The 123,461-nt window shown below is 44.4% G+C and overlaps 7 protein-coding genes and 2 long non-coding RNA genes across 13 annotated transcripts; 4 read left to right on the forward strand and 5 right to left on the reverse strand.

The window, feature by feature from the left end:
* Positions 1-794: 794 nt before the first annotated feature.
* On the reverse strand, positions 795-20,319 carry CCDC47 (coiled-coil domain containing 47). The gene is made up of 13 exons (XM_045489421.1): positions 19,848-20,319; positions 14,078-14,346; positions 13,284-13,391; positions 12,600-12,774; positions 10,847-10,968; positions 10,552-10,617; positions 8,125-8,226; positions 7,814-7,924; positions 7,057-7,142; positions 5,686-5,744; positions 5,254-5,363; positions 4,696-4,863; positions 795-2,493 (listed from the first exon to the last, which is right to left on the reverse strand). The coding sequence occupies exons 2-13, from the start codon at positions 14,339-14,341 to the stop codon at positions 2,413-2,415; spliced, it is 1,452 nt and encodes a 483-aa protein (XP_045345377.1). The 5' UTR covers positions 14,342-14,346; positions 19,848-20,319; the 3' UTR covers positions 795-2,412.
* Positions 20,320-20,435: 116 nt separating this feature from the next.
* DDX42 (DEAD-box helicase 42) lies at positions 20,436-61,755 on the forward strand. 2 transcript variants are annotated; one of them, XM_045489413.1, is made up of 18 exons: positions 20,436-20,782; positions 33,919-34,155; positions 36,206-36,356; positions 41,044-41,105; positions 42,485-42,521; positions 43,331-43,480; positions 47,323-47,427; positions 49,238-49,357; positions 50,474-50,650; positions 51,355-51,483; positions 52,353-52,452; positions 53,025-53,072; positions 53,595-53,692; positions 55,076-55,352; positions 56,292-56,518; positions 58,166-58,276; positions 59,407-59,508; positions 60,165-61,755. In XM_045489413.1, exons 2-18 carry the CDS (start codon positions 33,935-33,937, stop codon positions 60,852-60,854), a joined length of 2,805 nt encoding a protein of 934 aa, XP_045345369.1. In that variant the 5' UTR covers positions 20,436-20,782; positions 33,919-33,934; the 3' UTR covers positions 60,855-61,755. The 2 variants fall into 2 exon arrangements, with proteins under 2 accessions (XP_045345369.1, XP_045345370.1); XM_045489414.1 differs by lacking the exons at positions 20,436-20,782; positions 33,919-34,155; positions 36,206-36,356; positions 42,485-42,521 and having other exon boundaries at positions 41,061-41,105.
* Positions 51,492-52,290, forward strand: LOC123603927. The gene is made up of 2 exons (XR_006715111.1): positions 51,492-51,845; positions 52,118-52,290. It is a non-coding gene; the product is annotated as an uncharacterized LOC123603927 (long non-coding RNA).
* Positions 61,756-61,881: 126 nt separating the features above from the next.
* Positions 61,882-68,987, reverse strand: FTSJ3 (FtsJ RNA 2'-O-methyltransferase 3). The gene is made up of 20 exons (XM_045489415.1): positions 68,762-68,987; positions 68,482-68,587; positions 68,152-68,198; positions 67,946-68,025; positions 67,378-67,477; positions 67,091-67,285; positions 66,896-67,011; positions 66,674-66,778; positions 66,488-66,588; positions 66,182-66,262; positions 65,907-66,053; positions 65,632-65,767; positions 64,103-64,281; positions 63,834-63,954; positions 63,481-63,746; positions 63,138-63,223; positions 62,949-63,048; positions 62,649-62,832; positions 62,461-62,555; positions 61,882-62,379 (listed from the first exon to the last, which is right to left on the reverse strand). Exons 1-20 carry the CDS (start codon positions 68,826-68,828, stop codon positions 62,187-62,189), a joined length of 2,505 nt encoding a protein of 834 aa, XP_045345371.1. The 5' UTR covers positions 68,829-68,987; the 3' UTR covers positions 61,882-62,186.
* A 98-nt stretch (positions 68,988-69,085) lies between these two features.
* PSMC5 (proteasome 26S subunit, ATPase 5) lies at positions 69,086-73,585 on the forward strand. Its single transcript, XM_045489422.1, is given in 13 exon segments — positions 69,086-69,370; positions 69,933-70,004; positions 71,063-71,132; positions 71,456-71,553; positions 71,727-71,783; positions 71,856-72,086; positions 72,399-72,525; positions 72,622-72,812; positions 72,900-72,998; positions 73,083-73,134; positions 73,137-73,192; positions 73,287-73,373; positions 73,476-73,585. Coding segments are annotated over 13 exon segments (1,368 nt in total). The 5' UTR covers positions 69,086-69,196; the 3' UTR covers positions 73,530-73,585.
* Positions 73,586-73,638: 53 nt separating this feature from the next.
* SMARCD2 (SWI/SNF related, matrix associated, actin dependent regulator of chromatin, subfamily d, member 2) lies at positions 73,639-83,814 on the reverse strand. The gene is made up of 13 exons (XM_045489419.1): positions 83,291-83,814; positions 78,701-78,885; positions 78,462-78,504; positions 78,193-78,315; positions 77,018-77,173; positions 76,519-76,614; positions 76,274-76,375; positions 75,970-76,131; positions 75,720-75,817; positions 75,177-75,312; positions 74,868-74,990; positions 74,637-74,738; positions 73,639-74,560 (listed from the first exon to the last, which is right to left on the reverse strand). Exons 1-13 carry the CDS (start codon positions 83,504-83,506, stop codon positions 74,507-74,509), a joined length of 1,596 nt encoding a protein of 531 aa, XP_045345375.1. The 5' UTR covers positions 83,507-83,814; the 3' UTR covers positions 73,639-74,506.
* A 6,242-nt stretch (positions 83,815-90,056) lies between these two features.
* On the reverse strand, positions 90,057-94,713 carry LOC123603928. Its single transcript, XR_006715112.1, has 2 exons — positions 94,447-94,713; positions 90,057-90,588 (listed from the first exon to the last, which is right to left on the reverse strand). It is a non-coding gene; the product is annotated as an uncharacterized LOC123603928 (long non-coding RNA).
* A 386-nt stretch (positions 94,714-95,099) lies between these two features.
* On the forward strand, positions 95,100-106,862 carry LOC123603929 (intercellular adhesion molecule 5). Of its 2 annotated transcripts, none has more exons than XM_045489445.1 (8): positions 95,100-95,239; positions 100,321-100,396; positions 101,728-101,994; positions 102,859-103,179; positions 103,437-103,715; positions 104,245-104,514; positions 105,186-105,428; positions 105,628-106,862. In XM_045489445.1, the coding sequence occupies exons 2-8, from the start codon at positions 100,342-100,344 to the stop codon at positions 105,834-105,836; spliced, it is 1,644 nt and encodes a 547-aa protein (XP_045345401.1). In that variant the 5' UTR covers positions 95,100-95,239; positions 100,321-100,341; the 3' UTR covers positions 105,837-106,862. The 2 variants fall into 2 exon arrangements, with proteins under 2 accessions (XP_045345401.1, XP_045345400.1); XM_045489444.1 differs by having other exon boundaries at positions 95,100-95,227.
* Positions 106,863-117,578: 10,716 nt separating this feature from the next.
* Positions 117,579-120,217, reverse strand: LOC123604686 (somatotropin). 3 transcript variants are annotated; one of them, XM_045491013.1, is made up of 5 exons: positions 119,219-120,217; positions 118,810-118,970; positions 118,480-118,596; positions 118,158-118,319; positions 117,579-117,882 (listed from the first exon to the last, which is right to left on the reverse strand). In XM_045491013.1, the coding sequence occupies exons 1-5, from the start codon at positions 119,226-119,228 to the stop codon at positions 117,682-117,684; spliced, it is 651 nt and encodes a 216-aa protein (XP_045346969.1). In that variant the 5' UTR covers positions 119,229-120,217; the 3' UTR covers positions 117,579-117,681. The 3 variants fall into 3 exon arrangements, with proteins under 3 accessions (XP_045346969.1, XP_045346968.1, XP_045346967.1); XM_045491012.1 differs by lacking the exon at positions 119,219-120,217 and having other exon boundaries at positions 118,810-119,209; XM_045491011.1 differs by lacking the exon at positions 119,219-120,217 and having other exon boundaries at positions 118,480-118,593; positions 118,789-119,209.
* Positions 120,218-123,461: the final 3,244 nt, after the last annotated feature.

Genomic DNA, 123,461 nt, shown 5'->3' on the forward strand with positions numbered 1-123,461 from the left:
AGAATCTGAAACAGGCTCTAGGTTCTGAGCTGTCAGCACAGAGCCCAACACAGGGTTTGAACTCCTGGACCGTGAGATCATGACCTGAGCTGAAGTCAGACGCCCAACCGACTGAGCCACCCAGGTGCTCCCTTTTTTTTTTAATTAAAAAAATTTTTTTTTCTTTTTAATATTTATTTTTGAGAGAGACAGTGTGAGCCAGGGAGGGGCAGAGAGAGGGAGACACAATGATACCTTACATTTTTAAAGTGCTATAGTTTATAAGAGAATTTTACACATTACCTCTTAGTGTTGACCTACCTATGGAGTAGGAAGGAAAATAATTACTATCCTTACTTTCTAGGAAGAGGAACAGAACAGAGACTCAAAGAGGCTAGTGACTTGCCCAAAGTCAAGGGCTTAGTATTGATTTTGCCGGCACTAAAGCCAGGTCTTTATCTTCCCGGCCAGTGCCTGTTTTGTCATTGCTAAGCGCCCAGGCAATGCAGAAAAGGAGGGCTTAATGGTTTTCCAATGTGTGACAGTCAACAATATTCTCTCATTTATAGGAGAAAGAGATAATGGTGCCTTAACTAAAGAGGGGGGACTTTGAGGAGCCCGTTAATAATATATATGGCTCTAAAAATAGAAAACATTCTAAAAATAACTGGTAACAACTAAGGGATTAATATCGAGGCCAACTCTTTTGAAGGAAAAGTATTTCAGTGCTGACTTCCGTGGAACAGAAAGAACACTTCTATGGGCTTATACTTTTAATAGGGCAACCCCAGAAAAGTAAAGGCGGCACTCTGAGATTTTTGTCAATTAGTTTAATATATGTCCATAGGTAGTTCATATGAATGCTTAAATTACAAAATTAGCTGCCATGGTCCAAATGTGTGGGACTTTAAGAAAGCTTTTATTAATCAAAAGATAGCTAAGCATATCAACTTTGATTTCTAAAACCTATTTTAAACTTTGTAAAACAAGGCTAATTCTAGAATTCTATAGCATTAAAGTAATTAAATGTTATTTTTGTTATTTTAATAACTTAATTTCATGAACTGTTAAAAAAAATATTACATTTGCATCTCCCAGTTTACACATTTCTGCATTAACTTAGAGAAAAACCCATGTGGAAAGTTTCCATGCAGTTACAAAGGCAGCAGCACATACTGTTTTCACAGCAACTTGTTATTGCCTAAGAACACACCTGTACATAAAGCATCAACAAAAAAATATCCACCCACCCCTCTCCCACCAAAAAACCCAACCTTTTCCCATCCCCAGCAAAAATTACCTGGTACAAGCAGTGACTTAAAAAATGCTTTCTTAGTAGGAAGCATTTATAAAATGCAGAAATCTGAACAAGCTAAATGCTCGTGCAGATAGATGGGCCTCTCCTCAAAGAGTTCCTTCCTCAAGAGGCAGAAAGAACTCTCAATAGTTTAGGAAAGCTCATTTTTAAAAGTATATTTATGCATATTCATGGCTATTTCTTTGAAAGAACATACCCAGCCTCAACTGTGGAAGAAATAAAAGCAGAAGGAGAAGCAAAGGGACACAGCCATACACAGAGAATAGAGCTTCTCTATGAACATCCAATAGTTTGCAACAACCAAGAAGGAAAAACATGTGTGACTTCACATAGACCACTGATCTGATCTAGGTGAAGCAGTTAATTTTTCATGCATTTGTTACTCAAGGAAAACATACACCCACTTAAATACAGCATTCACATTGTCATTAGCTCATGGTATCAGGTAAGGAAGAAACTGTGCTCCTGTACTACCTATCCTTAGAATTTTCCATGTACATGTAAGTATCCTAAACCCTATAGATATAACACTGTCATCAGCACCTCCCACCTACAAAACATACATTGAACTACATTGTTTTGAGTCCCTGAAATTGCACTACCACATATAGTGTTCTAAATTTTACTTTTTTATAAGGTTAATGTACACAAGAAGAAAACACCAAGCAATGTTTATTGTGCAATTCCAATAGTTATTTGTGGAATCTTGGTTTAGAGTCAGTCTTCATAGCCTTTGCAACTACCCAGTTTAAACAAAAAGCAACAATCTAATTATATATCTATAAACTTCATGATATTTCTTCAAACATCAAAGCACTAAAAGCACTGGTGATTTGTGTTATAATTTTAAAAATATTTTAACACTACACAAATCTTATATATTCCTTTCATAAAATAATCAAAATAATTTGGTTATTTGGACGAGAATTACAGAAACAGAGTCCTTCCCTTGCGTCTATAACCTCTGTAAAACTCCAAAAACAGAACAGATGATGAAATAAGGATTTCTTAGTCACTTGGGAGTGTTTGGACTTTGAGAAAGGGACTGGTATTTTTTGTTCTCTGTGAATTCAGAGCTTCCAGGTGGCACCAGGACTCAGATCTCTGGGATGACTTTACATGGCTTTCACTTTGATTTGTTTCATTTTCATTTGCTTCTTCTCTAATTTCTTTTGTTCACGCCTCAAGGCAGCTTCCTAGAAAAAAAAAAGGGAATCTAAAGTTCTAAGCACACACAAAAAAATCAAAACTAGAATACTGACTATATTATTATTCAAAAACCTAGGCTTGTACCATAAATAACATTTGAAAAAATAGTTATAAAAATTCCTTATATCTATGGTGGTTAAAGAAAATTAGCTTGAAATGAAGTAAAGGTAACTCAAATCTCAAATTAGAAAGAAATTAAACACTACGTTTAAGCAGCCTTAAGCAGCGTTTAAGCAGTAAATCAGAATACTGACTTTTCCTATACTCGGGAAACACCAACTTAACTTTTATCATCACATTTACGTGTATCTGCCAAGGATTTGTACTGAAGTTCAGAAAACCTTAAGATCTTGTTTGTTCAGGCTAACAAGAGATGTTAATTGTGCATCTCTTATTAGCATAGATGTTAAACCTAAGCACAATATTTCGATGTGTAATGTTCAATTGGGAATTTTTATCCCATTTTTATTTAGGAATTACGAGGTTAGATAGAAAGAGAAAAAGAAGCTCCAAACACCTTATTTTGGTGGTAAAAGTCACTGGTTATTATTACCTGTACGGAGGGAAACCTTAGAGGCCAAGCCAAAGTATGACTTCACTGTTGGTTACTAGGGGTCACAACTGATTAAAGATTATTTCATATGTAATCTCAAACTTAATATTTTTAGAGGTTTGGGGTAGAAATGTGCTGAGAAATATACTCCCCTATTGGTATAGGATTGAGAAGATATGGAATAGGGAAAACAGAAGCACGTAGTATGGACAGTTATTGACAGCATAACAAATTACATTTCAAAGGGTGGTTTGTAAAATTGGTGGTTTGGGAACTTTTGACTTGTTAGGTTTCAACATTAGATAAGGAAAAACTATTTACCAGTGCAGCAGTGGGAAGCTTGAATGTTTATCCAAACATAGCTGTGCTATTGTGTAAGTACCCCAAAGAACCGAACCATCATTGTTAACACTGCTTTTATTTTTAATGTTCATTTATTTATTTTGAGAGAGTGAGTGAGAGAATTCCAAGCAGGCTCTGTGCTGTCAATGCAGAGCCTGATGTGGGGCTCAATCTCATGACTGCAAAAGCAACGACTTGAGCTGGTATCAGGAGTCGGACACTTAACCAACTGAGCCACCCAGGTGTCCCATTAACACTGCTTTTATAGGAAAACAAAATCAAATGAAAAATGGTGGAAAGGATAAAATGGGAGGAGGCCTATGGTATCCTGGAGACTGTACACAACAGCATTAATGACACCATTGCAACTGCAGTGCCACTCAGCAGCCTCACTGCTTCTTGGCAGCAGGTCTCCTTCATTTCTAAGGATTTTCTTCAGTTCTCGAGATTATTCTCATTAGAATTCACATCTCCCAGAACTTTATTCCTCTCTTTTTTTTTGACCAGCATTCACAAGGTTTAAAATTTAGAGCTGGACTATGGCATCTTATTTCAAAAAAATGTGAGACTGTGCTGATGTTTAAAACATACCACAACCTATAAAGCTCTTGAGTTTGAGATTTTGGTTACATACAAAATAGAAAACAAAAATACAAACAAAAATATTAGAATTGTCTAATTCTATAATCAAATTAAAAATCTCAGGGGCACCTGGGTGGCGCAGTCGGTTAAGCGTCCGACTTCAGCCAGGTCACGATCTCGCGGTCCGTGAGTTCCAGCCCCGCGTCAGGCTCTGGGCTGATGGCTCAGAGCCTGGAGCCTGTTTCCAATTCTGTGTCTCCCTCTCTCTCTGCCCCTCCCCCGTTCATGCTCTGTCTCTCTCTGTCCCAAAAATAAATAAACGTTGAAAAAAAAAAAAAAATCTCATAAAACAAGATGTATTTGGACACGTGCTGGCTTCTATTAAAATTCCTAATTTCTTTCTAATTAAGTTAGGTGTTTGGCTTGAAAAATCATAGTGGAACTTTCAAAATGGGATTGTGCTGGGGAAAGGATCATTTATATCATCCTCCAGGATCACAGACTCAATCTAAGATGGTTTGAAAAGGAAGGATAATTTATTCTCCTTTATAGTGCTATCAAGTAACTAATAATAACCCAAGTACTGAGAAAATGCTAAACCTTTAAGTCTGTGTACATTCCTACACAGAATTACCTTAACAGTCAATATGGCACAATAGGTATCCTAATAAATCCTAGTTTTACCACTAAGCAGGGAGAAGAAAAGTCTTACCTCCAGCCTGCGCTGTTTCTCAGGATCTTCCTCATTCATGATTCGCTCCTTCTCTGCTCTTTTCTTTTCCTCACGCCGAGACTGTGCAGCTTCCTGTCTTTGCACATGTGTTAGCTTCAGGAAGTTTTCTTCTACTCGAGCTCTGTTTTTATCTGCTTTTTGTTTGCCCTTTTCCCCAAGAAACAAAGTGTTTCATAAGAAATCCATTTCAATCCATTTCAAGTCCCCTTTAGTATTCTTTTACTTTTCTTTTTCTTAAGTTGGTTTATTTTGAGAGAGAGAGGCAGAGAAGGAGCTGTCAGCGCAGAGACCAACGTGGGGCTCAATCCCACAAACCACAAGATCATGACCTGAGCTGAGATCAAGAGTCAGACACTGAACCCACTGAGCCACCCAGACGACCATTAGTATTTTTTTAAAAACTATTCCCATTTAGCACTTTCAAGTCAACTAGCAAACTAGCAAAGATATAATCACTGAAATCATTGCTCACTGACTCCCCTGGGGGGAAAATAACAATAAAAGGTGCCAACTTATAATAAAGGCTGTGGGTCTTACCTCTCTGTTGAGTCGGAACTTTTTGGCTTTATCAATAGAATAAATCACCATGTTCATCAAGGGTAGCAAAGCCTCCATATCCTTTGGGTAAGTGTTACCTGAGCCAGGCACTGGAAAACAAAGCCATTTGCCTATTGAGTTAATGGCAGCATTAATACTTCTGGGTCACCCAACTCTGGTGTTTGTTTTGTTTTGTTTTGTTTTGTTTTAAATAGGCTCCTTTCTCCTTAGTGTCTTAGGCAGCTAAAATGCAGCAGGAAAAAACAAATTAAAATAAATAAAAGGATCTCTTATTGAAGAAACCCAAAAACCAAAAAGCAGGCATGGAGGTAATTTTAAGGTAAGTTTTTGTGGCTTTTAGGAGGGAACAATACTCTCCTTAAGATCGTCTCACAGAAAATGAAGAACTCAGGCTAAGCACAGAACACTTACCATTAAATGTAAACAATAGTGTCCTTTTAGTGTCAGGTAGCTTTAAAGGCTGACCTTCCCTGTCATAAAAGAAAGGCTATTTTAGAACATAAGAAAGATACTTTCCATTCACATAAGTCACTCAATTCACTTAGATGATCAGATACCTGCAAATAATCAGCACAGTATTTGGCTTGGCATCCCAAAATTGAATAGAATCTCAAAGCCTGAAGGAGCTTTACAGATCCCCTGGCACTCGTCTATCTAATGGATGCATTCCCAAGTCATCTTCATTGTACACCTGGGAATTCCAGTGATGCTCCCCAGGCGGGATATATTCCTCTTACCTGGGGAGCCAGAAATGAGCTTGTATTTAAGTATGAGGCCCGCATTTTAAAGAATATGTTTACTTATTTTGATGGATTTTTATGTTTTACTTCCAATTTCTATCTTCCTATAATGAAACATCTTATTTTTGAGTCAGGGCTCAGAATAAATTTATAAATGATCTACTATAGCATACAGAATTTAGTTCCTACTCACCAAAGATTCCTTTGTAATCTTTGACTATCAACCCTCCTCTCTTCCCCCTACACATAAAAGGCTCCATGAATGTCACAATGTGATACTTTGCCCACAGTGTTGTTACTAAGTTGAGCAAAGAAAGGATGATGCAATACAATCCAGAGGCATAAGGACCTGAATAATTTTGACACGCAACTAAAATCTGGATTGGCTTTTAACCCAACTCCATAGTTTATGAGAGAGAAGCCCCTAACCAAAAATTTAGGTCAGAACCAATTCTACACCAAGGGTAAACTTAAATGAGTATGCGCTCCTGAGACAGGATGTGATTTCAAACAAACTCGGGTCCTGAATGTGAACATTCAAACAGTATTACTCTAAAGCCAGAAACTCTTATCACATTGACAGCATCTGATAATATACCACGAAAGAATACAATCACTGAACTATTCAAAGAAGGAAGCCAGAAAGGGCCATGAACTATAAAATGCAGAGACTTGCAATCAAACATAAGTCAAACATCACAGATTCATATTAAAAATTAAAAAAGGAAAGAAAAATATCCACTACAAAGGACAAAGATTAGCAATTACATTTTCTTAGTATTTGCCATTCTGTAAGATTATCATACACCTCACTGAGCGGCTGGTGCATACATTCGGTGACACACAGCAAACTGGGAGGCTTGTCTCCCATAGGTTTTCAGTTACCTTCATGACACATGCAGTCCAAGCAAAGGAAAACTTAGGATGCCTGTCATCAACTTCCCTCATTCGACAAGAAAAACTGCAGAAGCACCTTGTGGGTGTTTCAACACAGAAAGCTAGCGGGGGACAGTTAATTTCAGTATTTTTATCTCATACGTACTCTTGCATAATTTTTGGACCAGAGAACTGGTCTGAAAAATGAACGGATTCAATCTTGTCAGCATAGTGAGTAAGAAAGTGAACCATCTGAAATAAAGAAAAAAAAATTTTTTTTTATGTAGGGTTTGATGCATTTCCCTTTTTTCATAAAGATATTCACTTTTTAATCATCCTTACTTTTTCAAAATGGCATTAAGGTTAAAGCTTTTAAAAAATGAAATTTAAGATAAGGGATGTCTATGATGAAAATAGCATCTTTCTTTGGTCATACCAATGATTAAATTTCTTATTGAACAGCTGAAAATACGTCTCAAAATAATGTTCCAAACAAGAATGAAAGCATGAAGATAAAATCTAAAATAGTTTCAGGGGAGTCTTCATAAGCACATCAACTTGAACTTACATGAGAACTGTCTTTAAGCTACTCCGTGTTTTTAAGATACTGAGATGTGCTACTACCATTCCACAATCAATAGAAAAAAAAAAAAAATGGACTAAATGCCATGGTGATAAGGATTAATGTTGTAGTCCTTTTACAAAAAATTTGAAAGCCACTAGCAATCCTAGGAATAACTTGCTCTTGGTTTAGAGAGATTTACTTGACTAATCAAGCTATCTTTTTTGACAAACTAATCTATTGCTTAAAGAAGGTATTTTAATGTTTTTGAGGGAAAGGAACAGAGCACTGTCATAAAATGAAGGACTTGTGCCCTGTAAATGCTGAGGTCTGCAAATGTTATGTCTTCTATTGCATTTACCTTTGTATCCATCATTCCCTCCGTGACTTCTCCCATCTCTGACAGGATGGCCAAGGAGTCTGGCAGTCCATACTTTGCTCCAGACTTAGGTTTGTCGCTACAGAACTCACTCTAGAGGAAGAAGTAATTGAAGATAAGACATGACATTTTATTATAAACAAACTTTCTTTCTCAAGAGAGTATGTTCTGAGCTCTTTCAAAGTGGTGCTTAACGATTCAAGTGATATGATTAAATACCCTATGCCCTCAAGTTGAATGTCTATGTAATAAAGAGGGACAGTTTTACATGTATTTGAGTGGGAACAACATACCAGATCCTGCATCTCCTTCTGGAGTCGCACCAAGGCTTTCCGAGTGCCAACAGCAAATACATAGGTATCCATGTCTTCATCGTTCATGGTTACTTTTATTTGCTTTAAAAACAATTACAAAACTCACCTGTTAGTTTCCTATGATAGCCCCCAAGATTCCCACCCCTTGGTGTGTACATCCTCCCCTTGAATGGGAGGAACCTGTGAAAATGATGGATATCATTCCCATGATTATGTTGTGTCGTGTGGCAGAAGGTTGCTGATTAGATGACCGAGTTAGTCAAAAGGGACTTTATCCTGGAATGATCTAACCAAGTGAGCCCTCAACTCAAAAGGGACAGGGCCCTAGTTGAAGAAAAAAGTTGAAGTGGGAAAGGGCTTATGGGGGGAACCATGTGCCAAAGACTGCAGAATGGCCTTTAGGAGCTGAATGGTTTCCAGTTAGCAACAGTAGGAAACTGGGAACTTAACAACCATGGGGACATGACTTCTGCCAACCACCTAAATGACCTTGAGAAGAGGACCCCATGCTCTAGAACTTCAAGTTGCCGAACATTTAGATTTGCTGGGAGGGCAGTACAATCCAAAGAGAGCCTGGAAGCTCTGCACACCACCTCCACCCCCACACCTTACCTGATGCCTCTCTTCCATGTGGCTATTCCTGAATAGATTTCATTTTTAAATAATCTCCATGTCCAACCATGGGTCTTGAACTCACAACCCCAAGATCAAGAGTCCCATGCTCTACCAACCGAGCCAAGGAACTCTTGATTTATAGCCAGGTAATCAGAAGGATGATGGCCTGGGACGTGCAACTGGCATCTGAAGTGCGAGCAGTCTTATGGGACTGAGATTTTTTAACTTGTGGAATCTGGCACTAACTCTAAGTATACAGTATCAGAAGTGAATAGAACTGAATTGCTGGACATAAACAGCTGGTATCTGGACAATCAGAGAATTGCTTGCTCATGTTGGAAAATACCACAGAGATAGGTAAATAGTTTTTAATAAACTGCATTGGACCAGGGAGATAAAGTAAAAAAACCTAAAGAGTCTGGTATGATAAAACATGACACTATTTGTCATGTTAATCATATTTTAAAATGTCTGGGCCAAAAATGATCAGTATTTCGAAGGGAAGTGTTAGTACAGAAATATAGCAAAGACCTGGCAAGATGGCAGCTATAAAAGGAAAGATTTTCTGCTTTTCCATTGTTGAGCAGAAATTACACAAAACAACACCTTAAAAAAAACAAACAAACCCAGGAAAAGGACTAAAAAATATAGAAAATCATGTTTGTTGAGGCTGTTTATCTTTGCAGAAAAAAAGGGATAAAATGATTGCTGGCTGAGGGAAAAGAGATTAAATCTACCTCAGGGAAGAACTGAAAAGGATTAAAACAACACTCTAAAGAAGAATTTCCACAAAAAGATAGCTGAAGATGCAGCAAAATTTCCTCCTGTCTACCTAATCAGATGGTAACTAGTAGGAGAAAGAATGACAGAACTCTTAACTGATGAGTCTCTAAAAATTAGTAGATTGAACAATCAGTGGCCATATTAGAAAAATAAAATGAATAAAAGATAGGTTTGCAACTAAAAATGAGACCTTTAAAATGAGTTTCAAGCCAATGACCTCCCCCCGGCCCCCCAGCAAGTTCTGTGCCCAATGTGGGACTTGAACTCACAACCCCAATATCAAGAGTCATACACTCCAGACTGAGCCAGCCAAGTACCCCAATCCAATGACATCTCAAAGTATCTAATTATATTACTTATACAGCAATTGTTAACCAAATACTGCTTTGTATTTTGACACATATGCAGCCATTTCTTGTTCTACTAGTATATATGAGAGACTGTATTTTTTTATAGTTTGGATTCTTGTAGCATTGGGAGGCAGCACTTACTTATTGAATGAATGGAGGGGGGGAATGTGGCATTTTTGACAAAGGACACAATCTGCAGATCAACATGTTGATTTAAATAAAGGGAAGAAGGTATACCAAACAATAAGGTCCCCAGATCACAATTTAAGCTCATTCAGCCAAAGACGTATTATCTGAAGCAAAAAATATTTGAAAAGAAACCCATGTTGCTGTCAAGATAAAAGCATACACAAGGCACAGAGTAGGACATGACGGCAAACTGTCTGTGACAACTATACCCCCCCCCCCATCATCCAGGCTGACTCAGCAAACCTACCTAGTGATACAGTATTATCTCCTTCCCTACAAAAAGCACATGTTCCCACTCCTCACAGTTGGCACCCTAAGTAGAAGGTAATCTGTTGAAATAGAAAAAGGTCCATTTTTGGCAAGGGACACAAGTTGCCTGAAATTCAAACAGAATCCAGGCAAGGAATGGAATAGACTCCAAGAAGTTAAGAATTCAATGTATACATAGAAAACTATTAAAAATACATACCACTTGATCACTCACTGGTCTCATCATCCGGGCCAGGACATTCAGTAAGTCTTGTCTCTTGAGGAACTGAGAAAACAAGGGAATAGTTGCAACTTTTATTACTATAAAGAAAAGACCTTGAAAGGGGAATCACATGTTTTATCAAATATACTCTACATTTACCAGTTAGTAGAAAGAGAATTTTTAGACCTAGTTTAGTCAAAAAAGAAAGGATAAGACACTAAATTTGGACTTGGAATCATACTGGAGAAAAATTAAAGGAAGATATACATTGTACCAGAAATTCTGTACTTACCCTCAGCTGGATAAGCATCCCTTCACAGCACACTCGACCAGAACACCACAGGTTGTAGATATGTTCGTTCTCCTGGTTCAGCTTTCCTGTGCTTGTGGCTTCTTTGTTAGTTCCATCATCCCCTAGGGGTAAACCCACTTAATGTGATTCACTGAGAATGTTGGGGCCTAATCACCACATCTTCCTCCATTCTGACCCCCAAATGATCATACCTTTAGTGAAGCAATACTTTGCTATCTTATAGAACTCTTCTTTGGACATATGTTACAACAGATGGGCATCATTCCTTTTAATATTCTTTATTGTCTCCACCAAAAAAAAACTAGACTCCAGGGTGCCTGGCTGGCTCAGTTGGTAGAGCATGCAACTCTTCATCTCGGGGTTGTGAGTTCGAGCCCCATGTTGGGTGTAGAGATTACTTAAAAATATAATCTTAAAGGGGCACCTGGGTGGCTCAGTCAGTTAAGCCTCTGACTCTTGGTTTCAGCTCAGGTCATGATCTCACAGGCTATGCACGGACAGCATGGAACCTGCTTAGGATTCTCTCTCCTCCTCTTTCTGCCCCTCCCCTGCTTGCTCTCTCTCTTTCAAAATAAGTAAACTTAAAAAAAAATTTTTTTTTTAATTATGGACTCAAGATGACTTATTAATAATGATCTGATTGGAATACAAATGCCTCAGAATTAGATACAAAATGGAGCAAAGTCAGTTTAAATGTCTGTCAAAAGTTAAAACTAACAAAAAAGAAACTCCTATGCAGTAAATAAAAAATACCATTAATACAAACTATTCACCACTCCCTCTTGTGTATCCTATGGATTAACTTTAACCAAATTTGCTTTTCCAACAGCAACATGGTAACATTGCCATTGAGTTGTATTTTAGATCTAGAAAGACGTCAAATTCCAATCATTTCCTCCCTTCATTTAATCCATTAAGTGTACAAAAGAAATTGCTCGACCTCACAAGGTAAAGCAGACTGACACACCAAATGAAAACACATGAGGGGAAGTGGAAGGCATTAAAGGCTGTTTATTTTTTTCCTAATTTCCAAGTCAAAAAGTACTCTGAAATACTATGGTACAGTGGAGAGAGCACAGACTTTGAAAGCAGGTAGACTATGTTCTAGTATCATGTTGCAATGTACTAGCTTAGACAAATTGTAACATTCTTGGACTTTAGTTCCTCTAGAAAACAGAAACTGTTTCCAAATAGGTGTTGTTACAAGGATTAAATAAGAAACAATGTATGCAAAGGACCTAATATAACAAAAAGGCAATCTGCTAAGGAGCTGAGCAGATAGATACTTACTTGCTTACTGAAAGGAAACAAAGTATGAAAGGTCAAACTGAGGTGAAGGTGGGTTGAGTTCACTTTACTCTCTAGGCCACACAAGTCCAGGGGTTCCTCTAAGGTACTTTAGTACGTACCTTCTCAGTGGATCCAAAACTAGAGTTCCCAGAACTTGAGGGAATTCTAAGGGATTTCTAATTTCTAAAAGATGAACTGAAAGCATTTATCAAGCTACCTAAAATGTCAAAATTCCTTACTGACTAATGAAAAACTAGAAAATTACTTCATAAATGCAATTAATTCAGTACATGCAACCTAATAAAAATGGGATCCTTGAGGAAAAAAAAGCATCCTCTTCAGCAGTCCATGAAAGCAGTTAGAGGCTTATACTGAGGGCAACAAATAGTTCTTACCAGGTGGCGTTCGAGCATGCAGCTGGATTTGTATTGGCCCAACTTACCTACTAAGGTAAAGTTGCTCTCCAGAAGCTCTCTATGAGTGTTAAACCAGGCTTGGGCAAGGCGGCTGTTTTTATTCTTCCCGATGATATAATTCATGATGTAGGCGAGCAGACCAGTTACCATCAAAATTTCTAGATAATAACTCTCCCAACTGTTCTGGAGGTGTGCAGGAACCTAAAGATGAACAATCATTCCATTTAATGTTGGCTGAGGCTGAAGGAGATGGAGTCCATCCAACTCATGGGATAAAGGAGAATAAAAAAACCCATAAAGAGAAGTGGATAATTTAGATAACGGTCATTGATCATGGTTATACTTTGAAAAATATGCCCATTTTGTTTTCTAGGTCAGCCTCAAAAAGATTCTTTAAGGAAATGTGAGAACAGTCACACAGAATGAAAAGCTGGAAAGCCCTCTGTATTAAACTTGATTCTGAGTCCCACCCCAAATAAATCCAGTTTCTAGTCTTATCATTCCTCGATAAACAAAACTAGGAGGGCCAGAATAAGAACATAGGGGTTGCTTCTGTAGGTGTGGTTTTATCAGAAGAATTGATAACAAACTCTTTCACAGCTCCCACCATTACATCAACACCAGCTACATGTCACTAGTTATATTTCTGGGATTAATGACAACCAGATATTTTGTTGGTTAGTTTGGAATTCAGAATCCTGTATACCTACATCAACAATTGTTATTGGGTCTTTATTTTTGCTAGAAGAAGTGTCTGGTTTGTCTTCATAACCTTCAAATTCTTCATCATCATATGGCTCACTCTCCGTATCTCCCTCCTACAAAAACGAGGCACAATCTGTTTCCCCCTACAAATGTGGCCAGCAATTGCATCTCATTTTTGTAGGCAGTATTTGTAGAGGAAAACAGAACATGTAAGCAGCAGCACAGAACACAGATATTCCATGTTTGTAACAAATGATAACTCTCCGTGCATTTCAACTCTGATACAATTCCCACCCACACATGGTATTCACTACCCCTTCCAGCCAGGCTCTCCAAAGGAGAAAAATACAATCCATTCTTCCATCAATGTAAAAGGTGGGAACCTACCAAAAACATTTAGAAGAGTTCCACCTACCAAACAAAAATAAAGATACCAGAGGGTAAGATATCACTCCCTACATGGGGGTGTTACTTTTATTATTTTTTTTTTTTTAACGTTTATTTATTTTTGAGAGAGAGGGAGTGTCTCAGTCTCTACAGAGTGAGAGCGGGAAAGGGGCAGAGAGAGAGGGAGACACAAAATCTGAAGCAGACTCCATTCTCTGAGATGTCAGCACAGAGCCCGACACGGGGCTTGAACTCACAGACCACGAGATCATGACCTGAGCTGAAGTCAGACGCTTAACTGACTGAGCTACCCAGGCACCCCTGGGTGTTACTTTTAATGTCTAGGGAAAGTGTCAGTTACAAATTTTCCCATGCTTCCACTTTCCTAAGAAATCAAGAAAAAGAACTTCACCTGGGTATCTGCATCTTCAAAATCTCCTTCTTGGTTTTCATCCTGCCCTTCCAACTCCACGGTGGTCTCATCTTCATCATCTTCAGTAGTTATCACCCGTTGAGGAGATTCAGTAATAGAATCTTCTGTGACATCTTCAAATTCAGCAAAATCATTATCATCATATTCCACTATGTCTTCCTCATCCTCAAAATCATCAAATTTGGCTTCAGAGACACTCCCAAACACCAAAAGGACAACACAGAAAGCAAGGAAGGCTTTCATTGCACCTTAAAAATGAGTTAAAAAAAAAAACAAAAAACAAAAACCCTTAATGGACAGCCATTCTGCACATACCAAATTTTGTAATAAAAAATACATCTATGATTCTCTCCTGCTTTAAAAAAATTTAATACTATTCATTTCAAATAGTGTTATATAAAGAGCAATGGTGAGGGTCAAGAGGTCTGGGTACTAGTCTGGACTGTGTCACTACTTATCTGTTAAATCCTGGACAAGTCGTTTAATTTCTTTAGGTTGGTTTCCATTAACACTGGGCATTAAGTTTTGTTTTGTTTTGTTTTGTTTTTGAGAGCCTATAAAAGCTTTATATAGGAACTGGGAAGTGGTATAATGAAATAAGAATGAGATCCAACTATTGATCCATTAGCAGTAATACATGGATAGAAAAGCTACTCATCCTTAGATCAACTTTGTGTGTATCCGGATATCTGAACATCAATAATCAAAGCACATGTTTAATATACAAAAGTTCTAGGCCCTGTCCTAAAGGCTTTACAAAAAGCAACTAATGTAATCCTCATAACAACCCTTTGAGGAAAGTAACATATTAACATCCCCATTTCACAGACAAGTAAAAGGAGGCAGAGTAACACAACTAGTTATGCTAAGTAACACAACTACCAAGTGGCATAGAGCTATGATTTGATCCCAGTTATGTCTCCAGAATCCCTACCATATGAACCATTTCTCAAGTGGCTTCTCAAATGTAGGCCAGTGACTATGATTTTTATATCACTTACTTAAAGTAGTAATTAAATAGAATTAAATTCATCAGTATTTCACAGCTTTCTAAAAAGAACACTAGATGTTCCACCACCCAAATAAGTTTCTGAACCAACAAATAAAATGAAATCAGATCTGTGACAAAAATGTGCCAAATGATATGAAAACATAGAGGACAATGAAATCATCTTATCAAACAGGTAAGGCTTTACCAAAAAAAGGAGAACATTTGATCTAGAGTTTGAAAAGTAGTTAGATTTAAACCATCAAATCTATTTAGGCTGTACTTCCAGTCCTCATCTCTCATCTAAACACCAGCCCTATAGCACCGATTTTCTAACAGACACATCCATTTTCATGTCCTACAGACTTTTTTTCTGTACAAGGTCAAATAATAAACATTTTAGGCTCTGTGAACAACATATTGGTCTCAATTGCATATTCTTTTTTTAAAACAACCCTTTAAAAATGCAAAAAAGAAAAAAACCCAAAAAACAAAACAAAAAAAAAAAAACCCATTCTTACTTCATAGGCTATACAGAAACAGTCTGTCTCTCAGGCTGCAGTCTGCTGATTACTGCCTGACGATCATCTCAAAATCAACAGGTACCTGAATTTCTCCATTAATATCAATCCCATTTTTCCAGTCTTAACTTGTTGAAAAGAGTGACATATCTGATCCTTGTGTTTCCTTCTTTGGTTCCCAAAGTCACCATGATAATCCAAGTTACCATAACCTGCTGAACAATCAAGGTATTATCCTAAATGGTCTCCCCATCTCAACTCGCTCCCTACTTCTCTTACCAAAAAAACTGTATCATCTTCCTAAAATACAACTTTTGTTACCTAAGAACTCAATAACCACCAAAGGCTAACAAATTCCTACAGAATATTATAAACTCCTCTGGCTTTTACTGCTTTTCAGAAGATGATCCTACCATATCTAATCAAATTACCCTCATTGAACATATCACCACATCAGATTAACTATGGCAAAAGAAGTAAAACATGATTCCTGAATAATCATAAATTTGCATGATACTTTAGCTTCAAGGATATGTGTTACAATATTATTTATGATAGTAAAAAATTTGCAACTCTTAGGTTAAACTATGGACACATACAAAAAATAAATTTACTTTTTGTCCATTAAAAATCATTACAAATAGGGCACCTGGGTGGCTCAGTTGGTTAGGTGTCCGGCTCTCCATTTCCACTCAGGTCATGAGCCCCACATTGGGCTCTGTACTGATGGTGCAGAGCCTGCTTGGGATTCCTCTCTCTCCCTCTCTCCCTACCCCTCCCCTGCTCACACACTCTCTTTCAAAAAAAAATAAACAAAAAATTGTTACAAATGAAGCGAGAAACCATATTGTTTTAGAAACACACAAAACCAAAAAGGTTTAGAAGGACATAAATATAAGTAATTATTTTGTATGGTAAGATAATGAGCATTTTGCCTTTACTTTTTCTTTTTTTCCTATGATGTGTTTTTGTAATAAAAAATTCTCTTAAAAACTAAAAGCATGGTTCCTGCATGAAAGAAGGTGCTGCAGACTATGGAATAGCTATATCACAGACTCCTGAAATAATGTATTTTAAAGTCTGGTATGATAGAGCATTGGGTTTGTAGACCCAAGTCAGAGAAATTAGGCTAGAAAGGACAGCAGGAGCCAGATCATGATGGTCCTTATTTAAATACCACACTAAGAAGTCTGGATAATTAGAATCACCTAAAGGATTTAGGTAGGAGTGGCACTATCAGATTTGCAAGTTAACCCTGACAGCTCATATACAGGAAGAATTGGAAAAGTAGAAGTGTTGAAATAGTCAGATAAGATTGAACTGGCAGTGGTATTGGGAATGAAGAGGAAAACAGATTTGACAGATACTAAGAATTATACATGTCAGCATACAGTGACGGGATATAGGGAATGTGGGAAAGGAAGATCTGGGTGATCCCAAATTTTGGCTTGATTCATAGCCAGACAAAGTCATCCTTGAGATAAAGAACAAAGCGGGAGGGGGAAGACAATAAATTAAATTTACTACCTGTTGAAAAGTCTGGAGTATTTTCAGGCAGTATGTTAGATGATTAACATTTATCTCTTGATTTTCACAAAGTCCCTACAAAAAGTATAACTTATTTTAGAGAGGGAGAAAAGGAAGTATTTGAAATACTTATATTGTATAAGTATTGTATATAATACTTATATAAGTATTTCAAATACTTATATTTGAAATATAAGTCTGGAGTTCAGCATACAAATCTAAGATGCAAACAGAGACGGTGCAGGAATGGATGAGATCACCAGGGAGTATTAAGAGTTAGGTTTTAAAAAAAAGCACCAGGACACCTGGGTGGCTCAGTAGTTAAGCATCCAATATCAGCTCAGGTCATGATCTCATGGTTCATGGGTTCAAGCCCCGCTGACAGCTCAGAGCCTGGCGCCTGTTTCAGATTCTGTCTCCCTGTCTCTCTGCCCCTCCCCCACTTATAAACGTTAAAAAAAAATTTTTTTAAAGCACCAAAAACTCTTGAAACATATCATTACAGCTAAGAACTGGAATGGGAAAGTAAGGAATGGTTAGAGAAAAAGAAGAGACTCTGGTCAAAGAGGTAACAGAAGTCAAAAGGAGAAGTATATTTCTAAGAAGGAAACAGAGCTCAGTTTCAATTGCTGCAGAAAGTTCAAGTAAGATATGGACCAGAAATTTCCAAATGCTAACAATGAAATCATTATTGGCAACTGCAGGGAAGTGGTTAGGATGAAAATCAGAATGCAGGGAGTTTAGTACTAACAGGGTGAGTGGTGGCAAAAGGGAGTATGCACAACTCTTTTTTTTTTTAATGTTTATTTTTGAAAGGAGAGTGTGAGCAGGGGAGGGGCAGAGAGAGAGAGGGAGACACAGAATCTGAAGCAGGCTCCAGGCTCTGAGCTGCAGCACAGAGCCTGACACGGGGCTTGAACCCATGCACTGCGAGATTATGACCTGAGCCAAAGTTAGACACTTTATCGACTGAGCCACCCAGGTGTCCCGATGCACTACTCTTTCAAGGTGCTCTGGGACAGTGAATATTCTATATCTCATATTTACAACACTGTAAATTCTTTTTTTTTTTAAGTAGGCTCCATGCCCAACATGGGGCTTGAACTCATGACCCTGAGATTAAGAGTCTCATGCTCTTGTGACTGAGCCACCAAGGTGCCCCAACAACACTGTAAATTATTAAAGGAATCAGTTCAATCAAAGGTTATTGCCTAATACCTTGCAATGCAAGGCTGCTCAAGAAATATACTCAGAACTGAACAAAGTTCATAAAATTTGAAAGGCACAAATGATTTGAGAAATTCCATAAAGGACAGGCTAATCCTTTCCAATATCTGATCTTTAAGGTTAGCACCAGGGGACATTTTATGGAAAAACATAGTTGCCTTCTCAACACCAACCTCAAAAGAGGTTTGTGATGTGTCTCTAAACATTGTTAGCTTCCTTGAATTATCTTTATTATAGTCAAAATTGGAAGAAATATGAAAAAGAGTATGTACTTTGGTGGAGTTACATTTAGTTTAAAACATCAGCCCTACCATTTACAAGTCCTATGATCTTAAACTAATTACTTAAAATTCCCTTTTCCTCATACAAAAAAGGGATATCCATTCACTACATGCCTCATAGGGCTGTAGTTGCTATTACAGGAGATACGTGCCTGGCACATGTAAAGTATTCATTAAATACTAGTTCTCATTATTTCCTTCCCCTGTGCCTTAGGAACACCCTTTAAGATTTAAAAACCTTAACTTTTAGTGCTTCCCTTTTCAGATCCCAGTTTTATACTTTTTCAAACAGAAGCAAATAAAGATTAACATTAGCACAGTCAACTTGCTTAACTGCCAAAAAGTCTGATCATTTCCAATTGAACTTCCACTTAGAATGTTCACACCATAGAAACATTTGAAGAAAACTCAGCACTGTAACAAGCCGCCTTCAAGGTTATTTAGGTTAAAATTATCCAAGTCACTTATACCTTGGCCTTCCCTCTGAGAAGTTTCTCAGCTGCACCTGTCATTTCATTTCTCAAAAGCACAACTCCCTGCCAGGCCACCCAGTCCTGAGAGTCCTGGGGCAGGGAACACAAGCACTAACAAGTTTGGTTTGATTATCTCCTGCTAGCTCACCCGGTAGTCTCTCCAAAACTGGATCTGGACTTAAAAACCAAAGAGGAAGAAGTGGAGAAATCACTCCTTGTTGTCGTTTCAGATTAGGCCTTTCTGACAACTGCCAGACTATGAGACTTCTGGAAAACATGCAGACATTCCCGTGTCTCTTTACACCCGTTGGATAAAAATACTTTTATGTTAGAAATGGCCACAGAAATTGTTGCTTCTGTTAAACCACCAGGGTTTTTCCATGGAGAGTCAATTCATCCCAACGGCCATACTCCATTCTTCCTGCTGCACACTTTAAGCTTCCTGTAACTTTGCCCTTCTAGTTGGCATCTGCCCACAGCTCTGCGGGTAAGTTCTCAAAAACCGTTAAAATCACTCCAACCTCGAAGACCAAAAGAAAATGGGCTTTGGTGTGGGCAAAGCTTGTCTTTTGTTTTTAAGGTCAGCAGAGGTGAGAAGGAGCGATCCATGTCACCCTGAGCCTGACAGGGGGGTTGGGTGGGAATCAGGACCGGAGTAGGCCACGCAACTTAAAAGTCACCGCTCGGTCCGGCCCGGCCCCACCGACTAACGCGTCATGGCCCGTTTCCTACCTGTACCAGCGGCTAGAACCTAGCCAAGCGCTCCTGCAGCCGTCGTTTCTCCGCCCGGCCGCCACCTGCGCGATCACCGAGATTTTACCACTCCCGATCCCTCTAGGACACAGCCGTACCAGGTAGCTCAGTCACGCTGAGCCACTCTTCACGTACCCTCCGCTATCCGTTACGTAGAATGCGTGCGGACTGTCCGCGCCTGCGCGCAGTTGGGGAGCGGGGGCGGGACGCAGCCTCGGGAACCGCGCGAGACCTCCTCCTCCCCCGCCCAGCTGAGACAAGGTGGGGCTGCTGGGAAAATTACATAATCCCGGCCCCCTGGCCGGAACCGCCCACGCTGTTCCCAACCCTCTCCACTAGGGTTCAAATTGTCATCACTCTGAGCTGGTGCTCCGGAAGCTAAAGGTGGCCATGCTCTATAGGACCACGTGGCTAGTGGCATGCAGAGAAATGTTGCCTAGGTCGTATTTAAAAAGAACCAGAGTTTAGGGAGTCCACAATTTTATGTATAAGTAGTTTCTGCCCAAGGCCTTTTCTTGAGATTTCTAGGCGGCTATCACTGCTACGCTTTCTTCACCCGTAGGCCCACTTCTCGGGCTACAAGCACTGCCCCTCTCAAAGCATCAGTGTCCGGAGAGTGAAATTCTGCGAGGTGTTCTGGAGCTTTAAGGTCCGGAGCCCGCGGCGCCTTCCGGGAACCGTAGCCCGAGGCTCCGCCTTCCGGCCCGCTCTCTCTGCACTGCGCATGTCAGCTTTGCATTCCCCTCCCCCCGGTCAGCAACGGGCCGAGAAGCGGCGGCGGCGGAGGCGGCGGCGGTGGTGAAGGGGGCGGAGAGGAAGGAGCGCGGCGGACGCGGCCTGGACCGCGCGTCCTCTGGCCTTGGGATTCTCCGCGTCGGCGGTAGTATCAGCTGCCGCTGCAGCCAAAGCAGCAGGTCTGTGCGAGGAGGTTCTGGACTCAGGGTCGCTACCCCTCGGGGCCATTGGAGGCAACTGCGGGGCCTAGCGAGGGCCAGGGAACCGCGGCCTCGCTTAACAAAGAGTCTGCGGAGCTTTGGGGCACCGGAGACCCAGGGGGCCGGGAGGGGTGGGAGTGCGAGGCCGAGGCCTCTAGGGGTCCTCCCCAACCTCGTTGCCCTCCCACGGCTCCCGCTTCTCCCGTAACTCTCATTCTGGCCCAGTTGGCGGCTTTCCGGAGGCGGCGCCCGCCCGTCCTGCTAAGAAAGGGATTTGCAGGGTGCCGGTCTCTGGGCAGGGATAGCCACAAGGAGGGTTCTGACCCAAGTCGGCAGCACTTGGCAGATGCAAGCCTCCAAATCGGGGAGACCCGATAGGCAAAAGTTGCCAAATCGGAAGACAGAAACAGTGATCTTTGTGCAGCCTTGAGTACATCACTATCGTCGCACAAACTTTTTTGCGGCCTACTTAAGAGCCTATCTGATGCGAGTAAATAATTTATGTGGAGTTGCAAGCATACACACCAATACTATAAGGAGGAACTATCCTACCAGTCGAGTATTTGGGGGAATCCTAGCTTTCCTTATTACCTTAGTGGTGATTCCCCCTTTGCTCCTCAGTTGTTTAGGTGGTCATTTAATTTTCTCTAGTCGTATATTGGGTTTTTTTGGAAATGATATCTTTATGTCCATTCTCCATATGCACGCCCTGGAGCTCCTAAAGGGCAGATATTATGTCTTAATTCACTTGAACTTTCCAGAACCAAGCTCAGTTCTGGCACATAGGAGGTGAACAATACGTGTTTCATACAAAAATTAAATTTTAGACTTTCAGCGGTGGGAGGGGAAAAGTATGTTGTATGTTCCTTTACCTAGAAGGGGAATTATATGGCCTAATCTGCAGTTCATTCAAGGAATATTTTTATTGACATTTGCTGCGTGCCTGTTTTCTAGCACTGTTCTACGTCTGTGACCCTTGCCGTCCTGCGTCTTACTTTATAGTGGGGGGAAGAGAGATAATAAATAAATAAGTAAATTATACTGTATGTTAGAAGATGATTATGGATTTAGGCTTAAAAAGGGGGGGCTAGAAAGAAGGTTGGGGAGGCATTGCATTTTGAAATAGGGCAGTCAGGGAGATCAGTACAAACAAGCTGATATTTAAGTAGATGAGGGAGTGAGCCCAGTAGTATCTGGGGAAAGGAGGGTTCCAGGCAGAGGGAACAGCAAGTGTAAAGACCTTGAAGAGGACAATGCTGGCCTGTTAGAGGAACAGTTAGAAGACCATTGTGCTTTGGACCACTGTGAGCAAAGGAGTAGTAGGAGAGAAGGTCAGGGAGGATCTGGAGGAGGAGCGCCAGAACAGCCAGGAACTTTTAGGCTGTTATGAGGATTTCACTTTATCTCTGCCTGAGTTGGGAATCATCTGAGGCTTTTGAGCAGAGGAGTGGTATGATCTGACTTACATTGTTACAATTTATTGTAATTCACAGAGAAATGAATTTCTTTATATTCTAATTTTACCAAATTCATATGATCATCTTAGTTTCTTTAAGCTAACAGAGAGGGGAAAAAAGGCTTCCAGAATAAATGTAACCAGAATTTACTCGTATTTGGCTTTAGAAGAATATGAAGAAATTCTTGGGTTTTGTATAGATTCTAATTTAAGAATGTATAGTGCCCAGTGTATAGTGTGTGAGATGTTCTCAGGGCAGATTATTAGAGTGGATGCAAATCGTCACTAGAGGTTTCTCCAATTCCAGAAACAAATGATAAGTAACATGGTTTTATAATCAATTGTTTTGTAGTCCACTGTTGTTAAAAGTCATTTAGGGGCGCCTGGGTGGCGCAGTCGCTTAAGCGTCCGACTTCAGCCAGGTCACGATCTCGCAGTCCGGGGGTTCGAGCCCCGCGTCAGGCTCTGGGCTGATGGCTCAGAGCCTGGAGCCTGTTTCCGATTCTGTGTCTCCCTCTCTCTCTGCCCCTCCCCCGTTCATGCTCTGTCTCTTTCTGTCCCAAAAATAAATAAACGTTGAAAAAAAAAAATTAAAAAAAAAAAGTCATTTAGATCAGATCTTATTTTTCATCATTGCCCAAAACATGTACCCTAGCCAAATTATCTTCCTTATGTTCCACGCTTATTCTGCCTTTGCTTATTCTTCCTAACCTTGGCTATATCTAGCTTTCCTCCTTAAAATGTTTTCTTTCTTCACACTTCTCTAATCAGCTTGCATCTTTCTGTGCCTGGGGTTCTAGCTGTCTTACGAAGCCATCCCCACTTGTCAGCTCTTCATGATCTCTGACATCTTCAGTGTCTTGTGGCACTTGTATGGGATCCCTGAGTTGAAAGAGATTAGAGAACTCTGGCTTGATATTCTCCATTTACCAGTGGAGAAATTGACTTCTGGAGAAATAATAATAATGATAAACATGATGGCTAATACATATTGTGCACCTACTATGTGCCCAGCTTTCTTGTAAGTGTATTTTTCTGTATGAACTCAATTTTTCATACCAACCCTGTCAAGTAGGTGATATTCTCACTATCTTAGTAGGCCCAGAGAAGCCAAATGACTTTTTTGAGGTTCACATCAAGTTAGTGGCAAAGCTAGAGTTTGTGAACATATTCTGGTTGCATAGTCTGTGCTAGTTTACGATGCTGTTACAATTTTCTACTAAGTCATAGCATTTTATTACCTAGAACCATACCAAGTGAGACTTTATGGTGTCTTTAGTTTTTCTCCTTGGGACTCCTGCATATTGAATAAACATGAATAATGAGTACATGTTGTGGAAAAGAAAAGAGATAAAAAATGAGTAAGTCAGCTTCTTCACCTATAAAACTTGTAACTTGGAGTTGGTGAGAGAAAGAGCACTAATAGTTATGATTAAATATTGGGTGTTTTAAGACTAGAAGAGGAGTTTAAGGAATGAGCTACCACTTCTCTGGGGGAGTTGTATTCATGTCATAGGTTCTAGGAGTTGTTATGTGAGATGGACTTTGAAGGAGAAGACTTAGGTAGGTATAAGTGAGAGATTTGGTGGGGAAGGAATCCAGGTTAAGGGAAAGGCATTTACCAAAGTGCTTGGTTTTCTGGGAACACTGATGCATGCATGAAAACCCTGGGAGATATGAATGGTGAAGTATATAGTTTGTTGCCACAATGGAGAGTCTCGTTCCAGCTTGATTGACTAACTGTGGAGAGCTACTGAACTGAAGGGAATGACAGAATGAGAAATGCGGCAGGAAGGTTCGGGGTCAGGATCTGAAAAAACCTGGAAGAGGGTTTTTCCTAAGCATTGGCCCACCGAAAGTCATATGACTTTCCCTAGTTCCACACTATTAACAGACCAAAGGAGGTGAAAATTCATTTTCTCTTTTGCTATGTATCTCTCATTTTTTTTATACTTTAGCACATAGACATTTTTCATAGCTTACGGAATATTTGCTGGTTGTAGATACAGTCTCTAGATGTACATCACCAAGACTTTTCCAATGAAACAGACATTCTTAGAACAGTAGAGTTGAGGGGGTGGAGGGTCACTTGTTAATTGTCAGCTATCAGTCATCTCAGAGAGGCCTTACCTGATTTCTTTCTCTTGTAATAGCTTACCTCTTCTTGCTTGCTTTTTTCTTGGTTTGGTTTGATAGCACTTTTACTACCTGAAATTATGATTTGGTTTTTCTTTCTCCTGGACTAGACTGAACTCCCTGAGGGCTGGGACTGTGTCTGATTGTGTTACTATATCCAAAGCACCTAGAAAAGGGTCTGGCAAAATAGGTACTCAGTACATTGTGAATTATTGATCACTCTGGTAGTGGTGTAGAGGCTGGGTAACAGGGACTTGTTAAGAAATTCTTGCTATAGTGGAGATGGAGACGGTAAGGAGAGGTATCCCTCATAGCATCGACACATAACAAAGTAGTTAGTGGTCAGTATAAAATAAAGTTATTACTAAGACCAGACTTAGGTTCTCTTTAAAGCAGGTGCTCACTAAACTTTGTTTATGCTTCTATTACAGAGCTAATTATTTTTAAATTAGAAATTTTATGTTTAGATGTTTATTTAGAGAGAGAAAGAACACTGGGCGGGGGGGGGGGGGGCATGAGTGTGTGAGAGCAGGGGAGGGGCAGAAAGAGGGAGAGAGAGAATCCCAAGCAGCCTCCAACCTGTCAGCACAGATGGAGGCAGGGCTCCATCTCATCAACTGAGAGATCTGGGACCTGAGCGGAAATCAAGAGTCGGACACTTAACCTACTGAGCCACCCAGGTGCCCCTCAAATTAGAAATTTTATTTAAAAAATTTTTTTTTTAATGTTTATTTATTTTTGAGACAGAGAGAGACAGAGCATGAACGGGGGAGGGTCAGAGAGAGAGGGAGACACAGAATCTGAAACAGGCTCCAGGCTCTGAGTGGTCAGCACAGAGCCCGACGTGGGGCTCGAACTCACGGACTGCGAGATCATGACCTGAGCCAAAGTCGGCCGCTTAACCGACTGAGCCACCCAGGCGCCCCATCAAATTAGAAATTTTAAAAAGCGGGGTGTTTTTTTTTTTTTTTTTTTTTAAAGAAAAGGATGTAATCAAAGTTTCACAAATATGTTTGCATTTCAGAGTAGAGACTGAGGTCTAGACAGCATTATTCCTTATAAACTAATAAAATAGCAACCTAAAAACACTTGTGCAAATGGAATTCTAATCCTTTAATTTTCATGATTTTTTTGTTTTTATAATACACATAGAAAAATCTTAACCCATTTTGAGCGTATAGTTCAGTGGCGTTGATTACATCCACATTGTTGTGCTGCCATCACCACCATAGTGTTCACAGAACTCTTTTTATCTTGTAAAACTGAGACTGTATACCCATTAAACAATAACTCCCCATTCCTCTGCACTCCTGGGCTTTAGCAACCAATTCTACTTTATTATTTTTTTTAATTTATTATTTTATTTTTTTCAACGTTTATTTATTTTTGGAACAGAGAGAGACAGAGCATGAACGGGGGAGGGGCAGAGAGAGAGGGAGACACAGAATCGGAAACAGGCTCCAGGCTCTGAGCCATCAGCCCAGAGCCCGACGCGGGGCTCGAACTCACGGACCGCGAGATCGTGTCCTGGCTGAAGTCGGACGCTTAACCGACTGCGCCACCCAGGCGCCCCTTAATTTATTATTTTAATTATATATTTAATTATCTTTTAATTTTTTAAATTTATTATTTATAACTTTTAATTATTGGTTTGTTTACTTGACAGCACAAGTGTGGGAGGGGTAGAGAAAGAGGGAGAGAGAGAACCCCAAGCAGCCTTCATGCTGTTAGCATAGAGCCTGATGCTGGACTCAGTCTCACAAACCATGAAATCATGACCCGAGCTGAAATCGAGAGTTGGACGCTTAACAGACTGAGCACCCAGGTGCCCCAACCTGTTCTATTTTCTGTCTCTGAGTTTGACTATATTCTGCCTAATACAAGTGGAATCATACACTGTTTGTCCTTTTTGACTGGCTTATTTCCTTAACGTGATGTCCTCAAGTTTCATTCATGTTGTAGCACAAGTCAGAATTTCCTTCCTTTTTAAGGCTGAATAATGTTGATATATGTACGTGTTTACATAGTGTATGTGTGTGTATATATATATGTGTGTGTGTGTGTGCATACATATCCCATTTAGTTTACTCATCTATCAATGGTCACTTAGGTTCCTGCCATCTTTTGACTGTTGTGAATTGTACTGCTAAGATAGATCATGGTTCAGAGGGGCACCTCAGTGGCTCAGTAGGTTAAGCATCTGACTTGATTTCAGCTCAGGTCATGACCTCACAGTCATGAGATTGAGCCCCACATCGGGTCTGTGCTGGGTGTGGAGCTTGCTTGAGATTCTCTCTCCCTCTCCTTCTGCCCCTACCCCCCTTGCACTCTCCCATGCTCATTCTCTCTGTCTCAAAAAAAAAAAAAAAAAAAAAATCATAGGTCAGATGTCTGTTCCTGCTTTCAGTTCTTTTGGGGATATTCCACCCAGAAGTGGAATTGCTGGCTTATATGGTAGTTCTAGGATTCGTTTTTTGAAGAACCACCATAATGTTTTCCACAGTGGCTCAACCATTTTATGTTACCACCAGCACTATACAGGGTTCCAGTTTCTCCATATCCTTGCCAACACTTGTTATTTTCTGTTGTGTTGTTTGTTTTTGTTTTGTTTTTTAGTAGTCATCCTAAAGAGTATGAGGGGATGTGGTTTTCTTTTTTTTTTTTTTTTTAACGTTTATTTATTTTTGAGACAGAGAGAGACAGAGCATGAACAGGGGAGGGGCAGAGAGAGAGGGAGACACAGAATCCGAAACAGGCTCCAGGCTCTGAGCTGTCAGCACAGAGCCCAACCCGGGGCTTGAACTCACGGCCCGGCCCGTGAGATCATGACCTGAGCCAGTCGGACACTTAACCGACCAAGCCACCCAGGCGCCCCGGGGATGTGGTTTTCATTTACATTTCCCTTCACTAGGGATGAGCATCTTTTCATATGCTTATTGACCATTTATATATCTTCTTTGGAGAAATGTCTATTCAAGTACTTTGCCTATGTTTAACTTGGGTTATTTAGGATTTTTTGGTGGTTTGTTGTTTTTAAGGAAGTCTGAACTTTAACTGGGTGTGGAAGCCATGTGGTGATTTTGCAGGGACTGAAGCTTGCAGGTGTTTTCATCTTGTCAATGTGAGAAGTGTTTAGGGAGGCAGAGGTGAAGTTTCAGAGCTGTTTGATAGGAGTTTGCCAGCTTGGTAGGAAGGATGTACCAGGCATATTATTATGTTATTATTATCTGAGAGGAGGCTTAGAAGCATGTGTATGTGTGCGTGTATGTTAAGACCAAATAAAGGGAGCTTTGAGAAGACCCACAAATAGCAGGACTATAGTTAATTTTTAAATCTCACTATGTTTATTTCTTTCTTAACTCTCCACTAGATGTCTCTTCTCCAAACAATATTTGCTTAGAGAATGGAAATTAGTTTTAAAACAGAGGAGGGTTCATCTTTTTCTTTTTTTTAAACATTCAACCAAATAGAGATTAGGTTAGCTGTCTTTTGCTTGTTGTATCAGTTATCCCTCAAACCTCTGATTGTCAAGGATCTGTAGTCGTATACCTAGGTAGTAAAGCCTACATAGTTGAACAGGAAGCATTATTGTCAACACTAAAGAATTAATGGTACATTGAGGATGATTGGCTTAGATTTAATCAGGAAGGTTGGATGGCAGGGTTTGTAATAATGGAAGATGATGGTTTTCACAAATACTGGGTTGAATTTTGAAGAGCCTGAATGTATATTTATTCATCCAACAAAAAACAATGTTTTTAATGTTTATTTTGTTTTTGAGAGAGAGAGAGAGAGGGCAGGGAAGGGGCAGAGAGAGGAGGGAAAAAGAATCTGAAATAGGTTCCAGGCTCTGAGTTGTGAGCAAAGAGCCCAATCCAGGATCTACCACCAGATCACGACATGAACTGAAGTCGGACACGTAACTGACTGAGCCACCCAGGCTCCCCTTCAAACATATTTCCATTAAAAAAAAAACAAACAGGGGCGCCTGGGTGGCGCAGTCGGTTAAGCGTCCGACTTCAGCCAGGTCACGATCTCGCGGTCCGTGAGTTCGAGCCCCGCGTCGGGCTCTGGGCTGATGGCTCGGAGCCTGGAGCCTGTTTCCGATTCTGTGTCTCCCTCTCTCTCTGCCCCTCCCCCGTTCATGCTCTGTCTCTCTCTGTCCCAAAAATAAATAAACGTTGAAAAAAAAATTAAAAACAAACAAACAAACAAACATATTTCCATTGAAAATGGAACATTGGACATTTCTTTCTGCCTGTAAAATTTCTCTCCTCTTCTATGCCACTATTCTCTACTGTGCCCCCTTCCTCCTTTCCTCCTCAGGTTGCCACATGAGTTTCTTTTCCCCTGCCCACTCCTAACTGTTTATCAACCCTAACATTTGTCTTGTCCCTTTTCTCACTCTCTGTGCCCTCTCTCTGCTAGCTTATCTGTACCAGTAACCTCAAATGCACATGTCTTGTATCACATCTGTACTCCAACACAGACCCTTTTTGAAGTTATAGAAAGATGAAGTTAGCATCTTTCCTTAGCTCTCCCATCTCCTGTTCTGCCTGCTTCTCCAAGCGTGGCTTTTCTAGGCTTCTATCTCTGTAAATGGCCCCACCATTCCCCCAATCTGTAAAAGCCAGACACTTCCAAACTTATTCTAGACCTTTCCTTGCTCCTTAGCTTCCACATCCACTTGTCACTCACCCGCCCCTATTGAACTTTCTCATAGACACTCAATAACTCAGATCCACCCCCTCCTTCTCCTTCCTTGTAGCCACTTCCTTAGTTCAGTACCATGTTACTTTACATCTGTATTTTTTTATTTAAAAAAAAATTTTTTTTTTCAACGTTTATTTATTTTTGGGACAGAGAGAGACAGAGCATGAACGGGGGAGGGGCAGAGAGAGAGGGAGACACAGAATCGGAAACAGGCTCCAGGCTCCGAGCCATCAGCCCAGAGCCCGACGCGGGGCTCGAACTCACGGACCGCGAGATCGTGACCTGGCTGAAGTCGGACGCTTAACCGACTGCGCCACCCAGGCGCCCCATTACATCTGTATTTTTATGATAACCTCTTAGCCACTTTCCTTGCCTCCTACTTTTCATATTGTCTACCATTTAATCTTTCTTCAACACTGATCTGAAACATGTCCCCTGTTTGCTTAAAAGTAATGATTTCTTATAGCTGGTAAAGTACAGTTTTGTATATTTTTAGCATAGCAACATCTGGGCCCTGTCTGTCCTTCTGAATATGTGACCTACAACTTTCCTAGAAGTCTCACTGAACTCTAGCTGCATGGCACTATTTCCAGTTCTCCATGGTACTACTTACAGTTTCCTCAATCTAAAATGCCTTCCTCTCTTAAGAAACTAAAAACAGGGGTGCCTGGGTGTCTCAGTTGGTTAAGCATCTGACTTGGCTTCAACTCAGGTCATCAACTCCGGGTTTATGAGATTGAGCTCCACATCAGGTTCCTTGCTGACAGCACGGAGCCTGCTTGGGGTTCTTTCTCCCTCTCCCTCTCTCTCTGCCCCTCCCCCGAGTGCTCTCACTCTCTCTCTCAAAATAAACTTTAAAAAAAAAAGGGGGGGGGGACCAAAAATAGAACCACTCTATAAGGCAAGAATTGCATTATTATAGGTATTTACCCAAAGGTTACCAAAATACAGATTCGAAGGGGTACGTGCACCTCAATGCTTATATAGCAGCATTATCAACAATAGCCAAACTATGGAGAGAGCCCAAATGTCCATCAACTGATGAATGGATAAAGAAGATGTGGTGTGTATACATACAATGGAATATTACTCAGCCGTGAAACAATGAATTCTTGCCATTCGTAATGACATGGATGGAGCTAGAATGTACTATGCCAAGTGAAATAATTCAGAGGACGATAAATACCATATGATTTCACTCGTGTGAATTTAAGAAACAAAACAGATGAACGTTTGTTGGGGGCGGGGAGAAGAGAGGGAAACAAACCACAAGAGACTCTTAATGATAAAAAACAAATTCTGGGTTGACAGAGGGATATGGGCTAGATGGGTGATGGGTACTAAGGCGGGGGCCTGTTGTGATAAGCACTGGGTGTTGTGTGTAACTGATGAACCACTGAATTCTCCTGAAACCAATATTGCACTATATGTGTTACAACTAAAATTAAAAAAAAAAAAAAAGCCCTCCTCTCACCCTTCTACCCTGGTCTAATGCCTCTTCAGATTTTAAAACCGAACACCAGCATCATCTCCAGAAAAGCTGAGTCTTCTCCATTCATCCTGGGTTTAATACCTCCTTCCTGGGCCACGAGTGAATGCACTTTGTGCAGTACCTGTGCTACAGCACATCATGTTGGTTTATTAGCAACCACACCATGAACCCCTTGAAAATGGGACTGTATTTTTCATATGTAAATGCCCAGAACTTGGGGGCATCTGGGTGACTTGGTTGAGTGTCCGGCTTGATTTTGGATCAGGTCATGATCTCCTGGTTCGTGAAATGGAGCCCCACGTCATGCTCTGTACTGACAGTGCGGAGTCTGCTTGGGGTTCTCTCTCTCTCTCTCTCTGTCTCTCTCTCTCTCTCTGTTCCTCCCTCATGTGTACTCTCTCTCAAAATAAATAGACTTAAATAAATAAAATAAATCCCCAGCACCTGGTACACTCCCTGACATTTCTCAGCAAGCTTTCAGTAAACCATTGAAAGTTTCCCTGCTAGGAGATTGTTCATGTGATTCTTTTTTTTTTTTTTTTTTTTTTTTTTTTTAATGTTTATTTTTGAGAGAGAGAGAGAGACAGACAGAGTGCAAGTTGGGGAGGGGCAGAGAAAGAGGGAGACACGGATCCTGAAGCAGGATCCACACTCTGAGCTGTCAGCACAGAGCCCGATGCAGGTGCTCAAACTTGTGAACCATGAGATCATGCTCTGAGCTGAAAGTCAGATGCTTAAACAACTGAGCCACCCTGATGCCCCCATGTGATTCCTAAAGTCTACCCAAACCTACAGAATGTTTTTTTTTCATCCTTCCTTTGCTTACATTCTGATTTCTGTTGTTTATTTATTAGCCCATTGCAATATTTTATATACATTAGGAAAAATGAGGTTAAAATTCAGATCCATCATTTTTGTTGTTTGGGAATAGCTCTTGTAAAGCCAGGTTCACAGATTGGTTAAACAACATTATCAGATACTAAAATTTTCTTGCTTATAAATATTGTAACTAAATTTCATCCATCTGATTAGAATTATGTTGATTCTCCCTAAGGGATTCAAGAAGAAAGCAGGAGATGGTCTTAATTAAATTCAAGCGAACTAGTACTTATTAAGTACTTATTTTAGCCACGTGTAACTGTAATGAAAGGTCCAAAATTATTATTTTTTTAATGTTTTTTTTTAAATTTTTTTTAACATGTATTCATTATCGATAGACACAGGATGTGAGCAGGGGAGGGGTAGAGAGAGAGGGAGACACAGAATCTGAAGCAGGCTCCAGGCTCCGAGCTGTCAGCACAGAGCCTGACGCAGGGCTCGAACCCACAAACCGTGAGATCATGACCTGAGCCGAAGTTGGTCGCCCAACCGATAGAGCCACTCAGGCGCCCCTAATGTTTATTTTTTAAGGACAGAGAGAGTGTCAGCAGGGGAGGAGCAGAAGAGATGAGACACAGAATCCAAAGCAGGCTGCAGACTCTGGGCTGTCAGCATAGAGCCCAATGCTGGGCTCGAAGTCACAGATTGTAAGATCGTGACCTGAGCTGAAGTCAGACACTTAACTGATTGACTGAGCCAACCAGGCACCCCAAAAGGTCTAAAACTATTAAAGACAGTCCCCCCCGCCCCACCCCCCCCAAAAAAAAGGAAATTCCTTATTTGAAACTAAGGGTGGAGATTGACACAGCATAAATCAGATTTAATACTCAGTAGACTGGACTACGTGCTGTATAATAACAGTTCAAACAAAACTTACAAGGTGTATGTGGGGAGGGGCATAGAACCAGAAAAGTAGAGCATATTGTTAATGGTCTTTTCAACAATGTCATCATAAAAAGCAGCTTTAGGAACTTTTTTCCACATTGGCTTCAGAGTCCATTATAAACATTTTAATTTTTCCTGTTAATAGTAAATCTTAATACAAAGAAATAAGTAAAAATGGAATAACTGCCATTAAAATTTTGAGAAACAGCCCTCCAGCTATCTGTATATGTAACACATGCTTTTATATTGAGTTACATTGAACCATACCACCCACCTTGTTTCATGCTCTTATTTTACTCAGTGTGTATCAGGTACTTTTCCATAAATGTAAGTAGTAATTAAAATTTTAAAAAGTTAAAGTACATATTCCCTTTGGCTAAGCAATTGCATTTTGAAAATTGATCCTGAAGAAATAATTATAGGTATGCACAAAGATATGTGATAGTTTTCACAACATCATAAAACAGTAGTGGAGAGATGTATTGACATTTAAAGATTTTCGTAGTGTATCTTTAGGTGAAGAAATTGGTAATTAAAACAATATAGTATGGTTTGTTTTTAAATTGTGTGTGTGTGTGTGTGTGTGTGTACACATAGTACAGAAAAAATAGCAAAGATATTAAAATTATGTATCTAGGAGAGGAAATTTCAAGTAGTTTAAAATTTTGTTCCTTTTTGCTTTGTGGGTTTTCTGCTTTTCTATAAAACTTAGGTAGCTTCTGTTGTTAAAAAAAGGGTTTTTGGAGCTAAGACTAATAAGATAATATAGCATTTTTTAAAATACAGTATTGTTTTTAAACTGATTTGATTGATGCTCAGGAAATTTCATTGTAATCCTTAACCATTGGCTAACTAGTACTTCAAGCAACAGATCAGTGAATCATGGTTTCTTCCTGGCTAGTGTTCTAGTGGGCATTGCTCAATTAATGTGTGGTTCATAAGTATCCTTCAGAGACAATTACATAGATACTGTCTACAAATAACTAAATTAACCTTTTTAAGTTTCGATTCTTTCATTCTTCTTGGTATCATTACTGGAGAACAATCTTTGATTTTGTTACAATAAGCATTACATTATATTATAATTATAGGTTGTTTTAGTCTCTTTTGGGGGGTGAGGATCATCTATTTCCTGGTAGACAATAATATAAACTCCTGGGAATAAATATTAAGAGATTAAAGTCTTTTTCTGTTGGTACTTTTTGTTGCCAAACACAAGTACCTATAAGATCCCCAAAATATTTGTTACCTTGTGAGTATTTTTGGCAGCTTAAAGATGTTAAATTAGTGGTCAAATCATTTTGAAGAGGATGATATTAAATCTTGCATTCCTGTTTGGATTGTGATTCCAAAAAATGAACAACAGTTTTTTCAGTGTTTTAGAAAATATGACAGTTTGTTGAGGTTAGCATATTGCATAGCTGAAGTACAAAGTTAGAGTTTTCATCGAGAGGCAGAAGTTTAAAGATGTAGGTAGAAGTTGGAAGGGACATAAAACTCCGTGAGCTATTGATAAAAGTTGAATTTATTATTAATGTATCTTGTTCCTAACAGATAAGTCATTGACACCATGAATTGGAATAAAGGTGGTCCAGGCACCAAGAGGGGATTTGGCTTTGGAGGTTTTGCCATCAGTGCTGGAAAGAAGGAGGAACCCAAACTCCCACAACAGTCCCACAGTGCCTTTGGGGCAACCAGCTCTTCTTCCGGATTTGGAAAGTCAGCTCCACCACAGCTCCCTTCTTTCTACAAAATTGGATCTAAACGGGCCAACTTTGATGAAGAAAATGCGTAAGTGGTAATCCTGGTAATTGAGCAAAGGTTGGGCTTTGAGATACTCATTCCAACAACAGAAAGTGAGATGAAGAAACCCTTTGTTTCCCAAATAATAATAAGATCTCTTCAATTGCTTTTCCCACTGAATTGTGTTGTTCCTAGTAAGTTAAATTGTTGAGTTTACTCATTTGTAAGGAACCTGATGCTTATGTGCTTGCTTATATCTTTCCTTGCTCCAAAAAAGATTTGAGGCCATTGAAACCTAAATATGACTGAAGAGTTTTTAAATAATTCGTGTGGTTTTTGATGACCTTTACTGAAGTCTTTTATTGACCCCATGTAAGTTTTTGTCACAGGCAGTTGTCACAGCTGGTAGAGAGACACATTTGGTCTCAACTCCCAAGTCTGAAAACTGTCAGGTTGCAACATCTTATGGTGGGAGAAAAATCTATTCAGATTTTTGCCAGCAGTTCACAGGAAACATTTAACAATTATCTTTTTAAACTTGGTAAAGTGGTTGTTAATAAAAGCTGGGGTTTAAAGGTTTGAACTCTAATTCCTATAGATTATAAATTTTTTACTGACTCTGAAGAAATCTCTCACTGCTATTATTTCCAACCTGGTGTGACATGCTTGAGATTTTTCCTTTTTTAATTAAGAACTCAAGATGGGAATTTTTCAAGTACACAGCGGTGTCTTTAAAAACTGGTTTGTTGCGGGGCGCCTGGGTGGCTCAGTCGGTTAAGCGTCCGACTTCAGCCCAGGTCATGATCTCACAATCTGTGAGTTCGAGCCCCGCATCAGGCTCTGTGCTGTCAGTTCAGAACCTGGAGCCTTCTTCAGATTCTGTGTCTCCCTCTCTCTCTGCCCCTCCCTCACTCACACTCTATCTCAAAATATGAATAAATGTTAAAAAAAAAAAAAAAAGTAAAAAACTGGTATGTGGCAGGAATACAGAAGTAGATGTTTAAGACTTAGAAAAGTCAAGGATCATTATTCTAAAGAGCATTTTACCAATTCAAGTATACTTTTTCATTAGTTAAATGAAACCTATATAAATGAATATGCGTGTGTGTGTACAGCACATAACAGTTGTTAGAGCTTTTAAAATAATTCCTGCAAAAACCTGAAATGCTTTAAAATTTTAAACTGCAATTGTTATTTATTTAATATTTGGTTGTATTACTATTTAATTTTGAGGTTAAATGTAAACATTGTTTTTGTTGTGTTTTAGTTTATAAAGAGCTATAGAGAAGGATACTTTTCCAGACCTTGAAGTTGTTTTTCATACTTAAGTATGGGGAATGATTTTAGATTAAGCATTTATTTATTTATTTTAAAGATTATTTATTTATTTTGAGGGAGAGAGTGCACGTATGCGTGCATGAGTAGGGGAAGGGCAGGAAAAGGGAGAATCTCAACCAGGCTCCGTGTTGTCAGCACAGAGCCCACATGGGACTTAAACTCACAAAACAGTGAGGTCATGACCTCAGCCAGAATCAGGAGTCCAATACTCAACCGACTGAGCCACCCAGGTGTCCCTGAGCATATATTTTTAACTGTAAGTGTTCTGTCCTCAGAAAGTAGCCCAACATTTCTGAAGTCCCTACCTAGCCTTGTGAATATATTGCTAAAATGTTTTTGAAGGATTATATTAGAAAAAAAAACACTAGATTTTTAATATTTCATACAAAAGTAATTTTTTCCATAGCACAAACTCTAATATTTGATATATCTATATTTAACAATGATATACTAAATTTGTACTGAAAACTCATCCCTTTTAACAGAACTAGAATGTGATTTGAATAGACGCTAGAAATGGGAGAATTTGGTGTGACTGTTCCCCCCCCCCCTTTTTTTTCCTCAGTATTAGAATTTTGTATATATTAAACAATAATAACTAGGTTGTTTGCTAAAGCCTGGAGATCTCTAATTTAACATGTAGAGTTCAGATCTTTTAATAGTAACCTACATATACCATAGTAAAAATTTCTGTTGAATGAAGGATCCACCAACCCCAAAGTAAACACTCCTTTTATTAATTGTGCCTTTTAATTTTCAGATATTTTGAAGATGAGGAAGAAGACTCTAGCAATGTTGATTTGCCTTATATTCCTGCTGAAAACTCACCTACCCGCCAGCAGTTCCATTCCAAGCCACCAGATTCTGACAGCGATGATGATCCCTTGGAGGCATTCATGGCTGAAGTGGAGGCAAGTATCGAGGCTGTTTTGTTAGAAGTTGCAGTAGTTAGAAAGATACCAAATTAACCTAGTTATTCAGTCATTCAGAATTTGCTTTCTGACCGTTTTTGGGGAGGATTTTGCTCTCCTACTCTATAGTTTCTTAAACATACATCCACATGCCCTGTAGCATTTTCAGAGATGATCAATGCCTAAAAATTTGAACTGTGACCCTTGAACAAGGGTAGCTCAAGGTTTGTATGTGTGTAAGTTTTAATATTTCTTTGTATATTCTTAAATGGAATGAACATTATTTCATTCAGTGTCAATTTATGTAAGGCAGTTAAACTTCTAAGGAACTTGCTAAAATTATGAATTCGGTATTCTGTACTTTTTTTTTTTATTAAAAAAAAATTTTTTTTTAACGTTTATTTATTTTTGAGACAGAGAGAGACAGAGCATGAACGGGGGAGGGTCAGAGAGAGGAAGACACAGAATCTGAAGCAGGCTTCAAGCTCTGAGCTGTCAGCACAGAGCTGGATGCGGGACTCGAACTCACAAACCGTGAGATCATGACCTGAGCCGAAGTTGGCCGCTTAGCCAACTGAGCCACCCAGGCGCCCCTGTATTCTGTACTTTTAATGTTTATTTTTTAATATCAGCATCTATGACCTCCCTGTAGAAATTGAAATTTGTAACCACTTCCTTCTTAAAACTCTTCTCACTAGGCTTTAGTGATTTTGTATTTTGTCCTTTTTCTCCATTTCTCTGACTTTTGTATTTATTTACTTTTTATTATGAAAAATTTCAAACACATGTAAGTAGAATAATGAGCTCCCACGTACCCTTCACCCTGCTTTATCAGTAAGCAACTTTTGGCCCATCTTGTGTTATCTAGCCCCCTCTTTTAGATTATTTTATTTTTTTTATTTTTATTTAAAATTTTTTTTTTTTAATGTTTATTTTTGAGACAGAAAGAGAGCATGAATGGGGGAGGGGCAGTGAGAGAGGGAGACACAGAATCTGAAGCAGGCTCCAGGCTCTGAGCCATCAGCCCAGAGCCTGACACGGGGCTCGAACTCACGTGAGATCGTGACCTGAGCTGAAGTCGGACGCTCAACCGACTGAGCCACCCAGGCGCCCCGAGATTATTTTAAAGTAAATCTCAGACGTACCATTTCATCCATTTGTATTTCTGCACCTCTGTAACACTTAAAACACATAACTACCATATCATCATACCAAGAAAAATCATTACATATCTCTCTGTTGTCTGTTACTGTTATTAAGATCCTCTTCCAGTTTCTCAGATACGATTATTCTTACAGTTCTCTATGTCGATTTGCTATTTTCACTCTTCATACATTCCTAGTGACCTCATCCACTTCTAAAACTTAACTTCTGTGTGAATAATTCATGCCTTTAGTTCCACAGTCTCTTTTTGGTTTCAGCTCTGCTTTTCTAAAACATATTGGCCATTTTTACATGGATGGTGTCCCCCTGGCATCTTTTTCTTCCTCAACCAGATCTTTGTCTTATATATTCCTCTTAATGCCAGATAATCAAACATGTTCATGACTTCATTTAATACTCAAAATAACAATAGGGATTGGCAGAAAAGAATACATAGAAATGTAATTTTTTAACTAAGAAGATTATAAATTGAACCCTATGGTAATTCAGAGCCCTTGTCCTAAATCCCATTGGTGCTTTGTGGTAGAGCTGGGACCATATTTTTTCTTGCTTAGTAGTCCTGAGAACCTAGCTTTTTCCAGTAAATCATGCTACCTTTCCCCTCCTTTGGCAAGTTCTGTTCATCTTTGTAGTATTTTTTGTGTCTGTTCCTTTCTGCTTCCACTATAGTCAGTGTGCTTTACACTTTCATTACCTCTTGCCTGATCTAAATTTTCTCCCTGTTTTAGGCTTTCTGTTCTCCCATTTATGTGGTATACAAAAACAGAGTAATTAGACTAAAGCATGTTGCTTATGGTGTTATTCCTCTTACTTAAAAACTGTCACTTCATTGCTTATGAAATAAAGTCCTTCCAGGTTTCTCAGTTACATGTAACCTAAGTTTTAAGCCAGATCTCCTCTCTAAGAAAGGAGGGAAGAGAGAATCCAATATAGATATTTTTGTTTGGCCTAGATACTGCTTTTTAAACATGTGGGCCAGAATTTTTAAGATCAGGAGATTTTGTCTAAAAGTGCAGACTCTTGAAAAGTGGACACTGGCAGTATTAAGCCTGCATTTTGCATGGCAAAAATAGGCTTGTGCTGAGCAAATGGTTGCCTCCTTTAGATAGGGCTCACTTTTTCTGGTTCACCTTAGTTCTATCAGTCTGTTTTATCTTCCTGACTTTGAGGCTGCCACTTAGAACTGTTTATCATCACACTCGTGTTGTAGTTTTCTTACGGTGGAGAAATATTTTTCTGAGCTTAGGTCTCTTGTCAAATATCAGAAAATAAAAGACTCAGGGCCATGTGATTGATACAGGAAAAATTAGAGCTTGCTTCTTTAGAATATTCCTGCTTGTTAAAATGCAAACAAAGCATGTCTATACCTAAAGAAAAAGAAAACTTTTCTTATCCTGGTTTACTTCCTACTGATTGTCAGATTGGTACCCATTACTCAGTTTCCCATCTTTGATTTAGAATAACCCCAATTACTTGCCTCTTAAAGAATATGCACTTTATAAGTAGCTGAGCCGGAATCAGTTCCAAATCTCATATTCTTTTCTGCTGTGTCATTCTGTATCTGAGTTCTTGTAGGACTGTATTTCTGCCATAACACTTACCAGAACTATTCAGAACTTTCACATGCTTTGCAACATGGTAACAATTTAGTAAGTATGGTAAGCTGTTCTCTCTGCAAGTAAAGGGGATAAATGGTTTGTCATGTTTGGGATGTCTTACATGTATATGTATCTTTCTCCCCCCCCCCCCCCCGCCCCTCCCCCCATCTTCTTGACGTACGGACATTTCCCAAAGGGCTGTTTTTCATTATATCTTGCAATCTCTAATGGTGAATAAGTAAAATCATTTCTTGATTTTCTCAGTTTTAATTCAGATTTAAATTTTTAGTAACGCAAGTTGGTGTAACCCTTTTTGAGTGGAAGTATCCAAGAATGGCCCAGTTTCTCCTGTTTGGCATTTCAAGTAGTTGAAGCTGTAGGAGGGTAAATCTTTTTGACATAGCATCATTCTTCTGGGTGTTTTTTGGGATAGTGTCGGAAAGGGTTTTGCTGATTTTAGGATAGAGAGACTGGATATTGTCTGATCTTGGAGAGAGTGTTGTTGCCACAATATTGCATTAATCCTTGATCTCAGGTATATTCTGTTCTGGAAAGTAAACTTTTCTAGTGTTTGAACTCACGATGAAGATGTATTTTTAGCAAGTGTTTCAAAAAAAAAAAGATTCATGTGGGCTTAAAAAAAGTATGTCCTGTGTTTGTCGCCCTTTCCTTATGTTACATTATGTCATTTTCACTTCAGTTACAGTCTCGAGTATAGTGTATGTCTGTCTCAGTTCCTTAAAAAGTAGATTTGTTTGTATGTAGTATTTCATTTTAGAATAACTCCTCTTTATCGGGAACATTTGATTAGATAGAACACCTGACCATGCTAGGTTATAGTTAGTGACAGTTTTTTAAATCACAGAAATCAGAAAAACTTGCTTTGTAACAAGAAACAATAGCGCAAGGATGTGTTTAACCTTGGGGAAAATTACTTAATTCTTCTGACCTTGATTTTCACATGTATAAAACAGGGAGTTAGATCAGTGATTATCACTTTGCTGTATACAAGACTTGCCTGTGAAAAATGTGAAGTACATGCATTTAACTCCATCTCCAAGGATTCTGGTTTGGTAGATTCAGAGCAGTGTTTTCCCAACCTCAGGACTTTGGCATTTGGGGTTTGCTAATTTGTTATGGGGGCCGTCCTGTGTATTGTAGGATATTTATCAGTGTCTGTGGCCTTTACCCACTAGATACTGGTAACAACCCCCCCCCGTTTCCCACTCCTTCCACCCAGAAGCAACCAGAAATGTCTCCAGACATTGCCAAATGGTGAGAACAGTTTTTCCAAAGTCAGATCCAGAAATCTGCGTGGTTTTTTTTGTTTTGTTTTTGTTTTTTTACTGCATTGGTAGTTTGATGTAAAAGGTCTTAAGCTGTGCTTTGAGAAAGGCCAATTTGCCTGAATTTAAGGCGTTTTACAGCCACAATTCGTTTTTTTAAAGAGTAACCAATCAAGGAATTTTTTTCTAATTTTTCCATGTATGCAATGCAGTCCATATATAACCAAGATTTTAGAACATTTCTCTTTGAAAAAATAATTGTTAGGCGCCTAGATGGCTCAGTTGGTTAAGAGTCTGACTTTTGATTTCAGCTCAAGTCAAGCTCTCAGAGTTTGTGAGTTTAAGCCCCACATCGAGCTCTGCACTGACAGCGCAGAGCCTGCTTGGGATTCTCTCTCTCTCTTTCTCCCTCTCTCTCTCTCTCTCTCTCTCTCTCTGCCCCTCCCCTGCTTTTTGTCTTTCAAAATAAATATTTTAAAAATTGTCAAAAGTGCACTTTGATTGCATCAAGATATAATTGTCAAAATGCATAGCCAAAACTGTGATGTCACTAGTTCAAATCTAAAAATTCTTTATAAAGAAATTCCCTTCGTAATGTTTTCAGTGGATATGATTCCATACAGGCTTTTGTTTCATTAGGATCAGGCGGCTAGAGACATGAAGAGGCTTGAAGAAAAGGACAAGGAAAGAAAAAACGTAAAGTAAGTTGTTTTCTTCTCCCTCACAAAGGTTACATGAAAAATGCTAAAGTATTGCAAAGCTTATTCCCCCAAAGTTTATAGAGAAACATTAAAATTCTCAAATGTCTTGACTTGAAGTTACTCCTGTATCTTGAATATTATTTTTGTAGGTAATAGACATCACAAAAGTCTTGCATTTGCAATAATAAGCATTCTTTTTAGTAGAATAGTATTTGGTGTTTAATTGTAAATAGTTTTTTAGTAGATACAAGAGTGAGTTACAGTAGGAATTAAGAGAGTACAATTACTAAAGTTTGGGCTCATTGTTCTGAGTTTTGTCCCATAATTAATATAAAGTAGGTTAATGTCTGTATGATTGCTTATGAGGAGTAATGGTGATTATCATAAAAAAGTGTGTTATTAACAAATGATTAACTTGGTTTACTTAAGGAGTGATATCATGCTTTAGCATCTAATCAGAACTTGAAATACTTTATTTTCTGGGAAAGAGAATTCTCCTCTTTCCCTTTCTGAATACACCCCTCTTAAGGCTTTTGCTACCAGGCACAGGTAGGCGTGGTTGGATTTCCTCCTGTGTGGCAGTCAGTGCCTCAGGCCCCCCGCAAGGTTCCTGTGCCATATGGAGGTTCGGCCCTCTCTTTGGTGCTTACCGTGTGTTGTACCCTCTTCCGGCTGCCCTGCACTGGTGATGTTGCCTGTCTTGAGAACAACAAGTGCTCTAGGTCAGGCAGAAAGTCTGATTAGAAAGACATGGTTGTGGGAACTTAGCAGCCATACTTTCTGTAGCTCCTGACAGGCGCTGCAAGTGGCGATGGCCCCCCTTCTCCATGGGAACTGCTTAGGAGTTTTAGTGCCAAAGTTACAAAAGAGTTAAGATAGTTTTTCTTTGTCCCCAAGGACTTTGGCTGAATCCAGTCACTCCAGACTTAGAAACTCTGGGGAACATTAAAATTGTGATATTCTTTTTAGTGTATGCCAAATAGAGAGGGTTATTATTATTATTTTTTTTTTTTTTGTCTTTTTATAAAATGCAGTTTGCTTTTTAAAATGCGTTTTACGACTGTATTGTGTTTGTCGTATGGGGTCGACAAGGCTAGGATCCTTGGGTATCTATCTTCAAAAGTTTTTACTCCTTATCCTCGTTAGTAATTGATGTTTTTAGGAGTACCATATCATCCCATGCAAACTGCAACTTCTAGAGTGAAGCCACACATGTATGATGGATGGATAGTTTACAGTGTGCTTATTGTTGCTTTGTTATTGTTAGTGTTGAGTGTTCCTGTGCTACTGTATGGAATTCAACACTAATCTGCTATAAGTATGGAGCTGGGTATGTGGAACATTTGCAGGGAAGTTTGTTTCTCCGCTTGTTTTTCCAGGGGTATTCGAGATGACATTGAAGAGGAAGATGACCAAGTGAGTTCCTATGCAGTATTTCTATCTTTTATTTTTACCCCACAAAGTCTATCCTGGGGACAAGCTAGAGCTTGCCTTCACTGAAATGGCCATTCCTTGCTCCTTTTCTACATGTATGACTAGTTGGTAATAGAAAAATTCACATGGCTTTCCCCCATGTTGAAGATGGAACTTTTGATCAACTAGGACATCAAAAACAAATCATGAGCTTTATTCAGCTTGATTTTTTTTTTTTTTCAAAATTAATGTTTATACTGCTGAATCAAGAAGTAATATGGGATCTACTGATGGCCTCTAGCAACATCTAACCTCTACCTCTTTCTAAGGGTCTGTTTGTGATTTTTGTATTTCAAGATGGAACATTAATTTAAAGACTGGCCTTTAGTATTTTTCCACCAATGTCCAGTTGTGGGATGGTGAGAAGGGAAACAGAATGAGCAGTAGCCCTTTCCAGGTTTGTGACCCTTCTAATCAATGTCAACTTCCAAACTTGGATGGTAAATCCATAGCATGTGTTCCACAGCTCTGGACAGGATAGGTAGACACCCCACCCCAGGAAGACTGTGGGACAGACAGATTTGTAAAGTTTCTTGTTAAATCATTGTGTAGTACTAACTGTCTCATTCGTTTTTTCTGATTGTCCCTATGAATACTGCTGTTGTTAAAGGAATCATTGCTAGTTAAAGTCTTGCCTTACTTGGTAGGTATTAAACTGTGCAGTCATCTGGTACACTGTGTGCACCAATTACAGGAGCAGAAATGTTCTTAGTTGTATTTGAATATGATTATGTTCTTGTGCTTTCCTGCAGGAAGCTTATTTTCGGTACATGGCAGAGAACCCAACTGCTGGTGTGGTTCAGGAGGAAGAAGAAGATAATTTGGAATATGATAGTGATGGAAATCCAATTGCACCTTCCAAGAAAATCATTGATCCTCTTCCTCCCATTGATCATTCAGAGGTATGGTGTTTCCTGCTAAATTTGATTCTCATTTCAAAAGCTGATAGTTCTCTTCAGCTTTAATACTAGGTTTTTGCAATATTTGAGTAATCCTGATTCATACTCCTTATGTCACGAAAATATGTGTTCTTTTGGGATCTTCTCATGTCTGCTGTGTAGTTGAGTCTGAAAGTGACTGAGTGGTTCAGGCTTTATAGCCTATGTTGTTGTTCAAGGTTTAGCTGAATCTCTTGCTCCCGTTTGATTTTAGGCTAAGAATTTTTTAATTTTTTTTTTTTTTCAACGTTTATTTATTTTTGGGACAGAGAGAGACAGATCATGAACGGGGGAGGGGCAGAGAGAGAGGGAGACACAGAATCGGAAACAGGCTCCAGGCTCTGAGCCATCAGCCCAGAGCCCGATGCGGGGCTCGAACTCACGGACCGCGAGATCGTGACCTGGCTGAAGTCGGACGCTTAACCGACTGCGCCACCCAGGCGCCCCAGGCTAAGAATTTTTTAAAGCAGTTTTTTGTACTTGTTTCCCAGACCATCATCTACCTTTCAAAATGATGATGTTGAAACATCTGTGAAAAAACACAGATGTTTTTTTAATTGCCGTAAGGCTTGATTCTCTCAGATCTGGAGCAGATGAGAGACTGTTGTTTCAAAGTGGAACTAGGAATTTTAGTTTCCTTAAGTCAGGAAAAGAGAATGAGGATATTGATGTATCCACTTGAAAAAAATTTGTATTTCATTCAGGTTAAATATCAGACTAGACCTTGCATGCCTTAGTGAGTCTAGGTCTAGGACAGTGGTTCTCACATTGTGGTTCAAGGACTCCTAGAAGGATCTTCTCAGGGAGTCCACAAAGTCCAAAAGAATTTTCAGGGGTGCCTGGGTGGCTCACTTAAGCATCTGACTCTTGGTATCAGCTCAGGTCGTGATCTGTCAGTAGTGAGATCAAGCCCCACGTCGGGCTCCTCAAGCTGAGCATGGAGCCTGCTTGTGATTCTCTCTCCCTCTCTCTGTGCCTCTCCCCTGCTTGTTCTCTCTCTCTCAAAATAAACAAACATTGTAAAAAAAAAAAAAAAAAAAAAAAAAGTGACCACTGATCAAGTCTTAGTATACTATCAAAGAAGAGTAAAAATCCACAATAATTTGAAAAGACTATTAAATACTCTCTTCCCTTTCCAAATACATGTTTGTGAGGCCAGATTTTCTTCATAGGTTTCAATCAAAGAAATATGTTGCAACAATCTAAATATAGTAGGAACCAATTTCTTTTAAGTCAGACTTGTAAAAAGATTTGTAAAAAAGGGGCACCTTGCTGGCTTGGTCGGTAGAGCATCCAACTCTTGATCTTGGGGTTGTGAGTTTGAGCGCCACAGTGGGTGAAGAGATTAAGATCACTTAAGTAAAACTTTAAAAAGGTTTGTAGGGGCGCCTGGGTGGCGCAGTCGGTTAAGCGTCCGACTTCAGCCAGGTCACGATCTCGCGGTCCGTGAGTTCGAGCCCCACGTCGGGCTCTGGGCTGATGGCTCAGAGCCTGGAGCCTGTTTCCGATTCTGTGTCTCCCTCTCTCTCTGCCCCTCCCCCGTTCATGCTCTGTCTCTCTGTCCCAAAAATAAATAAACGTTGAAAAAAAAAAAATTAAAAAAAAAAATAATAATAAAAAAAAAATAAAAAGGTTTGTAAAAATGTAAAACAAGGTTATGACTTTTTAAAAATTAAAGCTTTTATGTTAGAGTATAACGAGTGTATTATTTTCAAATGAGTAAATCTTAAAGACATTTCTCAGTTTTAGTTTTAATATGGTAAATGTCAATGCATGAAACCCACACAAGCAAAAGTTCATGTTTTTTAGGGCATCTGAGACAAAAAAGTTTGAAAACGACTGGTCTAGACTATGGATTATATTCAGTTTTTGAAATGTTTCCTTTTGCACAGATGCTAACAAATAATGCCTTGGTATTTTACATGTGGCAGATGAAACTAAGTATGTGAGACTGATGTGAGAGGAAGCATCTATGACAAAGGATGACGGCCTAATAAGGAAAAACACATAAGTACTTGAAATAATCATCTCATAAAATATTTGAGATCCTTGGTGAAGCTCTCAAATCTCATCATCATGCTAGGGTGGCCCACAGTTGTTCACATGTGTGGGCAGTCTGCCCAGAGAGACCAGCAGTAAGAAAAAGGATAACCCTTCTGCCTATAAGTAGCTTTGTTCACATTCACATTAAGTATTTATTTGTATATTTATGACTCTATTTCATACCCATATGCAAAAAATTACATATTTGTATGTAAAATTTGTGAACAAGAATTCTTGCCCTTATGGAGCTTCCATTCTGATAAAGAGAACTGAAGAACATCCTGTTACAGCTTAGTGCAACGGTGTGGGGAGCATTCCAAAAGGTTCTATTAGTAGTGCTAAAGGGGAACTTTTAAAACAATGCTTACTTTTTTTGTTGATCATACCATAGAAATATAATTAAACTTTAGGTTGCATCCACAATTAATGTCATTTTATTGTAGATCTCTTATATGGTTAAAGAGAATCAGCCAAATGTGTAAGTGGTGATATGCCTTTTTTTTTTTTTTTTTTAATGTTTATTATTTATGAGAGAGAGAAACAGAGTGTGAGCAGGGAGGGTCAGAGAGAGAGAGGGAGACACAGAATCCGAAGCAGGCTCCAGGCTCCGAGCTATCAGCACAGAGCCTGACGCGGGGCTTGAACCCACTAACTGTGAGATCATGACCTGAGCCGAAGTCAGGTGCTTAACTGACTGAGCCACCCAGGCACCCCTGATATGCCTCTTTTTATAGTCCTGGTACAATGAGTTATGAAAAGAGTGTCAGGAATGACTTCTTCCCTCTTTAGAATAAGAAATACTTAGCCATACAGTTTTTAAAAGTTACATAAAGAGTTTCAGGTTTTAAAAAGAGTAGAACTCCCTCTAAAGGCAGAGCTCTCTTCAGGAAATATTAGAAATGTTTCTAAATGCTAGAGCTATGAGGGGCACCTGGGTGGCTCAGTTGGTTAAGCATCCGACTTTGGCTCAGGTCATGATCTCCCAGCTTGTGAGTTCGAGCCCTGCCTTGGGCTCTGTGCTAACAGCTCGGAGCCTGGGGCTCACTTCTGATTCTGTCTCCCTATCTCTCTGCTCCTCCCCTGTTCTCTCTCTCTCTCAAAAATAAATAAACATTAAAAAAAAGTTTTTTAAAAATGCCAGAGCTGTGTGAACAGCTTATTCCAAAACATGTATTTAAATGTTATAGGGTGGAATGTCTTTAAAATACTTGTCTTCTGAGGCCTTTGGCATTGTAGATTCCTTAGTCTGCATCACGGTTGTTCAGATCTGAGGTATCCTTTAAGAGTGTCTTTAGGAAGTAGGTTGGTGGGGCACCTGGGTGGCTCAGTCAGTTAAGTGGCCGACTTCGGCTCAGGTCATGATCTCGCGGTCCGTGGGTTCGAGCCCCACGTTGGGCTCTGTGCTGACAGCTCAGAGCCTGGAGCCTGTTTCAGATTCTGTGTCTCCCTCTCTCTGACCCTCCCCCATTCATGCTCTGTCTCTCTCTCTCTCAAAATTAAATAAACGCTAAAAAAAAAAAAAAAAAAATAACAAAAAAAAAAAAAAAAAGAAGTAGGTTGGTGTTTATATAGAAAATGAATACAGGAAAAGATACTGGCTGTACATTTGGGATGTGTGTCATGAATAAGTGAATTCTTTTGTCCTCACTAGCTGGTTAAGACTTTACTTGTGTAATATGTGTAAAAGGTTATTTTGCATTAAAATCAAACTTACAGGATTGACTCTTGAATTCTAGACTAACTTTGAATAATTGGACCTGCAGATTGACTATCCACCATTTGAAAAAAATTTTTACAATGAGCATGAAGAGATAACCAACCTCACCCCTCAGCAGCTAATAGATCTCCGTCATAAGCTCAATCTTCGGGTAAGTCAACCATGGTGCTAAATATTCTTATATTAATTAGTTGACAGTTACTATTATTGCTTATCCAAACTAAAATAACCTTCTTTTCTAATGGTCCTTGGACTATCTTTGATAGCAAGGCTCCTGTGTCTTGATTTTATTGTTTTAGTCTTGCACCTATTTTGGGATAGAATTGTTATATCTTTAATGCAACACACATGAATATGTATTCAATTTTGTATGTTGTATTGAAATAATAAGTCATTGTGACCTTAAAATCAGTAAGTAATTCTGCAGCGAGTACAATGTGCAATGGGCTAGAAATGAAGAATATAAGTCCCAACTTCAGGAAAAGGAGACAAGATTAATAGATGCAAACAATATGTGGAATCTTAGGATATTTTTAAATTAAGGTATACTCAAATTAATATGTAGCATATGTTTAAAATAACTAGAAGAAATTAACACCTTAGAATATGCACTCATTTCAGAATAATAGTTTTAAATTGCCAAAAAGCTTTAGGTTGCACATTGACCACATTGTTTAGGCACTGCTGGATGTTAGTTAAGTGAAACACACAGATGATACAGTAATATCTACTCTAGTGCGGACAGCTTTCTGGCCTGTATCTGCCTTACCAGTTTCTATGTGACATTTGAACTTGTTTTCCCAGAGAGGATGCATGCATATGCACGTATTGTCTATTTTCCAAGGCTAACCGCCCTCCACTCCTCCCCCTCAAAAAAGCCCTTTAAGTGAAATACTGATTAGATATATCAGTATGAGAAGCATTGCAAGGCTACTACTGTTAGAGTCAAAAAGGAGGCTATAAACCGCATTCTTCACCTGAGTAGTTTGAAGAATGTTTTACTGTGGCTGTGGACCATCATTAAGTGGGATACTTAATTCTTCAGGCAGAACTAAAACTGGAAACAATAGATAGTATCCAGTGGGTATAGACATGTCTTATTTGGAGCTCATTTGCCCTTTTTATTTGAAGAGTAAATTTTAATTTTTTTCTACCATCTGGTTAATAGTTACTGCAAAATGGCAAAAAATACTCATGTCTTTTTCCAATCATTGAGCAATATTTTTTATTTCTTATAAGGAAATCTTGATTTAAGAGCTTTCTAGGCTCTTAATCATTTTAAATTTTTTTTCAAATCTTTCCCAGTTTATCTGTTTTGGTTTTTTCCTTCCAAGATTTTATGTAGATTCAAGTTAGTTAACCTGTAGTGTAATATTGGTTTCAGGAGTAGAATTTAGTGATTCATCACTTACATATAACACCCACTGCTCATCCCAACAAGTGCCCGCCTTAATGCACATCACCCATTTAGCCCATCCTCCCTGTCCCCCACCTCTTCTCCAGCAACCCTCAGTTTGTTCTCCATAGTGAAGAATCTCTTATGGTTTGTCTCCCTTCTCTGTTTATCTTACTCTTCCTTCCCTCCCCCTATTTTCATCTGTTTTGTTTCTTAAATTCCACCTGTGAGTGAAATCATAATGGTATTTGTCTTTCTCTGACTTATTTTGTGTAGCATAATACACTTTAGCTCCATCCATGTCATTGCAAATGGGGCACTTAATCATTTTAAATCATATGACGATTATCTCAGGAATATTTAACGTGGAGTTTTTTATGTGAGGTTTTAGATCCGTTATTATTTGAGTTCTACCTTTTCAAACAGTGTATGTGTTTGGCCACAGACTTGTATTTTCCCTTTTTTATACTCAAGCTAAGTATAAGATACAGGTAAACACCATTGAACTTCCGATGCTGCTTATTTTGAAGTATGAGTCATTCCTGGGAGTTGTCTTTATCTCTAGGTCTCTGGTGCTGCACCTCCTAGACCAGGAAGTAGTTTTGCTCATTTTGGGTTTGATGAACAACTTATGCACCAGATTCGGAAATCTGAGTACACACAGCCCACTCCAATACAGTGCCAGGTAAGTAAAACATAATGAAAGAAAAACAAGGTAGAATCATATCCAGTGACCATACTTATTCTACAAACAATGCAAAACAGTAAAACAGCATTTGGTCCAGAATTATACTGACGTGGAAAGAAGTGGTCTAAATATTTCCTCTTTGGCTTAGTCCTTTTGCTTTAATTAAGGGGGGGGGGGGGGAGAACATACATGAAATCCAAGAATATTTTTGAAATCTTTAAAAATTAAAGAGCAGAAGTGAATTATTTACCGTTCTAAGATGTTGCTAATAGGGCTGGGAAATATTCTTTTGTATCTGATAAATGTCTTAAAGATACAGCCTGAAGAAAACAATTCATTAGGCCTAAACGTAACAAAAAAGATTTGTGTGTAGACAAATATAGCACTGTCAGTGACTAGGAATCCTTTGTCTCTGATAAAATTCTCACTTCTGTAACTGGAAGTAATAACTTGTTTTCCATTTATATGTTGGATTTATTCATTTCTATACAGAATATGAGAATTTTCTGGATGAGTGAGATAGTCTACCTTCTCATGGGGAAATTTTATTTTTTAATTTTAGCAATCCACTTACACTATGAATTGCCATTTTTCATTTCTGTATCTCAGGCTAAATACAGTCATTCATATTTTGTAAATGGTGGCTGATCCACATGAAGAGAATGATATTATTTCCTATAAGTCAGGAATTTTATGGAAATGCTAGGTATTTCTTATTAATTTATAGACAGTGTGCATAACCCATCAGGTTATTTCTTGTTCCTTTGGAAATGAATGTCATTGATTTCCCCAAGATTTCCTTCAGTACATCTTTAAAATTTTATTTATTTATTTATTTATTTATTTATTTATTTATTTATTTTTCAACGTTTATTTATTTTTGGGACAGAGAGAGACAGAGCATGAACAGGGGAGGGGCAGAGAGAGAGGGAGACACAGAATTGGAAACAGGCTCCAGGCTCTGAGCCATCAGCCCAGAGCCTGACGTGGGGCTCGAACTCACGGAGCGCGAGATCGTGACCTGGCTGAAGTCGGACGCTTAACCGACTGCGCCACCCAGGCGCCCCATAAAATTTTAAAGTTTAGGGTAGATATATTTTATTTTTTCTCTAGGGTGTGCCTGTGGCATTAAGTGGTAGAGACATGATTGGTATTGCCAAAACAGGCAGTGGAAAAACGGCCGCCTTTATCTGGCCGATGTTGATTCATATAATGGACCAGAAGGAACTGGAACCAGGTGATGGACCGATTGCAGTGATCGTGTGTCCTACTAGGGAGCTTTGCCAGCAGGTATGTACTTGGTGTAGAATGCCTCCTTTCGTATGTGAACTAATGTGGGACTAGCCAGTCAGTTGGATAGGATTAACTGGGAAACTTTTTTCATTTTGTAATTATTTATTTATTTCAAAAATATGTTTATTTTAGAGAGAGGGAGTGAGCGAGGGGGTGGGGCACAGAGGATCTGCTATTAGCACATAGCCTGACTTGGGGCTTGAACTCACAAACCATGAGATCATGACCTGAGCCAAAGTCAGACACTTAACCGACTGAGCCACCCAGGTGCCCTGGGAAACTTTTTTCAAAAATATGGTGAAATGAACATAACATTTTATAATTTTGATCATTTTTTAAGTGTATGGTTCAGTGGCATTAAGTACATTCATGTTGTTGTGCTACCAGGAAACTTTTGGAAAATACTGTTATGTATTTTCTACATAATGAAGTACATACTTTTCCCTAAAAAAAAACACTGTTTTAAGAGAAAAAAATACATGGGAATTGTTTGTGTTTTCCTCCTGGGTTAATTCATTTTGTTTGGGTAGAATGGATTATAATTATAATGGCAAAAAGTTAAATGAATAATCCAGATTGTAGACAGTCTGTTGGGATGTACGTGATAATGGTTCGTTTACTTTCAGAACTCACTTTTGCGTAGTAACAGGTACTTGTCAGTGTCATGGTTTGTTCATGTCATTGTGTCCACAACTTTGCAGATCCATGCAGAATGTAAGCGGTTTGGGAAAGCCTATAATCTTCGATCAGTGGCCGTGTATGGAGGAGGGAGCATGTGGGAGCAAGCCAAGGCTCTTCAGGAAGGGGCAGAGATTGTTGTGTGTACCCCAGTAAGTATGTCTTAGGTTTAAATGGCTCCTCGGCCACTTATGGAATGGTATGGAAAAAGGATTGGTTATTGAATGGCATGCCCCCTAAAATGTGATATAGCAGGGTGAAGAATACTCACCCTGTGACTTTGGTTTAATTTTGATTGGTTGACTAGATTAGGAGTCTATTAAGATTAATAGGTGTAAATTCTCCTTTGTTTTAAATCGGTTTTTGTGTTGTTTTTTTTTTTAATGCTCTCTTGGAAAATGGGTCTGTGGTTACTGAGAGCATCAAGAATCAGAAAGATATTTGGAATATAGTCAGAATTGCCTAGAAGAGTATAGTCTAAACATTAAACCCCATCAATAAGGTTTTAAATTAGGTCATTTTATTTTTTATTTATTTATTTTTTTTTTATTTTTAAATTTTTTTTTTTTCTCAACTTTTTTTTTATTTTATTTTTGGGACAGAGAGAGACAGAGCATGAACGGGGGAGGGTCAGAGAGAGAGGGAGACACAGAATCGGAAACAGGCTCCAGGCTCTGAGCCATCAGCCCAGAGCCTGATGCGGGGCTCGAACCCACGGACCGCGAGATCGTGACCTGGCTGAAGTCGGACGCTTAACCGACTGCGCCACCCAGGCGCCCCAATTAGGTCATTTTAAAATACCTCACAAAATAGTTCTGGCCATTTTCTCACAATTAGGTTTAATTAGGTTTTTAATTTTTCTGTTCTTTTGTGCTCTGTAGTGCATGAAGTCCAAGGCTGTCAGACCCAGTGTCTTACAGTCTACAACTGGATTATTAGCACTTTTGCCAGGAACACAATTATGGAAAGTTCTTGTAAATGCCTTTAATTATACTCACTGTGCATTTTGTGAATCTTATAGGGTCGACTGATTGATCATGTGAAGAAGAAAGCCACCAATCTTCAGAGGGTCTCTTACCTTGTGTTTGATGAAGCAGATCGCATGTTTGACATGGGATTTGGTATGCCTTTAATACCAGTTTCTTCTGCTCCCATCCTCATGATACTCGCTTTTTCCTTGTCTTTCTAGGCTTAACTTTTTTTCTTTCTGTATGAGAGAAGCTAAAAATACTCTTGTACAGGATTAGATCGTTAGCTATTTTTAGGAGTTCTCTGAGGAAGTATACATTAGGCTTGGCTGGGTTACAGATATTTGGAAGTGCCTTTGTATATAGGAGGAATATTTTCTCTATATTTTTATTCATATGCCTTTAATCATAGAGGTCAAGTTCTGTGTTCTTAGGTAGGTGGATGTCGTATCATTGAAGGCCCTTTGCTTTCCTGTCCTCCCTGACTAAGCCAGATGTGTGAAATTCTGAATAACCCATCTTTACTGATTGGAACACTGCTGGGTCCAGCCCAGCTGGGAGGAGGGAAAGTGTTTCTGCGTTTTATACTAAATAATAGGTCTAGGAGTTTCAAATTTTCCTTAATAGTTATAACTTCTCACAGGAAGATTTTTACTAAAATGACTTTTTCCCAAGCATCCCAAACTATAGTACAGACTTCTAACGTTATTTTATTCTGCTTCCAGAGTACCAGGTGCGATCCATAGCAAGTCATGTCCGTCCTGACAGACAGAGTATGTATGAAGCAGTTTTATTAAGTCACATTTATATTCAGAATAAACAATTAAGTATTTTATAAGCACTCACAGTATGTCAGCAAAAATGATCATGTGTGTCTTGGTGAGAACCATAGAGGAAGATATAAAAATAGTCTGTCTGAACTTGACAGGACTTTAGAGATCATCAGATGTAACTCACTTGTTTTTGCGGAGGATAACCCCAGGCTGAGGATTAAGTGACTTGTCCCAAGTTACACGATGTTATCAGCATGTAGAGGCAAAGCACAGTGCAGATCTGCTGATTTGAAGTCAGGAGCCTCTTTGAACCATGCGGACAGTCCCTGTCTTACCTGAAAATGTATAAAAATAGAAAAAGGAAAATGTTTTTTCCTTAGTAAATCAGTTTTGAAACTAAGTTTAAAGTTCAGGTGGGTTTATTTTATAAGCTGAATAATTCTGAATGTTAGTAGGAGGCTTAGTGGATATTCAAAAAAGAAGTCATACTGTTTATGTAACAGAATTTATTCTACCTTTTAGCCCTCTTATTCAGTGCAACTTTTCGGAAAAAGATTGAAAAACTGGCCAGAGACATCCTGATCGACCCTATTCGTGTGGTGCAGGGAGACATTGGCGAGGTAACCCTAATAAGCAGGGCCAGATGGGACCCCAGTGGGTTATTTTTCAAATTATGAAGAAAATAGAATTAATTTCTCCCTGTTGAGAGGAAAATTATGTTGTTATGTATTTACAAATGAGGCAACACGATTCAGATTTGTTTTAAAAAACACAAGGTAGGAGGATAGAGGAGACAACTAAATTGTCAAAATAGGGATAATTATTGAAGCTGGGTGATGGGTACATGGGAGGTGATTACGTTCATTTTGGGTTTTGTTTTGTTTTTTTTGTTTTTTTGAATGTTTAAAATTTTCCATAATAAAAGTTAAAAACTTTTAGGGGGAAAAAAAATGCTTTGCCTGGAAGACTACTAGTCAGTTAGGATGGAACTGACATTTTGAATGCTTATAGAAGTAGCAGGCTAACTGCACAGCATGGAGTGGGTGAGACTTGAAAGCCCTGGTGAAAACGAGCTCGTGGCATTTTTCTTACCTGTGTATACGTCCTGTGTGGGAGATCTCTGAATTGTGATTTGGAATTAAAGTTGCCTAGAGAATTCCTTAAGTTGTTTGAATTTCTTAAGTTCTGTACAGTTAGTGTTTTGACACTGCCCACTTTTTTTCTTTAAAAATTTTTTTTTAACGTTTATTCATTCTTGAGAGACAAAGACAGAGTGCAAGTTGGGGGAGGGGGGGCGGGGAGGAGCAGAGAGAGAGGGAGACACAGGATCTGAAGCAGGCTCCGGGCTCTGAGCTGTCAGCACAGAGCCCGACACGGGGCTGGAACTCACGAGCTGTGAGATCATGATCTGAGCCGAAGTCGGACGCTTAACCGACTGAGCCACCCAGGCGCCCCTGGAAGTTTTATTTTTAAGGTTAACATTTCCATCAGCATTGCCAAAACAATATATTGCATTTTGAATCTTTTTTTTTAATTTAATTTTTTAAAATTTACATCTAAAATTAGGGGCTCGAACTCACCATGAAATCATGAGCTGCGCTAAAGTCAGACACTTAACCAACTGAGCCACCCAGGCACCCCTGTCTGCATTTTGTTTTTTAGTGCCTTCTATGTGCATGTATGAATTGTACTAGGAGCAGTGAGTGGGAAGGACAGAAAAGGAGCTTAATTGATTAGGGATAATCTGAACAGGCCTATAAAGAGGTCTTGCGAAGTACTTGGGCTTACGACTTAGGTGTATGTACAAATCAAGGGAGATGGAGAGCACAGCAATTTGAGAAGGAATGCAGGTTTTGAGCTGTACTTGACTTGCTGAAGGAAGGCCCAAGGAGAAGAGGGACTGTTCAGGGTTCTTCTAGATGCAGGTGGAACGTGTGCCGTCTGGTCCTTGTTCAGGTGCCCCTTGGCGCAGACGTCACAGTCATCTGTTTCCTCTTTTTCAGGCAAATGAAGATGTGACACAGATTGTGGAGATTCTTCACTCTGGGCCTAGTAAATGGAACTGGCTTACCCGTCGTCTGGTGGAATTTACCTCTTCAGGAAGTGTCCTCCTGTTTGTTACTAAAAAAGCCAATGCTGAAGAGCTAGCCAATAACCTTAAGCAGGAGGGTCATAATCTTGGGCTGCTTCATGGGGACATGGATCAGAGTGAAAGAAACAAAGTCATTTCAGACTTTAAGAAAAAGGACATCCCGGTCCTGGTGGCCACAGATGTTGCAGGTAGAGTATGACTTCCCCCAGTGACCTTACATTTCTATGTTCTGAACAGGCCGAGAGATGGCATTCTGCTGGCCTGGCTGGCCACACCAAATGGAACAGGCGGTTCAGAGTATAGTGATCACAATCTGGAGCTTTGGGTACCACTTTTCACTTAATGTTTCTCTTTGAAAAAAAGAATCCCTGCAGTGGGAAGACACTCGGGGGGAAAAAAAATGTTGAGTCAGTTAATCATAGGCGAGGCCTTTGTTGTATGTCCGAATGTAGCAGCTGTCTTATGTTAATTGGGCATACTTCACTCAAGATCAAAAAGGTTTTTAAGTACGGTTCTTGGCTCGCATTGTGTTCTCGGTTTTTTGTTTTTTATTTTTGTTTTCCAATTTTCTTTTTAATGCTTATTTGTTTATGAGAAAGAGAGACAGCATAAGCAGGGGAGAGGCAGAGAGAGAGGGAGACACAGAATCTGAGGCAGGCTCCAACCTGTCAGCACAGAGCCCGACATGGGGCTCAAACCCGTGAACTGTGAGATCATGACCTGAGCCGAAGTTGGACACTCAACTGACTGAGCCACCCAGGTGCTCCGTGTTTTCAGTTTAATAGCTGCCCCTAAAAACTCGTGTTTTCTCCCCAAAAGGAGATAATTTCTCAGCTTCAAGGCAATTTGATGCTGGCTTTAGTTACTTTATATGTTCTTGGTGCAAGAGAGAGGCCATGGCAGAAGGCATCTGTCTCAGGCTAGATGGCCTGGTGTCACAGAATCGACAATGGTGGGATTTGCTCTTGAAGGGTAACTTTAATTAAATGCTTGTGTATTAGCTCACCAAACCATGCACTTTGCCTAGAGTAGAGGAATGTGGTTTCTTAAAGAGCCAGCATTTTGGATTCCATTGTTTTTTCTGACTCATGCTGAAAAATAAAAGAATTTGGTTGTTTTTATTTCAGCCCGTGGTCTGGATATTCCTTCAATTAAGACCGTCATTAACTATGATGTGGCACGAGACATTGATACTCATACTCACAGGATTGGCCGCACAGGACGAGCGGGTGAGAAGGGCGTGGCATATACCTTGCTGACCCCCAAGGACAGCAATTTTGCTGGTGACCTTGTCCGGAACTTGGAAGGAGCCAATCAACATGTTTCCAAGGAACTCCTAGATCTAGCAATGCAGGTGAGGGGCTGGGCACACTTCACATTGCCCCAGGTTATAAAACTAAGTGAAAAAAATTCAACAAGCTTGAGAAGATAACATAGAAACAGGACAGGAAAGTTGGGGCCGTGGGTGGGGACAGTGCTTATGACAGATCGGTATTATAGGACATTAAAATTCATCTGGTCTATCTGCTTATCCTCTCCTTTCAGCAACATCTGTTTGAAAAGCTATTCCTTTTTGTGCTAAAATCTGTCCCTCTGAAATTTCTGCCTGCTTGCCTCATAGCATACTTGTAAGTTTAATCTCAAAGATGGCTACTATTTCCCTTACCACTCTTTCTCCCAGTCTTCTCCTTGGGGGGCTAAAAATGTGTGATGTCTTAAGAAAACGATATATTTAACTATTTTACATAGACTTAGGTCTCAGACCTTTGACAACCTTGATTACCGATCCAAAGCTGGGCGTTCTACTGAATTAAGTCTTGAGTCATCTTTTAATTTTTTTTTTTTAATGTTTGTTTATTTTTGAGAGAGACAGAATGCGAGTGGGTTAGGGGCAGAGAAAGAGGGAGACCAGAATCAGAAGCAGGCTCCAGGCTCTGAGCTGTCAGCACAGAGCCCGACGCGGGGCTCGAACTCAGGAGCTGTGAAGTCATGACCTGAGCCGAAGTCAGACGCTCAACTGACTGAGCCACCCAGGCGCCCCTAAATCTCGAGTCATCTGAACACGTCATCCCCATATTAAAAATGGATTCAGTATAAACATTCTGATAGTAAAGACTTTGTGTTTTTTAGATTTACAAGCCAGCTCACAGAATAGCTTATCCATAATGTACTCACAGTGTGGTACTGCTGTCCATGCTTGGGGTTCTGGGAGTAAAGGACCTGCATTGCAGGAAGGAATAGGATACGGTTTCCTTCTCTTTCCTGGGTACAGAGAGCCAGTCGTAAACTACATTTTCAAACAGGATATATCTTGTCTTTGGCTTTTTCCTGCATCTCTTTTTGTGCCTGTTTCCTGTGCTCTCAGACTGTGTGATCAGCTTCCCTGGTCAGTGCCTTTCTGAAGCCAGCCCTACCTCTTAAGTACTTCATTTAGATTGTAACATGTGATTGTCAGATAAAGGACTAACCTCTCCCAGTCATGTTGGCATTCTGAAGAGAATGTGAGTAAATCTGATGAGTAGTGTTCTGCTAGTGATAAGTTCAAGGAACACTTTGGGCTATGGGTAAATAAAACTTTCAGTTATGGGGCTACCAGTCCTGGACGTCTGCCCCTAGAGCCAATTCTGATGAGCCTCACTTTACATAGCCTTTTTCCTTTACTTCTGAACCCACCAGTTCTTAAAAGCTCCATTATTTGTATAGTCCAGTGGTATGTATAGATTGAGATATAGAAAATCAGTTCATTTTCCTCTAAGAAATTAGAAGAGGCCAGAGTAAGTGTTTCATATCTGAGGTTTGTGTGATCACTTCCCTTCCTGGTGCTAAGACTCCTGACAAATTTGGTGGACTAAACTGTTCCTATGAACAGTTGTCGTAAAAACGTTGGCTAAACATGAAGCAGTAAGTTCCTCCCTCCCCCTTAATTTCCTGTTTGATGTTGTATTCTTTCTCTGGCCGCCTCTTCTTCCCCTCGCCTAACCTTGAATTATGTTCAACACAGAATGCCTGGTTTCGGAAATCCCGCTTTAAAGGAGGCAAAGGCAAAAAGCTGAACATTGGTGGAGGTGGCCTAGGCTACAGGGAGCGGCCTGGCCTAGGCTCAGAGAACACGGTGAGTCCAGACTACAGTAGTGCTCTTAGGGCTGGTCCTGAGTCCTGGAAGAGGTTATGACTGTCCTCATCTACCTGCAAAAGCCTCTCTGAGTTCAGAACCTTGTCTAGAAGGGAATGTTGTGACTTCTATTGAAGAAGCACCCATGTGTACGTGGTGACTAGACATGCTCAGGAAATAGTCTAGATTAGCAGTGGTTTGCAAACTGTGGTCTCTGGCAGCAGCAGTAAACTGCAAACTTGTGCACTAGCCCAGGCCTGGTGAGTTAGAAACTCTGGGAGGTGGGGCCCAGCAGTCTGTTGTTACAAGCCCTCCAGCAATGGCCTAGAGCCTGCTGCTACGAACACAGGGTCACTCTGTAAACTCTACTGTATCTTGTAACTAAGGAATGCTTCCTACATTCGGTGGGAAATAGCACCAGAGTGAGATGAGAGCTAGCTTTTCTCACAGAACAGTTAACAAAAGTGTCCCCTCACTGGCTTTCTTAACTTTGATTCCAAACCAAAGTAGAAAGCTGCCAGTGTGTTTCTGGAGCGTTACAGTTAACTCGGTGTCTTTGAGAAGAATCTGCTCCTGTGTCTCAGTAACAATGATGCACAGGACACAGATGCTAGCGATAGCTACCGTTGAGCACTTCCTATATGCCAGGGCCAGCCACTGCAGGCCGTCCTGTATATTAAGTCCATCTTTACATCCACCCAGTGACAGCAAGTACAGATGATAAACCTGAGGCACCCCAAGTTATACTCCAGTAAGTGTTGAAGTGGAGACTCAGACTTAAGAGTGGAACAGTGTATATGCTACATGCATATGCTGTATACTGCCTTGTGGCCTCTTTGTCCGTAGCATAAAGCTCCGCAGAATTATATAAATACCAGGTTTGTGTGCATAAATAGTACCACATGATCAGCTTTGAGCATCATCTGACTTCATTTCTAATATATTAGGGTTAATTCCCCCAAAACAGAATCACTGGGTTAAAAGTCATAAATAAAACATTTTAAAATGATTATTACCGTACCTTTTTCCACAAAATATAAATAAAAATATCCTGTTCCCATTGCAGCGCCCACTTCTGTTTCCAGTATATTGAGGCCCAGTCTGTCCTCATGGGTATGCTTGTTTTTTAGGACCGAGGAAATAACAACAATGTAATGAGCAATTACGAGGCCTACAAGCCCTCCACAGGAGCCATGGGAGATCGGCTGACGGCCATGAAAGCAGCTTTCCAGGTCTGGATTTAAACATATAAACAAGCTTTCACTGGTAACTCTTGGGCTGTGATGACGGGCCTAGTCTTTCTGAGATGATAGCTGGGCTTATATGCTTGATGCTGGATTTAGAGCCTTCTCACTGCTTTCAGTTTTGAGTATAAACTTAGTGGTAGCTTACCTAGAGGTGTAGGTGTAGAAGCTAGGGAATCTCCTCCTGCTGGTCACTGACCTCCGTCATCCCAAAGCCCAGGACTGTTGTACTGCAGCAGGGCTGGTGTTCCCTCCCTGCCTCCACAGCCAAGAGTTTGCCTGCCTCTAAGACTGTTGTAATCTGATTGAGAGTAATTGCCATTTTCCAGCTAAGACAAGTTTGATTCTGTAGTTCTTATGAATTCTGAACACGTCTTCTATACTTAATCCTCCAGTTGGCTGGCTAACCAGCTGAGCCTTAATTTATACATTTTATCTGCCCTCAGTGATGTTTCAGTTAGATCCCTAGGTTTATTCTCTCTCATTAATAGAGGAACATAGAGACCACAGAGTAATGGGGCCATCAGGATGCTCATATCATCGTGCCAGGATAGCATAGAATTTGTGTACCTTCTATTGCCAAGCTTACCTGTCCAATTTTCTTGAACCCGCTATCTTACCTACTCCTGTTGTCTCTCTTTTAGTCACAGTACAAGAGTCACTTTGTTGCTGCCAGCTTAAGCAACCAGAAGGCAGGAAGCTCTGCTGCTGGGGCAAGTGGATGGACTAGTGCAGGGAGCTTGAATTCTGTTCCAACTAATTCAGCCCAACAGGGCCATAACAGTCCAGACAGCCCCATTGCCAGCGCCGCCAAGGGCATCCCAGGCTTTGGCAACACCGGGAACCTCAGCAGTGCTCCAGTGACCTACCCTTCCGCTGGAGCCCAGGGAGTCAACAACACAGCTTCAGGGAATAACAGCCGAGAAGGGCCTGGGGGAGGCAACGGGAAGAGAGAGAGATATACTGAAAACCGGGGTGGCAGCCGCCACAGTCACGGAGAGAGTGGCAATCGGCATGGCGACAGCCCACGTCACGGAGATGGTGGTCGCCATGGAGATGGATACCGCTACCCAGAAAGCGGCAGCCGTCACGCTGATGGTCACCGTCACGGGGAGAACAGACATGGAGGAGGTGGAGGCCGACATGGAGAGAGCCGAGGCGCAAACGATGGTCGGAATGGTGAAAGCAGGAAAGAAGGTTGCAATCGTGAGAGCAAGGTGGACCCCAAGGTGGACAGCAAGATGGACAAGATGGACAGCAAGACAGATAAGACAGCTGACGGTTTTGCTGTCCCCGAGCCACCCAAGCGCAAGAAAAGTCGATGGGACAGTTAGAGGGTATGTGCTGAAGTGTGGAATCAATTGTCTTTAATTTTATTTTTAGAAAGATTTTTGGTAACTAGGTGTCTCAGGGCTGGGTTGGGGCCCATGGTATAAGGACCCCCTGCCCTTAGTGGATAGCTGGAGCTTGGAGACATTACCCTTTCATCTGGATCAGTTTTCAGATGTCTTCTTAGCAAGCTGCTTTGGTCCTTGGAAGCAGCGAGCGCTGGGAACTTCCTTTTGGGCTCTGGGTGAGTTGTCAGGGTCAGTTGGGAATACCTTGGAAGAAAGGGCCTTCTAGGGCACAAAACTCACTCTAGGTTTATATTATATGTAGCGTATATTTTTTACTAAACTGTCACCTTATAAACATCTACAAATAAAATTCCTTTTCTTAGCTGTGTGGCCAGGCAGTCCCTTTTAGGAGTTGGCTTTCTGCAAACCCAACCCACTGAAGTGTTTGTTAGAGATTTGGGGAAGCATTTTGGTGCTTCTAGACTTTGCAGGGAAGGGAGATGTCGGATTCTAAGCCGGAGTCCATGGTCAGGTTCCCCAGCCAGGTTTGTATCCAGTCCTGAGACAGGAAGCAGCAGCTGCCTGCCAGACCCAGAACCTCTGCCCTTCAAGAGGAAAAGATGATCCTGGAAACAAGACTGCTCCAGGTCTGAGTGTTGCTAAATTTAAACAAAAACTCTGACAGCTTTTAAAGTGTCTTCTATTTCATTGTATTTTTTTTTTTAACTTGCCACAATGGTAGAAAAATCTTTTGCTGAAATGATTTTGATGATTTTTGTTCTATCTTGTTTATAAAAGGAAAAGAAATATACATCCTTCGAATTTTGTGACTTTGTGAAGGTTTCTTTAAGATGTGCATTCCTTTCTGCTTGCTCTAGTAAATGTTTTACTACTGGGACCTGTGGATTGTTTGTCATTTGTACTTCACAGTGAGTACATACAAAGTAGGATTTATAACAGTGCAGCACATGGTGTGAACACCCAGGTGTTTGAGTTAACGCTTAATGGGAAGTAAAATGTCAGGAAAAAAAGTACCCTGGTTTTTATTTGGATGAATGGAGGAGGATGGGGGAAGACCAGCGATACTGAATATGCCACCCCAACACTAACCTTAAAAAAAGGTATGTGTTCAATACCCCCACAGGACGGATCCGAGACCTGCCTTCAGGCAGGAGGACGTCTCCTCACCACGCAGGACCACCTTGAGAGTTCTAGGCACCCCACCTGTGTGTCCACCCGCTGACTGGGATGCAAACGAGACTGTAGCTGGTACCAGGGGGGCCAGAGTCACCCCTCTGTGTCCTCACGCTGTCTTCTCAGAGGCTCTGCTCACTTCCTTCTGTGTTTTTTCTTCTGCTCTTTCCTTTGTTGTGCTCTTTGGTCCTTCTTCATCCTTGAGTCCACCACTTTGAAATGACCTCTGACCCCAGCTGGCCGGCGCACTTTGCGGCCCACACCTTTTTTGGCTACGACATAGGTGACTTGGCGTTTCTCCCTGCCGAGCCCAGCCTTCTTGTAGAGGCTGTAAATGGAAGGAACAGGTTCAAGGCTTCCTGCTACTTTTCAACCCCATGTACCTTTGTGGGTGATCCCTCTCCCTCACCTCCTAAGCTGAGCCACTTTCTCTCGTTCAGAGATGTCCACGGTGTTCACCACAGCCTCTGCCTTCTTCTTGGTTTGCTCCAGCTTCTTTAGCATCTGTCGGGTGGGGGGGGGGGGGGAGGTGCTCAGTGAGACCTTTTCCCAGCTCCCTTCCCTGCACTCAGGCAGCCCCGCTATTTACCCTCCTACCCTCCGTTTCTTTCTGGCTTTGGCCTCAGCAACTTTCTTGATGGGACGCGCATTGATTTCCCGCCAGCGTCTGCGGTAGTGGTCCACCTCCTTCTTGTCAATGGGCAGCTGCCGTACCCTGTGCTGCTTTTCCTCCTGCACAAACCACTCCGGAAGCTCTCCCTCCTCCTCGTTAAACGTATACCTAAGCAGAAAGAGAACAGCAGCCCTGAGGACCCCTCCAGGCTTCCTAAAGCAGAAATCACCCCCTTACCCACCCCCCAGTCAGGGCCACTTCTCATGACTTTCTGGCCCTCTTACCTGCTGAAGGAATCATCTATGAGGTCTCGTTTAGCCTTTTTGGAAGAAGCAATGATAGCACCTAGGGCAAGGCCTTCAGGGTCTAGTATCCTACGTTTCACTAGAGAGAAAAAGGGACAATGTCAAAGCCTCCTTCCCAACACGGAAACTTCCAATGTCACCTCCCATTCCATAAGGCGTGGAGCTCACTTGGGTCCTCGATGGGCACAATCTCAAACCCGTCTTCATCTGACTTAGGCCCACGGCTTCGCTTCTTTCCATGCTTTGGTTCCCAACTGCAGAAGGGGGACAATCATGTACTGTTCTGTCATTCCCCAGACCCACTCCTGCCTCACGCCTCAACCACGCTTCCTATTTAAGACTTGAACTTCCAAAAACACCCTCCCAGGCTATACCGCACACCACTTAAATCAGAACCGTTGGTACTTCGTAAAACTCACGGTCTACAGCCAAAGCTGAAAACCCCGAACGTGGAGAAACGGTCACAACCACTGCTTTTTCATCCCTTCTCCCGTCACCTGCAGGCACTCACCTCTCCCCATCCTCGCTGCTGCTGCTATCGCTGTCTGAGCTGCCATCTCTTTCTTCCCCGCCAGGCCCACTGGTGGCCTCTGCCTCTGACGGAGCCCCTGCCCCTGCTGGATCCTTCTCCTGGCACGGGGGAGGTTTTTCCTCGGTCTTCAAACTGGAAGGAGGTGGCAGCTGCTGCCGCCCCTTCCGACGGCTCTCATACAATAGCTGGGCTTGACTGATCTCCATGGCCTCATCCGCATCATCCTCAAGCCCACTGAAGCCATCCTGTGATTGAGAAGGGGAATATTCAAGCCGCCTTTCTCCCAGGGAATGCTCATTCCTTATCTTTCTGGGCTGCCAACTTCTTCTTACCTTAGAGAACCACAGACTGGCTTGTTCTTCCCGCAGTACCGTCCTTTCCTCCAGTGGTACCAGCAGCGGATTCTCCTCTTCTTCCTCTTTGTCACCATCTTCTACTTCAGCAAATCGTACACTGCAGACCCAAGGAGAATGGGTGGAGGATGGGTGCCCCGGAGGACCTGCTCCCTGACACCCTCTGGCAATCCCTACGACCAGCTGTGCTTCAAAACTCACACTGAGGGGGTCAGTACTCCCTCCTGCACGCGCACCGCCGCCCTTACCGCTTTTGGTCCTTTAGACGCAGAGATCCTCCAACTCCCGCCAGCTCCTCTGGATCCAAGTCACTGTCCAGGGAGGTGTTGTCATCCTCGACATCTGATACGTAGATGTCATCCCTTGGCACATCAGACAGAAATGTGTCCGCAGCACTCATATCCCCTTGTGTTACCTCCTCTAACAACTAGAGTTTGACAGAAACAAAGAGATCAAGGGTACTCCTAAGGAACATACTACTGCTTCCCCCCGCCCGGCTGTGTTATCAGCAGAGCTTGAAAATACGCTGTGGCAAATACAGAGAAGTGACAGGACTAAATGTTTAACACCTCCCGTTCTAGACCAGGCCACTATCCCACGCACTGTCTTCCAATAGTACCAGAGAGAAATTTTAAAAAACACCCCAAAGCCTATATATAACATCAAATGTTAAAATAGCCTGAAACACTGGTTATTCTTTAAAAATTACTCTCAGAAAGCACATCGCCTTCTGAAAATAAATCTACGAGTTTTGTTTCCACGGAATAAAAGAGCCCAGGCAACATACATCTAACAAGAATGATTTCAGTTACAAACTCAACCTCAAAATCCATTTTCCTAATAACAAAGCTAGCTGTTCTTGTGAGTTTACCACATTAGCAGTGATTATGCCTAAACCCTCTTTCGATTCGTCCCCAAAACCCTGGTCAGTAGGTTCTATTATTCTTTCACAGATAAGGAAACTAAGGCAAAGAACTACTCTGGCAGTCTGCTCCAGAACCACCGTGCTCTCTCCCTCCTGCACTTGTACCAAAGATGACCTGGTTTCCCTTCCCACAAGGGCCACAAAAGTTCACTGTGCTTGTTGATGCTGCTTTTATGATGGAAAAGCAGGTTCTCCAGTATTTGGCAGAAAGCACCACCTAGCAGCCTATGGCGTCAAGGTGCTAACTTGGGTCTTAGTGAACGGAAGAAGGCTGCCCTCCTCCAAAGGAAACCATCATGCGTCCTGGTATCCCAGTTACCCTGGCTGCACCTACTAGCACCTAAGCTTACTGCAAAGAGTGTCTCTTAGTTTTAATATTCTAGTTCTATGAGAATAAATGCACATCCTACTCATAAACGTTTCTGAGCTTATCATTTTAAATGTCCTTAAACGTTACTTATTTTTTTGATCGTGCAAGCAAGGGAGGGGCAGAGAGAGAATGTGAAGTGGGCTCTGAGCTGTCAGCACAGAGCCTGATGCGGGCTCAAACTCACAAAGTCCAAGATCATGACCTGAGCCAAAGTTGGACGCTCAACCGACCGAGCCACCCAGGTGCCCCTAATCTTGTCATTTTAGTCGTATGTTTCTTCCTGGCTTTTCAGGCACAAAGCTCTGGGTTCTTTCCCCCGTCTCCTCTCCCCAAAAATGAGGCCCCTCTCATTTTATGGGTGAACACAGCAAACGTGAGCCATGAACATTCAGCACACTTAAAACAGACATTCAGTGCCCCCCACGTCCAAATACCTAATGAGATCATCCGGTCTCCTCAGTGTGCCCTAGCCCCACCCTCACCTGGTGACCCCGGATGGTGCGCAGGGAGAACATGCCAGTCTCCCCCTCATCTGCAATAGAAACCCCAGGAAGGTCCATCTTCAGCTCCACACGCTCCCGCTGTTTTCTCTGCTCACGCAGCAGCTTCTTTTTCTTCCTGAGGGGACGGACAACTGAGGAATCCTGCCTGCCCAGCTCTAAAGGTTCCCCATCTGTGCCTTCACCCCCTCCTCCAGCTTCACACACGGAGGCGCCCCGCAGCGGGGCTCCCCAAACGCCTCCCCACTCCCCTCTACCTCTTTAATTCCGCCACCTCCTGGGCCTTCATCTCCGCCAGGGTCCGGTCGAGTTGCTCCTCCTCTTCTTCCTCCTTCGAGGGCTGCTGCACAGTCCCAGCTGTTGACTCTTCATCAGCCTCCTCCTCTTCCTCTCCCGAGCTGAGACTGACCACGGGGTCCAAGCACTTTACTTATTTTCTCGACACACTTCCCCACCAACTTTGCTTATTTTCTCAACACGCTTCCCCACCAACACACAGTCAACACCTACCCTGGTCTAATTCCCTCCTCACCTGATGTCCATTGCCTTCGCCTGCTCTTTCAGCTTCTTGGCCACGTGCCGCCGAAGCTTCGTTCTCCAGTTCAGTAGGGACCTGCCCCAGAAATACCGTTACTGACCCTGCCGTTTCCCTCTTTGTCCCTGCCCCCTTTTTAGCCCTGCCCTCCCAATCTCTAGCACAGCACCATCCTGTTCCCAGAAATCCGATGCTAGCTGAATTCCTCAAATGATGCCTTGAGGAAGAAACCGCTGCTGCATCTTCAAAGGCCTTTCCCTGCCTTTGGGGCTCCTGGCACCTATGCCCGCCCCTGCCACACACCTAAGTTCCTTGCGCCCTAGCACTTTGATGTCCTGACAGCAGGCCCGCACATCCTCAGTGGTGGCTGGATGCTGTGCCAACTCTTCATCATCTAGCAAGATCTGTTTGGGAGTAAAGAAAGGAAGCGGGAGATTTGGGGCTCATGTTTCTGAGGCTTCCTTCCACCCTTCAAATCTCAGGACTCACTTCGCTGGCTTTGGAGAGGAAGTCAACAGGGTTGGCAGCTCGGAGAAAGTCGGTGACTGAAGTTCGGTGATAAAGGGTGAGGTCGCCCTCAGCATAGCCTTCAGCCTTAGGGAGGGAAATAAAGAAAGTTAAAAAGGCCCTTCTAAGCTGTCTATAAGAACCACCAGGCCCCACCTCCCCTGAGTTCCAGAACCTGAGAGTGGTCCCATTCCCCAAACACACCTTTGGCTTCTTCTTAGTCACCAATTCGGTAACAGTCTTGGCCTGAACTTCAATCTCCTTGAAGGCAAATTTGGGGTCAAAGAATTTACTGTCAACCTTGTCAGGAGCCAGGAATCCTAAGACGATACGATATATAAGCAAGTGTGCTTTGGCAGCTAAGAAACCGAGTCACAAGAACAAAAATGCGATGCCCACCCTGGCAGACTACAAAGATCTCTGCAGATTCATGGCGGGAGGCTTGGGGCTTAGTGGCCTGGACACGGCGAAAGAGCTGCTGGAAGATCCACAGTAGGGGCTGATAGTCACGAGAGCGAAAAACCTTTGTGATAAACCAGCCACCGCGGGCCAGAAAATCACAAGCCAAACGCAGAGCCATCAGTGTCAAGTGGGCTGTGGGAAAGAGACAATTAGCTGAGGACCTCTGCAGCCTGAGAGGGCTTGCCCACCTCCACTCTCCTGTCCAGGCCCCCCACTCTTGGCACCTTGTGAATAGGCATCGTGGACCCAGCTAGCCCCAACGTTGGGGGCCCCATCATTGAGCACAACATCAACTTTCCAGGTCTTCAGCTCCTTCTTCAGGGCCTACAGAGAAGAAGAGGGACTAGAGCAACAGGAACACAGAAATGGCTATGAACGGGGTCTCTGGTCCAGTGATTTGTCTACCCAGTCACTTGCTGAATGCCCACAATGGGCCCAATCCTGTGCCAGGCACAGGAGACACAATGATAAAAATATATAATAGTAACATAACAACAACAACAACAACAACACATCTTCAAGGGAGTTACATTCTACTAGGAAGCCTACTGGAAAAGATTTCAATGATATCTCTGCACTTCCAATTCTAAACACCTCATTCCTGATTAAAATAAAACCTGCAGTGGAAACTAAGCATATCACGAGCCTTGTCATACAGAATGTGCAGACACTGCTCAAGGCATGTTACACAGAAAAAAGCTTGCATTCAGGGGATCTGGGTAGTGAGAAGTCAGATGTGGCTGCGTGCATGTAAACCAGAGAGAGGGAGAGAGACAGAGAGATTCCTATTACCTGCCTACAGCGTTCTGTTGTGATGTCCTCCTGGAGTGTCACCACATTGGGAAGAGGCTTGATTGGAACCAGGTCCACTCCTGGAAGAAATCAGGTCAGAGAATTCCAAAAGCCTGCCTCAAGCAGGGAGAAAGAAAACGGAGAACACAATCAGTATCTCACACTCCAACCCCTTTAAACCCTCAGGAGGGCCACCTGTTACTCACCCACAATGAGGCTGGATACAGGCATAAACTTAGCAGCCACCTGCAACCTATAAAAGAATAATAACGATTAAAATAATCCAAGACCGTTCCTTTTCCTCTCTTGACAATGTGAACTCTCACCATGTGTATTAGAACCGCTATCAGGTGCATTGGCCGCAGCATGTAAAATACACGTTTCAAACCTTTTCTCTGCGACCTACGTCTACAATAGAGAAGTTTGAGGCTGATATTGTTACCGCATTCCTCCCTCCCCCAATGCAACTCTCAGTCATCCAAGGCCGGAAACCAAGGAACAGCCACGAAGAGCCACAGGTACCGGCTGTTACGCACCAACCCCCTGGCGCAGCACACAGGTCCAGCAAGGCTCGGGCTTTCTGCAGGAACTGAAAGCGGCGATTTAACTGGATCAGCTTGAAAGCAGACCGGGAGCGGTAACCTGGGGGCACCGACAAAACGTTAAATTCGGCGGGGCGTTTTCCCAGGAGTTCTGCGGTCTCACAACCCACCACCCCGTCTTCTAAATTCAAACTCAATATTCGGAAAGGGGCGAATCGAAAAGGTCATTCGTTCGCTCTCTCCCTTGGTGGCAACGGCGCGGGCCTTGACTCACCGGTCTCCTTCGCGAGATGATAGAACTTGTCCCTCCGGCTCTTCCCGACTTTGCCTTTCTTGCCCATGGTGGAACGGGGTGTGTGGGAGTAGTGTCACTCAATCTGGAAACAAGGTAGAAATCGAAAAGCTTCTTCCCGAAGCGCCACAGTCCACTCCGGTGCGGCAAACACCTACCCCCAGCACCTTTTTCACTACTCGGGTAGCGGCACATGTGGGCAGCACACGTACTTCCGCTTCCGCTTGCGTCGCTTGCATCCCCGGCTCCAAGTGTCCGCCATTTTGAGCGTGGCTCAAGTACTGTAAGTTGGAAGTTGGGGCCAGAGGAACAGATTACCTGAATTAAAACTGAGTTCCTAGGGAGCAAAATTTAGGAACTCTGTGGCCTCTTCATCCCTTTCCAAAGCGCCTGACCTCGCGTAGCCACCTTCCCATCATGGCCTCTGTTTTTGTAAACTTCTCGCCGCACAACCCGCCCATTGACCCGGAACTCTTCTCTGCCAGGGTTGTCGGGCCCCTAACCCCTGCTTCTGCGCCTGCGCGCCAGGGCGGCTCAGATGCCGGCGGTCTCTGCGGGAGAGGGAAGATGGCGCTTGACGGACCGGAGCAGGTATGGCGGCTGCGGCGGCCGGGCGGGGACTGGGGGCTCGATGCGAAGAAGGCGTGATCCGAGGTGGACTGCCAGCTGGGGGCAAGAGGGTCGGGTGAGTCGGGGTTGGGCGGACCAATCCAGAGGGGGCCCTGCCTGGGACTGGATCTGCTGTGTCAGTGCCGCCCCCGGCGGGTAAGGGCCGGGAGAGGAAGACAAGACCCCGTGGAAGCCAGAGTGGGTGAGGGGAAGGGTGGGAACGGAAACCGGCCCGTCCGCGAGTCGCAGGAGGCAGGGCCCCCGATCCTCCTGGTGGCTCCGCTTGTAAGTAATGATACCTCGGGTTTCTGTAGCGCTCGATTCGTTACAAAGCACTCCCGTGTATGTTGTCTCTTGACCCTCCTGAAAGTCTCATGAGGTAGGCGGCATTCTTATTCTGCTTTTAGTTTAGTCATGGGGAGTGGAGGGTTCTAAAGAGATGGACTGAGAAATTCGAACCCAAATCATTCCTCCAAAGTCCGGGCTGGAAATGGGATTCTCCCTTGGATTTTTAGCCTTTTCAATAATTACACTGTGTCTTCAGATGGAGCTGGAAGAGGGAAAAGCAGGCAGTGGACTCCGCCAATATTATCTGTCCAAGATTGAAGAATTGCAGGTGAGGACGGACTCCAGACGTCCAGAGGCATCCCCCTTCTAGGTAGAAAGGGGATGAAGGATTGATGGAGCATGTGTCTACCAATCCATATTATTCCCCTGGGGGCGCAGTGGAAGAAATAACTAGTCAACCATAACAAGTATACAAGTTGTCTCTGGTTTCTCTTCACTCCCACCCCTTTGAAAGTAATCAGTATTCAGTTTATTATACATCGTGAAGAGTCCAATTTTAACCTAAAAGGTTCCTTTTAGCCAAAGATTGTTCTTTTTAGAAGAAGCCTGAACGAGTGGGTTTCTTATAAAAGAGAAGACATAAGCTCAGAAAAGATTTAGCACACTGGGGTTGGGGCAGGGTGAGAGGAGGAGGGCAGACAATTGCCCAGTCTGTATAATGCTGATTCCATGGGACTGAATGAAAATTGGGCAACCCAGAGCTCTAGCCTGCAGATCGAGCAAGAACTACAGCAATAAGGAAAATATCGAAGGATAATATTGAAGGAAAATGTTGAAGGACAACCACAAGGACAATTTCTGAACTCTTGGTTCTTTTGCAGCTATCAGGTTTATCATTTTTGAAGTGCTTTTACAGGTGATTTCGTTTGTTCTTCATGATGGTCCTGAAAAGAGGCAGGATAGGTGATGTTATCCATGTGTACTTACAGTTTGGTAACAGACCTTTTAAATGGCTTTCCTTAGCTTTATCTACCTATTAATTGGCAGCAGTGGGGTTAGAATTTAGCCTTCTGACCCAATGATCTTTTCACTCTACCATGTTATTGACCCATGAGAAATTAACTATGACAGCCAGCTGTAACATTTCTCCATTAGGGCTTATTATTCCTGGACCAGCATTAGGACAACTAGCCTGTTTTGAGGCCTGCCCTTGGTCCCAGGGGGAATCTTGGAAGAAAGGATAGTGTCATTAGGATCATGTTAGACAATCTGTAACGTTCAGGTGCCTTGTACTCTTCTGTCACTCAGCTCATACCAGCCTTGAGGATCTTGGCCAAGAGTTGAATCTTCTAATATTTTCTGTTCTATGTTTCTTATCCTCCACAGCTGATTGTGAATGACAAGAGCCAGAATCTCCGGAGGCTGCAGGCACAGAGGAATGAGCTTAATGCGAAAGGTGAGGAGGAAAAGATGGGAAGACTATATGGGCATTTTGTCCGAGGTCTGATTGTTCAGATTTCCCTAAATTGAGACTTCACATTTGGTGCTTATTGTTTTCTCCTAGAGTCCAAGGTCATGCTTTGCACTGTTATATGGTTGTTCATGCGCATGCCTCTCCTGAGCTCCATTGTAACTCCCTTGAAGACCTAAGTTTTGACTTTCTTTTTGTGGTCTTTCTTCCAAAACTTTAAAATGGTGCTTAATTCACGCATACTGAATTGACTCACGGGAGAGGGGACACCAAAGCAGCTGAGTGACCCCTGACTCTTTCCCATCCAGTTCGCCTACTGCGGGAAGAGCTACAGCTGCTGCAGGAACAGGGCTCCTATGTAGGGGAAGTAGTCCGGGCCATGGATAAGAAGAAAGTGTTGGTTAAGGTAAAGGCACCATGGCCCCCAGGAAGCAGCCCAATGCCCAGGGCGTTCGCATACCTTTGTGTGTAGCCTTGCCGGGACACCTGTTACTGTTCTTTAAGGACTCCTAGGTCTTCCTGGGCAAGGTGGGTGGTTTAGTGGCCGTCACGAAAGGTCACGAGCCCTCGTTTCTTTAGGTGCATCCCGAAGGCAAGTTTGTCGTAGATGTGGACAAGAATATCGACATCAACGATGTGAGTGTGGCGTGTGGGGGTTTGGGGTCAGCTCTCCCCACAACACTTGCTGAAGTCTCTCCTCCCTCCCAGGTGACACCCAATTGCCGAGTGGCTCTAAGAAACGACAGCTACACTCTGCACAAGATATTGCCCAACAAGGTAGACCCCCTGGTGTCACTGATGATGGTGGAGAAAGTGCCAGATTCAACCTATGAGATGATCGGTGGACTGGACAAGCAGATAAAGGAGATCAAAGAAGTGATCGAGCTGCCTGTCAAGCATCCTGAGCTCTTTGAAGCGCTGGGCATTGCACAGCCCAAGGTGAGAAGCAAGGCTTCTGCGGGAGGGCCCTGCTGTTACTGTTCGTCCTGTCCCGGCCAGAGTGAGCACAGGGCTCAGGACAGACTGGACCCTGCTTAAGCTGGCCCTCCCCATGGAAGAGGGGCTGGGGGAGAGGGCTGCCGCAGTAGCACTGAGGTGGTTCAGAAAGAAGCTTTATGAGGGACCTTGGCATTCGGTACTTAGGCTCCTAGCATCTAGTGTGAGACCTAGCCCAGAGTGAGCGCTCAGGAAATGTTCACGGAGTGTGGTGTGGGGACTGGCTTCTGCCCTGAGTTCTCCTGTTCTCTCTAGGGGGTGCTGCTATATGGGCCCCCAGGCACTGGGAAGACTCTGTTGGCCCGGGCTGTGGCTCATCATACAGACTGTACCTTTATTCGTGTCTCTGGCTCTGAATTGGTACAGAAATTCATCGGGGAAGGTAACTGACTAGACACCTGAAAACGAAGAAGCGAGTGGGGGGAAGTGAGGGTAGGGAACTCATTGCCTCCTTAACGCCCGTCTGGCCTCTGCACAGGGGCAAGAATGGTGAGGGAGCTGTTTGTCATGGCACGAGAACATGCTCCTTCTATCATCTTCATGGATGAAATCGACTCCATTGGCTCCTCACGGCTGGAGGGGGGTTCCGGAGGGGACAGTGAGGTGCAGCGCACAATGCTGGAGCTGCTCAACCAGCTGGATGGCTTTGAGGCCACCAAGAATATCAAGGTGAGGTGGTGTCCAAGGAAAGGTCCTGGGTGAGGTGAGCCCGAGGAAGGGCTTGGTTGATGCCACCACGCCGCTTTCTCCACTCAGGTTATCATGGCTACTAACAGGATTGACATCCTGGACTCGGCGCTGCTCCGCCCTGGGCGCATCGACAGGAAAATTGAATTCCCACCCCCCAATGAGGAGGTTTGTGACGGGCAGCGCTGGGAGCGGCTCCGGCTGTGGGGGGGGAGGCCACGGGGCTCAGGCTTTTTCCTCTCTCTTCTCTAGGCCCGGCTGGACATTTTGAAGATTCATTCTCGGAAAATGAACCTGACCCGGGGATCAACCTGCGGAAGATTGCTGAGCTCATGCCTGGAGCGTCAGGGGCTGAAGTAAAGGTAATCGGAGAGCCCGAGTTGAAAGGGGCAGAGGCAGAAAGGTCCGAGTTCGAGGGCATACGGCAACAGTGCCTGGCTTCCTTTCTCTGCTCAGGGTGTGTGCACCGAAGCCGGCATGTATGCCTTGCGGGAGCGGCGAGTCCACGTCACGCAGGAGGACTTTGAGATGGCAGTGGCCAAGGTACAGGCCTCTACCTTCCAGCCTTTGTGGACGGGGTCTCTGGAGCAGTGGGAAGAGAGCGTGTGTCGGCTCAGTTTGTAACCTAATGCTTTCTCCCTCCAGGTCATGCAGAAGGACAGCGAGAAAAACATGTCTATCAAGAAGCTATGGAAGTGAAGCGGTGGTCTTTTGTGTGGCTCCTTCAAATAAAGCTCTGCGGGACAAGCTCTTAAGGACTTCGGTCTGTTAATGCGTGGCCACACCGTTCAATGAGCAAGTCTGGGTATCACCGATAAACAAGGATTTATTTGGAAATTTCCAAACCTGCCAGAAGTGGCACTTGCCAAGCCCTGGGGTCCGCCCTCCCTACCGAGTTCCAAAGGGCAACAACGGTTCTCCCCACCTCCCCCTCCACCGCTCACGCACACCCATACCTCAGGCCATGCCAGAGAACTGGAGTCCCCTCCAAGGAGGCTCTACCACCCTGGGCCCTAGAGCTGGGGTGGCCGCCCTCTGGCATCCCAGGAGATGATGGCGGCCAGAGCCGCTTGCATAGATTGAGGAAAGAAAATAAGGAAGGAGGCACCAAACAGGGCTCCCTGAAAACCCCAACTTACCCCTGTACAAAAAAAGTGGCTCCCGCATAGAAAAACCTGCTTCCCAAATAGTGCAAATACCCAAAGGAAAGGAAAAAACCAGCAGCAAGACTGCGCTGGTAGGAATGGCAAAGAACTTTGGTTTAGAAAGGCCAGGAAGAGTGTGAGCTGTGCCCCTCTTCCTCACCCAGCTCCTCGGAGCCAGCACTGATGCTAGCTCCAAGGGGGGTCTGTAAACAAGCAAAGCTGGCGGGCCTGGTTCTGAAGTCTCCATTGCAATGTCAAACTACAGCCTCCAGCGGACCTACTTGGGCCTGCCTGCCTGCAGGGAGCAGAGGAGGCATCTGTTCTGAACCCATTTAAAGCCAAAGTGTAAAGTAAATATAAGGCTTCGGGGACCAAGCAACAAGGAATCCTATCACTACATTTACGAAACTACAGCCGGGGAACACAGGGTGACAGCAGACACCCTTCACCCCATCCTTAGCCTATGTGTCTGTGGCCCCAGAGGGTGGTCCCCTTCCAGGTGGAGGGCGGGGGGGGGGGGTCCCTGAGCAGTTAGGTCAGGCGGATTCCCAGCACCTGTTCCAGTTCTTGCCTTCGCTGCTGCACCTGGAGAAAGGAGAGACCGGCGGCTCAGGCCTCTGCCACTTGCAGCCTCAAGAGGGCACACAGGGCAGAGCCTCACCTTGGCAAAGATGTGCCTCCCCACTGCTTCCTGGGCCCAGGGCTGGTGGTAGAAAGCAGCTCGTCTCTCTTCCTCAGGATTCCCAATCACATCAGTGATGATCTGCAGAGAGCCAGGAGGAGAGAGGTATGCAGTGCCATTCCCACTGCTGCGAGCAGAAGTAGTGACGGGGAGGGGGTAAAAGTCCCCCCAGGGCTTAGCACGGGATCAACCTCAGGAGGAGGACCACACCTTCAGATCTCGGCGCTGAGATCGGAGCCACTCCTGGATGAAGTCCTGAGGGTCAGTGCTAAAGCTGAGCATGAAATCCCTCTGGGTCTTCAGCTGGTTGATGGACTCAATGGTCTCATGGATCTGGAGAAAGGAGTACGTGTGTCAGACTGGTCCCCACTCTTAGCATGTCCTGTTTCCAGGCCTAACCCCAAAGGACTCAGAGCAAGATCCCTTCCCAAGGTGCTACATGTACAGAAATGCCCCCCAACACAGCCTACCCACCCTCATCTTGGGTCCCTGAGGAGGCTGGGAAGGCAGAGGGCCCACCTTGACATCAAGGGAGGCAATCTCCTGTTGATTGGTGGTGGAGGCCAGAAAATTGCTCATCTGGGCCTTGAGTGGGTCGTCTACCTCCACATCAATGTCATAACACGCTGTCTTCTTCTGGTCATTAGGGTCTACGCTGTAGGCAGGACACAGGAGGGGAGGGGTCAGCACACAGCTACGTTCATCCCACCCACCAGGGCCAAACCTGCACATGCTCAGGTAGCAAGAAACCAAACCTGCTGCTTTTCTTTGGTTTTACATCAAGCCGAAAGTAAACGGTTTTTGTTCTTAACGTATAGGGCTTTTTGTTTTTAATGTTTTATTTATTTTTGAGAGCGTGAGAAAGAGCGTGTGAGCAGGGGAGGGACAGAGAAAGAGAGGGAGACAGGATCCAAAGCAGGCTCTGCACCACTGTCCGTGAATTCATGAAATCTTGACCTATGCCAAAGGCGGACGCTTAACCCACTGAGCCACCCAGGTGCCCCAAGATAAATGGCTCTTCAAAGAGCCTTCCCATACCTCCCCCCCCCCGTTTCCATTTACCTAATGACGTGGTTGATGACAATGGGGTCTGGATGCTGCAGCAATCCAGCCAGCTTCATGGGAATCTCCGAGAAACGAAGTCGGCCGCAACTGAAGATCTAGGGAGAGTACCAAAGGCCGCACAGAGGGAAATGGGCCATCCCAGGGTCAGTGTGGAGAATGTGGCCAAGAACAAGCCCCGCAGGGAGGTGAAGCAGTGGGCAGGGCAAGGGCCACAAGACAAGGGGGGGGGGGGTGGCCGCCAGCTCACCTGGCGGAAGTAACGGTTGCAATTGATGTACTCCCGCTCGTGCCCGTCCTGCAGCTGGTTGTGTTTGATATAAAGCCACAGGGCCTGCATGATGGCCGCCCTGGTCTGTGTGTGCACCCCTAGCAGCCTTGCCAGTCGGGGGTCCAACTTGTACTGGGGAGGCTGGAGATAGACAGAGGGGAGTCAGGGGGGTGTGGTCTTGTGAGAAACCAAAGTGGAAGGATCGGGCAGGACAGAAAGGGTTTACCACAGGAACCGGCTCTCCTCCCCCAGATGACTCCCTGGGGCCCCAGACATTTGTCACCTGATGATCCAGCATGAGCAGGAGGGTGCATTTGACGTTGAGGTCTCCAGGCCGTTTCACCTGGAAGCCATCAGTCTCCTGGGTGGTGGGCATCCGGTGCCACTGGCAGGGAGGAGGGGAGCGGACCTCATCACCAAGGGAGTGGGGCCGGAGCACACACACCTCGCCCTCTACAGGACCGACGCCACTTCTCTGCCCACCCAGCATGTCAGCCTGTGCTCCCCATGCCCCAGGGCCACTCTTACCTCCACCAGGTGGTTGTCAGGTCCGTACAGTTCCTTGTCCAGCTCAATGACGAGGCTCTTAAAGAATGAAGAAAACTTCCTCTTCTGTTTGCTAGGCTGGGGAACAGTAATGGGTGTGAGTTGGGGGTGCTGCTGACCTCTCAACCTAACCTAGGCTAAGACCCCAAAAAAGTACTATTTCCACCCTGCATCTCAGGGTAGTGAGATTCTTGGGCCCCGAAGGAAGGAAGCAAGGAGACTGGGCAAAATGAGGCGCCGGATGCAGGGAAAGGACTCCGGGTGCACCCTGCTGGCAGCCAACGGGGACTGAATTAGAAAGAGGTACCCCTTCTTCAAGACACTTCACTGCCACCCGCAGGATAGCTCTTGTAACCACCATACAAATCTTCAAGCTCTGGCTTGGAGCTGTGACCCAGCAGTGCCCTCTCCCTCAGGCAGGACTTCAGTCTTAAGCCCACACAGGCCACCTCCCCTCCAGACACCACCTCTCCCAACTCACATCATCCAGCAGTTTTCCCTCCACTCGGAGTTCCCAGGAAGCCACCTTGTCCCCTGCTGGGGTTCCCCCGGGGGTCCCTGCGTTTCCTGCATTATCACCTTCTGCTTTGCTGGGACTGAATGTATTAGAAATATAGATCCGCAGCTTTCGTTTTTGCTAAAGAGAGAAAGACAACCAGCTAGAGGTGGGCCAACACGTTGGAAAACAATGCTACCCAATCTTTGTCTGAACCCACTCGACATCAATACTGAATGCTGTCTAGGGGCCAGGTACCTTGTTAGGTACCGGAAGTCGGGAGTAGGAAATCCCAGTCCCAGACTTCAGAGAACTCACAACTACGGAGGAGAGAAAGGCATTACTGACAACTCCAACACAGTGCAATTGGTGGTGTTGACAGGTGCGCACAGGGTGCTATCGGGCAAGTCGGAAGCTTCCAGCACACATTTTACACGAAACTCAAACACTGGCCCCAAAGTATTCTGGCCTCTGGAAAGCTTTTACCACTCAGGGGATTATTCTAGATTATTATCTTTAAACCAGGGGAGTGTGTGCATGGAGATAGGAACTACGCTTATCCATCTCTAGTCTTGCCCTGCTGACTTCTGACCGTGATCCGTAAGGTTTACATCTTAAATGACTCAGGAGGCACATACATATATAAATATCTGAAACAAAACATCATTAAACAATACTTTTACTACTATGGTAAGTATTATACTACTGTGAAGTATTATAATTTCTACTGTTTTATATTTTGTTAAAAACAGGCTGGGCCTGGGGCACCTGGGTGGCTCAGTTGGTTAAAGTTTCTGACTTCGGCTCAGGTCATGGTCCCATAGTTGACAAGTTCAAGCCCTGGATCAGGCTGTGTGCTCATACCTCAGGGCCCGGAGCCTGCTTCGGATTCTGTGTCTCCGTCTCTCTCTGCCCCTCCCCCACTCACACTCTGTCCCTCATTTCTCTCAAAAACGACTAAAAACATTAAAAAATTAAAAAAAAAAAAAAAAAACATGCTGGCCCTACCACATTAAATTGAGTTCATGTTCCACTAATGGGCTGCATCCTGCAGTGTGAGAAATCACAGACCCATGCTTGGCAGACCCAGGCCGGAACACAACATCAGGGGGAGGCAGAGAAGTCTGGGAAGGCCCAGGACTGGCCGGGGCTGCACACACCGTCAGAGGCTTTTTGATGGCCTCTTGGATCTCCATCCGCTTTCGGGCAATGGTCTGGTCCAGCTTCCGCTCAAAAGCCAAAAGATCCATATATGCCTGAGACTCTGGGACAAGTTCCCGAATCTAGAAGAAGAGAGGAATTCATTAGTTTGTTTCAGCTGCAGCTCTGGCTCCTTGCTCCGCTATCCCAGAGTTGGGGGAACCTGACTGTACCCGCAGCCTGCCAGCCATTGGGTAAGGCCTCCTAGGCCCCCACCCAACATACTCACTCGCTGAGGTAGAACCTTATCTGCCATCTTCCTCCTCTTTAACCTGGGGAGGACAGAAACCCATTTAAGGGGTCAATGGTCCAAAACCCCTCCCCCTCCCTTCCCCCTCCAGTCCCTAGGACCCTCCCCCAGAAGAACCAGGAGTCTCCCTCAGTCATTAGAGCGCTTAGGACAGAAGGAACTGCTCTGTTACCACCAGAGCTGTGCCGGGCAGAGCAGGAGAAACAAGATGGTCTTACCCCCGGCGCTGGGCCGGCATTGGATGCTGGGCCTGGGGCACCAGCAGGCGTTTTCGGAACGGGTCCATCATGGTGGGTGGCATGCCAGGTCGAAGTGGAGCAGCTGTGCCAAATGGGGAGCCGGCAGGGGGCCCCACCTGCAAGCCAGCCATGGGCATCCGGCTCCCTGGCGACATACCGGGCCGCTGGAAGAAGCAAGCCAATGGGGGTGCATAGGTCAGCGGCAGAGCCCCACGGGGCCCATAGCCCATTCCCTCCATCCCTCTCCTGGGCTGGGTCTGGCCCTGAGCAGCACACCGCAGAGCCCCGCTTGGAGGACCAGGAACAAAGGGGAGCAGGTGCCCAAGAGCAGAAATGTAAACCACACCTGCCCCGCCCCCTTCAACCACCCTGGCGTCAGTGCCAGCAAATGAGGCCTGCCAGAGTCTGGGGTGGGCAGGAGAGTCCTGCCTGCGAGGGAAGGGCCCGCAGGAGTGTTTTGGGGCCCACTGCCACCTTCCAGCCCGAGCGCACGACGCCCTGCTCCCTGGAACCAGCCGGCTCTAAGACACTCCCGACACCATCGCGTGATCCCACCAAGCACTCCTATCTACTTCCTTCCCCAGCTGGAGACAGAAGCATGGCCTGGGGGCAGTGTCACAGCCAGGTGGAAGGGTGCAGTGTGATATGAGCAGGCAAGGCCCCAACATCCATCTCCTGGCACCAGCCTAGTGGTGTGACTAAAGGGAGGAAGACAGTCCAATGGGCTGGCGAGCCTATCAGGCGGGGGCACCCTAGGTGAGCAAGCCACAACAGGATGGGCCGGAGCATGTCCCAACCGGTACGGGTGGCCTCGGGTACAGTACAGAGACCATCTGGTCACCATATGGCCCCTATTCACAACCCAGAACTGGACCCTTCTCTCCACCTCCCTACTGCCCTGTTCCCTACCCCTATGCCGAGAGACCCCTGTGGCTCCTGTGTGGCCTATCAGAGAGCGGCTGGCACCCAGGCTCTGTCCGCGGTCCGTGCACCACCTGGCGGCTGGGGCTGTTGGGTGCTTAACTCAGCCCTCATGATCCCAAACTGGAGAACGGAGGGAAGATTATGCAAGATCAGTCATAGGGTCACCAGGAGCCCGGGTTACAGAAACGGCTTCTGTAGAAGTCTGCAGAAGGATTTCCCACTGAGGTCCAGCTCCCCAACATTTCTGGGAGTAACCCTGCCCCCCGCACCCCCCCCCCCCCCCCGCCTCCCCCTCCATAGCTGCTGCCTGCAAGGCCTGTTTGGCAGCTCTGCTTTGCACACACTGTCCCTGGCAGCTTCACAGGGCTGGCCCCAGGGCCCAGATTATGCAACCAGCACAACTACCCCACCAAGCCAGGCTAGGTGGGGACTTGCACCAAATCAGAGAACCTCCTACCCCCAGCCCGGTATCATGGAGATGAGAATTTTCCCCCCACTTTTTCATCTAGCGCCAAACTCATGTTCTCAGCACACAGGGTCAGACTCTTGACCAGAGGGAGAGATGAAGAAAAGTGACCCAGAGATGTAGGGAAGGGCAAAGGGGGAGTAGGGTGGGAAAAGCCATCTGGGGGAATGGAGTTGAACGTGGGGGACTCTGGGGCTTCAGGAGGCCTGCCGCGAAAAGATTTGTCCAAGCTGCTGAAAGGCAAAGGACAGCCTGTTTCTCGGCCTTAATGAGCCATGGCCAGAGATTACAGGAAACAAACTCAGTGTGGCCACAGCTGTAAACCCAGGCTCCAGACACGCTAGACATATTTTCCCCACCCTGAACATGAGCCAGAGGGCAAGAACAGCTGGAGCAGTGGGACCTGCACAGAGTGAGACAGGGCCCTGAGGTCCCCAAGAAGCCACTCACTAGGACTTTCACAAAACCTCCTCGGCACCACCCATCCCTCCTAGGCAGGTGCTCTTGTAGCAGGAAGTCACCAGTCAAGGCTGCAGGGGCAGGGCCTGGAATAGGCCCCTCCCAGACATCTGCTCCAAACTTCCCAGGCGCAGGGGCCCCAGCTCACCCCAGGCCCCAGGCTTCTCCCAAGAGGGAGAAGAGGCCCAGGGGAAGGTTGCTTAGTCCCAGCTTAGTTTTGCCAAGCTCCACACCTGCTCTTTGAAGCACCAGTAACTCCTCTTCAAAATAAAAACCCCAAGAGTTTAAAAAAAAAAAAAGAAAAAAACAAAGCCCAGGTGAGGCCTCTCAGGCTCTATAAGTCCCTCGCCTGCAGTTGAGCGAGGTAGGCCTGGCTCAGTGCCCTGAACCTCGGAAGTGTGCAACAACATCCTCTCCCTAGCCCAGCAGCAGCCCACGACCTAAGTGTGATTCTACCTCCACCACCCAGGACAGCAGTGGCGCATGGCTGGGCCTGATGCTGCTGTCTCCAGAGAGCACACACACAGCCCTGCCTCAAAGCCTGTGGCCCTGGCGCTCCTGGTGGCCGGGCCTAGGAGAAGAGAACATACCCCTCCCTAACTAGAAAATATTTTGAACTCTGGAGTGAACCCAACAATCTGTGTTTCTTTAGGTTTTGTTTTTCCTTAAGCTCCTCTGTATGAGGAGTATGATCCACAGCGAGAACTCCTTCCACTGTGTGGAGGGAGATGGGTCGTCACTTCCCTTCTTTCACTGGCTCCCCTACTTGCCCAACTTGGGCCCTGAAACCCTTGCTCTTCTAGCTCACCCCATGTGCTCTGATAGGAGGAACCCCTTTGCTCCTGAGATCTCAAGTCCCATCTCCTGAAGTCACACAACTGGACTTGGAAAGAGGCCAAGCAAGATCTTCCTCAAACTTAGCCAGAGTGAACTGGGTCCTCCCTCTCCCTTTCTACCTCTAAAGCCCCTCCCCGGAAGAAGAGGAGGTGATGAAAAGCTGGTGGGCTAGAAAGCCTGGGGAAGCAGAGGCTCAGTGCCTTCCCCTTGGTTCCCAACCCTAGCAGCCTGGGACTACCCAGCCAGCCAGCCAGCCAAACCTTGCCACTGGCCCTAGTCCACTCCCTACGTATGGTTGTGGAATTCATTTTCTCAGGGGCATTCCCCAGGCCACAGTGCCCATGGGTTTCCAGCAAAGGAACTGGAGAGGCTTCTATCTGTTCCTTAGATCCTTCTCAGGCCAAAGGCCCACAAGGAGGCTCCAAGGCCAGCCCTCAGCTAGGTAGCCCAGGGGCTGGAATGGAAAGACTGATGCAGGGACCCCTCAGCAACACCTTGGAGCCATGAATCCCCAAGTGGGAAAGCAAGATGGGAGTGGTTGGGACCAGGTCTATCTCTGTCAATACCCAGACCCTTTTTCTTTACAGGGAGGAGTGAGAATGAAGAGTTAGAGGGAAAAATCACTCCTCAGTTAAGAATCTCTTTAGAAAGCGAGGGCCCAAGGCTCATGGGTAGGGGAGGAATGCATATCCTACTCCATGAGGATCCATTTTTGGAGGCTCTACCTGGAGATAACAGAGTAAGCCCCAGCTTCCTTGGGAGATTAGCAAAGAAGCCAGTGCCAATGCTGGGGCACACAGGTTGGGTGGAATATGGCCATGTTAGAACTTAAAGTCTAAATAAAAGTGGAGAGGGAGTGGGGAAAAGGACAGGCACAATTCCTAAGCATTCTGGGGTAACCAGAAACAATGCACTTGGCGGGGACTGATGAGCAGGATCCTCATACTGTATGAGTTTTCCTCATACACTGACCCTAAGGATGAAGTCTCTGCTTCTCAATGGCCTTTGAAGCTGCAACCTGAGAAGCTCTCTCTTTGAAGCCAAACTCCAAAGAAGTCAGGACAGAACTCTTTGAACAACTCTAACAGGCTCCTCCAGCCCCAGACCATCGGGCTCAGTGGAGCCTCTCTGCTCCTGCAGACTAATCAACTCCTGGACACTATGACACCAGGCAGGAAGCCAAAAAGAGAGTCTGCCCAGAATGGGCTGGGTTTTCCGCCTTCCTCAGGCCCCACCACCACCATCTGTGGTCGAACCCAGAACCATCCCATGCAAGGGCTCCTGGGCCTGACCAGGAGTAGACCCTGCCTGGCATAGATTGGAATCCTCTTCCTCTATCTTCTACCTCCCATGCCTGGGAAGCCAGGCCCTTCTTCCTCCTCATCAGCAGCTGGGAACCATCTCAGACTCGCTAGAACTCTGCCAGTTCCCAACTAGAAAAAAAAAAAACAAAACAGCGCAGACTTGGAGTGGGACCAAGGCCAATGCAGGGTAACCCTGGTTTCTCAGTGAGGGCCCTTTTGCAAAACTTTCTCAGCACTTCCCAGAACCCCCTACCCTAGGATCTACACTAGCATTCTCAACCCAGTCGCCTACAACTCACTAGCTCCAACTCCTCCATCTCTCAGTTACTCAGAATCCCGGTTCCAAGAAAGCCTCCAGGCCCTTCCAACCGCTTCAAACCCTCCACCCCAGAATCGTTCTTACCCTCTCCCGCAACTGCCCCACCACTCGGCCTTGCCCTCCTCCCTGTCCCGTGCACTCCGCACGCTGGGCCCTTGTGCCCTCTGTCCGTCGGCTGCCCCGGGGCCCTCACTCGAGGCCCCAGTAGCTCCATGCCCCGGGCGTGCTCGCGGCGCCGCCTGCCCATCCGCGCTCCTCACCTGGTACTGCGCCGCGGGGCCCGCGGGGCCCATGGGGCGGAAGGCGGCGGCCCCGGGACCCCCCACACCTCCAGCCGGTCCTGGCCCCCTGAGCGCCGGTCCGGGCAGCATGCCGGGTCCCGCTGGCGGAGGCGGCGCCCCCAGAGCCGCGGCAACTGCGCCGCCGCCAGGACTCAGCGGAGGCAGCGGGAACCCGCCCGCGACACGGCCCGACATCGCTCCGTCCCGTCCGGCGGTGTCGCGATCCGGGCTCCGGGCTCCGTGTCGAGTCCGCTCCGCGATCCGTGATCCGGGACTTTCCGATCTAAATTCCGGGTTCTGGGGTTTGTTGATCCGGGTTCCGGGATTTCCTAGTCCAAGACCTCGAGTTCCCCACAGACCCGGTTTGGGGCAGGGCCGATCCTGATTCCGGTCCTGCCCGGGGAATTCCGGATCCGGGATCTGCTGCAGGCCCGCCTGCCGCCCGCGGCCTCCGGAGGTTTGGCCGACAGAGTCCAGTTACCCAGAGGCGGCAACTAACTCCCTGCCCCGCCCAAACAAGCCCAGCGCTAGGCCCCACCTATACCCAGCGGCCCAATGCCAGGATGCCTCCTCAAATCCCGCCCATCGCGAGACCCGCCCCTGACGGGCACCGCCCCTAACCGTCAGCCCCTGAGCCACGCCCACACCCCTTGGACCAGCCCTTGGCCGGAGAGGCGGGGGCGAAAAGCTGCGCAGGAAGCGCTGTGCAAGGCGCGGGGTCAGAGGTCGAAGGTCACTTAGGGCTTCAACAGAGAATGGGTAGTTGCTGAGAGCTCCCAGGTGTAGCCGACTCCCCGAGATACTTAGTTACACTCTCTGAAAATAGTTTTCTCGAGTCGCCTTCCTACATTTTCAGCATTAAAGACAACACAGAGCTGTTCTCTGGGGCAGAAGAGCCTCCAACTTTTGACTTTGTTTAAAAGCCCATCCTGGAGGCCCAGAGCTGCCAAGGGATATCAGCTGCCCCAGACCCGATCCAGCTGTGTGAAGGGTTGACTTGGCCAAGATCCGAGGTCTTTTTGCATATTTTTAACGTGCTCTGCCTCACTTTAAGGAAGCCTAGTACTTTACTCCACAGGAAATGTTTCTAGTGGGTGGAAATTTGCATTATGAGAAACCTCCCTGTAGTTAAATAAGGTTTTTTTCTCCAGGATTTATAGTACTTAATTGAAAAAAATGCAATACCTTTTCAGAAGCCACTGTCCTGTATCATAAAGTATTCAAAATAAAGTGCTTCAGCTGTGTCAGAGAGCCTACCTTCTGGTCGTCTGGGATTTTCTCCCCATGACCTAGACCAGTGCTTCTTAAACTTCAATGAGCAAAAGAAACATCTGGGGCTCTTGTTCAAAATGCAGATTATGATTCAGTAGGTTTGGGGTCTGAGACAGGGCTTAAGCTTCAGCATTTCTAACAAGCTCCAAAAGCAATGCTGTTGCTACTCAGACAACAGTTTTGAGCAGCCAAGATAGATTTTCACTATATAAATTCTCTGCTTTGTTTTCACCCCTAACAAAGTCTTGCACCATAGCACCCAGATCCTCTTCATAGTACAGTTCTCCACCCTTTTTAGAAATCAGTTCTGCTCACCTGTACTTGCTGGTATCTTTCCTCCAGTGATGAACCCTACTTTGCTGTTGCTTCCCTGCCTCTGGGTCTTCTCAGAGATCATGCTCCTCCTTCCGCCTTTGCGTTAACTGCCAGTCTCAGAACAGGCCACTGAAATTGTTACAGTCATTGAATCAGGGCCCCTCTCCACCCCTGTAAAGTGCCTAAAGAATTCATGATAATGTAATTAGTACCCATTTCAAGACTTTCAAGCTTGTTCCAAGGAGTTTGAGAGAGCAGTAGGGGCAAATCCCCTGGGGAGCTATTCCAAACTATCCCTTCTAGCCACCCCCACTAAACAACACACGTACACAATCCAATGGCTTCCAGTATTATATTTTAAGAATAAGGTTCCCAGGGGTGACTGGGTGGCTCAGTCGGTTAAGCAGCAGACTTCAGCTTAGGCATTATCTCTTGGCTCAAGAGTTCGAGCCCTGCATCAGGCTCTGCATTAAGGGTGTGGAGCCTGCTTAGAATTCTCTCTCTCTCTCTCTCTCTCTCTCTCTCTCTCTCTCTCTTTCTCTCTCTCTCCCCCCTCCCCCACCCCGCCCTCTCTCTGCCCCTTTCCCATGCGCACTTGCATGCTCTCTCTCTCAAAATAAACTTAAAAAAATAAGCCTCCCAGTATTATACACCTGAAACTAATAGAACACTGTATGTTAATTATACTGGAATTTAAATTTACAGAAAAATAATAGAATAAGCCTGCCAAGTAATTCTGATAACCTGCCTTGGAGAGAACCTTTACACTAGAAAACAGACAAGCTAATAAGTGCATTTAAAAAAGAGATAAGGGGCAGCTGCCTGGCTTAGTCAGTAGAGCATGCGACTCTTGATCTTGGGTCATGAGTTCGAGCCCTGTACTGGGTGTAAAGATAACTTAAAAAATAAAATCGGAGAGTAGAGCACCTCGGTGTCTCAGTGGGTTGAGCATTCAACTCTTGATTTTGGCTCGGGTCATGATCCAGGTTCATGGGATCCTTACTGAGCGTGGAGCCTGCTTGGGATAGTCTCTCTCTCTCTCTCTCTCTCTCTCTCTCTCAAAAAAAAAAAAAATCTTTTAGGGGCGCCTGGGTGGCTCAGTCGGTTGAGCCTCCGACTTCAGCTCAGGTCACGATCTCACGGTCCGTGGGTTCGAGCCCTGCGTCGGGCTCTGGGCTGATGGCTCAGAGCCTGGAGCCTGCTTCCGATTCTGTGTCTCCCTCTCTCTCTGCCCCTACCCCGTTCATGCTCTGTCTCTGTCTCAAAAATAAATAAACGTTAAAAAAAAAAATTTTTTTTTAATCTTTTAATGGGGGCACGTGGGTGGCTCAGTCGGTTAAGCATCCAACTTCAGCTCAGGTCATGATCCCATGGTTTGTGAGTTCCAGCCCCACGTCAGGCTCTGTGCTGACAGCTCAGAGCCTAGAGCCTACTTCGGATTCTGTGTCTCCCTCTCTCTCTCTGCCCCTCCCCCGTTCTCTTCCTCCCTCCCTCTCTCTCTCTCAAAAATAAACATTAAAAATTAAAAAAAAAATCTTTTAATGTTTTTATTTTTGAGAGAGAGAAGAGCATGAGTGGGGCAGGGGCAGAGAGACAGGGGATCAGAGGATCCGAAGCAGGCTCTGCGCTGACAGCAGAGACCCCAATGCAGGGCTCAAACTCACCAACCGTGAGATCATGACCTGAGCTGAAGTCAGACACTTAACCGACTGAGCCACCCAGGTATCCCTCTCTCCCTAAAAATTTTAGAAAAAAATAAAATCTTGGGGCACCTGGGTGGCTCAGGCGATTAAGCATCCAACTCTTGATTTCGGTGCAGGTCATGATCTCATGGTTTGTGGGGTGGAACCCTGTGTTGGGCTCTGCACTGACAGCACAGAGCCTGCTTGGGATTCTCTCTCTTCCCCCCTCTCTCTGCCCCTCCCTCCCTCTGTCTCTCTCTCTCTCTCAAATAAATAAAAATAACTAAAAATAAAATCTTAATACAATTTTTTTAATTTAAAAAAGATAAAAGTTAAATGTAATTCAGGTCCTCATTTTCCCCTTGATTAAAACCCTCCCTAGCTTCCCATTGCTCTTAGGTTGAATATCATACTCCCTCCTCATGACATGTAAGATTCTGCAAGGCCTGGCTCCTGCTTACCTCCTTGGGCTCATTTTAAACCATTGCCTTTGGTTCTCTAAGAGTGAGTCCAGAGGTTCTCCTGGCAATTTCTCAAACTGCTAAGCCCCTTCCAACCTCAGAGCCTCTCTACTTCCAGCTCTTTGTTATCTTTTCCATTCTCTCCCCTTACTTTATTTCTCACCAAGCAATTATCACAATATGTAATTGCTTGCCTAGGTGTGAACTGGCTTACTGTCTGATCTGGCTCCTTCGCTAAAATACAAATTCTTTGGAGGTGGGAATTCTTTCTTTTTTCTTTGTTATTGAGATTCACATAATGTAAAATTAACCATTTGAAAGCAAACAATTCATTGGCGTTTAGTACATTCACAGTGTTGTACAACCACCACCTCTATCTAGTTCTAAACATTTTCATCCAAAAGAAAATTCCATACCCATTAAGCAGTTGTTTATTCTCTTCTCCTATCCCCTGGTACACACCAATCTGCATTGTCTCTATGGATTTACCTGTTCTGATTATTTCATATAAATGGAATTATATAACATGTGACTTTTGTGTCTGGCTTTTTTAATTTGGCATAATGTCTTCAAGGTTCATGCATGTTGTAGTATGTGCCAGCACTTCATTTCTTTTTATGGCTGAATAATATTCCGTTGTATGTATATGCCATCATCTGCTTACCCATTTATCTATTGATAGACATTTGGGTTGTTTCCATCTCTCAGTTATCGTAAGTAATGCTGCTGTGAATGTGCATGTACACGTATTTAAGTACCTGTTTTCAATAATTTGGGGTATATATTGTGTTACTTTTTTTTTTTTTTTTTTTTTTTTTTTTTTTTTTAATTTTTTTTTCAACGTTTATTTATTTTTGGGACAGAGAGAGACAGAGCATGAACGGGGGAGGGGCAGAGAGAGAGGGAGACACAGAATCGGAAACAGGCTCCAGGCTCTGAGCCATCAGCCCAGAGCCCGACGCGGGGCTCGAACTCACGGACCGCGAGATCGTGACCTGGCTGAAGTCGGACGCTTAACCGACTGCGCCACCCAGGCGCCCCTATATTGTGTTACTTTTAATCACTATCATAACCTAATCAATACATGTGTTTAAACAAGTGAATGATCTTTAAGTGTAGTGAGAGAGAATGATAAACAATACCAACAATGAGTTAATTGCTATGATAAAACATCCTCAAGGTGTTAGGGGGAAAATAGGATATCTAAGTTATGGTAAGGATAAAGATTTCCTATTCATTAAGCAGAGAATAGCTGACACTTATTATTTTTTTTTTTTAATGTTTTATTCATTTTTGAGACAGAGAGAGACAGAGCATGAACGGGGGAGGGGCAGAGAGAGAGGGAGACACAGAATTGGAAGCAGGCTCCAGGCTCTGAGCCATCAGCCCAGAGCCCGACGCGGGGCTCGAACTCACGGACCGCGAGATCGTGACCTGGCTGAAGTCGGACGCTTAACCGACTGCGCCACCCAGGCGCCCCTAGCTGACACTTATTAAGTACCACACGTATTACTTCTTTTATTTAAAAAAAATTTTTTTAACGTTTATTTATTTTTGAGACAGAGAGAGACAGAGCATGAACAGGGGAGGGGCAGAGAGAGAGGGAGACACAGAATCTGAAGCAGGCTCCAGGATCTGAGCTGTCAGCACAGAGCCCGATGCGGGGTTCGAACTCACGGACCGTGAGATCATGACCTGAGCCAAAGTCAGCTGCTTAACTGACTGAGCCACCCAGGCGCCCCCGTATTACTTCTTTTAACCTTCACTATGCATATGAGGTACTCATTTTACCTCTATTTTAGAAATCAAGGCAGAGAGATTCAGTTACTTCCCCTACTCTCACTGTGATGGTTTTAGGATTCAAACCTGGTTCTGAGCTGGCTCTGGAATCCAAAATCCAGGCACTTAACACTATATATGACTTCTTGTTTGTAGCTGTTATTTCTGTTATTACCTCTGGTCTGTTATTACATGCAAAGAAAGTTTTCAAACTGAAAAGCCAGTGCTATGGGGACTCAAAGAAAAGAGGCTAATTGGTAGGACCTGATTAATTAGAAGCATTTTGATTTGAAGGAGATACTACTGATGGTCACCCAATAGGCAAACGGGATTTGATACATCACTAGGGGCAATTCAAGACCTTGTGAAAGCACTAAGTTAATGCTCAAGAATCAAAAGAGATGGGGGGAGGGGAGACCATTCCCACACCACCCTCATAGGACCTAATGGTGTAGCCAGTTACAGGACTTGCAGTCCTGGAGGCAGCATTCCCATGCCTTTATTCCCTTGACTTGGAATGCCTTTTTGCTCTTCCTCTCTTCTTCCCTTGATACTTACTCTGCTCACTGACCACTTTTCAGAATTTTATTCTGGAACATTCTATGGTTTCAGAAGAGGTACTTTCCTATAACCTCTGACCCTATTGCATCTACAGGCACTCAAAGACTTAATGGAACTAAAGTATTTAATTTATTAAAGTATTTTAAAAGTATTTAATAAACCCAAACCAGAGGGACAATTCCCAGTGGGTCTATGCTTCCTGACCCAGCTGTTTGGTGGACAAAATAGCTGCCAAAGAGTTCATAGGAGAAAGGCCCTTGGAGCGAGATGGCCCAGTACTTGTGCTACAGCAGGCCAGCAAAAGATCACTCCTTGGTTTGATGGCCCACAGGAGGTTAGAATTTCAGAAGAAGAAGTATGGGTAGACAGGTCATGGTGGGAAACACTTAGCACAATGGCAGCACTACTGGGGATGTACCAGGAGCCTGGCCGAGGTGGAATCCCAAGCAGCTGACACATCCATTTTCCATTTGTGGTGGTGAGGCAGGCCTGGGGCATCGCACAGTCAGAGCAGCAGAAGTGCTGGATGGCAAAGCAGCTGATGCTGTGTTCACCATCTAAGAAACACTCAGTGAGCAGCTTCTATGTGCCAGTCACTGACATCTTCTAGTAAAGAAGGTAAATGCATAAACAGATCATTTCTCCACATGACAACTGCGAACATAAAGGTATTCATAAGGTACCACGGGGAAACCTTATTGAAGGAAACGGATTAGTGAAGACTTCTTGGAGGATGTTATGTAAAAAAGGCTATCAATGAGTTAGGCAAAGATAATGGAATAAGGCTAAAAGGCATGAAACAGCCCAGGGTGAAGAGAATCCGATTTTGCCGGATCATCAAGTGTACAAAAGTTCCTCCTCTATGTACACAATGAAGTCACAGATACATATTTTCATAGTTCACAGTCTAGCAGGTAAAACTCAAGAATAGTTGTCTTCCAATAGTGGAGTATATACCAGGAGTATATACCAGGATTCAAGAAGTGAGTTTCAGGTCTACAGCCCAGGTGACACTCTGGAAATCTTTGGAGCTAAGGCCTGGGGCATGATTCTACCATTTGTTCTCTCCCCATTCAAGGTAGACGTTTATGGTGCATTGAGAGACCTGGGTGGCACTGTAGTCTGAGTCCTCTTCTTGGTCACTTCCCAGACCCCCTCAGAGGCGACCTCCTGGCTCTTGAGTTTGGACCCAGAACTACTGGTATGACTGAAAAACAGACCAGTAAGACAGAGGGAAGATAAGGCAAAGGTCTCCCCTGGGATCTCTGACTTCTCCCTCCCCTCTGGTCCTCTGCAGTTCGATCCTTAGCTTTTTTCTCTATACATGACTTACCCAGACACACTCATCTATTCACATCCCATCAATTACTGCCTACTTTCTGATGAGCCTAAATATCTAACTCCAATCACCACCCCTCTCCTGAGATTCAGATCCGTATTTCCAATTCACTGCTAGACGCTCCATAGGTCATGTAAACCCATCTGTCCAAAATCAAGGTCTCATTGTCCTCCCTCCCAGTCTCCTCTCCTGTATCTATCCTGATCAGAGCATGAGGACATGGCAAAGGGCCTTGATGAGACATTCAAACTGGTCTTGTAGGCAGAGGAAAGCCAAAGATGGGGTGACCCAACCAGATGCCCAGGACACCTGTAATCAAAAGCAAAGAGGTGAGGGGTGCCTGGGTGGCTCAGTCAGTTAAGCGTTTGACTTCAGCTCAGGTCATGATCTCACAGCTTGTAGGTTCGACCCCCATGTTGGGCTCTGTGCTGACAGCTCAGAGCCTGGAGCCTGCTTTGGATTCTGTGTGTGTCTCTCTCTCTCTACCCTTCCCCCACTTACACTCTCTCTCTCTCTCAAAAAATAAAATAAAAAACATTAAAAAATTTTTAAAAATAAAATAAAAAAAAAAGCAAAGAGGTGAATAGAGAAAGTCTTAAGGACCTTCACTGTGCTCTCTTGAAGTCATCTTTCACTCCTCCCTTTCTTGCTCCCCTTCAGTCATCAAGTTCTGTTGATTTTCCCTCCTAAATCTTTTTTGGATCTATCCTACCCACCTAGGTCAGGTCCTCAGCATCTCTTCCATAACCCACCTAACTAGTTTCTCTGCTAAAAGGCCATCCTACCCTATCCCTCCTGGCAATTTTATCCCAAGGCAGCAAATATGATCACATCTCTCCATTTTCCCATATTTGTGTGCCCTCCATTACATTCAGCAGTAGGCTTTAAACCCACTGGGGTCCTTCGGGTTTCTTAGAGCTGTTGTGGCAACCTGAGAGTGAGAGGGAGGGCAGCACTGGGAGATCCTCTCTTGTGTCACCCCCACCTCTCCTCCCTGCTTCAACAAGGAGTTCAGCTTTTACTGTTTTATATATTGAGTGACCTTGCAAGATTCTTTGGCAGAAAGGTTTCCACAGCTCTAAAATGTTTAAAAGGCAAGGGTTTGGGGCACCTGGGTGGCTCAGTTGGTTGAGCTTCCGACTTCGGCTCAGGTCATGATCTCACGGTCTGTGGGTTCGAGCCCCGCGTTGGGCTTTGTGCTGAGGCTCAGAGCCTGTGCTCAGAGCCTGGAGCCTGCTTCGGATTCTGTGTCTCCCTCTCTCTCTGGCCCTCTCCTGTTCATGCTCTGTCTCTGTCTCAAAAATAAATAAATATTAAAAAAAATTTTTTTTAAAGGCAAGGGCTTGCAGAAGAGTCTGTATCTAAACTTTTCAGCATGGGATAATTGGCTCTTACTCTGTCCTCCTCTTACCTCTATAGCTTTATTTTCCACCAACATCCCAACTGAACTTAACCTTCCCTGAACACACCAAGCTCTTTCACGCTGATTCTTGTGCCTATGACGTCACTAGAATGTAAGCTCCTCCAAGGCTGGGGCTTTGTTTCCTGCTGTGTCCCCACTACCTAGAACAATACCTGGAACAAAGTTAAGTACTCAATTCACATTGATTAAATGAATAAGTGTTCCTCCCCAGTTCTCTGCTATGCAAGTGTCTGTTTATTCTTCAAAGCCAACTCAAATGTCACTGCCTCTGGAATTTCCAAGACTTTCTATCCCCACCTTCTAACTGCCATCATCAATTTGTTGTTTTCTGTTTTCCTTAACACTCAGCCAAAATTTCTGTAAGAGTACTCATCGTATTGTGCTGTGGCTTTTGTTTAGGGTTCTGCCTCCATCCACACACCCCTCCAGTGTGAACTCTAAGAGGACAAGGACAGTGCAGAAACAATGCCTGCTCAGGAAATAGCTCTGATAAAAGTTACCTCCGCCTCCCCACCCCAGAACTCTGTTCCAAGTCAGTCCTGATCAGGAGTTACCCCATCAGGGCAGAAGGTTAAAACCAGCTTAGATCTTAACAGTTAACTTTGGTTCCCAAGTCTTTCTCAAGCTTTATGCTCTTGCTTTCTTAGACTTTACTGATTAGTGACCTTCCACCTGGATTCTTGGATTTTTCTTTGTTTACTCTTAGCTCAGATCTTACCCTCACCTTGACTCTGATGGGCTGGTCAAGGTTGATTCACTTAGTACTAACTACTGATTTTAACCCTTAATTTATCTGCTCTTCTAATTCTGGTTAAGACTGTACTGATCCCACCTAACCGTTTAGCTTCTATAAACAAGGTGCCTCTGAGTTGGGCATTGACAGCTCCAGGAGTAAAAAACAGGTAAGGGAGAAAAAGAGTCTTGAGGATATCAGGGAAGTAGCAGATCTGGGGAGCCCAGAAACCAAGTAAAGCAGTTAAAAGGGAGGTGCCACTTCAGAAGACGACGTCCCTCTAGCTGCAGTTTCTCTTGCTTTTGTCAGGTTCAAACTCACTACTACTATAACCCACTCCCACAGTCATAACTTTGACCCAGGCCAAAGCAATTATCCATTTGAAGGAACGACTTCTCAACTTCCCTAGGAAAGCACCATCCACGTAAAGAAATGGGTCACCTGGAGCAAGCCCATTTGCCAAGATTCAATTCACTGGCCAATTTATAAAATTACCGTAAATTTTTAAAAAACATTTTTATATGATACAGCTATTTTTATTAGATGGGATATTAGCAGGCTTTAAAATACTAAAATTTAAGATTTCCACTGAAGAAATCAAAGTTAAGGTTGATACACCATTCAGGAATTGGGAAAAGGACATTAAAAATACAAGCATATGACAAAATAGAAAACGACGTTCAAAGGCACCTCCTAAAAACAAGGAGCTGAAAAAAATCCCACTAAGCATAAGCACAGAGATTTTGGTTTCTAGCAAGCGGTGATTATGATGTTGATTTGGTATCACTATGCAGAAATATTTAACATAAGTGAGCAAAACCATTCGAAGCCATAAAAGAGAAATGCGGGTAGCCTGAAGGGGTTACTCTGATAGGTCTTATAAACTAGCCTCAAATAAAGCCTGGCAGTTTTAGTGGGGAGTCGTCAGGAAAGGCCTTTCTGTGATCACAAAAGGAAGACAATCATTTATCAAACACCAATGTAGTGTCAAAAACAATGGTAGGCACTTTCAAATACATAACCTGTCATTCCTTTTAACAGAAGAACTAGAAGTTATGTAACTTTCCCATAGTGTCAAAGTTAGTTAAGACATCGTAGAGGAATTCATAGACTGGTTTGTCTGGCCCCAAAGCTTCTATTCCAGGTAACATTCTCCCCCAAAATGTCAGTATGGAAGACGACAAAGCATTGGTACAACTAGGGTACAAGGAAGGCAGCTGCCCTTCTTGGACAAGAAGTCACTCATAATCTAAAAGAAATAAACCCTCTTCCACAAAAGAGGTAATAGTAGCGCCTCCTCAAAGGAGTTACAGTAAATGAGATAGGGAATGCACGTAATTGGTCCCCTGAAAACTCCCAAATCCTCAAATTTCACTGCACCAAGGAGCTCAGCCCATAGCTCACGGTCAGCCAAGGACTGTGGGAGACAAGGACACAACAGGATGCCCATGAGAATGGCCCGACCTGGGCGCCGGAAAAGCGTTCTGAGAAACAACCCTCCGAAGATGTTTGCCACGAAAGCGGTGGAAAGGGGTCCGGGGTGGAGAGACACAACGGAGGATTTACTCACCCCCATTTTTATGGCTATTGATAGCTGCTGGGCGGGGGAGCAAGAGCGCAGGCACGTTTGGTAGGAAGTGAGGCAGGGAATGCTCGTTTACTCAAGCGTATGTGGAGAAATGGCTCCATGTATGTGGAGAAACGGGGGTGTACAAAAAAGTCTTTTTGATACTGGCAAAAAGTCCCGTGGAACCAATTTGCCAGGCCACCCAGGAAGAGCCGAGAGCGACGCCAGCTAGATTCTTGAGCAACCGAGAAACCGACACCCAACGCCAACCTGCGCAGCCCAACACGGGAACGCAGCTGCGCGCGCAGCCAGCTTCCGCGCGCGACTTCGCACATGCTCAGGCCGCGTCACACAACGAATAGGCACAGGGGTGGACAACCCTTTGTTTTTCTAACAGAGCCACTATTTCCTACAACAACCCTTACTCTTTTGTGTTCACTTTGTTTTGCTTAGTACCTATTATCTTGAATCGAACATGAGCTCTCTACCAAGCGAGACACAGGCTTCTCTACCTTCATTTTCCCTTGCAACCCCCTCCTGTGAGTTCAGCTTCCTGGTCCGCCCCATTGGCCTCGGCCAACCCTTGCTAAGCTTCTGGGTAAACGTCACGAGTTTCTGGGCAGATCAGGAAATCCTCCGGCCAGAAGCTCGCGCGCGCGCCCCCGCCTGGCGCTGCCTACCAAACGGTCTGAGCGCGTGGCAAGTTTCTGAGAACAGCGAGGGCGAGGCAGCGGAGCGGTCTAGCTATCCCAGGAGTGACAGGAGCGGCGAGGAGCGGCCCTCCGTGAGGATTTAGGTCTTGCTTTGTGTGCTTAGGTTCATGCCGGTGTCTCCTCCTGGCTTTTTCCGTCAGGTCTGCAGAGGCCTGACCTCGTGTGACGGGCTTCGCCTTGTCACGCGGCAGTGGGCCGGAAACCCAGAGGGGCACTCGCTGGAGTGGTTTTTCCACATACCTTTCACGTTTTAAATACCATCCGCCTCTGAAGCCCTTCCCGGCCTGTCGGGCCGAGAGCGTGAGAGCCACACTGTGTGCAGGCCAGACGGGAGACTCCTTCCGAGCGGGAACGGGCGTTGCGCTCCGCGTCCGAGCGCCGGGCTCAGTCCTGCCCTCGAGTCTTTGTAGCTGTTGTGTCGGGTCGAGGTGTGGATGCCCTGCCCTCCCGGGGCTGACAGTCCGGCAGGGGAGGTAGACCCGCCGGCCTGACAAGCGAGGTGTCAGGGAGGTGCGCGTCCCGAAAGCAGTAGCGTGGGGCTGGCGGGCAGCGGCCTGGGCACTATGGGGGGAGGACACGGGGGTGCTCGTGCTGAGCCCTGATCACGAACGTACGCTCACCTGGGGGGCGTGTTCCGCGAGGAGGAAGCGAATTCCAGGGAATTCGAGGGAGAAGACCATGCAGAGGGTGGGATGTGACTCCCGGATGTATGAGAAACTGCAGGACACCCTGGGAGTGCCCCAGATTCGGACGGGAAGGCCAGGTGCGCTCCATAGCCAAAGCCATCCCAAGGGCATGTCGGCGTGTGCCGTCCTTCCCTCACCTGCGTACGTCCTCCCTGCAACCCTTCAGTGGCTGGATTAGAGGCCTAGGATTTCAGACACTTTAAACCTTTCATTTGGCATATAATACTACAGAGCAAGTAAGCCAAAGGAGTTAAAAAAGATTTAAAAATTCATTTCCTCTTAGGGATGCTGCTTGCTTTCTAAGAAAATGAAGGAATAAGGGGCACCTGGGTGGCTCAGTCGGCTGAGCGTCAGACTTCAACTCAGGTCATGATCTCATAGTTTTTGAGTTCGAGCCCCGCGTCAGGCTCTGTGCTGACAGCTCAGACCTTGGAGCCTCCTTCACATTCTGTGTCTCCCCGTCTCTCGGCCCCTCCCCTGCTCATGCTCTGTCTCTCTCTGTCTCTCAATCATAATTAAACGTTAAAAAAATTAAAAGAAAATGAATGAAAAAAAACGTCACGTTTCAGTACCTGATCATAAGATGCTACGTGAAAACAAGGATGAACTTTTTTTTTTAACGTTTATTTTTGAGAGAGAGACAGAGCACAAGCAGGAGAGGTTCAGAGACAGGGAGACACAGAATTCAAGGCAGGCTCCAGGCTCTGAGCTGTCAGCACAGAGCCTGACATGGGGCTCAAACTCATCAACTGAGCCCCATCAACCTGAGCAGAAGTCCCACATTTAATCGACTGAGCAACCCAGGCTCCCCCAAGGATGAACTCTTACAGCTGTGAGGATAGTTGGGCGGGGAGAGGGCACTTGGAACAACATAGAACAAAGTATTGTCAGTATCCCAGAATGAAAACAACAAGAATCAGCACGACCCCGCCCCCCCTCCATTTTCTTGTATCTATGTGGCATGTACTAGTGGCAACCACAAGGGAAAAGCACCTAGGTTGGCTTATAGAGATCAAAGATGGGAAATCTTTTTTAGCCAAGGCTCTAGGAGAATATAATCTATAAGATTAATTCACAGCAAGATTAGGTTTGCAGAGAAAGGTACCATCACCAAGCTAAGGAGAGATGAATGAAACAGGAGCTCTTGGGGGCGCCTGGGTGGCGCAGTCGGTTAAGCGTCCGACTTCAGCCAGGTCACGATCTCACGGTCCGTGAGTTCGAGCCCCGCGTCAGGCTCTGGGCTGATGGCTCAGAGCCTGGAGCCTGTTTCCGATTCTGTGTCTTCCTCTCTCTCTGCCCCTCCCCCGTTCATGCTCTGTCTCTCTCTGTCCCAAAAATAAATAAACGTTGAAAAAAAAAATTAAAAAAAAAAAGAAACAGGAGCTCTTGGATAACCACTATGCAGGATTGTTTGTGGCACAGTGGCCCCATCGAAGCACAGATACTCGAGAGTCACTGAATATAAAGAAGCAGTGAAGTAGTAAGAATTGCCCAGCAGTAAAGATGCCTGGGTTTGAATGCTGGCTGCACCTCTTAATTAGTTGTGTGATTTGGGGTAAGTTACTTTACCTCTTCCAGTCTCCATCTCCTCATCTGTAAAAGTGGCAATTATCATAAGATTGCTATGAGATAACTAAAGTAAACCAGTCAGTGTAGTGCCTGGAACATAGTACTGTATATGGTTACTAAATGTTAGAAGCTATTAGACAAGATGTGGTTGAGAAAAGAGTCAATGAAGTGAGATACAGATCCTTAGTAAGTGCCTAGCTTGGAATGGGTGTTAGGCAGAGAGCACTTTACCTCAACGAATTCAACAGTAAATTGGGATTCTACAGTGTCCAACGTGACTGATATTTTTAAGAAATTATATAGCTAAATGAATGTTATGCATGCCCTTCAAACAGTGGGGATGCCATTTTCCTCTATCCTCCCCTTGATGCTTTTAAAAGTAGATATGAATAATTGATATATTCTAAATATTATGCGATGTGAAAAAATATGCAGAACACTGCTATTTTATTAATCTGTAACATACGCTTTTAAGTAGAACAAGTATGTTTACTATGCAAACATAACCTCTAACCCCCATTTTCAACCAGACAGAGATCCCCCTGAATATCCTCTATATAAAAATTCTGCAGTCACTAATGCCTTCAGGCCCTCTTGGATCTCCCTTAGATTACCGCAGTCACCTTCTACCAGATCTCGTGGCCATCAGTCTTTTCTTCCATCTTTCTTTTTCCACACACTGCCAGTGTTGTCATTTTGAAAAATAAAGCTGATTATCTCACCCCCCTGCTTTAAAAGCTCTGTAAATTCCTGCTTACTGACCCAATTGTATACCTACTTCTTTATCCCACAATCCTTTTCCCTGTGTGCTACCCATACTGAACTTCTTGAATTTTCTCAAATAAGTCTGACCTGACCTCCTCTCCGTATCACCTCATCCCTTAATAAACTTCCAGTCATAATAGAAAATGCAGTTCAAAGGAGACCTGAGAAACCTCAGCTCCTTCAGAGAGAAGTAATGATTCCCTCCTCGATGCTCCTGGATCAATTTATCATTATCAGTAGCAGTGGCACAATCACCATCATCACTAACATATTGAAGTCTTATGTGCCAGGAGTTGGGATAAACACTTGGCTTGAATTTAGTCATTTAATTCTCACTTTACTGTCACCCCTCCCCCATTTTTATAGTATCACTTGGAATAATATTGTTATTTTTATTTACATTTGTCTTTCCCACTAACTTCCAGGGATTCCTATTGTCATGGGATAAATCCTGGTAACTTCTATACCTTTCTAAGAGCCTGGAATATTGTAGGTGCTCAATAGTTGCTGAAATAATGTATGAATATAAGCAATTCCACTCAGGGCTTTTGTACTTTTTCAAACAGTTGTTATTACTTAAAACTCTTATTTTGAAATTCCTTCAAAGTCTGGGGTACTTAGGAATGTCTTCAGTTGATAGGAGATCTTCCTTGGAAAGAGATGTTAAGGCACTCAGAGCTAAATCTGGTGAATAAGGTGTCTGAGTCATATCATTTATTCCTCAAAGAATAACAAAATAGTTTAATAGACTGATTTTTCTTGTGTAGCTTACAAGCCAGCTCTAAATCATTTCAAAAAAAAAGTTTTGAATAATGGTGTCATTACTGGAATAAATTTATAGCCTCCCAAAGTATTCGAAGAGTAACATTCACTTGGAAATATAAATTTTGATATGCCTGTTATCTTATGCATGTATAAAAAAGACCAAAAAAAAAAAAAAGCACACCTTATATGCTCTTTCAGACCAGCATATAAGTAAAGGTACACCTGTGTAAAACCCAACATATGAAAATTCAAATACTACAGAATTAGAGGGTAGTCATCCACTTCGTGGGGTATCCATAACATGCCAGGCGCTGTGCTAGGAGGTGGAGATGCAAGATAAATATAGTCTCTTGTCCTCAGGGAATTTCTAGCATAGTAATGAATTCATCATTAAAAATAATTCACTAAAGTGAATTGCATTTTAACATGTAGCTTCAGAAATCACATTTGGTGTAAAGGGAGGTGCAGACAATCTGTTGTAAGTGAGGGGTTGTGAAGAGGGACAGGATTAGTTAAGAAACCTTTCTTAGAATAAATTAGCTTCAGTGGGGGGCTTTAAAAGAAAAAAAAAACTTGGTACAGATCGGTGGAGAAAAGAGAGGTGGACAATTAAGACTTAACTCAGCCAACGAAATAATCCAAAGGTTGCTTGGTGAACATGGAGGCAGAGCAGAAAGAGATGGATTATCTTGAGGGATATCTCATAGAGGTCATGAACGGAGCCCTGATGAAACATTTCTCCCTTACATCAGAGAACAGGACTCTTGTGACCATGTTTTCTAGATTCATGGTCATTTCCCACTGGACAGTGCTAGATAAACATTGATTACATCTCTCCAAACTTCGTTTTTCATGTTTCCATGCTAATAGCCTTCTACTGACTCAAGTAGATGGAGACAAATATGTAAACAGATAATTGCAACACAAACATATACAGGAATCTCACTTAATCTAATATCCCCTACTATTTTCCTATGTCCTTTAATTTTTTTTGTATATTTTTAAGAAGTTTTTATTTATTTTGAGACAGAGACAGCACGAGTGGGGAGGGGCAGAGAGAGGGAGAGATAATCCCAAGCAGGCTCTGCATCACCAGCACAGAGCCCAACATGGGACTCGAACCCACAAACCGCGAGATCCTGACCTGAGCCAAAACCAGAAGTTGGAAGCTCAACTGAGCCACCCACGCCACGTGCCCTTGCTATGTCCTTTTAGTACATCCACACCATACCACTGTTACTCTTGCTATAATTTCTCCAGACTATTCCAGGTGTCAGGAAAGGGTTTGATCTTTAGCAATACCAAAGAAATAGTTCTCTATATCCTTTTTATTTTCTTTGGTCACTTTTCTCCAGCACTATTTTCTCCTTTCTCTCCAGCTTTTGGCCCTTTTCACAAGGATGGAAATGCTACTGTTTTGTGTCTGGGCCCTGCTGGCCTTGAACCCTGGCCCAGGTAAGGCTATTTGGGATAGTTTCTTTAGTCAGTATGTGCCAAAGTGCAGGTGGCTGGTCAGTAAGAGCATAAGAAGTACTGAATGGGGCAAAAATATACTATTCATTTGTCTGGACCCTTGGGAGAGATTCCTATTTTTGGATCATTAGGACACAGAATCTGTAGGTGTCTCTAGCTTATAATTGGGGAACCCAAATTGAGGAACAGGATAACAAACCATCAGAGAAAACTCTCCCCTAAGAAATATGCCTTCTCTCTTTGGCCCCCTGCCAGCCCAGGACTGTCCTAGTTTTCTGTTCTTAAGAATATTTTTACTTCTTTGTTGCCACCTTTTGTGTCATGAAGTTGCAATAGCGTCTTGATAGGAGAGGACCCATAGCTTAATTGTGAGGAGCGAGTGCTCTGGACGGCAAGAAAGGAACTGGAGCCTTAGTGGGTAACACTGCTACATGAGTTGTGTATTCCTAGAAGGGCCCGGTGTTTGGTAGACGAAACAGATGGTGGACATGGCGTAGCTAAAGGGGACCTGTGGGGAAGCTTCCAGGAGACTGTGCCTCTCACCTACATAAGGCATCTGAAAGTTTTACCTGATGTCTCTCTCATTGCACCTGAGATTTCCCTAACAGACTAAACTCTTAAGCATCCAAAAACGTGTTGCCTTAGTACCAAAGCAAAAAAGGAATAGTCTTATTTTGAGAAGAGGTGAAAAATTCTGGGAAATGAATGACCCTAGGAGTCACCTTTAGGCTAGTGGGTTTCATAATTCAGCGTGCATAAGGATCATCAGGAGTGCTTGTTCTGTTCACTGCGTATTTCCACATCCCACCTTCACAAGTTCTTAATCATTCAGTCTGAGGTGGAGCTAGAGTCTGTAGTTTTACAAGCATTCCAGGTGATTCTGGTGAAGGCAATTCTTAGACCATAATTTCAGAGAAACACTGATTTGAGGTGTAAGCACAGAGCTCTTTTCTCTAGGGCCTACTAAGCCCTTGAGGGCCCTCAGCAGCCAGTCCTGGGAGCTTCTAAGACATCTGGAAGCTTAGGAAGAGAATGGTTTCCTTGGCATGAGTTTTAACAACTCTGTAGTTTCCAAGGTGACACTAATGGAGAAACCAAGATTACTAGAAAGATAATGAATGCAGGGAATGGTGGAATCAGGGTTCTACCTGTTCATTAAGGGTCTTTTTCTTGTCTGGTTCTTTGTAACTTTTTCTTCAGGGTAGGTTTCCTATTTCTAACCTACAAATTGATAGACTAGGCCTTCTTGATAGACTAGGGTCTTGTGGTCTTCACCAAAGTCTTTGGCATATGTATATGGTTGATCATTTCAGGAACAACTGAAGAGATATTTGAGGTTTCCATTTGGCCAGATCAGGCCCTGGTAAAGCTTGGACAGTCCCTAATGATCAACTGCAGCACTACCTGTCCAGACCCAGGACCCAGTGGAATTGAGACTTACTTAAAGAAAACCCAGGTGGACAAAGGACCTCAGTGGAAGGAGTTTCTTCTGGAAGATGTCACAGAGAATTCTGTTCTGCAGTGCTTCTTCTCTTGTGCAGGGATCCAAAAGGACACAAGCCTTGACATCACTGTGTATCGTGAGTAGGGCTGAGGAGGAAGGGAAGACTGGGGGAACATGACTGTGTCTTATTTAGGGAAAAATTAGAGATTTCTTTTGGGGGAGACAATTTGGGCCCTTAGTAGAGATTTCTGTTATACTGCAGGAATTCTAGAGCCAATTACTTCTATTTCCCTTTGGTGAAGGATTTTAAATTAGGAGCAGACCACAGAGGGCATCCAGACATCGTGCTTGAGAATATGTTCAGGTATAGGAGGCATATACTAATAATGCCAGCTTATAAATGATCAAAAAAGTATACAATTTATGCTAAATTATTTGGCACAAGTTCTTAGAATAAATAGGGACTGGAAAAAGGAGGGTCTCTGCCTCCATGGAAAAGGAGGCTCTTGAGCTTCACTCCTGCAGAATGGTAAGGATTTGAAGTGAAGGGCATGGGTGAGGAAGATCTTTCAGGTGGGCAAACAGCATTGGCAAGGATATGGCCATAGAGTAAGTGTGATCTCTTTGGGGTAAAAGCTTGGTAGACTAGGGTGTAGTTTTTGTGTGATGCTAAGGAGCTCCTCAGAAGCTGCTCATGCCTCTGAAGCACCTCTGGTAAGAGATAAAAGTTCCCCAGAATGGCAGCAACAGTCAACGCAAGGGACCTGCCCCTCAACAGTCACATTTCTTGGCTATGACTTTAGCCACCTTTGATGGGCAGAAGAAGAGCCAGAAGACTGACTTGTCTTATGTAGGGCAGGGTTGGCAGAAAGCTGACACAGTTGATTGGATGGTTTAAAGAGTAACGGTCACCTTGTATCACCAGCTTTCTGTCCTATACCATTTCTTTCTGGAGAGGTGAGTAGCCTTCTCTCATCAAGCCCACCTTTTTCTCTTAAAGAGCCACCCGAGCAGGTGATCCTGGAGCTGCAGCCTGCATGGGTAGCCATGGATGAAGCCTTCACAGTGAAGTGCCATGTGCCCAGTGTAGCACCCCTGGAGAACCTCACCCTTACCCTTTTCCAGGGTAACCAGGAACTACACAGAAAGGACTTTATGAACTTGGCTGTGGCCTCCCAAAGAGCTGAGATCACCATCAATGTCAAAGCCCAAAGGGAAGATGATAGGTGCAATTTCTCCTGCCGTGCAGAACTGGACTTGAGTTCACATGGTGGAGGGCTCTTTCACAGTAGCTCAGCCATCAAGGTACTCCGGATCTTTGGTGAGTCAGAGCCCAGGTATGGAAGGATCCTGAGGCTCAGTTTCTTTATCTTACCTTGGTCTTTTGGGACTAAGTTCCCACAGAGTTTAGGATTAGGGTGTGAGAGTAATTGAGCCCCATCTCTACCTGGGCTGTAATCTTACCCTGGGGGACAGAGAGCTTTAAGCCACACTCCCTTCCTAAATTGTGGGGTCCTATATAGCACATGATTTATCATGGCTTTTCTCCTTTCTTTCCTTTTCTTCATTTTTTGGCAGAATTCTCTGAGAGTCCCCAAATCTGGGTCTCCTCACTTTTGGAGATTGGGATGGCAGAGGCTGTGAGCTGCGAGTTGGCTAGGGTGTTCCCCGCCAGAGAGGTAATGTTCCACATGTTCCTGGGAGACCAAGAGCTGAGCCTGTTTGTCTCCTGGAAGGGAGACACAGCATGGGCCAATGCCACAGTTCGGGCCATGGAGACTGGTGATCAGGAGCTGTCTTGCCTTGTATCTCTGGGTCCAATGGAACAGAAAGCAAGAGAGCCAGTGTATGTCTATAGTAAGTGAGCTGCCTCTTCCCTTCCTCACGAGGGTTCTCTGCCACTGAAACTTCCACAGTAAATCCTTGGTGGTTCCACTGCAAATATCCCTATTAACCTTTCCTCGGTACACTCTCATGTGATCTTTCTCTGATGAGTGCAGGCAGGTTGGAGACATGCATTGAGACAGTAGTTGTGTTCAGCCTTCACCGTTTCTTCTGGCCATCTTACTTACAGAGTGATTATAGGTCCTTCAGCTTGTTTCTGGGAACAACTTTTTGAGGTGGGGAGGAAATTTATAAGATGAAAACCCATCTTGCTGTCCTTGCCACAGAGGCAATAGCCAAATGTATGGACACTGCATTTGTCATAAGAAGAGCTCTCAAATTCCCAAATCTCACTGCTCTTGCCATTCAGCACAGAAGAGGTAGGGTATCCAAAGTTTTCCCTGTCTTATCTGCCTAGGTACCATACCATCAGAAGCAAGAGTATAGAATTGGCTGAGAATTCTGAGAAATATGTTTGATTCTCTCTTTCCTTTTCTTATAGGCTTCCCTCCACCAATCCTAGAGATAGAAGAATTATACCCATTGGCAGGGACAGACATTAATGTGACCTGTTTGGGGCATGTGTTAACATCACCCAGCCCTACTCTTCGGCTTAAGGGAGCCCCAGATCTCCCTGCCCCTGGGGAACCTGCCTGGCTTTTACTTACCACCAGGGAGGAAGATAACGGCCGAAATTTCTCCTGTGAGGCCTCTTTGGAGGTTCAGGGTCAGCGGTTGAGCAAAACCACTGCGGTCCAGCTCCATGTCTTATGTGAGTAGAGGCCTGATCTTTCTTGTCAAAACAAGGATTATTATTAGTCTCTCATCTCCAGAGTTCTTGGCCAGCAACTTCATTATTAGAGTTGCTACATTTTTCTCATTAAAATAAAACATCAAAGGGTGAAATAAAATTAAAGCTCCCCAAGCTTACATTATCCCCAGGAAAGTAAGCTGAGAGAAACATGAGGGGGACCTGGGAATGGAAAAGAGAATGCAGGGTGATTAGCTGGTATTAGTTGAGGGTTGATGGCTGAGAACACAGGAAGTGATAGTTGGAGTTTATGCTGAGGGGGGAAATTTTCATATAAAAATCTGTGTTTTTGAAAAGTAGAGAATCCCTCATCTCTGGGTTCGCCCCTACCCATCTCCTCACTCACTGAGAAGCAAAGATGGGAAGCAGGGAAGCCAGCATTGATAGGACAGGCCAGATCATTGAGTCTGAATCCATTAAGATGCCTTTGCTGCATCTCTGACTCCTTACCCCTAGAAAATGGAAGACAGAAGAGTGCCCCAAAGCAGGGAACAGTGCTCCTTCCCTTGGGAAGTAAAGCTGTCAGGTGGGAGGGACACAGCTTTTGGATTAGGGGAGAGGAAGCTAAGCATCTCAGTGAGGAAGGAATGTGGCACACTGAGCTCAGCTCCTTGGGGGACTCTCTTTTCCAGACAAGCCCCGGTTAGAGGAATCTGACTGCCCTGGCAACCAGACGTGGGTGAAAGGGACAGAGCAGCTGCTTGCCTGCGTCCCAAAGGGAAACCCAACTCCAACCTTGGTGTGTACCTGGAATGGAGTGATATTCAACTTTGAAGTGCCACGGAAAGCAACCCAGAACCACACAGGAACCTACTGCTGCACAGCCTCTAACCAACTGGGCTCTGTCAGCAAAGACATTGCTGTCATCGTTCGAGGTGACTGTGGCTTTCCTGCTGCCAGGCCTAGGATGGAAATGCCCAAGGGGTTTGGGATTCTTACCCAAATAGGGAAAGAAGAAAAATTTCAGTGGGTAGGGAAGGGTGAGACTGAGAGGTGGGCATGGTAAGCTGGAGAGGGGGGGGATTCTCTTGCCCTCTTGACCCTCCCAATTCTCTGTCTTCTGTGCTTGGGCAGGACTGGATGAAGGAATCAGCTCCACCGTCTTTGTCATCATTATTGTCGCTCTTGGAGTGGGTGTAATCACCATAGCACTGTATTTGAACTACCGGCCTTGCAAAATAGAGAGGCGGAAATTGCCCTATAGGCAGAAAGAGAAGAACAAAGAGGAGGAAAGCCAGTTTGCTGTTCAGCAAGCAGAAAAATGCAATGCACATAATTGTTAAATGGAAACAGCTATTTGTTTGAAAGCAACCTCTACTCCTGGGGTTTCCTAAGGGAGGAAAGTGGGGGAGGAAAAAGGAAGAGACATTACCCTTTGTGTTCTACAGTCCCATAAAACAGTGTTTCAGACCCCCATGTCCCTTGTATCTCATCCATCCACAAGCTCAGCTCCTCTGAGTTCATTCTGGTCACCAGAATTTCAGTCTCACTGTCCAGCTAATGAGAGGGCCTCTTGCTTCTTACTGTGTGCTTAATCAGTCCACTCACTCCCAAAAGAAAGCCCTTTGCTTTCAACATCAGACTGAAGAGATAGAGATATCTCAGAAATGCAACTCATTTCTCATGGTTTCTTCATGACTAAGTGGGAACCAGTTTTTTAGTCCACCGAGGACTTCAAAGGGAGTACCAAACAAAGAGATAGGAATCAGAACCTATTCCTACCTACACATTCCCCTGATCCCCTAACCTGAGGTTCTGGAGTGCCGGCTCCCAGAGCTGAGTTTGATGACACCATTAAGGGTCAGTAGCTGGCTTCAACTCACTAGAGGAGTGTAAAAGTCATAAACTCCACATTGGGTCAGACAAGCAGCTTACCTAGCCCCAGAAGTGGAAGTTAAGAGTTCTTCCATTAAATTGCCCTCATAGGTTAAGGGCTCCAAACATCTCTGAATTCATTTTCATAATCCATTATAAAGTGATCATCTGTGAGTTCACATTTGACATATTAATTTTTTTCTCCATATAGGCTCTAAGGCTAGAGTTCCAATGGTTATTCTCCCTTCCCATAAGGAAGTATATATTTTTGTATGTCTGAAAACTATTTCCTTTAAGCTTCGGGACAACTCCTGCTGTGACAATGTTCACCATATGATTTCATGATTCAGCTTCCTTCTCTGTTCTTTGGAAAAAATACATTCACCCCTACAGAAGACATGAAAAATCATAAACCAGATCTTTTCTCCTAAATCAGTCATGTATGGGTCACTGAAATGTTGGATATGGTAAAAAATAAAAGTGATTTTACAATATCTGAAAGTATTTCTTTTCTGTGTCATTTTTGAAAACTTTTATTAAGCCACATGGTTGCATTTTGAGTACAGTTTCTAAGAAAAGAATGTCAAGTCAGTAGCACAAACAACTTGCCCAGGGCAGGTGGTGTGTTGGCTCAGGGCAGCAGCCTATTTGACCTGCCCTTGAAACTAAAGTTCAGACCTCAAGATAGAGGTCTACAGCCTTCCAAATAGAAGACACTAGCTAGAAAGAATACAGCATCAGGCATCAAAGTAAAAAGATTCATTCTTTCCAGACCTTCTCTGAGTCTGGGTTATGGGTTAGGTATAAAAATAACACTTTGATTTCAATACATACAAGGCAGTGGAGATATAATGGTGGACAAAACAGTGTCCCTGCCTTCTACAAGCTTACAGTCACTGAGGGAAGCCAGAGCAAGTCAACATGAAGTCACAATTGCACCTTAACACTGGGAAAACAGGTCTTTATAAGAATGCCTAACTCAGGATCAAGGAAAAAAGCTTCTTGGGAGGAAACTGGAAATAATTTGTTTGATTTTGCAAAAGAGCATCCCATTCCCCACCCCCTCCAAATGACCTCAGCCTCCATTTTTCCACTCAATACAGCAGCCATCACTCTCTCATCATGTAATATAACTTGCTCACTTTTCTGAATTGAACACTTAAGGAAATAAGGAAGTGGGCTTAAAAGAAAAAGGATAGAGCAGCCTGATGCAGCCATCTCCAGCCATTTCGGCGTCTTGAGATCAGCTGCATCAGGTCTGTGGTTCTCTCACTGAGCAAACCCCACTTCAAGGCCCCCATGCCCTGAGGCACAGTGGAGGTTCCTGCCTTTGCTTCTCACTGCCACATGGTGTCACTGTTGACAGTCCCACACAGTCCATAAAACCTGGTGCTTCTGCAGATCCAGGTTCCCAGGTCCTCTACCATGGATCTTTCTAGGAGGATGATTTGCTTCCTCAGGACTTGGTGCAGGTAGGGGTGATTCTCTGCATGAACTTGCAGGGTTACAGAGCTCACTACTGTGGACTAGCCATCCGGGATGGGTCTTCAGATTTCGGTAGGCCCTTTCCTGGGAAGATTTGAAACCTCTGTTCTCTCCCTTTCCTTCCCCAAGGATGCTGAGGTCAGGGAGTCAATTCTCCTAGTCAATTCTTCTAAGGGTAGCTGCCTTGTCTTCAGGGGACCCCCACCCCCTAAAAGGTTTGTTCTTTTCCTGACAGTAGAGCAATCGGCTCACACTTAACTGCGGCTACCCTGATTATCTTCAGGGGAAGAGAACTACTTTTAATACTCCAAAAATTTATCCTCTTAGGAAAGTCAAGATGACTTTCTGGTGTCTTTCTTATAGACCCAAGAAAAAACAAGTTAAATCTTCAGTCAGGCTTCTTACTACAGGGAAAATAATACTATTTACCTATTATAGGATTATAGTTGGAAAGAAATGACATAGTACTTGTAAAAAACACTGGCATGGTATTGCACACATGTTCACAATATCAGCTTTTATTACACTAGCTGCTGGTGGTAATCATACCCATAATCATAATAAACTCAAAGGAAGAGTCAAAAAACCAGGTCACCCACGGAGGGCCGTCAAAAGCCACATACACCACTGACACTTCCTTTGTCTTTTCCATTGTGTTCTCTCTTCCTCTTCTATTCCTTTCCCTCTTCCTGTCTCTACTTTCCTCCTTTTTTGTTCCCTCAGATGTGGGACTACTAGTAGAATGACCAATTGTATCAGTTTGCACTGAGCTGAGGTGTTCTGAGACACTAAAATTAGGAAAGTCTCATGCTGATAGGGATGAGCTGATGACCCTCATACTGATCTCTCTAAAAGTATTTCTCACATTTGATGGGGCCCCCGAATGAAAAAAGGTGTGAGGCACAGTGTCATGTTTGTTTGACCCAGAAGGCCAGGTTCGTGTAATTCTGAGGCAGACTTGTGAAGAAAGGGGAAAGTGTCAGTTCTGCTCTCAAATGTGTATAAAAAAATCAAAACTCTGGGAATGCAAGCTGGTGCAGCCACTCTGGAAAACAGGATGGAGGTTCCTCAAAAAACTAAAAATAGAACTACCCTATGACCCAGCAATTGCACTACTAGGTATTTATCCAAGGGATACAGGGATGCTGTTTCGAAGGGACACATGCACCCCCATGTTTATAGCACCACTATCAACAACAGCCAAAGTATGGAAACAGCCCAAATGTCCATCGATGGATGAATGGATAAAGAAGAGGCGGTGTATACATATATACAATGGAGTATTACTCAGCAATCAAAAAGAATGAAATCTTGCCATTTGCAACTACGTGGATGCAACTGGAGGGTATTATGCTAAGTGAAATTAGTCAGAGAAAGACAAATATCATAGGACTTCACTCATATGAGGACTTTAAGAGACTAAAACGATGAACATAAGAGAAGGGAAACAAAAACAATATAAACACAGGGAGGGGGACAAAACAGAAGAGACTCATAAATATGGAGAACAAACAGAGGGTTACTGGAGGGGATGTGGGAGGGGGGATGGGCTAAATGGGTAAGGGGCACTAAGGAATCCACTCCTGAAATCATTGTTGCACTAGATGCTAACTAATTTTAGATGTAAATTTTAAAAAATTAAATTAAAAAAAGACTCAAAACTCAATATATTGTTTTGGCAATGCTGATGGAAATGTTAACCTTAAAAATAAAACTTCCAGGGGCGCCTGGGTGGCTCAGTCGGTTAAGCGTCCGACTTCGGCTCAGGTCATGATCTCACGGTCCGTGAGTTCGAGCCCCACGTCGGGCTCTGTGCTGACAGCTCAGAGCCTGGAGCCTGTTTCAGATTCTGTGTCTCCCTCTCTCTCTGCCCCTCCCCTGTTCATGCTCTGTCTCTGTCTCAAAAATAGATAAACGTTAAAAAAAATAAATGAATAAAACTTCCAGTTATTTTTACCAGCAAAAAAATGGGTTTATTTGAGAACAGCTGAGAATTGTAATCCAGGACAAGTAATCTGTAGCAAAACTTATAGGCAAGTCTGCAGAACAAAGGAAAGGACCTGCTGCTTTACAGAGGAAAAGGGGGAGTCGGGAAGGCTGTTATAAACAAAAAGCCCATTAAAGCGAGAGTTGGAAATATAGTGGTTTCTCATTGGCTGAGCTGTGACTGTTTCTCATTGGCTGGGCTGTTGCTGGGACAGGAGGAAAGCCTCTTTTTCTCCTGCTGGGCTGGGAAAGCAGCATCCAGGTATAAAGTCTGTCTCCTATTGGGTCTGCAATTGCAGTGGTAATGTGTGAAAGCCCCCCTGCCAGCCTCCCAATTCCTTTTTTTTTTAAATATTAATTTATTTTGAGAGAGAGAGACAAAGTGAGAAAGAGAGAGCATGCCCGAGGGTGCGTGGGCCTGCGCGTGTCCGTACGTACACACACACACACACACACACACACACACAAAGGAGGGACAGAGAGAGGGAGAGAGAATCCCAAGCAGGTTCCCTGCTGTCAGACTCAGGGCTTGAACTCATGATCCGTGAGATCATGACTTGAGCCAAAATCAGGAGTCAGATGCTTAAGTCACTGAGGCACCCAGGCACCCAATTCCTTTCTAAACAAGATTTCCTTTTACTAGTTTGCACATTTCCCTCTTATGATCAAGATCTTTCTTTGAAAGTGTCACTGATCAAGAGTCAGTTTCTCCACATTTAGTGGTTGTCTCAGTACCAGGAAGGACCTTTCCCAGTCGTCATGTCCTAAATAGGAGGGAAAGCGCCTAGCGGTTGGAAACCACTCAAACCACATTTGAGCAGCAAGGAAGATGAGGAGGGAGAGAACTGTCAGGTACTTCCTATCTGTAGTCCCTATCTATCAAGACTGTAATTACGCACTGGTGATCATCTCCAAGCACTGAGCCAGCATCACCTTATCGGGTACATCATTTTTAGAAGCCTGATAGGCAACAAAATACAAAACTCAAAATGATTATACAAAGCAGAAAAAGTAACATAGCAATTCCGTATTGTATGATGGTTCTAAACCAGGACTCCACGTCTGAAAGTAGCTAACTGACATATTTATTTGTACTTATTCAGACTTAGGGGAGAAAGGCGCTCCCTATGAAGGCAAACCAGGAATCATGTGAGCCTTCTGGAAGTCTCCACTTAAAGCAACAATGAAAGAAGAGCAGTGGATACCAGAGGAGCACACGGAGAGAATTAACCAAGCACAATCGGGAAGACACAGCGCAGCTATAAATATAAAGCAACAGCTGATGAACTTTCTGCAAAACAGAAAAATTTCAAAGATGTTTAAAAACAGTATTGTTATATCAAAAGAACTGCTTGAACCAAATGCGTTATTGACAATACAACCTCCTAAGGCTGCAAAGGCCATAAAGTTCAGAGACCATGAATTTGGATAAGAATCTAAAGTCAGTTAATAGTCCAGATGAAAGAAGCCTTTTGTGAATTCTGAACCTTCTAGTCCTTCAGAAAAAGCAAGTGTAAGATTAATTTGTCCTGGGATCATGATGAGGCTGTTTCCAAAAGGCCATAATCAAAAGGGGTTTCCCCCTTTTGCGAGGGCTTTGGGAATGCAGACAAGGGCATTATGTTTTCATAAAAAAAGAAGCAACAGTGACAATAAGGTAGACAGACCTGCCCAGACATCTTGGGAAAGTGGTCTCCTCAGATATCATCTGCTTCAATTCTGGGACATCTCTACTTTCAGGTCACAAGATGGCATGCGGGTCCAGTCAGCGTTTGGCGCTTTCTTTAGATGTATCATGTGAATCCAAGAGTCTATTCTCTGGAGTTTGGTGGCATAAGGGTTGGTTAGAAGCTCCTGACAAAGGCCTTTCCAGCAAGGCTGAAGAGAGCATTTCTGGAGGTGTCTTTTCCAACCGATGAAATCTCTAGGTTTCAAGGTGTGAGGCTTAAGGTTGTCATCTCCTGGGAGTGTTCTGTGAAAAGACTGTTATTTTAACAGAAGCAGTTGGGCCTTTGCAATATTGAAGTATCTCTCTTTTTGTCAACCGTGGGTCAGAGGAGGCAGGGGCCGAGTGTATCGGATGTGCTGTGACTACGTCAAAGGGTGAGAGTCTATGAGTACCAAAGAGGGTAGATCTGAGATTTCAGACTAAGGGCAGCTTTTGGCCAGAGTATTTGAGGGATTTCTTCAAATTTTGCCAATTGGGTCTTTTAAAAAAAAATTTTTTTTTTAACGTTTTATTTATTTTTGAGACAGAGAGAGACAGAGCATGAACAGGGGAGGGTCAGAGAGAGGGAGACACAGAATCCAAAACAGGCTCCAGGCTCTGAGCCGTCAGCACAGAGCCCAACGCGGGGCTCGAACTCACGGACCCTCACGGACCGCGAGATCATGACCTGAGCCGAAGTCGGCTGCTCAACCGACTGAGCCACCCAGGCGCCCCAGCCAATTGGGTCTTAATAGTGCCATGAGTCTGTTCAACTAACCCTGAGAATTGAGGACGGTGTGCACAATGAAGTGCTGGGAAATCAGCCAACAGCACAGACTTGTTGAAGCACTTGACTGGCAAAGCGTGTTCTCTCATCACTATGAAGTTCGAGAGGGGGTCCCCAGGTAGGGATAACTTTTTCTAATGGAATGTTAGCCACAGAAGCAGCATTGGCCTGTCTACAAGAGAACTCTTTGTACCAGTGAGAAACATACAAACCATGACTAAAACATTTATGTCCATGAGAAAGGGAAGCTGTATGAAATCCATCTGTACAGTTTTCCCTGGATTATACTTTAGACAGGCGGAACAAGAGACGTAGGTGCTTTTTGCGACCTTATTAATATTTCCCCACCAATATTGATTCGTGAATGCTATTATTTAGTCAGTAGACCAATGGTTTAATGCATGTACATGAGAAATTTAGAATTTTTGGTAGGGCTGGATTGTTATTTGGTCCAAACCAGAGGTCTCTCTTTTTATTAAGCCAACAATTATTGCATTTCCGATATTGTTTTGCCATCTCTGAGGCCAACTGTTGGGTATCTCTGGTCAATTTTTCCAAGTTACCATTTGGGAGAACATCACTTTGGAACATGACAGAGGTTTAGCTTTTGGTTTCCTTGGGAGCGGTGTGTTTAGCGGAAATATAAGCAAGGTGGTTTACTTTGGTCTCCAGGAAATTGAGTCTCAAGTGCCCAGGACCCTTAATAATAGCCAGAGCAGCCAGCAAAAGGATGGCATCTAATAAATTTTGGACATAGAAGCCATTTTTAATTTTATCCTCATCGGAGGTAAAGACAGCTTGCTGTTTCCATAATATTCCAGAGTCATGAGCTACACCCAAAGCATACTGACTATCAGTATAAATGCTAAGTTTTATCCTTAGCAAAGTTACATGCTCGAATAAGGGTGTATAATTCAGCCTGTTGGGCTGAATTAGTCAAGGGTAAAGCTGCTGTTTCAATGACTTCAAAAGGAGCTTCAGTAGCATACCCAGCACATTATTTACCATTTTCATCTTTCAAATAAGAACCATCAGTAAAGCATGAAAAACCTGCAATGGTTAGAGCCTCTTGTAACTTTCCATGGGGGGAGGGGTGCCAAAAGGTAATCTATCAGGGTTAAGCAGTTGTGAGGGGTTTTGTCCAGGTCTAAATGTAGTCCTTGTTTCAGGATTAGATGCCCTGGGTATTGAACTGAGTTTGAGCAAACGGCTTTTTTTTTTTTTTTTTTTTTTGAGACCTTATGTCCCTTTAAGGCCAAAAGTTCTAACAGGTGGATGCTGTCTCCTGTGAAGAGGCTTGAGAAGGGGAGCAGAGACATCAATCATATACAAATTGTAACAAAGTAGAGCCTACAGAAAACTTTCTTTCACCCAAATCAGCTTTTAAGATTCATGAAAAGTAAGGAGGACTTGGCGTTGTAACCCTGGGGCTTACTGTCCAGGTGCATTTCCATTCTTCCCCAATGAAAGCAGAAAGGTATTGGCTATCCTTATGAAAGGAATGGTAAAAAATGCACTGCATAGATCAATTACAGTGAAAAATTAGCTTTCAGTGAGAACAGACCTCAGTAGCATATGGGGCTTGGGAGCAACAGATGCCAAGGGATAACAATGTTATTTTTTGCTCAGAGGTCCGGGATAAACCTCCATCTTCAGTATTGGGTTTTCTCACTGGTAAAATGTTGGTATTATAGGGACTAGTACAGAGGATAATGAGGCTCCAAGCCTTCTAATCTTCTATTCTGGTCTTGATGCCTTGAAGGGTTTCTTTATACAGTATTAATTCTGGGAAGGGTTTTTGAGGTATCTACTTGAATCCTGACCAGAGGTGTGCTGTGGATTCTGCCAATATCAGCTGAAGATGTTGCCCATGAAAAGGATGGTAGCTGATCCAAGAGAAACAAATGATATGGCCCCCAGATTCTGCTGTAGTGAGTCTGTTTTCTGTCAAACCCAAGGCCAATACACTTCCAACAGGCACAATTGCACCAGGGGCAGTCTGGTTCCAAACAGGAGTCAAACCGAAGGCTAAGCAAACACTCTCAGATGGGATAAGGCCTTAAAACAGATCCTGAATAAAGTCTGGAGAACTCAAACACAAAGACAGCGGAGCTCAAAATCCAGGAGAAAACTTACCCTCAAACTCCGGGGTCCTCCAGTCAAGCCCAATGGGCGCTGTGGGTGCCAGCACCTGTTTGCTCAGCAGCCTTAGAGTTGTTGGGGGCTCTTCTCTGGACTCATGTTAACCTTAAAAATAAAATGCCTGTTATCTTACTAGCAAAAATGGGTTTATATGGGAACATCAGAGAATCACAACTCAGAACAAGCAGGCTGCAGTAAAGCCTTAGGCAAGTCCGCAGAATAAAGGAGAGATTCCGCTCTCCATAATAGAGGAAAGGAGGAAGTTGGGGAGGCTGTTATAAAGAAAAAATTCATTGGAGTAAAGTGAGAACTGGAAGTATGGTGGCTTCTCATTGGCTGAGCTGTGACTGTTTCTCACTGGCTGCGCTGTTGCCGGGGCAGGAGGAAAGACCTTCTTCCTCTCGCTGGGTTAGTAAAGTAGTTTCCACTTAAGGTCCTTCTCTTGCAGTTGGGTCTGCAATTGCCAAGTGGTAGGGCAGAGAGCTCCCCTTGCTGGGCGCCCAAGCCCATTCTAAACTAGGTTTCCTTTTTTTTAAATTTTCACAGAAGAAATTCAGGTGAGAGTAAATTTAGGTCATTTTAGATTACAGTAAATTTACAAGATCGCATGGAGTCAGACAAACATTATTGCTAGAAAATCTCACTAATCTTACTTTTGGGAAGAGTTTTCATTAGAAATTAAAAAAAAATTTTTTTTTTTCAATTGGGGTAAATGAGACAACATAAAAATTACCATCTTAACCATTTTTTTAAAAAGCATTTTTTGTTTAAGTAATCTCTACACCCAACGTGGGGCTCGAACTCAACCCTGAGATCAAGAGTTGCATGCTCTACCATCTGAGCCAGCCAGGTGCCCCCCCCCCAATCCCATTTTTTTTTAACGTTTATTTATATTTGAGACAGAGAGACAGAGCATGAACGGGGGAGGGGCAGAGAGAGAGGGAGCCAGAATCGGAAGCAGGCTCCAGGCTCTGAGCCATCAGCCCAGAGCCCCGAGCCGGGCTCGAACTCACGGACCGCGAGATCGTGACCCGGGCTGAAGTCGGACGCTTAACCGACTGAGCCACCCAGGCGCCCCACCCCTAACCCCAATCTTAACCATTTTAAGTGTACAGCTCAGTAGTGTTGACTACATTCCCATAGCGTCTGTAGGACCCTTCATTTTGCAAAATTCCACCCATTAAACAACAGCTCGTCATTCCCTCTTCTCCCAGCCCTGGTAACCACCATTCCACTTTCTGGTCTTTATGAATTGAAGTACCTTGCCGAGAGAAATCATACAGTAATTGCCTTTTCGTTACTTGCTTCTCAGAAATTTTTGGTTAGAATTAGAAACGGAGAGTGCCGCAACTGACCCAGGTCTTCATTTCCGGTGGACCCAGCTGTCTCATCCTTGTGGTCCCTAACTCAGTGGTTCTCAACTGCGTTTGCGCATTAGACTCACCTGGGGAGCTTTAAAAACCACTCCTTCCTGGATCCCTTCCAGACCAATTAAATCTGAATTGCAGGGAGTAGGAGCGCCTGGGTGGCTAGATCTCTTAAGTGTAGGACTTGGCTCAGGTCCTGATCTCACGGTTCGTCTGTTCGAGTCCTGCATAGGGCTCTCTGCTCTCAGCACAGAGACCCTTTTGGATCCTGTGTCCCCCTCTCTCTGTACCCCTTCTCCGCATGTGCACATGCTCTCTCTCTCTCTCAATATAAATAAATGAACTTTAATAACAAGTATTTAAGCATTCCATCAGAAAACAGGGAACAACCCCAAAATTCAGTGCAAAACAGCTGATTTCTTGAGTGCTGTAATGTGTCAAACACTTCAGAAACACCATTTTATCTAATCCTGACATTAGCCTTGTAAGGCAATTTATTACCATCTCATTTTATACACGAGGACCCTGGGTCCCCAAGAGGTTAAGTAATCTACTCGTGAGCATAAATACAAGTCCAACTATTTCTGATTCTTGCCCTTACAAGTTACCCCAATCCACTGTTCTCAGAAGAAATTGCTCAATGACAGCTTGAGGAGAAACTGTGTCTGGATTAATTTTTGTCCTTAAACATGTTTTCAATAGGGATTTGTCACCGATGTTTAAAAACTAGATTTCACATAAAAGTCTAGGTGTCCTGGGGTGCCTGGGTGGCTCAGTTGGTTAAGCAACTGGGTCTTGATTTCGGCTCAGGTCATGATCTCGCAGTTCCTGAGTTCGAGCCCCTCATCGGTGTCTGTGCTGACAGCATGGAACCTGCTTGGGATTCTCTCTCTCCCTCTCTCTCTACCCCTCCCTGGCTTGTGCTTGCTTTTTCTCTGTCTCTCAAAATAAATAAATAAATAAACATTAAAAGGAAAAAGTCTGGACGTCCTGTCTGCCTCGAAAAATCAGAAGGTCTGGCAGCCCTTCCCACAGTCCTGAATGGCAACAAGGTTCAATAAGTCCCACCTTAGCTGGGTCCTGAGTTCTCTTGACTTCCCCGGTACCCACACGCTGGGATGTGTCCCTGACAAGGAAGTGGAGCGTCAGTTATGATTTATCCCTTCACACCAAGCCTTCATTACTTTCGTAATTGTCTACCTGGCACCTGCTGGCCCTGAATTTGCAACCCCAACTTAGAGTCTTTCTTCCACTTCCCTTGCCACCATCCAGATCCCAAACAGGCTGGTTCTGTTTGTCCCAAAGCCATTTTGCATCGTTCCCCTTTCCTAAGAGTAGGTGGGTCTAATGTGTGTTCGCCTTCAACTTTGTGCACAAAAGTAATTCTAGGATTTCTCTCATAATTTTCTCCCATGTCGGGATGTTTTGCCTCTGTACTTAATAGCTTATTTGGCTTTCCATTTTTTTCCCTGCTCTTGGGGGCTAGATTTGGTGTTGTGGTGCCCGCGGGGGAGAAAGGAACACCTCCAGGTACTCGATGGGGGTGCTCCTGACCTATGACTGCCCAGAGAGCTGGGACCTCAGACCTGGGCAGGGACCCGATGTGTGATGGAGAGGAATAGCCCAGGAGGAATCAGGTCAGGTATCATTCCCAGTCGGCCCCCACAGGATGCCTGCGGCTGTCTTCCCAGCCTGGACCTTGCCCCACGTAATAGAATGACACCTACTCAGATGATACGATGCAACTAATTTTATTAGGAAAGCACAGTGAGCACTGGAGTGGCACTTTCCAGGGTCAGGGGAGGCGCTGGGGAGGGGGCAACCGAGATGCCCAGCAACTAGAAGGCACAGCTGCTTTCCACGAAGCGGCGACACTTCATGACCCGCAAGTACGTCTCAGCCTTGTGCAGGTCCTTCTTGAAGCAGGACAGGAGCCCATAGTTCTTGAGCAGCGCGTCGTCACTGCGTAAGTTTGTGTCAAACTTGTCGTAGGTTTGCTTCAGGATCTGCCCGGCCCGGGGGCTGCCATCTTCCAGCTCCTGCAAAAAGGGGAGGAGGGACGGAGAGGCCCAGGCTTTGGCCACTGCTCCTTTCCTGTCCCTCTGTGGGTGGCCCTCCCCTCCAGGGCTCCGACAAGGGCACAGAGGATTCATGGTGGGGAAATGAGTAAGCTTTCTCAGGGGTCAAGGCTGGACTGTTGACTACAAAGAAAGGGGCGGCCTCTCCCAGTGCACGCAAGCCCCCACCCCTCAGTTAAGTCAGTCTGGCTGCTGCCAGGCCCCAGGGAGGGGACCCGCAGCGCCGAGGTCCCCACCCGCATCAGGGCTTGGATGCCTTCCTCCAGGTCCTTGAGCTTCTCGTAGACCCGGTCCGAGGTGCCGAACACCAGGCTGTTGGTGAAGACCCTGCTGAGGAATTGCACGGGCCCGAGCCATGACTGGATGAGCAGCAGGGAGAAGCGGAGCAGCTCTACGTCCTGCGGATGGAGGGGGCGGTGAGCACACCAGCCTCTGCCCCGGGGGCCGCCCGCCTGCCTCCCTGCACACCCTCGGCCCCAGGGAGAAGGCTGCCCAGGGCCTGACTCCTGCAGACGAGGGAGGCCCCTGATCCTTGGCCGGGCGCCCCTGGCCACTTACGGATCTCTGCTGGGCCTCATCCTTGCCCGTGGGGGCCGGGATGGTCTCCGAGAAGCAGAAGGCAGCCTGCGCGTTCTGGATGGAATACCTCTGTCCCTCCGGGATGTACGCCCGCTCCTGCAGAAACAATGCCCGCCTGGGTCTCAGCTGCACGGTCCTCATCACTGCTTCATTTGGAAGCTCCCTCAGTTTGTGCTCAGCTGACAGCCTCTTCACTTGGATGAAATAACCCTGAGCTCCTCAGTTTCCTCCCATTACGTCCCGGGGGTGATATTCACCCCTTCTTGCACCCCCCCCCCCCCAACCGGCGCCCATTCCTGGGGAACTTACAAACTCTTTGTAGGTGTCGGCGGCCAGCTGGTGCAGGTGCTGGGCCCGGAGCACGGCGTTGGCAAACAGACTGGACAAGGGCATGGCTGGGAAGGCGCCCACCTCCTGGGGCCAGGGCAGGCAGAGCAGGGCAAACGCCAGGAGCACAGAGTTCCGAGGGCCTACAGAGAGGGACCCGGAGGGCGAGGCCGTGGCCCAGACAGCAAGAGGCCTCTGTTTCCCGTCAGCCCTTCCCCTCCCCCCACCGGGGACGGAGAACATTTAAAACTTGGCCAAATGTCTGGGCATAGATGTCTCTGCTCACATTCAGCAGCCCCAAAGCCCAGGGTTAGTGTCCCCATCCACATGCCGGGCCACCGCCTTGTGCCTCAGTATACACTGAACCCAAAGGGAGTTTAGGGGCACTTACCTGCAGCCATCACAGCTGGGGATGAGCCGTCCACAGGACCCTGAGCGGTTTGGGGAGCCGGGTGCTGGGATCCTGGAATCAGTCCCTTGCGGGCCCTTTTTATACCCTGGTCCCTTCTCTATCCCCCTCCGCCCCCACTTATTTTCTCTATACATTTATGCATCGGGCCACTGGCCGGCCTGTGCTGATGGATAATTTAGAGTCTCCTCCCTCTTGTCCTGTTCCCGCTCTTCTTGGGGTCATGTCCCCCAAGCCTTCCCTGCCATCTTCCCCTGTCCGCTGTCACCGGCCCTGAGGGTTGTGCACACAGGGTCTCAGCTTGAGAGAACATCCGATCTGTACTCATTTCAAGGGGGAGGCGGCAGAAGGGAGTAGCCTGAGTTCAGGTGCGTTCTGGCAGGTACCATCGGGGGGTTGTCCACTTGGGTGAGGAGGACCCACCCCGGCCCCCAAAAGGGGAGCTATGTCAGGCTGGATGTGCCGTGAGAGCTGCGCTACCTTCCCTCATTCTCTGTTCCTATTTTCCTCCCTGCACGGTTCCCCTCCATCTACCAGACAGAATGTGCGTCTGGGGAAAGGGAGCCCAGAACAGCCATGGATTCTGAGGTTTCTGGGCACAATTCAGTCCCAGGATGCCACCTTCGTCACTGTCACCACCCCCCTACCCTTTACCACCATCTGACCACCTGGTCCGGCCTAAGGCAGCTGGTGCTGGCCTTGACCCCACACTGCCCTCCCATTTCTCTGCCGTGGGGGCTCCTCCAGGTGGCTGAGGCAGAGGACCAAAACCAGAGACATCACTCTGCTCCTCGAACCTGCTACAGAGATGCCAACCAAGAAGCAGAAGTCCCAGGAACAGACCCGGGCCACAAGAACTTCCCCCTGGCAACCCGGTCACCATCAGAGGGTCTCAAGAGCAGAAGAGCCCATGCGGGCTTGGGTCTCATTCCCAGCACTGAAAGTCCAGGCACAGCACCCTGAAAGATGATCTCCCCAACCACCCTAGGCTCCTTTTAGTCTTTCTTCTACTTAAAAAAAATTTTTTTTAAATACTTATTTATGTTTAGAGAAGGAGAGAGGCAGAGAGAGAATCCCAAGCAGGCTCCATGCTGTCACTGCACAGCCCGATGTGGGGCTCGAACTCATGACCCATGAGATCATGAAGAGCACAAACCAAGAGTCAGATGCTTAACCGACTGAGCCACCCAGGCGCCCCTTTCTTCTAATATTCATATAGAGCTCCTGAGGGTGCGACAGCATGCCCATGCATTGTCACATTTGACCCTCGCGGCCATCTCGTGAAGGAGGTATTATTACCACCCCATTTTACAGAGGAGCTGACCGAGGCTCACTTGCACGAGCTGCCTCAGCCAAAGCCGACCTCCCAAACCTTGCTCTTCCCATGTTGCATCATCCCAAATCCTTTCTCCTGAGCAGACTGGGTGGGCCACTCAGTTATTTTATCTTCTAAATCCCTCTGAATCCAGGGATCCTGCCCCTAATCCCAAGGGTCCCTCTGCCTCATTTCGTCCTCCCCCTAAGAGGCAGATTGTTGCCCCTCATTTCCCAGGTGAGACTGGCTCAGAGACTCGGGGTGCATGTTGGAGACCAAGGGGTAGCGCGAGGCTGGGGCCAGGAGGTCTAGGTAGGACTGCTGCCCTCCAGCCTCCCGGTGCCCGGGGTTGGGGCCGTTGCCGCATCCACAAGTTACCAGCATCAGATCGCCCCCGGGGCTCAGAGCGGGAAAGAACACATTTCCCCTCCCTTTAAACTTTCCACTCCTTGAGTCTAAGAACATTTAGCACTTGCCCTGTGGGAAAATAAACAAGTGAATGAGGAAACCCTCCTAGGGGCCGTTGGTTATGGTATTGGCAACTAACGTTGAAAAGTCACACCCTCATGGCCCAGAAGGGGAGTGCTTGCGTCTTGCCACCTCCCATTTTTGGGAAACAGCTTCCTTTTCATCCATCATTCTGGAGCCATTGTCCAACGGTGCCCTGATTCATTATCTGCTAGGGAAGGCACTGGGACCCATGGAGCTGTTCTCCAGGCAGGACAGAGGAAGGATCAGAGTGGGCTGTCATTAAAGATATAGGCCTGGGGCACCTGGGTGGCTCAGTCGGTTAAGCGTCTGACTTCAGCTCAGGTCATGATCTCAGAGTTCTAGAGTTTGAGCCCCACACTGGGCTCTCTGCTGTCAGCACAGAGCCTGCTTCGGATCCTCTGTCCCCCTCTCTCTTTGCCCATCCCCAACTCATTCTCTCTCTCTGAAAATAAACTTAAAAGAAAAATTATAGGCCTGAAGAAGAGGAGGAGCATGGAGAAGGCTTTCCTCTCCTCCTTGCAGCTCTACCAGAGAGGAGGGGCCAGGAGGGAAATGGAGGAAGCTCTCTGAGCCCCACACAGCTTTCTGCCTCCCCACCCCCATCTTTCCACCCTGTGGAGGGGAACTGATGTGGAACCCTTCATAACCAGTTTCTAGCTAATGAGACTTGTATGTGAACTGTGGACCAGGGGGGAAGCCTCAGACCTCCCCTAGGAGTGAGAGTACAGGAGCCCAAGTTGGGGACTGCTTGAGAAGCACACAAGGTGGGCACAGGTGAAAGGTGGCTGAGGCTCTGCATAGGCAGGGTACTGCTGAGAATAGGTGGAACTAGCCAGATCCGGGGAGTGTCTTCTCTCACCAAACCAACTTCTGTCGACCCCAGAACTAGATCGGCTCACAAGACTCTGGGAGTCCCTGGGGATACACCTTTACAGAAAGATTTACCATGGTGGCAGTCACTGGACCCAAGAGGCAGGCACTGAAGGCTATGGACTTGGGATTTTCCCTCCAGGGCTGGGGGGGTCACCCATCCTTTCCTGGGGCACCACGGGGCCAACCCCCTGGCTTCTCCAGGTTCAGAGACTGTCCAACCACGGCCTCTGCATGGTGGCTGAAGGGAAGAGGCCATGATTAGCATCTCTGGGGGCAGCCAAAAAAGGCTCAGGATGAACTGCCCATTATCTTGGAATCTGTGAAATTCAGTGTGTTTGGAAGCCCTTCCTATTTCCAGAATTGAAAACTGGAGTTTTCTGTACCTGTTGTGGCAGCTCACAGATATGCTTTTGATCTAAAAGCAGCCTCTTTCAGGGTTCAGGAGCCCCTCTGAGGTTCAATCTGTGGGGTGTGGGGCCAACTTTTTGGGGGCCTTACTTACCCTGGCTGTAGAAATAGCTTCAGAGGGACTGGTGGCCAGTTTTTCCGTTCCCCCCCACTCTGGTCACTTGACGTCCACTAACTCTGTGCTGCCTTCCTTGAGGCTGGAGGCTGGGATTGCCCCTGGGACATACTCCACCTTTTCTTTGCTTCCAGCATGAGTCTGAGCACCGGGTCGATCATTCAGCGTTGGGTCAAGGGCTCTAGAGAATATTATGTGGGGATTCCCAAAGGCTTCGTCAGGGGAGGTGGGGAAAGGGTCACTATTCCTGAGTACGCCAGGCTCTGCACTGGCTGCTAGGAGCTGGAGGCCCATTTCGTATGAGGACACGCTCAGACTCAAAGAGACAGAGTGGTTTTCCCACGGTTTCTCTGCTCTAAGTGATAGCTGCTGAAGGCCCCTATCTCCGCCCCCGTCCCCCCAGCCCCCAGCACGAACTCTTTAGAACTCTCATCCAGGAGAGACAGTGGAGCTGTGGGGTGTGGACAGAACGTTCCTCAGCACAAAGCCAGCAGAGTAAGGTCAAGCCCCCATTCAGAAGATGTTCAGTGAAGTTGGGGGGAATTGAACGGAAGGAACTTCACCCCAGAATGAGGTCCACGGACACCAAGAAAAGCGGCAGAAAAAACAACCCAATGTAGCCCGATTTAATGAACCAAATCACATCATCCTTCACATGTGTATTGCACGTTTCAGTGTACATCATGTTTTCACTTCCTTTATCTCATTGGACCCTTGGGTTTGCCAGAGGGCCCAAGCATGGAGGAAGGGCCTTGGAGGGCTTGGGGGTGGGGGGTCGAATGGGGGTGGGCACTCCTGTGGGTTGATAAGGTTGTTGTTTATTACACTGGTTGAGGATCTCTGAACCATCTAGAAGTGCATGACAGCCTACATAACTGGACCTATTAAGTCATTTCCACTTTGGGGACTATTCCCCAGGGAGACAGTCCCATTGAAAAAGAAGCAGTAAGTACCCGGCTGTGCCCAGCAGCTGTGGGAAGTCTGGGGTGCTTTCCTGACCGGTGCCCTTCACTGGAAGTCAT

This window comes from Leopardus geoffroyi, chromosome E1 (assembly GCF_018350155.1).
Source record: "Leopardus geoffroyi isolate Oge1 chromosome E1, O.geoffroyi_Oge1_pat1.0, whole genome shotgun sequence".
Lineage (NCBI taxonomy): Eukaryota > Metazoa > Chordata > Mammalia > Carnivora > Felidae > Leopardus > Leopardus geoffroyi.

What these genes read in the sequence shown, in the direction of transcription:
- SMARCD2 (XM_045489419.1), bottom strand. Translation starts at nt 83,506, where the DNA reads ATGTCGGGCCGTGTCGCGGGCGGGTTCCCGCTGCCTCCGCTGAGTCCT. An exon ending in CTGACAACCACCTGGTGGAG is followed by an intron (nt 76,376 to 76,518) that starts GTAAGAGTGGCC and finishes CCTCCCTGCCAG; the next exon opens with TGGCACCGGATGCCCACCAC. An exon ending in GTCATCAACCACGTCATTAG is followed by an intron (nt 75,313 to 75,719) that starts GTAAATGGAAAC and finishes TCCTGCCTACAG; the next exon opens with CGTAGACCCTAATGACCAGA.
- LOC123604686 (XM_045491011.1), bottom strand. Translation starts at nt 119,070, where the DNA reads ATGTTCTCCGTCCCCGGTGGGGGGAGGGGAAGGGCTGACGGGAAACAG. An exon ending in ATGAGGCCCAGCAGAGATCC is followed by an intron (nt 118,320 to 118,479) that starts GTAAGTGGCCAG and finishes CTCCATCCGCAG; the next exon opens with GACGTAGAGCTGCTCCGCTT. An exon ending in GCATCCAAGCCCTGATGCGG is followed by an intron (nt 117,883 to 118,157) that starts GTGGGGACCTCG and finishes CCCTTTTTGCAG; the next exon opens with GAGCTGGAAGATGGCAGCCC.
- FTSJ3 (XM_045489415.1), bottom strand. Translation starts at nt 68,828, where the DNA reads ATGGGCAAGAAAGGCAAAGTCGGGAAGAGCCGGAGGGACAAGTTCTAT. An exon ending in GAGGTGGCGGAATTAAAGAG is followed by an intron (nt 65,768 to 65,906) that starts GTAGAGGGGAGT and finishes CCGTCCCCTCAG; the next exon opens with GAAGAAAAAGAAGCTGCTGC. An exon ending in AAGCCAGAAAGAAACGGAGG is followed by an intron (nt 62,556 to 62,648) that starts GTAGGAGGGTAA and finishes CCCACCCGACAG; the next exon opens with ATGCTAAAGAAGCTGGAGCA.
- DDX42 (XM_045489413.1), top strand. Translation starts at nt 33,935, where the DNA reads ATGAATTGGAATAAAGGTGGTCCAGGCACCAAGAGGGGATTTGGCTTT. An exon ending in CCACTCCAATACAGTGCCAG is followed by an intron (nt 49,358 to 50,473) that starts GTAAGTAAAACA and finishes TTTTTTCTCTAG; the next exon opens with GGTGTGCCTGTGGCATTAAG. An exon ending in TGTCCGTCCTGACAGACAGA is followed by an intron (nt 53,073 to 53,594) that starts GTATGTATGAAG and finishes TCTACCTTTTAG; the next exon opens with CCCTCTTATTCAGTGCAACT.
- CCDC47 (XM_045489421.1), bottom strand. Translation starts at nt 14,341, where the DNA reads ATGAAAGCCTTCCTTGCTTTCTGTGTTGTCCTTTTGGTGTTTGGGAGT. An exon ending in TTGAAGATGCAGATACCCAG is followed by an intron (nt 13,392 to 14,077) that starts GTGAAGTTCTTT and finishes TCGTTTTTGTAG; the next exon opens with GAGGGAGATACGGAGAGTGA. An exon ending in ACCCAATAACAATTGTTGAT is followed by an intron (nt 12,775 to 13,283) that starts GTAGGTATACAG and finishes GTTCATCTTTAG; the next exon opens with GTTCCTGCACACCTCCAGAA.
- LOC123603929 (XM_045489445.1), top strand. Translation starts at nt 100,342, where the DNA reads ATGGAAATGCTACTGTTTTGTGTCTGGGCCCTGCTGGCCTTGAACCCT. An exon ending in GGCCTTGAACCCTGGCCCAG is followed by an intron (nt 100,397 to 101,727) that starts GTAAGGCTATTT and finishes TGATCATTTCAG; the next exon opens with GAACAACTGAAGAGATATTT. An exon ending in CATTGCTGTCATCGTTCGAG is followed by an intron (nt 105,429 to 105,627) that starts GTGACTGTGGCT and finishes GTGCTTGGGCAG; the next exon opens with GACTGGATGAAGGAATCAGC.